The sequence below is a fragment of the Pipra filicauda genome, unplaced genomic scaffold, assembly GCF_003945595.2.
Source record: "Pipra filicauda isolate LSUMZ 115617 unplaced genomic scaffold, ASM394559v2 scaffold347_size1265977_pilon, whole genome shotgun sequence".
Classification (NCBI taxonomy): Eukaryota; Metazoa; Chordata; class Aves; order Passeriformes; family Pipridae; genus Pipra; species Pipra filicauda.
The window spans coordinates 332,706-474,678 of NW_024104473.1; the positions used below are offsets into that span (position 1 = coordinate 332,706).

Below are 141,973 nucleotides of genomic sequence, written 5' to 3' on the forward strand. Positions count from 1 at the left end.
CCCACGGAACTTAAAAAGTTCTTCAGGGGAAACTACTAAAAGTAACTTGTGCTTTGCAAAACGACCTGCCCAAGATTTAATCTTCCTCTGTACAATTATTTCTGTTTCATGAGGAAAAAAACCCTCATAAAATTGTTATAATTGGTGCTGGCTCGAGCCACACATGAATTAAGAAATGAAGGAATATTTCTATTAATACTGCTTTTGTGTCTGCCTCCTGAAATGAACTGCAAGCAACTAAAAATAACAACGAAGCACCTTTGGGGCAATATTACCTCTGAAGTAGAAACAGCTTCAGGTTTTTACTCAGCACACAAAATTCCTCTGCTCTCACCCCCTTCTGTTCACAGGCAAGGAGCCAATTGAAAATAGATTTGTAATTAAAATCCCTGGAATTCATGCAGCCAAGCTATTTATTAATATTAAAAATTTTAGCTCTTGAGTTGGCACAAGGGCACCACTGTTCAAGCTTTATCACTGCATCTTTAAACCCTCCTTTTTACATTTAGCTCTTCCAACCACTTCCAAATTTATAAGCTGAGAAGAATTATTTTATTAGTGGAGAATTAAGATGCCACACAAATATTTTGTCTTAAAGAGTCTAAATTTTTTTCATCCTTCTGAAGGGTTTCTTTCTTTTCCTTTTCCATTCCCTTTCAGTGTGGCAATCACACAATTGCTTATTCAGTTAATTTTTTTTTTCTTTGAATTCTTCTACAAGCGACAGCCTCTCCCAGTAAAGATTTTATTTTAGTTTTCCTTTTTAAGAGATTTCCAAACAATTTGGACTCAATATACCAATATATTGTTAAAAAAGCAGAACCTGTTTCCAGCTGGAAACTTTAACTGGAAATGCACAACAGGAACATAACCCTGCAGAAAGAAGAAGAGAAAATCATAAAATATAAAACTTTCACATCAGGTAAAAATTAAGTTGAAAGGGAGTTAAGGCTGACATTCCAAAAGCTATCCCTTAGTGTGAGAGATGCTCCTCCAGAAGTAAGTAAAATAAAGAAATATAAACTAACCAAATAAATAAATAAATTCATTATAGAGAAATTTAAAGTTCATTTTAACACCAAGTTCACAAGTGATAAGGTATAAAAAAAGATTATATGTACTCAGAAATTATACTTATGTCTGTGTTGGAGGCTCAGATCCTCAGTGTCAAATCTCATAGACAGGGACAAAGTATTTTTCCACATATTCCCCTCTTGCAGAGTCCTTCCAAGGCAGCTCGGGATGGTTTTGGCGTTCAGACTTCACCTTCCTGGGAACAAGCCACGAGGAAGAGAAGCTCTCTGAGAATTTTACAGACCACAGGGCACAGCTGTTGGTTTATGAAGAATCATGGCTAGAAAACCATCATTTAAAATATGTTTTTAAACTGAAGTCAGGGAAAGGATTGCCATAAATCGAACAGGAAATTGGAACAGTATCTTCACTATTCCACAAAAAAAAAAAACAACAACTGGCCTGAGATCAGGAACTGAATTTCACAAAGTTGAGCAGAGAAAAATGGGCTCTGCTCTGAACATGTGGCAAACTGAGCAAACTCTGAAATGCTGTAATTTTGATCACGACACTCTCCCTCACTTTAGGAAAATGAAGTTTTCTCATCCCTGAGCAGAATCAGCATGACCCCAGCACTCAGTCAGGATTAACCTCCTCTGATGAATAAGGTCAGTGTGAGTCCATCCAAAATTCTTAAACAACCAAACGCAAAACATAAAATAAAAATCAAGGGATAATATTAACTTGTGCTGAGTGATGAGCACAGTTCACCCCGAGTGCGTGGATGAATACTCAGACTGTGGATTCACATGGACTCAGCCCATGGGATCCTACCATGGAAAACCTGCCAGATGGTTGATTCAAGAGGAAAGATTTTAAATTAGGACAGTTAAGTATCATTGTCTTCTCTTTCTGAACAAAACAACGAAATGAAGACCTTGTTTCAGCAGATTGTGTCAGGAAATGCCATATTGAATCATATCAATAGTCCTTTAGACACTTTTAGAACAAGTATTGTTAAAGGAAGTTGATTCTTAATTTCTTCAGTTCAAGATTTCCCATCTCAGTCTCATAGTGAAGCCACTAATCAGTACCCAGCCTTCAAGCACATACTTCCAAAAAAATTCCATCTGTTTCAATGGAGCAGACAAGAAATGTGCTACCAAATAAGCAAATCTGAAAGATTTAGTTGGGAAAGCCTCCAGATGTTACTGATACCCTTACACAGACATTCTACGGTGATGGCACAAACACATTAAAAATTCCCATCTGAATATTAAAAATGTGCTGCAGTTTAAGACAACCACAACTAGATTAGCAGCAAAACTTGCTCCCAGATGTCTCTGCTTTACAACAACACGTGGTATTTAAGGATTCCAACTGAAACCAAAGGAGGAGTAGAGGCAGTGCAGTGAACCTGCTGTTCTCTGCCACATCCAGGGAGAGCTTTGAGAGGAAAACCAGCTCATTGCTCCTCAGACCTCCTTCAAAACCAATTCCCACATGTCTGCAGGATGTACGTGGACGATATCCCTCTGTAATTTTATCAGGAAATTATCAAAACAAATAGGAAGTTATCAAAACAAATAGAAATGCTTCTCACTGTTGTTGTCTCCATGGTGTTTCCAGACAAAGCAAAGATGCTCGAGGCAGCCTCAGCAGCAGCTGCCTCTGGGCTGTGAGGTCTTTACAGGGGCTGGAAGGAAGGAAGAGACTCATGGAGCAACAACAGATGGAACACAGAGCAGCAAGATCCATTTTAAGTTATGTTGCCAGGAAACTGAGACGGGATTAATTATCTATGGATTAGGACAGGAGTAGGGTCCTGCTCAGAACTGGCATCTACAGGTCAGCAGACTGCTGGTCTACTCGAGGAACCTGCCAGAAAAAAGTGTCTCAAATACCCAAAAAATAAAGAAATACCTGCCCCAGACAGCAGCAGAGCAACATGGATTGAGGACAGTGGCTCTCTAACACCTGAAAAAAAGAATTGTGACCATGAGATTAAGTACCTATACTAAGAGAGACATTAAAATAAACACTTGGGGCAGCAAGTTTTCAGCCAGAGCAGCATAAATGCACTTTGCAACCTTTCCTCACTGAAAAATATAAATGGAGTTATTTGGTCTCTTGCTAAAATGGGATTTGCTACATTTCGGGGAAGGGATTAAGAGTATAAATCCTTCTAACTTAGAGAGGGAGAGGAGCATTGAATTCAGCACACTGCCATACTCATGTCTTCTCCTGCATTCCCTCTCTTTGAAGTTCTTCTAATTTGAGTTTCAGATTCAAATAGCTGCAATTATGGAACAATTCAATCACAGGGTAAGTAAAAGTTAAAACAAGCCACCCCAGCGTGGTTTGGCAGGGCGTGTTCTGCTTTAAACAAGAATTAAAATGAGAAGGACTGTTCAAAATCAACTAAACTTATGCAAGCAGTTAGTGCAAATTCCTAGAATATTGGATTATTTCTCTTTGTTACTCTTCAGTCAGAACAGGAATTTTCCTTTTTACTGGTGTAGTTCAAAACTTCCATACAGACACCTAAAAAACTCCTCAGAGCCACCAAAGCTGTGTTAGGACTTTCAGAACAATTAAAACTTAATTTGTTATACTGGCTGGAAAGCTGAGAACCCATCTTAAGACCATCAAGAAGGCTTTTTTTACTAGTTCTCTTGTGCAAAGTCAAGCAGAGATCAGAAGAATTTCAAGACATGAGATCTGATGCAGACTGAAATTATGAGGAGAAACAGATTTGTCTTCATCTTACTGCCATAACAGCAAGCAGCCCTCTGGCTGACATTTCAGACAATTCAACCCAGAGTCTCAAATGCCTTAAAACTTGAAACATACTATGGGAAAGAGTGATTAAATCCAGGACCCATTCAACCAGGTCAGGGATTTCCAGGCCCGCTCGGCTCAGAAACTCTTCCCCCTGGATTACTCACCTTGGGCAAAACATCAGGGGGACAACACGATCTGGAAAGCCCATGCAGAGCTTTGTATCTATAGATATGTAGATGTAGAGCTTTGTGTCTATAGATATACACATGTAGAGCTTTGGATCTATAGAAGATCCCTGAAGATGCCACCAGCAGCTGCCCTGCGCGCAGGACAGCAGGATATTTAAATATTTACACATCACCCGTGTACTGATACCAAGGCAAACTGACAGGTGGTGGAATCTGGGCATCTTTCTGCTTCAAAATGGAAAACTGGAAGCTAAAAGGGGGCTATTGCTACACCTGTGTCATGTTTTCTAAATCAGCCACCCCAGCAGCAATGAAGAATTCCCATTTCATTTGGTTTCAGACATGTTACCTCCGCCTTTGATAAAGGGTTAGTTTTGGCAGATAATTATTTCTTTGAAAGTATTCTGTGAAATTAGGGTGAATTTTTTCAAATAGGTTACACTCATAAGGCATAAAATGCATTAATAGAGAAAGGCAGGAGGTGACAAAAGGGAACCCAGCTCCTTGAGCTTTTCTTTTGCTGAAGGTGTTCCTGTGAGTGAGACTGAGGTTGGGTTTCAGGTGAGGAACATGGTGTTGAAAAAAAACAGAAGCACCTGCATTGTGTCTGTAATTCTGTTGATGACAGTTGTGATCGTTGGTGGGCCTTGTTCAGCCTGACTTGACTATGAACACCCTCCACTCAAAAAGAAAAAGTCAAAAATCAAAAGAAATAAATGCCTTAAATTTTATTCAGTTTTATTCAGGTGTGGCTCACTGAGCTGTGCTTAAGGTTAGACCTGGAAGTCCTAAAGGACCTCAATCAGCCATTAAGCTTTACATTGCAAAAGCCACAGGAGACAACTAGGAAGCAACTACATCCCTGTGGGACTAAGAAGACAAGGACTTGGAGCAGTAGAACATCTCCTGAGGCAGTCAACTGACCATGAAAATGTTAACATTGGTTGCATTAACATTTTGTGAGAGGTCTCCCCCTGCCTCTTGCTCAGTTGCCCTTCTGCCATCATGTATTAAGAAATGTTTTTTGTAATAACATCACTTGCCAGGTAATTTATAAAGGCAAATGAGCAAAGCAAAACATTTACTAGAACTGTTGCTGAGCAGGGAACAAATTACCTGCTGTGTGAGACAAACAAGCTGGACTGAGTGGTCCATACATAAACATTAATGATCTCATTAACTCAATCTATTTTATTAATCACTACTGAAGTAAAGGCCACACTTCTGCTCTCTTCTGTCCCTGGATATACTGTTCCTCTGAAATTAATGAGTTCAAAGCTATGCTCTTAAAACCTATTAATGGTCCCCACCTGGCTTGCTCACAGTAAACCCTTGTGAAAATCTGGAGAGACATTTTACATATCCCCCTACTAATTCCAAGAATTCAAAGAAGTCCCCATTCTCTGAAAATGAGTCATTAGTTTTTAGTCCACCATCATTGTTTCCAGTCAAAACATTTGAAAAAGGAAATTACAGCAGCCAAGATAATCAAGCATTGGGGTAGAGATTTTGACACCTTAGGTCTGACCACGGAAATTTGTTCTGTTTGAATGAATCAGTAACCTGGAAAAATAACGAAATGAGTAAAAAAAAAAAAAAACTACAATAGGTTGTGATTCATTTTTTTCACCGTTAAGTGGCTACGTGCACTCACACCACGCTGGAGGACAGGGAGGAAGAGCACGGCAGAGAGGAGGAGGAGAAACCCAAGGCGGCATCTGCATCAGCAAATGAGGGTGACACATCCCCCAGGCTTCAGGGCTCCATGGCTGAAGAGGTGCCTTGACACCAGAATGATGAATCCAATAGGAAAATAAGTGGACAAAGGAAGAAAGAAGAGCTGAAGGAGTCATCTCCCCGCCGCAGGAATCCCTTCCGAGGCATTGGGCAACGTGTTTTGCTCTTCGGGGTGATGCTGTTATTCACTAAAGGCAGTGAATAACAGAGTTATTGCAAGCCCCAGCTGGCACTTAAAATGGGAAATCCTTTAATTTCAAGCCTGGAACAGAGGACAGGTTGGCACTGACTTATCACTGTGGGGAAACTCTGGGCTGCCCAGCAGGACAGCGGGAAGTGAGGAGGCATGATGTCATTTGGGATGGCAGAGTAACTCATAAGGATCCACCATTTCCCCTGTGAATCAATCATGTCACAGTAGGGAAGGAGAATTCAGAGAATTCCTTCTGTCAGAAACAATAAATCACTCTAAACATGCTTTGCTTATACCCATTTGTGCTCACGGGCTTTAAAGCACCGACCAGTGCTGCAGAGTTTGGTTGGTTGTACCACGGTATGGAAACAGGGATCAGACCTTTCCTACACCGTGGAGTACAACAACAGGCAGCAGGCAGCTCTTGCAAGCATCCCTCTGCCCCAGCATCCAAGGAGTTGTATCCATCTCTGGCTCCATACAAACGAGTTCACGGGTGGTGGTGCTGTGGCCTGACACCCGTCAGGAGTTGCATCATTTTAACTGATCTCCCCAGAATCCCATCCCTTTGGAGCTGAGCTGGGCCTGGATCAGCCATCCAGGTGATCTGCCTTCTGGACACACAGCACACCCCTTCCTGTCTCCCTCTGCTTCCCAGCGCTCCTCGGGCACAGCAGCAGCTGCTCCCCTTGGAGAAGGTCAGACCTCAAATGTCAGATCAAATTAAAGGAGAGTCAACCCAGGGTAGGGTTGGGCCAAAAAAACATTGGGAGACTGTGCATGGCCACATGAGTTTCACCCTCCTCAGTTTCCCCCAACAAACAAAATATAAAATAACTTCAGAGTGAGACAAGGATTTAAAAATACTCAGAATTTTGGTTTTCTTTGTTAATTGTTTCTCCTTGGCAGGGGAAAGGAGTTAAAAAATTCGAAGCCATTTGGACATTTTTAACTGGAAGTTTTCACTTCAAACACAGTAAAATCTTTAATATTTTTTTTTTAAACTGGTCAAAATTAAAATCAAAAGGTTGTCCAAACACATCAGTGATTTCAAAATCAAATAATACACCTTCATATGGCACAAAGTTAAGTCAAAATCATTTTTTAATGTTTTCACTAAAAAAAAAACCCTGAAGATGTTATTTTGGCTCAAAAAAGCTCTTTTTTCAAGTTTCAGTTACTTGCTGAGCCACTTCTCTCTTCTGCCCAGATCTATGGAAACAGGATCTGTGCAGTCCATTCAACACATAGATTGGAGCCAATAACAATGAGCGTGGATCAGATCAGGAGTTTTCCAACAGGAAATAAAAAAGGGTTTTTTCATTTCAGAAGTTCACAATTGGCCTAATAGAAGGGGGAGAGAAAAGAGAATTAAATGTCCTTATTTAAAAAAGTCTATGTACCTAGTGTTTCTCCAGGAATCCATGACGTGCAAGATCCAGGCTAAGATGGCTGCACTGAATTTTCTTAAGATCTTCAACTTTACATAAACTCAGGCAACCTCAGAGATGAAACTACTTTTTCTTCAGAAAGAAAACAAAACCAAAATAAAAGAAGTTCTCAGAGCACAAGTGTTTCTTTTATTGCAGAGGCTGAAGTCATAGCAGAGAAGAAAATGAGGAGAAAAACAAAAATAGAAATGCCTGGTTTTCCTTGCACTGTGCCGAGGCTTCCCGAGAAAGGCAAGGGGGAAGGTTCTTTGTTGGTGTGATCCTCAGCTGGAAGCATAAAATCACAGGATCATTAAGGTTGGAAAAGACCTCCAAGAACATCAAGTCCAACATTTAAAATCAATCGAGTTACGTCCTTTATTGATCACTGGCATTGTCCACATACAAGGGTTACAGGATGGACTGTTTCCAATTTTTTTATTGGAAAGCAGCTCTTCCCCACAAGGTTTATAATAGTTCAGGCAATTTTAAAGCCCTGGGCAGGCTCAGCTGGGAGGTTTACCTGGGGGAAGATGCTGCTGACATGGTTGTCCCCTCACCCACGGGGGCTCCCTTTCCGGCGCATCCCGATGGGGTGGCCAAGCCACATGGGCACGGCTGTGCCTGCTGTCCTCCAGGGTGCTCACACTGTGGCACAGCTCAGGATGTGGCCCAGGGCACACTCACACCATGGCACAGCTCAGGATGTGGCCCAGGGCACACTCACACCATGGTACAGCTCAGGATGTGTCCCAGGACACACTCACACCATGGCACAGCTCAGGATGTGGCCCAGGGCACACTCACACCATGGCACAGCTCAGGATGTGGCCCAGGGCACACTCACACCATGGTACAGCTCAGGATGTGTCCCAGGACACACTCACACCATGGTACAGCTCAGGATGTGGCCCAGGGCACACTCACACCATGGTACAGCTCAGGATGGGCCCCAGGGCACACTCACACCATGGCACAGCTCAGGATGTGTCCCAGGGCACACTCACACTGTGGCATGGCCCCAGGGCACACTCACACCATGGCACAGCTCAGGATGTGGCCCAGGGCACACTCACACCATGGCACAGCTCAGGATGTGTCCCAGGACACACTCACACCATGGCACAGCTCAGGATGTGGCCCAGGGCACACTCACACCATGGCACAGCTCAGGATGTGTCCCAGGACACACTCACACCATGGCACAGCTCAGGATGTGTCCCAGGGCACTCCCACTCTTTCACAGCTCTCCGTGTGTGGCACAGAAGAACCACTCTGGGGTTTGCCGTTCTGGGCAGTGGGAGGAGGGGTGAGGTTTTGCAGGTTCCCGCCCAGGCCTGCTCCCCCAGCCCCCACACCAGGCCTGTTTTCCCACCGTCTGGATGCCAGGAGTGGTTTGTGCCAGACTGGGCTGCGACTTTGCCTAGCAATTATCTCCTATCTCTTGGTGACACGCTGTACCCTCCTCCTTCACCCTCCTCCTTCACAGTCCAGAGCTGTCCTGACACAGTTGTTCTCTGAAGCAGCTCTGGAAACTGCTCTCCCCTCCAGTTTGGGGTTTCCATCCTTTTTCTTTAAATATTTACGTTGGAACAGCCCATTGAAATATGCAAATGTATACACAAAGAGCCTGAAACGGGAGAAGAGAGCCAGTCCTACCTCCTCCATCCACTTGTTCTCCTGCTGCAGCAGAGACAAGCCAAAATACAGGGCTGGAAGGAATCCAGACTTACACCACTGGAACATGGTAATGAGTTTTTTCCATTACTAGATAGAGTCCTACCCATCAGTTTGGAAAAGATTCTTAAGCCCTACCAGTGAGAGGTTAGGGAAAGGTCAGTAAAAAGGAGAGAAAGCCTCCTTCCAAAAAGCTCCTGCTTCAGATATTTCATTTTATGAAACTACACAACTAACTCTAAAGGCAGGGGAAAAAAAATGCAGGAAAAGATAATGGCCACAACCTTCAGCTGTGGGATGTATTTAACTTGGAGAGGGGTTATGATATTGAAGAAGCTTTAAGGCATCTTCCTGGTCCCTTAAGCCCAGGCCAGATGTGCCTGCTCAGCCATGTAACACAATTCCCAGCATCCTGCTGGAATTTAAGTCAGTTTTCCATGACCCCAGGGCCTGCCAGAGACATTGTGAGCAGCAGGTGTTCCCTTGCAGCATCGCTCTCTGTACCTGCTGCCAAAATGAAAAAGGAAAGGAGGAAGAAAATGATGTCTTGTTAAAGTGTTTACTCTATTTTCAACTGCTTGTAACATTGTGATTCTTTATTACACCTGCAAAGAGTAAGATTCATTCATTTCACCTTAAGCCTTCATTTCCCTCATCCTCCTCTTGCATCATCTGCACAGTATTTCTTCATTACCTGCCTGTCACTTGCTACTTAGAAACCCCATTACCTGTAAAAGACTACATGTCTGCAGCATAATTCATTGGTATTGTCTTGAGATAAAAATGAACACTGCTCCATAAAACCCAAAAGTTTACACAGTTTTCTCTGTTTGTGTAGTTCCTTCAGTAAATGCTTCAGTAAATTCCTTCAGCACCCCCAGTCCAAGGTGATGCTGCCACTGCTTGTGCAGCTGACAGGCTCTTCAGAAGCCCTTTGATTGGAACTATGAAAATAGATGAAATCTGACTTGACACTTTCCTCTTGCTCCTGTTACAAGGGTGACAAAGGGACAGTGGGACATTAAACCCCCATCTCCCTGGACTTCTCCACTGGGAGCCTCCCACCACAGCTCTACAATGTTTTACACAGAATCACAGGATGGTTTGGGTTGAAAGGGACCTTAAAACTCTTCTTGTTCCACCCCCTGCCATGGGCAGGGACACCTTCCACTAGCCCTGTCCAACCTGGCCTTGGACACTTCCAGGGATCCAGGGGCAGCCACAGCTTCTCTGGGCAACCTGTGCCAGGGCCTCCCCACCCTCATACTCAGCTTCTCCTTCACACACAAAGATCCATGTGTGTGTCCTGCTGAGACTTCCCTGGATGTATTAACTTTGCTCAGGACACTCTGGAGTTCAGCTGTAGCTCATGAATCATGTTCATAGCAAGAGATGGATGATGTGATGCATTAAGCACGTTCCTCTCTCGTCCAGCAGCTGATGATGGTGAGCTTTTAATTCACCCACAGGATTCCATAGACTGGGGTTTCTCAGAGGAGGCTGAGGGGGTTAGGTGGTGAGATCAGGGGGTTTGAGGGCACTCAGCACAAATACTACATGCACATCATGTGTCCTTTGGTATGTCCTGACCAGAACTGCTGTTTTACAGGCAAATTCCTATCGCTTATGTCAGAGGCTTCAGGCTCTTGAGTGATAAACAACACACAGTAGCTGCACAGACTATGCACAGAGCATACACAGATCATACACAGACCATGCAGAGCCCACGCACAGCCCATACACAGATCAGACACAGATCAGACACAAATCATACACAGCCCATAAGAGACCATACACAGACCATACAGAGACCATACACAGATCATACACAGATCATACACAGATCATACACAGACCATACACAGATCATACACAGATCATACACAGACCATACACAGACCATACACAGACCATATACAGACCATACACAGACCATACACAGATCATACACAGACCATACACAGATCATACACAGACCATACACAGACCATACACAGATCATACACAGATCATACACAGACCATACACAGATCATACACAGACCATACACAGACCATACACAGATCATACACAGCCCATACACAGATCATACACAGATCATACACAGATCATACACAGATCATACACAGACCATACACAGATCATACAGAGATCATACACAGCCCAGGGATTTCAAAAGGCTACACCTGGTAACATCTAAACCTTGAGGTGGGCAGGGGCCAAGATCTCCTGAGCAAGTTGGTGTTGTTGAAGAGTTTCCAAAGCAGACAACACCGTCAGCTTGGGGATCCTACTCCAAGCTGAACGAGACCTATTTCAATATCAAACTCTTTGGGCAAAGGATCTGGTGATATCATCCAACCTGGTGATCTCAGATCCACAGAAATAGCAGAAAAAATATGGAAGCACCTATGAATAAGTCCTCTGGACCTTTTCCTCCTGCTGGATAGTGAGAATCTTTTTTTTTTTTTTTTGTGGAAAAGAAATCAAGAGATTGAAATACTTGGGGTGATTAGCCAGGCAATCATTACTGATAAAATGATACTGACCACAGCAATAATTCTCAGCATTTCCCTGGATGCATTTTAATTCAATTGGTAATGGAAGAAATAGTGCCAGGATTGATTCCAATGTGTATTTCTACAACCTCTTTAGAAGTTGAGTTAGAAGGGTCCCTATTAAATATTGACAGGTCCATTTATAAAAATCTATAAAGATTCTTGGATATGCATGACCTTAGATTTTTAAAATATTAGGTAACCAAGGATTTGTTCAGAAATTACCTTCAGGTTATTCTCTTTCCTCGGATCCAGCATTTAAACATTCATCTAAATAAAGTATCTTGATATATTCTTTAGCTGAACATTTTTGAGCAGAGGAACGTGCCACTCCCAGCATTCCCACTGTTCAGGAAATAAAATTTGTGAGAGATATTCACAAACATTAATTCTCACACAGAAAACCAAACTGCTGCAGACTTCCACAGCCAGTGAAAATAAAGAAGCTGGTTTTGTGTTATTTTACATAGAAGTTTTTAGAACCTCAAGATTTTAAGGTGTGATTTTGGTTAGGTAAAGAAAAGATCCAAACCCTTGGAGGCTTATGGAAAAAGGAAAGAACCTTCAGCACAGACATGTTAACAACACATAAATCAGGCAAGAATGGAAGCCAACACAAGTATGCTTTAAGAAATGCATTAGTTTAAATAACAGAGAACATGAAAGCCTCAGGGCATGGAGAAAACAATCTCTTTCCCTTAAAATCTAAAATCTGGATTATAGCACCAAAGGGCACAGTGCCATGAACAGCAGACTGGGCAAGAATCCTCCTCCTCAGGCACTGATTGGCAGGTTCAACAAAGGAACTCTTTTGAAAGCCAGATGAGGTAACACAAATACCCAGAGTGAGCAGAAAAGGCCAGGGGACTGTTTATAGCCCATTCCTGTCTTTTGGGGCTTGTGAATCTGCCAGGGCAGGGAGTCAAAGGGAGCTAATCCCCCCATTACCTCGGTGGTACCTGTGCAAAGCCAAAGATTTCAAAGGGTTAGATGGGATATTGGGAAGGAATTCCTGGCTGTGAGGGTGGGGAGGCCCTGGCACAGGGTGCCCAGAGAAGCTGTGGCTGCCCCTGGATCCCTGGAAGTGTCCAAGGCCAGGTTGGACGGGGCTTGGAGCAACCTGGGCTAGTGGAAGGTGTCCCTGCCCATGGCAGGGGTGGGACTGAATGGGCTTTAAGGTCCCTTTCAACCCAAACCATCCTGGGATTCTGTGGCTGCACCGACAGCAGGAGTGATCTGGGACCCCACTCACAACACAGCTGAGAGACACAGGGAGATGCACATTCCTTCCTTTGCCCATACCACGAAAAGGAATTGAGCATAACTTTCTGCCCAAGTTCACCTGAGCAGGTTCAAACTTGCCCATTCTGAGCAAATCCAGAGATGTCATTGTCTTTGTAGACACACCTTTATTTCCTGCTCTCCAGTTAGGAGTGACAGCATCCTACTACTGCTTTTCAAACCTCTCTAAATTAAAGAATGAGGCCTCGAGTTTAAGAGCCAATAATAGATTTGGCAGATTAAAGTGCTGGGATTTTTCCATTGTCATTTCATAAAATGCCCAAGAAATACTGTAAATCAATCAGCAGCCACCACTAGCCCAGAAGCATCATGAAATGTCACTGTCATTGCTAAGACAGCTCAGGTCTTACTTTAAAAGCACTTTGAGGAAATCCCTGTCTACTCATGAGAACATGGCCTATTAAATAAGAAACATTTTTAATTACCTTTCTCAAGATATTTTAAGTTCTTCTCTGTTGAGTCAATGAAAAATTAATTGATAAGCCCTTGCATTTAGCTTTAATTTTTAAGGTCTTTCTGCTCTAAGGTTTCTGTTTTGATCACAGAGTGGGGGGAAAAGCACTTAAAATGCTTCTGCTGAAGGTGATAGACCAATTAATCAGCATTATCTTGAAAATATATAGAAAAACCTCATTTGGAAAGTATGATTCTGGGCCTGAGATTATATTTAACATCCATTAATCTGCTGTGTGTCCCAATAAGAAAGTTATGCTCATACAAACAAAGGGGAATCAGATTTGCTTAATCCCATGCACAAAAAAGAAATTTGAATCTCAAATACCCAAAGTGAAGTGTGCTCGAAGGACCTAAAATCTCAGAAATGCTTTACAAATTTTCTCTCGGATCAGACATGGATAAGACACAGTCTGCTTGGATAACCCACTGCACCAAGAGGGCTGATCTTGATTGGAAAAGTAATTTTCAATTAATTAAACTTCTTCAACTTCTCAATTCCTCCAAGGAAGCAGAAGCAACTCAAGAGCTCACAAAGTAGCACTCTGCCGTGTCTAAACGTGGGAACACAAACGTATCCAGGTGACATACATACACACACATATGCATGCATATATATATATGTTTTATGTCATCCTATATATAGGACAACATAAACCAACATATGCATCTGAGTCAGAGATTCTTTAGCAAAAAAGCTGAGACAGAAAAAGCCCAAAATTTCAGCCAGAGGACATTTTTCAGAAAACAAAATTACAAGTTTACTTATCGGCTGAAAACCCTCGGGCGGAAGTTCCTGGGAAGCAGTAACCATGGAGCCCACACTGGGCCATTTTTTACTGTCACTTCCCAGAGTTCAACAACGTTCCTCCACAGTCCTTTTGTTTTTAAGCCTTGGACGGTGCAGCAGCTGCCAAGAAACCTCTTCCCTGGACACGACGAGCGCTTGGCCTCCGGCGGCGCAGGAGCGGCTCCGCGGGACTAAACCCTTCCATGACGCAAGGGAGCAGACCCGATGACCAACGGAGGGTTCCTTCCAAGTGTCTTTCTGTGATTATGTGCTGATTAAAGGCCTGAGTGTATTGCTGGCTTACTGCCCCATTTTGCTCCAAAATCATCAGGCTTGGATCTGCATCACTTCGTGACGTGCAGTGTTATATCAGGACCTGTGAATAACTGCCCCTCTCCCTTGAGTGTCTGCCCTGCTCACATCTGCCTGGCTTTTTGTCCTTCCCTCTGGTTTTAGAATGGTTTCCTCTCCTTGCTCTAACTGTAGCCCTTGTACACAGACCTCCCAGTGGCCCCTGCACGCAGAGAACCAGCACAAGCAGCCTGACATTCCTGTGGGGGATTCTCCAAAGAGCTGCCAAAAAGATGCCCTTGATAAACTGCACAAACCCCACAGCATTAGCACAGGCATTTAGAGTTTCACTGCTGCCCATGACATTCAACTTTAAATAAACTTTGGAGGAGCAGCTGGCCATTGGAGAGATAGCTAAGGAGCTTGAAGAGAGCAGCAAGCACTGCACTTCTCTGCTGCTAGAAGTGATTTGTTTGAGTTTGCTTCAAAACAGGCAAAGAGGAGAAAGCTCCAAAAGTCCTTTTCTGGGGTCTCAGCGACACTGAGATCTCAGCCTGCCGGAGACCTAAAGGGGTGTTTAGACATGGTGGGATTGTTGGGTTGTCCTGTGCAGGGTCAGGAGTTGGACTGGATGGTCCTGTGGGTCCCTTCCAACTCAGCATTTTCTGTGATTCCATGATTGCCCAGCAGTTGATGTACCACACACCGAGTGTGGATCTCCGCCATATGAGCCCTGTGTACTCTAATTTTCGGACTCATTGTCCAAAGCAAGGGGGGCTGAACAGCCTGGCATTAGGAAACAGCTGTTTCAGCCCCAGACTCTTTGGACCAGGAACACTGACATCCTGTCTCCAGACATCCACTTACTACAAGCTACTGTTGTCTTGACAATGTCTGTGTGGTAAATCAACAGCCACAGGAGTTCACCTGGACCCTGTTAGGGGAAAACTTCCTATTTGCTTTTAAATCCTTCACTGAACCCTATGTGGAGCTCTGGTCAACCCCGGGAAGGAAAACAAACACATGCACTTGGCTGTGAAAGTTTTTGCAAAATGGGGTGACTGATGCTCAATTTACTCAATTTAGTTTTGACCCTGATGCTTTTCTTTGTCAAAATACTTTAATTTTGGTACCCACGTTCACAACAGGTTTCTGTAATGCATCCTTTACACCTTGCCCATGGCAAATGCAGCGTGGCTCCCACACTGGTAACATCCTCCAGCACACAGCACTCATGGCACCAGACTGGAACTTCATCAGATCAACAAGGCCAAGTGCAAGGTGCTGCCCCTGGGTCAGGGCAGTCCCCAGGATTGGCACAGCCTGGGGGATTAAGGGATTGAGAGCAGCTCTGTGGAGAAGGACTTGGGGATGCTGGTGAGATGGCAAATCGGACATGACCCATCCATGTGCGCTGGCACCCGAACCCCCTGTGCCCTGGGCTGATCCCCCAGCGTGGGCAGCAGGGCAGGGGGGGATTCTACCCCTCTGCCCCCTCAGCTGAGACCCCCCTGCAGAGCTGCTCCAGCCCTGGGGAACAGCACAGCAAGGACATGGAGCTGCTGGAGAGAGTCCAGAGGAGGCCCCAAGATGAGCAGAGGATGGAGCAGCTCTGCTGGGAGGAAAGGCTGAGAAAGTTTGGATTGTTCAGCCTGGAGAAGAAAAGGCTTTGTGGAGACCTTCTTGCAGCCTTTCAGTATCAAAAGGGGGCTTAGAAGAAAGCTGGAGAGAGATTTTTAACGTGGTCTGTAGTGACAGGACAAGGGGGAATGGGCTTAGGCTGAAAGAGGAGAGATTTATATTAGATGTTAGGAAGAAATCCTTCCCTGTGAGGGTGGGGAGGCCCTGGCACAGGTTGCCCAGAGAAGCTGTGGCTGCCCCTGGATCCCTGGAAGTGTCCAAGGCCAGGTTGGACAGGGCTTGGAGCAACCTGGGCTAGTGGAAGGTGTTCCTGCCCATGGCAGGGGGTGGCACTGGATGGGCTTTAAGGTCCCTTCCAACTCGAAGAGCTTTATGATCATATTGAGGAGTGGCAAAATGAGGGTCATACATCACTGTTGTGGAAAAACATTCATGGCAAATCGCTACGAGAAGGCAAGGGGAGAATTTCCTTCACCTCACTCTGAACTGCCATTCAATTTTAGCAAGCAAAGGCCACCAACAGGAATGAAAGAGGCACAAAAGCCTTATCAGGTGGCAATAAATTCGTGTAGAAACTGCAGCGTTGGAGAGTTGCCAGCCTGACCCTCCACCCATTGTCCTCCTGAAAGTCTGCTGCCTACACAGAGCCAGCAGAAACCAGGCTGAGGGGAACACACCTGTGCCTTAAGTAAGAGTGCTCCCTTCTGGCTGAAGGTTCCAAACCTGAAAGGAAGAGATCCTTCTTTGCCTTGATGTAAATTGAGAACGTCCTACGTCGTGCTGTCCTATGCACTTGAGTTAAACAAACAAAAAAAAAAGGATTAAAAAATTAGGATTGGGAAATTAATTAAAAAAAAACACGTTAGGGGACACAGAGCTGGGTGCAAACAGGATTTCAACTCTATCAGAATCCCTCACCCACTGCCAAGACACTTTAGGAGGGGAAAACACTTTTAAGGAGGGAAAATAAATATCAGAAGAGATGTATAAGCACCTTCAACTGAAGATTTCCACAGCTACATTCCCAAAAGCACAAGGTGCTTTCCCCAAACATTTCATTGATAACCTATAAACTTCACAATGATGAATTGAACCCTAAATACTATTGAATTAAACCAATTGCTTTGATTTTTGTAGAAAAATGGTCACTCTTCAAAGAGGGATTAAGCCAATTTAATAGAGGAACACACAGAACTATTAATTAAAGTACTATTAATGGTAGTTTTTCTTTTATCACCTTGTGTGAAGGACAAGAACTCAGACTATTTTGCAGCCAGTCATGTTGCTCAACATCATTTCCATCCATTGCACCCAGCGAGGCTGAGGAGTGGTTATTTTAGCAAACAAAGTTTCCATGTCATTATATGATAATCTAAGATTTTTATTCAACCAGTAAATTCATTTAACAAATTTCTTCTTGAAAAAGATTTAGGTGTTTGAGTAAACTGCCATGCACTCAAGCCAGGGGTGGGTTACAAATATGGTTGGGATGATAACGAAGCATGGAGCAATCCACACAATTTTACCCTCACACAGAAACCAATCCTAAATAATATCCCTTTAAACATGTTTAGGAATGTTACCTATGGTTCATGCAAAGAACATTTGAGAAGGCAGTCCTTGCAAAATACAACCTGTGGTCATTGGTTGCTGAGTGACAGCTTTTACACTTCCCTCACTCAAAACCACTCCACAGACTTTATTTCCCGGTGTATCTTCCATAATCTCAGGCAACCAGGTCATGCTGTCCTGCTGTTACCACCTCTGACACATCCCGGGGGTGGGTGCCAGGATAAAGAGGGAGGGCTTTGTTCCACAAGCACATCACTGAACACCTTTCATGCTCTCAGCCAGCAAATGACTGCATAAAATATATGTAAGATGATAACTACAGACACGGTTCTCACCCCGAATCATCCTCCCTTCCTCTGTTAGGTATGCAAATATTTTACGAAATGTCAAGTTGTTGGAGTTTTTTTAAAACACCGTGTTTGGTCTGCTAAAACCTGTTAAAGATGGCAAAGCTAATGATGCACCAAAATACACACCGGCACCTTCCTTCTCAGTTACGTCTTTAGAAGCTCGAAAGAGATCAGTGTAACGTTATTAGCCCAGGGAAGTGGGGGGGGAGCACATCTGAGGGAAGCTGGACGTTCCGGGACAGACATTGCGGCGCTCCAGGAGCCGCTTTCCCAGGCAAACACCGACCTCTGCGGGCAGCACGGAATGGTGCAAAATAAAGCACTACAGAAAGGGCAAACGAGGGCGAAAACAGGTTCGAAAAGCTTGGTGAACCTCTCTGCAAGACAGTCACTACACCGAGGGAGGATATGGACATGGATATGAATATGGATATGGATATGGATATGGATATGGATATGGATATGGATATGGATATGGATATGGATATGGATATGGATATGGATATGGATATGGATATGGATATGGATATGGATCCTTCCTCTGGATGCAGTGGTGAACTTCAGAGGCAGTTACATCCCTCACCAAAACGCTTTCATCAGTTCTGTGCTGTCCTTTAGTGGAACAGATTTTGCCTGTAAAGAGACTTAATTCAACATCCAAAGCACTCCCAATGCCAAGGGGGTGGCTCACAAGAGCAGCCCCCCGTGCCTGAACCGCTCCGGATCCCAACCCCATGCAGGAGGTCCTGAGGGACCCCGAGGGAACACGGACGGCACAGCAACACTCCAGACCCTCCTTGCCAAGGCTGTCCAGCCCTGGCATTGTCATTCCAGGAGGAAGGAGCAGTTGTCAGGTGCCAGAGGCTGGCCAGGATGGCTTCTCCTCGTCCCACTTCAAAGACAGGGCAGTGCCAGCAGGTGCAGACCTGCTGCTCTGTCCATGGAGGACACACTGGGAAGGAAAACCAAGACACAAACCACGACCCAAAGTGTAAAAACACGGAAGGGCAACGGATGGCTGGGCAGTGGGAAGGTGGGACAAGCCTCTCCCCAGCAGCAGGAGGCTGCTCTGATCTCTTCGGTGAAAAAAATGACTAAATGGGCCAAAATTGTCAGCTTTGCTGTGCCTTAGAACCGCGGCAGTTCTGTGGCAAATGGGATGTGGGAAACGCACTGCTCCTCTTCCTGCTCCGTATTTTAATCTTCCTTAAGTTAATGACAAGGATGCAAACAAAGGGAGTTTTCCTAATCGGTTTAGGATCAGTCTCCACGTCAAGATTTAATCCATCTTTTTGCAACAAAGGGGCTTTTTGAGCCAACCATGGACAACCGGAATTTTGGAAATATTCTTGTGAGTGCCAATTCTTCATCATTAGATATCAAACTGTCATGAAATAACACCAGTAGTCAATTTTTTACAGAGATATTTTTCTGCAGTCGTGGCACGTACACTACAGTTTACTAGAAGAGAAAATGTAATTTAAATTAAAGACAGTAAGGGCGTGTTTTAACCTAAAGCTGCAGAAGTGATATTGAAAGTAAGGAGAAAAGAAAAATATTTTAAAAACAAACAAAACAAAACAAACAAACAAAACTCAACCAAACAAATTAAAAAAGAGGGGGAAACAGGGAAAATCCTAAAAATTTAAGAAAATGTACCATTTGCAGAAGACAAAATTGTTTCAAAATGGCATTTTAAAGCCTGACAAAGCTTTTTGGCCATGGTAATTCAAAGGGTTTCTTCCACAAGGCATATTGGGAATTTTTAATGGGTTTTTTTATGTTCCTGTGACTTGCAGTAGGGAGAACACAGAGGGTGGTGGAGCTAAATCCTATCCAGGCCTTGCACTAAAATAATGCTGTCACAGAGAACATCTCACAGTCTGAAGCTGTAAAAACGGACAAAACAGATGAAAGTAGAAGGTTTCACATTTAGAAACAGTGATATTCAGCATCCTACTCAAATACCAAGTGCTCTCAAATTGAATGTGACCTTCTGTATTCAACGAGTCAGAAGCTGACATGTTTATATTCAGGAATTCCCGGCCTGCCCTCTTCCCTCTGTTCATGTCCTCCTCCTGTTGGGGCCTGGAAAAGCTCCATCAGCTGCTTCACTGCTGAATTGAATTCTGCCTACATGGTGCTGTCTGAAAACAGTGATAATTATGTTTTCACAGGGTATGAAATTCCTTGGTTTGCCCTTTGGAACTGAGCTAAGCGAGCTTCTCAATTTAATGGGGTCTTCCATTAAAAATTAACAACTATCTCATAAAAGACATTCATTCCTTTTGCTTCCATGAGGAAGCAAAAGGAATGAAGCACCTAAAATCTCTGGCAGCTGGTGCATGTCAGGTGGGGAATAGCTCAGGGCAGGCTTAGCAAACAGAGTCATAGAGTTATAGAATTATAGAATGGTTTGGGTTGGAAGGGACCTTAAAGCTCTTATATGGCATTAAGAAACATTCAATTCAGAGCAATTTTAAATGGAAAAACTGCCATGGGCAGGGCCACCTTCCACTAGATCAGTAAGGAAACAAAACCAGGCAAACAAAGAAAGAACTACATAAATTCTAGAAGTTGAGGGGGGATGTCACTGAACTGGAATGCCTAACTTAAAAAGGAACTATTGCCATTTCAGCTTCTCCAAATTATGATTTTTTTCAAATTGAGGCACAATGCTTGGAGCAGGCTCAAGTCCAAGCCCCTGCTCAAGCAGGGTTACCTAGAGCAGGGTGCCCAGGACTGACCAGTTGGGTTTGAGTACCTCCAAGGATGGAGGCTCCCTAATTTCTCCTTTGCCACGGTAAAAAAGCATTTATGTTCATAGGAATTTGGTGTGTTTCAGTCCATGCCTGTTGCCTCTTGTCCTGCCACTGGGCACCACTGCCCACGTCTCTCTCTCTTCTTTCTACCCCCCCATCAGATATTTAGAGACATGGATGAGATCCCCCTCGAGCCTTCTCCTCTCCAAGCTGAGCATGCTCAGCCCTTTCAGCCTCTCTTCATCCAGCAGATGTTCCAATTCCTTAGTCATCCCTGTGGCCCTTCCCTGCACTTTCTCCAGTGAAGGCACACCAGTCCTGTACTGGGGAACCCCTGACTGGACACAGCTCTCCAGATGTGTCTCTCCAGTGCTGACACGGGGCCAGTGGCCCTGCAGTGACGTGAGCCAGCTCCCTCAGCACCTCTGGGTACACTCCTGGGGACTTGATCCCAACCAGTTTGAGTAAATGTTCCCTAACCTGATCCTCCTCCACTGTGAGAAGGAGGAGCCTTCCTTGTGCCAGCCTTTCCAAGATCAGGAGGATGAGGCTTAATGAAGGCTGGTCTTAGCGAGGACTCAGACCTCTGGAGAGCTTTCAGTTTTACCAAGGGTCACTGCAGGGGGATAAAAGCAGGACTGGCTTTATCACTAATATTAGCCACAACTCACACAAAACCTTGGATAACCCAAGCTACCAGACAGCCACTCCAGCCACCCCTCCAGAGCCATGTTTCCAAAACCTCTCGGTACCCTGCATCTCTCCCTCACTGTTCACATGGGCCAGTAACCCTCACATCACACCTATGTAGGATGTTCTCCTTCTATATATGTTTTGTTTAACTCTGTCAAATTTGCTGATTTTGGTGCAAAAACAAATGTGGAATGATAAGACATGGGGGAATGTCTTTAAGCTGAAAGACAAGAAATTTAGATTAAATGTTAGGAAGAAATCCTTCCCCGGGAGGGTGGGGAGGCCCTGGCACAGGTTGCCCAGAGAAGCTGTGGCTGCCCCTGGATCCCTGGAAGTGTCCAAGGCCAGGTTGGACGGGGCTTGGAGCAACCTGGGCTGGTGGAAGGTGTCCCTGCCCATGGCAGGGGGTGGCACTGGATGGGCTTTGAGGTCCCTTCCAACCCGAACCATCCTAGGATTCTATGATCCCATGACCTTCTTGGTTGCAAACCATCCAACTACGTCACAGCCACAGGTGTTTAAATAGAAGTCTTCCATTTAAAACTGCTCTGAATTTAATGTTTCTTAATGCCATATAAGACATTTATAGACTAAAATTCTCCCTCCCTGTTTTTTCATTTGCACTGTCTGTATTTCATTTTTTAGCCATGAGTAACTAGGTATGGTTGGGTGATTTATTTAAATATTAGCATCATTTCCATTAATAGTTTTATCCTTTTTATAAACTGGAATCTCATCATAGTTCAGAAATATTGAAAAGGCCATCAGGGTTGCAATGGCAGCTTCCCTTCATCCAGTAAGAGGTTCTCACACTGTGCTTGTAATCCATCTGTATTTCTTCAGCATGTTTAATACACCTGGCTGTGCCATACCAAGGTGCCATCTGTAGCTCTGCTTCAGGCTCAGTTGTTTTCCCCCCTTCCCAATTAGATGTATGCACCAAATCCTTTAAACCTCTAGCCAGTCTGCAACTCCATTGGCTCAAACTAATGAGCAGAATTTTCTAATTCCCTCCTGCTAATCCTATTACCTGTCCAGAGCTATTTCTGCAAGGGTCATCATTGCAGGGAGATGTAAATCTGAGAGCAGGTCCCTCTGTGGTCAGTTGTAATCCAGCTCCTCTTCTGGAAACCACCGAGGACATCGGGGAAAGCGGGACTGAGGAACTGAGCCTCTCAGGTACAGTGATTTGTGTGTCATTGCCTTTCGAGTTTTATTGCAGCAGGGGAACAAAATATGGTGTTTTGAAGACGCGTTAGTGGTGTATCAAAAGTTCTAATAAAGAAGTGGAACTGATAGGGTCTCCCAGAAGAGCCTCACCTTCGGCATCAGGCTGGAACATGGCTGTTGGGATAAAAACTAGTGCCAGAGTTCCAGCTGTGGGTTTGGCAGGAGGTTTTGATTAAGCTGAGAATAACAAGCTGCAAGAGCTCTCATTATTCGTGCTTTAAACAAATGCAGGTTTTGCTCTAGCATTGACAGTGAGTGGTGCTTCACTCCAGCTGGAGTCACCCGGGGGGAAAAGGAAACAAGTTAGAAATGAGCCCCTGTGCTGCTGACAGTGCGTGCCCAGACTGTTGGGAGCAACACCTATATCTAATTTAACAGAGCTTTTATATTCCTTGCATGGAATCCTCTCCCTCTCTATTAGATTTTGTCAGTGATTTAATCCAAAGTGATCTTTTTTAACCTGCCTTTGAATACCAACCTGGATAAGAATCTGCAAGAGACTAAAAACACTCCATTTCTGCCAGTTCTGGGATGGAACTGGGTGCTCTGGGGAAGGGTGAGTGAAGGGCTCAAACCTCTGGGATAATCTCCAGAACATTTTCATGTCTGGGTCCCTTTTGGAGCCTCCAAGAAACTCTAAATGTTAACTTTAGAATGAATCCTTCTTATCCAGGTATCTAATTTCAGCGGGGTTTTGCAAGTAGTTGTTTTCTTACAAAAGAATATTTTGGTGAGTATAAATTCTGGTGTGAAAGAATAATAAACCAAATGGACAATGGACAAGACATTTCCCTGTGTAGCTGGTGTGGCAGCACTAGTTTTAGGCAAGTTACAAGTATGTAAATAAAGGTATAAATGATGTGCTACATAAAAAGATGATGAAAACCCCCGTTTTTTGCCCCTGAGGGATTGCTTTGCACAGCTGAGATCCCCAGAAGATGAACATGGTGTGAATTGTACAGGTCTGAGCAGTCAAGAAATTACACCTTTGTGAAAAATTACACCTTGGATTTTTGCTTCCACCCCCTTACACAAAACATCTGATCTGATCAATCAATGGCTTTACAGGCTTTCTGCAAGCTGTTGACATTTTTTGGACAGGAGGGAATGGTTTCAACATAAGTCACCCTTGTGCAGCTGATCTGCACCAGATTGCCAGAATTATACGTGAACACTTCATCCTGGTTCAGAATGGGATTTTAAGCTGATCTCTGTTATAAATATTAATGTCTAATCCCAGCAATTATAATTACAGCACAGCTGAAAACATGGGGAAATGCATTAGGGAATGACAGATAATCATCAAAATAATACAACTTGAGAGCAAATTACATAGCTAAAGATGATTGCTATCCACCAGTGTGTGCAACTAGTGGTTTCCACAGATAAAGGGAATTCACCTCTAGCAACAAAAGATCTCAGAGCCATCACAGGGTTTCCTTATTCCTCTTTTTCAAAGTGCAAAAACCCTTCAGGTGTTTTACACCTTCAAAGTACTCATTATCCTGTTCATACCCTCAGCTCAACTGCAAAGGTTTTCTCTGGGTGAATCACAGCATCAAAGGGCATTTCCTGCCCCTTTCCAGCCCTCCAAAGTAAAAAGAGCAAAGAGGGCACCAATTCTGAAAAAAAAAAAGGGCCTGACCAATGCAAACAGTGCAGGGATAATTCTCAATAAATATTGCACTAGACTGGATCACAGGGATCAGTCAGCTCAGTGGGGTTATAAGGAGTTTCAGGAAGCTGGAATTCTCACCATGTGCAGAAGCTGAGCAACTTCAGAGGAGTCTTAAATGCAGAACTGCAAGAACTAAGAAAAAAATCTACATCACCCTTAGATTTTCCTCCCTTCATCCTTAGATCACACACACACACACTTTTTTTAGACCTATTGTCTTCTTAGGCCACTTTCACACAGCCAGTGGTACAACTGCAGAATAATAACTCCATATTGCACAGCCCCCTGTGGACAGAAACCCCTCCAGCCTGTGCAGCACTCTGAGTCAGCCACTGGTGAGCAAGGAGAGGAGAGAAAATCAGCTTGTTCTCCAAGATTTGGTTTGTTTGAGGTGGCAAAAGGACACAGGGGAACTCAGCTGCAGAGCTGGGTAGCCAGCTTTCAGTACTATCCCATAATAGGCCCATTCTAATGGTGAAGTGCAGTTAGACTGAATCACACCCTTCATTCTGAACTCCTTGAATGAGACAAAGCTTTGGCCTGAGTTCAGATACACAGAAATCTTTCTCACAGGTTTAAACATAAGCTGAAACATGCTATAACCAATATATTGTTATATTGTGCAGAGTGCACCCCAAAACTTCTGCCTTTAATGCTCGATGCCTATGGAGGGCCAGGAGAGCTGTGGAGCCATTTTCACAGTCAGCATCCAAGTCCAGAGCAATTCCTGCTGTTCTGCTTACTGGAAGGGAGATATCAAAGAACTATGAGCAGAAGAACACAAAATGAAAGTGAGAAGTGGGGTCTACCCAATACCCAGTATGAGCAGAGTTGGCCAAAATTAGCAAAATAGCATTTCTGGGTAAAATCAACAAAAATCAACAAAACAGAAAAAAAAAATCCTTTCCATATATCTCAAGTGCAGGACTTGGTAAATTCATGTCACCTCTTGTAATAATGCTATTTTTTTCTAAGCTAAAAGGAAACAATTCAATTTTTCATTGGCATTTTTTTGTTATGGGCAAACATGGAAGATGAGGGCAATGGCAAGTAGGGGGAATATGATGACCTGAAAAATAGCTCCATATGTTTGCCTGCCAAAACAAGAAACTCTTTTTGATGACCCAGAACCTTTTCCACTCTAAGAGCCATAGATAAAAGAGTAGAAAGAAGGAAAATGCAAGAAATGGCAGTGAGAAAATAGTTTTCTCCCTGCATTCTTTCAGAGTAAGGGATGGCAGGAGTGGTGATTCCCGCAGAGAGAGCTGAACTTCCAAAAAACTTTGTTTTAAAAACATTAAAGTAATAAATTCAAATGGCACCTGGAAATTACATTTGTTTCTATTTGCATAACCTTGCCATTTCAGTAGAGTAAGTCATTTGTAATATGACATCTTAATTAAAATATTCTCAAATTATTCCATTTGTGCAATATCTTACTTTGCAAGGAATTAAAGACTTTTCCTCAATTCGAGGTGAAAGGATGTTATAATAAAGGCTTGACATTTCACCACAAAGCATCAAATAAAACAATTGGGGTGCTGAGTCCTGTCCTTCCTAATTGCTGGAATCCCACTAAAAATCCAGTGGGACCCAAAGATCCCCACCCATTCCCGTTTCTCCTTGGAGCAGGGATGCTGTAACATAAAGCAGTAACAGTACAGCTGTTCCTTCCCTCAGAGATTCCTTAGGGAAGGCTTTGGACAATTAGAAATGAAGGGAGTGGAGGCTGTTTTAAGGAAGTTCTGGGATAACTGGCCCTCACCTCTTTGCAAGCACAAGGCAGTGAAGGGCCTTCCCTGGCAATTTGGAGTTCAATCCAGGCCCAGTTCACCAGTTCAGGAGTGGGTCCTGTGGACACTCAATGTCACACACAGCTGGTGTATTTTGTGACACACCTCCTTTGGTCACAGGCAAAGAGGCACAGCTGAAAATACAGCCCAGCTGAAAATAACCCGGCTAAGCCTTAAGCCAAACAGGATGAAGCAAATCCCCAGAAAGAGTTAGGAGAAATCAGGCTCTGTGGGATGAGGAAACGAGCCAGACATGGACTGTCCAGGGTCTAAATTTAGCACCTTCAGCCCCTGGGGACTTCCTCGGTGCCCACGCCACAGCCACCTCCAGGCACCCTTTGCTGCCAGGAGACCACCTCTCCCAGGGAAAGCAAATTTTGGTCCCCTTTATGCACTTGCATCCTCTCAAGATCAGTTGAGTTCTGTAGCTCATCCAGAAAAGGGCTTCAGGCCACTGAAACAAGTTGTCTTGTAACCCACAACCTATGGTAAAGGACACATTAGGATGTGTTTATTCAGATTTTGCTTAGACGACTTAGTGGAAGTGTCCCTGCCATGGAACAGGGTTGGAACAAGGTGGTTTTAATGTGCCTTCCAACCCAAACCATTCTAAGACTTAATTCATTTCAGAAAGTGGCTATCTATTTAAAACACATTAACAATCATTTCAGGACTTTAAAATTTGATTATACTCTTCTGTTTAGTGTGAATATTGATGCATCACCCAAGATTCTCCTACAGTATTTAAAATAAAGGGATTAATACAGCCTTGTTGTCAGACAGCCCAACCTAGTGCTTATTGACTGTTAAACAGCTAAATGGATCATGATCTGCTTTTTTTTAAGAGAACTTGTTGGAACACATCAATCAATGAGGCTCCTACAAACTGATTCACAGCTGAACTGTTCCACTGGCACAGTTAATGCTGTAACACTCATTTATCAAGTAAACCCGACATCATGGCACTCTGAAACAGCGTGTTTTTTCTCTGATCTGTGAGAGTCTCTGACTTTGTATCTGAGCTTGACTGTCCCAAGGGCAGAGGGAATGCTCTCACGTGCATTCACATCTTATTCTTTAGCACCAGAGAATCCACAAGCAGAGCCCCTTGAAGTGCTGACAGCACAGCACGCAGCTTTTAGATGCCAAAATAACTAGAAAGGAAAGTCCTAGAAAAATCGGGTTTCGTTATTCCCAGAATTCCCCTCCTTTCCCAAGCCCAGCACACAGTGAAGGGCTGCACCTCCATCCTTGGCCCAGTCTGCTGCAGCCAGGCTCAGGTTTAACCACAGGTCACACCCGGCTCCATAAACAAAGGTGGAGGGAGGAGAAGAACCACCCTCAGAACACCTTCAGTGTCTCATGATCTGCCTTCTCCTGCTCCCATGGCCACTTCCCGCAAGCAGAAGAGGTCAGGACCTGGCTTATCTCCCCATGTCAGGGGCAGGAGCTGCTCTGGGACAGGGCAGAAGGTCCCTAAAATCCTGCAGCACACAAATATCACGTTCAGGTACTTTCCACTCACTGCCCATTTTATTCACTCGCACTGTGGAGTCTATTTTGCATTCCCAGGAACCAAAGGAATGCAGGTGCCTCTGCCCACGCCCAGTATCTGTGATACTGTTATTCCCTGGGTTTCACGGGAGTTTTCCCAGCAGGCAGGTGACGGGAACTGCAGCAGGCCCTGCTCCAAATCCCAGCCCTGGGAGGTGAACTGGCACTGCAGTGCTGTGCTGGGCTGGGGTGCACACAGGAATGGGTGAATGAATCAGAGGGGTTCTCAGCAAGAGCCTTTCTGCTCAGATCACTTTGTTCCCTTCATTTTCCCTTTCCCTTCTTTTCCCCTGCTCTCCCTTGAACAAGGAGCTTCCTGTCCTTCCTCCTGCCTGTTACAACAAGCCCTTTGCTGCCGATGCTCTTGTGCTCAGTGAATGTCAGAAGCCTCCAAGAACAGATCACTGTCAGATGGCCTCTTAGGAGGGGATACAACTGCAGCCTGAGCATGGGCAAGGCTAAAATATTGGGAATTAATTTTAGGATAGAGCCATAGCAGTGCCTGGGAGGAGGTCTTAGAAACAACGAAGTGGATGCAGAAAAACCGGCCCAGCATTTGCACTCCAGTTTCTACATGAATGAAAGCAAGTCCCTGGGAAAGGATTTGCTCTGCTGTTTATGTGAGCTGTGCTCTGGAGCAGGACAGGGAACACGTGTGTTTTAAGCTATCAGCCTTTGCTCCAAACCATGACATTTATTTACGAGTTCAGATAAACTTGTGTACATGCTTTAGCTGCTGCATAATTGCAACCCCAGCTTGCTTTGTTTGGTCTGCAAAGGAAGCAAAAACGTTTATTCTCATTTAATGCAGTTTTACAAGGCATGTGTAAAGATATTTACAAATCAGCAGGTGAAGGTTCACCATTTATAATTAAAAGTCAATCACAGGATCAAAAAAAAAAAAAACCAGGAAGCGTCTAAAATGACATAAATGGTATAAAATATCTCTTCAGGAAAAGGATAAACTTCTTTATTGTTGGGGGTGACTGAGCACTGGGACAGGCTGCCCAGAGAGGCTGTGGAGTCTCCTCTGGACAGACTCAAAACCCACCTGGATGTGATCTATCTTCTCCAAAGGTCCCTCCAAGCCCATCCAGTGTGTGATTTTGGGATATGAGGAAGCCACAGACCTGATGTAAACACTTTGGTGGCCACACAACCCTGTGTGCTTTGGCTTTCAGCTCCTGATTACTGAAGGTAACACGAGGAATACATCCCTGCTATCACTTTTATTTCATGCTGCTGTAGTTGCCACAGGGATGTCAGGATCATTCAGTGGAGGTGACATTATTTCTGACACTGCAAGCCAAGGAGCCAGGAACCCTGCAGGACTTCCCACTGGGAAGCTGCAGCTGGTTGGAACAGGACCAGGACATACATCATTTAATCAGTGACATTATAACTGCATTTTGTGGTAAATGGCCAAGTAAAAAAAAAAAAAAAGGTGAAAACCCATCCAGCTGGTGACAGCTTTACCGTTCAAGAGGAAACTTTTCCTTCTCTTTTGGCTGTACTGAGCCCAACTCCAGACTGCCAGCACCCTCCTGACAGTGTAGAAACTGCCTTCGGACAAATACAGATGCACCTCTTTTACACCTGGATCCTCACATTCAAGATAAATATGGAAATTAATCTGTCAGTTCTTCTGAGACATGGAGATGCACCTGGTAGAGCCTCAGGACACTTTACCAGGGAGATAAAAAAGGGGTGGAGGAAGAGGAAGCAGCTGGCAGTCACAAGCCAGCCCTACAGGAGCAGTTCCAGCAGGCTGGGAGACACCAGACATTCCTGAGAGCACAGGTTGAATCATAGAAGTGAGGTTGAAAAAGCCCTCTAAGATTGAGTCCAACCATTCCCCAGCCCTGCCAAGGCCACCACTAACCCACGTCCCCAAGTGCCACATCCACACATCTGTTAAATCCCTCCAGGGATGGGGACTCCACCACTGCCCTGGGCAGCTGTGCCAGGGCCTGACCACCCCAAGAGACCCCTCCTCCATGGATACCCCTTTCCTTACCACAGCAAGGGCTTACTTCACCTGCTGTGCCTTCCTTTACACCTGAACCATTGCCACAAGACACATGTAAATCTAATTAAACTGCCAAGAAGGTCATAAATACTCCTGGGCAGGAGTACTTCCCAGTGCCCAAAGCATTAGGTGCTGCATTCCTTTCCTTTCCCACAGGGGTGTCCAGCCAGGGTGAGGAGGCCCAGCTGCAGGAAAAGGTACCAATTCAATGGGAGAGTGTCACAATTAGAAGATAATCTACCTTTTCAAACCATGGGAAAGTAGCAAACAAAATCTTTACACACCTCAGAGGATGCATGCAGTGCTCAGAGAAAGCCAGGAATGAAGGATACACGAATATGAAAGCTGTCATGAACAATTTTATCTTCTTTTTTAAATTGCTTAGCTCTCAAATTTGACATAAAGACTGTTTAGACCCTGCATTTATAGGGAACCTGTTGGCTAGGTCAAGCCTGCCTTCTGCAAATAATGATAGCAAAGTGTAAATATGGAAAAAGGCAAAAGCATGAGTTCCTACTGATGTACTTCACAGTTCTAAATATGCATTTAAAAAAAACTTCAACCAGGCTAAATAAAAAAAAAACAAAAACGAAACATAAAAAACCCACCAACACCCCCCCACAACCCTCACCAGAATTAAATATTATCATTTCTGAGCCAGAACTATTTTCTCAGTTGTTTTCTGTGGGCACTTTTTTGCATATGCAGAGCCTTAGGAGGCTTTCTTGGTCAAACCCTCCCCCAGAACAATGGATGTTCTTCCAGCTTTGATTCCTCCCAGCCCTGCCCCACAGGCACCTTTTATCTTTTGATGGCAAGGAAGGGTAAGAATCTGTTTAAAGTCCATAAAAGATAATACCACTTCTAGATCTTTAATTAACCTCACAAAAAACTCAAGATTCTTCTCTTTTCCCTCAAACACTGGCCATCAACCTCTCCAAACGCCTGTCTCCAGTCACTGCTAAAGTTACGGCTCTGACAGGAGTGATTTTTGACAAATTATAGGGATTATACACATTGCAAACATCTGTTTGGGATGTTTGGGAGCTTGGGGAAAAAAAAAAAAAGTCAGATCTGTCCCCTGGGCTCCTGCCATTCATCAGGACTTTGCTAAGTACAGCAATAAACTCCAGCTCTGGAGGACGTGTAGACTTTAGCAGTGATCCCTCGGAGCTCAGAAAGAAACAGGAACTTAAACATCAACTGAGAGCTCTGTCCAGACTTTTAGAGGAATGTGGGGAAATGTTCAATCCATCTGACAAATCGGGCCAGGCACTGAGGTTAAATATGGATTGAGGTTCCTGCCTTCAAATAATCTGCGTTTGAAAACGTTGGCTGCTCTGCTCTCGCTTCAAATAAACATTTTCTCAGTATCCAGCCATGCTCCTCTTCCACCCCACTTGATACAGCCATGCTTTTTTAAAAAGAAGATTAATGAATAATAGATTTCCTGACAGAATAATAATTATAAAAAGCATTAATTCATCACAATATTAACAACTGTGTAACCGCTCCAACAAATCTGCCACATGCCCCAAAAATTTTAGCTCTGAACTGAAAAAGATGTTCATCACTTAATATACAAAGCTAAGCTTTTTCAAATAAAAAAAAATTGGCTAACGTTAATTGAAATTTGACATTATTAATGTCAACTAATATTTTTTTCCTGAAATAATAAAACGAATCCTGATTTAAAATATCTGCGTTTTGCCTTTTCAGACAAAAACAGTAGTCCTTTGGTAGAAGTGAATCATAGGATCAGAGTATGGTTTGAGTTGGAAGGGACCTTAAAGATCACCCCATCCCACCCCCTGCCATGGGCAGGGACACCTTCCACTAGCCCAGGTTGCTCCAAGCCCCATCCAACCTGGCCTTGGACACTTCCAGGGATCCAGGGGCAGCCACAGCTTCTCTGGGCAACCTGTGCCAGGGCCTCCCCACCCTCACAGGGAAGGATTTCTCCCTAATCTCTAATCTAAATTTACCCTCAGCTGAAAGCTATTCCTTGTAGTCCTGTCACTGGTTGATGTGAAAGACATTGAGCTAATTTCCTGTTTTGGAGTGATATCCAAAAATAAGTGTGCAATCCAGAAAAGATGAATAATTCCTGGTGCATAATTATAGGCCAGACTTTGAAATAAAATAAAGAGGAAGAGAAAGGGATATTTTTTTAATCCTATGACTTTAAACCCAACACAACGCTGAAGCCAGGGGTAGTCACATGAAAAATTTCCTAACTGGCCAAGCCTTAAGGATAAATGAAACATTGGACTCATCTATTTAAAATGTTTCCACCTCACAAATAAAGAACAGCATAACTCTGCTAAAGCGGATAGAGGGAATAATCCAATCCCATAACCCTCTCATCAGTCCCAGTGACGTGCAGACACAGAGGAGCTGCAGCTTTCTACGTCAGCCCAGCTTGCTTTGTGTTTTATTCCACTCACAATCTCTTCTTTTGCAAATAAAGTCCCATCCTGGTGTTTTGAAACCGTGTTTTTCCCCCAAACACAGTGACCTCATCACTACACCACACATCTTTTTTTCCTTTAGGTAAGCCCTGGAAGTTTCCATTTTTCCATACCACGAGCCTGTCTTTGCACGCTGGGGTGACACAACACCGGTGTGAGTGCTCAGAGCGGGCGATTGCAGCTCTTAAATCTGTATTTAGCCACCTCCAGGTAAGGGATCTGATTGTCCCTGATGCTGAGGGACCTGCAGGTTCTTCTCCGTCCCCTGGAGAGGTGCCTGGCAGCCGGAGCAGATCACTAAAGGTGCTTATATGGCTTTGGCAAGAGGGCTGTAACTCCAGCCTCTGACCTTGGCATGGATCGTGCTTACGTAATGGTGCTAATGCCTCTTACATACCCCAGAGCATCCATGAGCAAGGGGTCTGGGAAATTTGTCCCTGCTGTAAGCACAGGAGGACACTGACCCTGCCCAGGGTCCCTGCAGAGCCTCACACACGGGGACTCGCTCCGTTCCACTGCCTGGTGGGGGAAATGATGCTCTCTCCAGTTGTATGTTGTTTCACCCAACTCCCCCAAATCTCAGCGTGGTGAACATTTTAATCCACAGTTGCTCCTTCTCCTGGCCACAAGGTACATCTGGTGGCTGTTACCATTTGAGAGGGGACAAGAGTAACCAAGGAAGTCATTCTGAAACAGGAAATCAGGGAGAAATCAGGAAATCAGAGAGAAGCAAGTTCAAATCAGTGTTTGGGAAGAAGGAAATGCTGCTTGGAACACTCCAAGCACATGTAACCCAGCTGACTGACCACCCACCCAGACCTCAAAACGTGCAACCACATCCCACTGACAAACATCCCTTACTTTTCATCCTTCCTCTTCCATGGGTCCCCAAAATTTCCTACTTCCCTGTTTATCACTGTCCCACTGATGGCTGGGGTTTCACTGCTGATGTACAGCCCAAACCCAGGCAGAGGGCAGCATTTTCGAGGGGATTTGCACGTCTGGAAAGCAGCAAATTTGTGCCTAGAACTGTTTATATTTTAAGGACAATCTTTCTCATGTTTACTTATTGGACTAGTAGCAAAACCTCTTATTTTGGAACCAAGTTTTATTGGCTTTGTCCTTTGCAGAATGCAGTTTGCCTTTTGCAGTTTGTTTAGAGATTTTTTTAAATTTCCTTCTGCAACTATCATTTACAATTAGAACACACTATTTTTGTATTTACAGCTCCAACCTGTTACAAGGATTAAATAAGGCTTCCTTACAAGTACACAGCTACAGTGATTTCTTCCTGAGCTATCTCAGAAATTCAACATGCAAAATAGTAAAAAAAAAAATCAATAAAATTGTATTTTGGGTAAACAGAAAACTCTCTGCGAAAGGCAAAGGCACAAAAGTATGCCCCATCCCTGGAAGTGTCCAAGGCCAAGTTGGACAGGGCTTGGAGCAACCTGGGCTAGTGGAAGGTTTCCGTGCCCAGGGCAGGGGGTGGAACTTGATGGCTTTAAGGTCCCTTCCAACCCAAACCATTCTGGGATTCTGTGCTTTGCTACTAAGCAGAAAGGCTTCTTTCATACTGGATAAAAAGGAAACAGTCTATTAAATGTTTATATCTACCCTGTAGTAAGGCTGGTCCATCCAGTTTAATGACACCAGAAGGATGAGCAGCAGTAACAGGAACTGCTGCTCCTGAGCTACAACAGATCCAAAGCTCATAGAAATTAAATGGCAGTTTCAGGCACATACTTTGGGTTTGGGCTTTTTTCTTGCTGAAAAAGTGACTTATTGGCACACAAAGACATCTCAAATCTCCTCCACGTAGAAATTGTAACTTTTGCTTTCTTCCCTCAGAAAATCTGACATAAAGACAGAAAAGGAAGAAAGATATAGAAGTTATAGTCTCTTAAAATATGTATGTGAAGTCACCATACACATGACAAAATATAGCTTAATATATTAATAAGCCACAGAGCTGATAAGGAAAATTTGTTCTCCCCATTTAAACTTTTCAGGAGCCATTTTCAGTTGTCAAAAACCAATGACAAAAGCTAATGAAAATACAACAGATCTTCTAAATCACCAGTTTCCCCCCTCCCCGGAGATTGCTGTTCATCTGGAACGTCACGTGCTGTACACGTGGTGTGAAGGGGAAGCCTGGGATCAGCAGCATTGCAGCTGGTCACAGGACACCCAGGAAAGCTTGTGTTTCCTTCTTGTTAGTTGGTGGAGCCATCGCTGTGATCTTGTTGATGACTTCTGTTGGAGTCTGATGACATCCATCTTGCCATTTCACCCCTAAGAACTGGATCTCTCTGGCAGGTCCCTTGACCTTACTCTTTTTGATGGCAAAACTGGCTTTGAGGACAGTCTGGATAATTTCCTTTCCTTTTTCAAAAACTCCCTCTGCTGTGTGCCCCCATACAATGATGTCATCAATATACTGTATGTGTTCTGGAGCCTCACCCTTCTCTAGTGTAGCCTGGATCAGTCCATGGCAAATGGTGGGGTTTCCACCCCTGGGGCAGTCAGTTCCAGGTGTACTGTGATAAGCTGGAAGGTCTGTGGGTGCTTCCTTAGAACTAGGAGACATAATTAACTCCAGAGATGGCATTAATTAGCACGTCACCATCACTGCACATCATCCTGCATTGCTGTTTGGCTCAGCTCAGGCTCCCCTGCTCTCACCATGTGCTCTCACCATGAGCAAGTTATTCATTGGGATTGAGAGACTGCACATTTACATGAAAAAAACCCAAAATAATCAGGTGCAAAGAAGTAAGGAATCTCTAAGAGGAGCTTGCAGCGGCCAGGGATGGAGGTTCTCCAGCACACAAGCCCATCCCTAATGAATCCAACCATCCCCTGACCCCTGTGCTCCATGACACTCTCAAGCGGACTCCTTTCAGGGGGCTGTATTTACTGTGACCTTAATGAGCAGAAATTCATTAAGGTCAAAAGACAGCCCTGCCAGTCAACTCATTAGGACCCACTTGCAACCATGTGAGCACTGTGGCCTCTCCACAGGGTTGCTGCTCTTACAAGAGCTGCCATCCGGTGCAGAGGAGGGTTCCATCCATCCCCCCTGCCGGGCACACCACATTCCAGCTCACCTGTAAAGCCAGGGAGGTGCCAGCTCGGGATCTGAGACACCTTGTGCGGGTCACCCCCAGCTGCCCCGGCCCTCTCTGCTGTTCTGACTCAGCACCACGCGCTGACATTTCTCACGGGGGCACTTGCACAACGAGCTCCAGAGCTGGCAGCACCCACATGTCCCCATTTATTAGGAAGCTCATATTTTCTTTGGAAAAATGTAACGTGCCCAGCATATAAAAGAACACCTCCTCACCACCCATAAAAAAATCCCACCCAGCAACACAACAACTCCACCTCAACCCTTCAGGAGAATGTGGGAGAATTCCCAGCCCGGGTGGCTGTGCCCACACACCTCCTTCCCTGTGCTTCCCTGGCAGGGCGGGCATGTGCTCAGGGAGAGCCAGCTCAGCCTGGCACCTCCCAGGGGCCACCCTGCAGTGACATGTTCCTGTGCCTGTGCCCTCAGACACCTACCTGGGAAACACCTGGCTTGGCCAGCCCAATTCTCACAGCTGAGATAAGAATGATAAATATTTAGGAGAGTGCTTTGCCTGCCTGGCTCTGGGCTCAGGCCTGACTCCATCACAGAGCCAGCATATTCGGAGTTCCCCAGTCCATGGTCAGCTCCCAGCCTGTGCATGGTCAGGAGTGTAACCTCATGTCACATTGCAGGAGAATGGGGAATCACAGTCTTCTGTGCTGTTATGATTCACTTAATCTTTTCAAATTTATTAGATACAATGGAGCAAATAAATTTCACAGAGAGCTTCCATTTGTTAGGCAATCTGCTCCCATCTCTGGGCAGAGAGATGTTTCACCAAAAGCCTGCTCAAGTGTTCTGAGTTTCATATCCTGTATTTTTAGTGCCTTTCAGGGCTAAAAGCTCTGAAAACAGCAAAGCACAGAGCGAGTCCTCCTGTTCCTCCTGGCACAAAGACAATCCGCAGCAGCAGCAGACAAGAGCTTTCTGTGGATCTTTGTGTAAGCCACGGGAATGACTTAAGGCTTTGACCCAGCATATCCACATTATCTGTCCATCCCTGACATGGCAAAGATTCTTAGTCTTGCCTAGTGAGAAGGGATTAGCTTCAGATTTCTATTTCAGAACTGAGGGAGTAGCAATTGATCCGGAAATCTGGATCTATACAGCGACAACAATTTATCTATAGATCAACCTACAGAATTTATACCAATAAAGTCTAATTCATTACCTGCTTTTCTTCCAAACTTACTTGCAATGTTTCCCACAAGTTTGGATTGATTGCCATGGGTATATGCATGGGACAACTTATTTGCATGTTTACTAATCAGCTTTGGTCCCAATACACGCAAGAATCGGATTCCTTGTGTCCAGCTCAGCCATTATTCCATGTTATCCTTTTAATGCTGGTATGGAAAAATGAAGGTGTCCTTCCTCCTGTGCATACACCACTACATCACTCCAGGCTAACACCCAGTCAGCTTTTAAATAAGGCATTCATGGCTTGAGAACATCTTAGCTTAAAGACAGTATGTACTGTGAAGTCAAACAAAGCTTAACTTAGCATATGAACAGCTAAAACTACTCTAGACTAAACAGGAGCACTCAAATCACCTGCCTTAAGAATCCTTGGTGCTCTGCAGTGCTCTGACAACACCCAGCTGGGATCATCTCCTCGGTGGGAATACTCAAAAGCAGTGGTTCTGCTGCAAAAACTCCACCTAAAGATAAAAAGGGTGTTACTGTATCACAGTGCCCTGGTTTATAGAATGGGTGGGTCAAGAAAGTGATTTTGATTTATAACCCCCACCATTTCTGCTGTTTTGCAACAAACATGGCCCAACCAGCTCCAGGATGTTCAGAAGTCTCTTGCCCAACAGGTTCAAATTCTTGACTCCATATCCTGTATGTGAAACGAGCAGTTCGGGCAATAATTAAAAGTAAATACTTGCAGCACTTGGAAAATCAATAGGTTCCTGATTTTAAGGGGGATTTTAAAAAAAAGAAAATACTCAATGCACATTCCCATTGCAAGAAGTTTTACAGCCACTATTTCCCACCATGTCCTAGATGACTGGGAAGGAACAGTATAATGAAGGAACCCTCACCCGGGTACTTTCCGTGAGCATCTGGCCAGACGCCTTTTGAAGGAGACTGACACATATCCCAGTTGCTTTCTATGGGACAATGAGCAGCTCTATAATTATCATGTGTCTTTTGATCTCCACTGACACTCACTGCAGGAAATTGCACACTCTGTTGGACCTGCTGATCCCTTTTCCATCCTGTTATTAACTGTCCTCCTTTGCAACTTGCAGCATCTCCTGCTCCAGCCACTGACATGGAAGAAAATGCCAACACCAGCTTGGAAGAAGACTTCGAAGGACAGGCGACACACACAGGCAAGGAAACTAATTGCCTTTTTTTGTTCCCCCTAAAAATAAGCTAAACTGTCCCTGTTCACTGGGGAAGCACAGAATTCCAGTGGATCCAATGGATTCACCAATCCCCTTGAGCAGAAACACAGGTTCCAAAGGCAATGAGGATGCATTTTGGGGTAAGGGCAGGTAACACCAGTCTGATCTTTGTGCCAATCCTCCTCATACCTGAAGCAAACAGCCAACACAGGAGACACTTGACAAAGCCACCAAGAGCAGTGGAGCTCCTGTGGGTTGCTCCTGAAGGATGGCCTTCCTTCTCCTGGGGAAGAGAGAAAACCAAACAGCAACAAACCCCACACTAGAATTTAGCAATAATATTTCACTATAAAGGCAAAATTATGTTTTCCTTTTTATAGAAGGAACACTGAGAACTAAAAATGAACCTGTAAGTCCTCTTGGCAAACACAGCGCAGCATTTAGAAGCTTTAAGAGAAGTCTTGCTCAAAATCATCAGTTTTTTTAAAGCAGCACTCAATCCTCAGGATTTTTATGAGTCCTGACACTGTGTTCAGCTCCACACCCAGGGATCATGACCCGTGTGTAGAACATGGACACCAGCAGGCAACGAGATGTTCCCCCCCGTGCTCCAAGGGCTTCCTTTTCTTGGAGCTCTTGTGCTAACTCTCTCTGGGACGCTTCACCTCTGAAAACACCAAAATATTCCTTGGTTATGCCTTATAAACTAAGCTGCAGATTCAAATGCTTCATTTTGAAAAACAGCACTGGAATTTGAAATTAATTTCCCCCTCCCCTCTTTCAAAATTTAACCATTTCAGTCAACCAGCTCTGCATTACAATCAGAACTATTGTAGCATTTGCCTTATGGGTTACTCTTCCAGTGGAACAAGTATGGGTTTAAAAAGAAATGTCAAGTGTCCTGTATTCTTAATTTTACTGTGAGTTCTTATACAATTTATTTATATAAATGCACTGTCTATAGAGACATGCAAATATACTTGTATGAAACACAAGCTTTGGCGAACATGGCAATTTTACCAGGTTTCAACATTCTCATCCTTGTTAACTACTGAAATAGCTCACCAAAATCCGTTCATGGGCTCCTGATAGGAAGCAGAACCCCAAAGTGATCCAGGTTAGAAAAAACTCTTACTTTTTGGGACACATTAGTCCCAAAGTTTGGGTTCTCAGCACTCCTGGAGAGAGTTCTGGGAGGAAGAGGGACGGACAGATAAACTGAGGCACAGAAGGACAAAGCAGCAAAGAGCAGAAACTTCTCAAGAAGCTCCTTGTTGCAGTTTCTCATCCAGCTTCATCTCTCTTAGGGCCCAAAGGTGTGATCAATGACTGGAGGAAGTTTAAATTAGAAAGTGAAGATGGAGAGTCCTTATCCTTGAGCAAGAAAGAAATGCTTAGACAAATGTCTTCACCACACAGATCCTTCAGTAGAGATGATAAAGACACCAGAGAGAGATTCTGCCGTAAGGTAAGTAGAGCAAAATAAATGAATTTTGATTCTAGATAAAACATACCAGTTATAAGCTAGAAAATCCTGAATTTGCCAAACTCAATTTCTGTGTAACTTAGCAGAGCTCTCCCAGCACAGAGAGAACAAACCACGTGCAAACCAAGGGAGCTGGGAAGGGGCTGGAGCAGCAGGAGCAGCTGAGGGAGCTGGGGGGGCTCAGCCTGGAGAAAAGGAGGCTCAGGGGGGACCTTCTGGCTCTGCAAGTCCCTGACAGGAGGGGGGAGTCGGGCTCCGCTCCCAGGGAACAAGGGACAGGAGGAGAGGGAACGGCCTCCAGCTGTGCCAGGGGAGGCTCAGATTGGACATAAGGGAAAAAAATTTCACCAAAAGGGTTGTCAGGCATTAGAACAGACCACCCAGGGAACTGGTGGAATCACCATTCCTGGAAGTGTCCAAAAAAATGGGGATGTGGTACCTAGGGACATGGATTAGTGGTAGAATTGGCAGAGCTGGGTTAATGGTTGGACTCAATGATCTTAGAGGGCTTTTCCAGCCTTAAAGGTTCTCTCTACCCAGTCCTCTCTCAAGCAAAAGACAACAACCTATCACAGCACAGTTTGACTTTTCTTCCTCTCTTCCCTGCCACAGTGATCTATCCGTGGTTAAGGCAAAGGAAAACATTTAACCTGTTTAAAAACCTATTAGTCAGGGACAGAGCTCTGAGCCTGAATGTCACTCATTACCACCTGCCAGGTCTGAACGGGGGGGACCCAAACCCCCAAAAACACAGGAATTAAACTTTGAGCCCACTGCAGTCAGTGACAAAATTCCTACCAACTCTGGAAGATCCAGAGGTTTTTGTCAATGTGGCAACTGCCTCCAACACTGTCACGTTGACGTGGAAGTGTTGAGGCAGGACCTTCACCCGTGTCTTGAGGAGACCTTCCAGAGTCACTGCAGGGTCAGCTTGGATGTTCTTTAGACAACAGCAGGGGCTCTTCCCATCTCAGCACCGAGGGCTTAGCCCTCCCTAACCCGACGTTCTCTGGCCCCCCCAGATGAGCATGCAGGAGTACGAGCTGATCCACGACGCGCAGGAGGACGAGAGCTGCCTACAGCAGTACCGCAAGCGCTGCATGCAGGACATGCACCAGCGGCTCAGCTTCGGGCCCAAGTTCGGTTACCTGTGCGAGCTGCAGAACGGGGAACAGTTCCTGGAGGCCGTGGAGAAGGAACACAAAACCACCACGGTGATAGTGCACATTTATGAAGATGGTGTGAAGGGCTGCGACGCCCTCAACAGCAGCCTGACCTGCCTGGCCGCAGAGTACCCCACCGTGAAGTTCTGCAAGATCAAGGCCTCCAGCACGGGGGCTGGAGATCGCTTCTCCAACGAGGTGCTCCCCTCCCTGCTGGTCTACAAGGCTGGGGAGCTGCTGAGCAATTTCATTAGTGTTTCTGAACAGTTCAATGAGGAGTTCTTTGCTGTGGATGTGGAGGCTTTCCTGAATGAGTACGGGCTGCTGCCTGAGGGGACGCTGCCCGCCCTGGGAAATGGCAACACGGATGAGCAGGATGTTGAATAGTCAGAGCCACGGTGCTCACTGTCTCCCTTTCCTCCTCAGTAAGCTGTAAATCAATGTCAGTAACACTCATCTCGTTTAGAGAAGGCTGTCTTTGCTAACTTACTTGTAAGATACAAAGATACAAAATTATTTAACTGTTAGGATACGAATTTTACTTCAAACACACACAACTGGCAGTCCTGCACATAATTATCTCTATGCCACAAGTAATAGGAAGAACAGCAGACAATGCTGGTGATCTTTAAGATGTGAAGGTAAAAAGGATTAAAAACTGAGGGCCCATGCCTGTCTCCAAGAAGCACAAGACCTTCATTTCAGACTGATCCATCCCTCTGTGCACACAAAAAGCCATGTCCATCCCCTGGATTATGGCTCCTCAGATACACTTCTACCAACTTCAGCAAGAAAAAGCAGTTTGAAGGACTAACAGCCCAAAGTCCTCACATTCCTAAATAACTTAGGTAACTAGGACAATATTTTATGCTTCCACATTTAATATTCGATATTCATGAAAAGAAATAAATTTCTCCCCCTTCTTGTTGTCACTTCTGTGACAACACTGCACAAGTGTTGCTCTCACAACAGCAAACACAGACACAGCATCAGCTCCTTTCAGTTCATGGGTGCTCCACAGGTTGAGCAGCAATGTTTAAAATGTCTGCAGTATCTGAAAAAGTATATTGTGCTTATGTAATAACTCTGAATAAAGCTTAACAGCCCTTGAGACCTGCCATTGGAAGTGTGAAATATATTGGTAGTGCACAACCTTAGCCTTAAAACATGTGAAATATTAGTAAGCACTCATTAGACATTTCCTAAGCCCAAAGTTTTGAGTTTTGTTAAAGGGAAGCTGCTGAGAACTACAATTTAACAATCTGAGGGGAAACTCACTATAAAGTTAAATATTATTTCTCTTTTTTTGGTTCATTTTCAGAAACTATGAAAATGCTGCTGATTTTCTACTTTTAATATTGTTTTTGCAATGGATGGATGTCTTAACAGAGCTCTAGAAACCTCACCTCATGTACACTAAGCTAACAAATGAAGTTCCTTTATCAGCTCTTGTACAATCTTCTTTATAATCTGTAAAACAATTCATGATTTTATTCCACCGAGAATTCCAACAACATGTTCTCCAAATGTTATGATTTCCATGCTGTAAATTGCTGAGTGGAGGGGGTGTCATAAGTCTTTCTGAGGGAACTCTAGGTGGAATAAAGCTTTTCCCTTGGAGCAGTGCTCAGAATATTTGCAGATCTACCATTTGCAGATCCACTCAGCATAATGGAAATCCGGTGATCTTATAAAAGATTATGTAGAAAATAATGAATTATCTCTGTCCATCACAAAAATAACCAGTTACCTGGGTAGCCGGTCAATATTTCACTTGTATTTTTTTATGACGTCTTAAAGTAAGATTAGTGAAAAATTTCTGTCCTTTGCACACCAGAAAATCTCCATGTAAGTGGTGGGAACTTAAAGTTCTTGAGAACTTTCCCTCTTTATCCAACTTGGCTCAAAAGCCATTAGGCTGCACATCAGCAGCCTTGTAACATAAACTTCATTTCTCTGAAAACCAGGCTGAAAGCAAAAAAACCACCAATCCCACCACAGAAACTGGACCCATAGCTACTGTAAGAAATAAGCTGACACTCCAGTTTAAGAGAAGGATTAAGCATGCTTAAGTAGTATTTCCTTCAACCTGTAATTTCAAACAAAAAACAAAGAGAGAGAGCAAACACATGTGGCACCAGGCCTCAACAGCAGCTCATGACTAATGAAGTTGCAAATAAAGCTCTGATCACAGCAGTTATCCAGGTTTCTGCAGGGGAAGAAAAAAAAAAAACTTAAAAAAACCCCAAAAAGCAAGACTTGACTCAAACATTTATTACTGTACAAAGGTTTTTTGAGTAACAAACAGTAAATGCTTCAAAAAGCACATGGGGGTACCTCCCTGCTGCCCTGGGCTATGGTTCCTCTTCCTTCAGACTCAAAGGCACAGAGACCCTGAGTGTCCCCAAATATTCATCTTATCACTGGTGTCACTGCTGATCAAACCCAGACAAAACCTCTGGTAGATCAAAGTGTCAGTTGGGGGAGTTATTTCTCTTCCCAGCATCCAGCACAGGGAGGCTGTGCTTTGGATGCAGTGGGTGGTGAGCAACTGCCTTGGGCATCCCTTGTCTCTCTGGGGTTGTATTCTTTCTCTTTTTGTTATGTCCCTTCTCATTACTATGATTATGTTTTACTTTATTTCAATTATTAAACTGTTCTCATGGCAACCCAAAAGTTGTCCCTCTGTCCCAACCCTCCTCCCCCTGCCCCAAGGAGGGGAGTGAGCCCTGTGTGGTCCTTTAGTTGCCAGCTGGGGTCAAATCCCCCCAGCCTGTCTGTTCCCACCACATCAAATGCTGCCCTCAGATGTGAGGGACCATAAACCTCATTGACCCAGACCACTGAGGCTTTTCAAAACCACATTTGAAAGCCACATAGCCCAGAAAATAAGGGCTTCTGTAAAATTATTTTGTAACCTCAATTTTAGAACTATGCTTAGAAGAGCCAGACTTTCAGCTGTTGAAGTCCAAACCATTCCTCTGGACTCTTACATATTAAAATTAAAACAGATTTCCAGTGCTGCACATGAGTTAACAAAGCTCAGTTTTCACAGACTAAAAGCTTCACAGGATTGCATAGGAAAAGGATAAACTTGTATGAAACCTGAGCTAGAGTTATGCAGTAACCCAAGAGACTTTTAAAAGGTTCCTTTTCTCTTACACACACTCTTTCATTTCTCCTAAGCCCTCATTTTCTTACGTTCTCAATGGCCAACAAAAAAGGATGGGACCATGAAATCCCCTCTTGGTTAGTCCTGTAATTCTCAGACAAGTGAGAACTTGCTTTCTTCCACATGCCCTGTTTCCTCATGGCAGGATGACTGGAAGGCTCAATCTGTAGGTACAAGTCAAATTACTCATTTTTACTTTGACAGGGTTAAATTAATTTCTTATTGCACATATTCTTATTCTGGTATGAAAGCAGAAATCCCATCAAAAGCAATTTCTTTGCTTTCTTCCAGGTCCAAATTGGAAAACCAGACTTCCACAGCTCCTTGATAGCCGGTTAGTTATAAGCTAGGGGGTTAATTTGACCATCTGTAGTAAGACCATAGAGAAAAGGATCATTCACTAAACACTGAGTGAGCTTGCAGGGGGGAAGAAAAACAGAGTTCTCTGCTAGGGGTCCCATGGAATTATACATCCCAACAAGCTTTATGTTTTACACCACAAGTACTAAAGGAGAAGAACTACAGGATGAGTGTTCCCTGACCATTTTCTTCTCTGGTGTCAGACACTGAGCATCTCAGATGCTGTACTTCACTTCTGTGGCTGAGTTGTGTGCAACAGGCAACTACAGAGTAACTATTTTATATTTTACCTCCAAAATGTTGTATTCTACCTCCTCATCCCACCCCTCCCCCTCAAAAAAGAGACAAAAGACAAACTCTTTGCTTTTCATTATGCCCCTGCTCCTCCTTCTAACAGAGACTTTAGCAGAGCAACTTTTAAGTCAACCCTGCTTTGAAGCAGGTTACAAAATTAACCCCATTTTCTGGATAACGCTCAGCCTCCCCTGGAGGAACTGCTGTGCATGATGCCATCTTGCTTTTGATTCCACCCACTGGCACAGAATAAAATGCACCTATAAAGCCCACAGAGCTGAACCCAGTGCCCCCATTACAACATCCACCTTCCTCCAGCAGGCCCTGCTTGAGCAACACTGAGCACCAAAGGTCAACGCCGTGTTTCAAAGGATACTCACAACGCTAAAAGCAGCTCTTTTTCCCAAACACGTAAAAACAGAATACACAGATGAGGCAACACCAGTTAAGACACCTTTCTCACAGTTGCCTTTAATAAAGGTATCCCAGTACGTCCTTGATTACGCTTTAGAACCAAAGTGTTTATTTTTTCTTTGTGTTCCAGTGCCTTTAAACAAGAAAAGGTATTTGCAGTGGCATTAAAATGCCTTAAAATCTGGAACTCTTTTCTATTGTAGCTCAGGTCCAAGTAAACATCACATTTCATTTACAAATTATCTTTATTAACCTTCCTAGAATTCTTCCCTCCTTCACCTCTCCTCATGGCCAGTAAACCTGTTATAGCCCAGTGTACCCTGGAAAATATCCTATAATGGAAAGATTTCTGTTTACAGTCTAAAAATCCTGATTAGCAATAAATTTGACAACTTGCATGGGCTGCCTACGTGTAGCTGTTGCTGAAATAGTTAATATTCCAAGAGAACAATGATTGAATAAGAGCTGGAGAGAGAAATTTATTGATTTCTGAGTTCTCCAGATCTTGAACTAAGGTATTTACAGGCTGCCTTGATCTAGTCTTGAAAATTCTAGAAACTATTTGTATATCTTTTATGCTAGTTAACCAGTATTACCTAAAAGTAAATCTAATTTTTCCCCCATTAATTTTAATGAGATTTCTCTTAGCAAATTAAAGCAGGAATTGTCATACCAGGTAACTACACTAGTCTTATCAGTAGCCTAAGAAACACCAGGAGCAGCATTTTGCACTGAAGGAGCCAGCAGAAGAAAATGAAGGTTCCATATTTCTTTTTAAGGGTTCCTTCTAGAAAACAATATTATCATTCATTGATATGAAGCGACAGGGTTGGTTTCTTGTAAACTTGATTCACTTTCTACTTGATTCTGTACCTGCATAATTCTACTTGATACATGAAGTGCATGCTGGAACAAGGTAACTGAGCCTCCCATTACACTGATATTGCACATCTACCTGGGGATATTTAGGCAACAATTAATTACCAATCCATTAAACCCAGCTGTTTCCAGCTTGGAAATGGCCAACGTTTCCATGGAGCTCCAGGGGCTGCAGCTCAGTCACTGAAGTAGTTGAAAGAGAAGATGGATGCAAGGATTGCAACAGCAGCTGCCACCACCACACCTGGAATAACAGAGAAACACGGCAGTGAGGGGCCAAGGGCAGCACGGGGAGGGCAGGGGCAGGTGGATGTGCCCGAGGAGAAACCAAAGAGTCACCCCAAAAACTGCTTTTATCAGGAAAAGGTTCTTCCCCCAGAGGGTGGTTGGGCACTGCCCAGGCTCCCCAGGGCAGTGGGCACAGCCCCAAGGCTGCCAGAGCTCCAGGAGGGTTTGGACAACGCTCTGAGGGACAGTGGGATTGTTGGGGTGTCTGTGTCTGTGCAGGGCCAGGAGTTGGACTGGATGGTCCTGTGGGGCCCTTCCCACTCAGGACATTCTGTGAGCTACCTAACACCATTAAGCCTCAATCTAAAGCTACAGTGTTGGATAAATAAACTATAAAAGCTCCACATGACACTTCCAATCAGAGCAGGACCCTCCCAGAGATCCAGCTGGCTGCACACTTCTGTAGTACCTTGGCCATAAAATAATGCACTGACTCCATTCTAGGAATCAAACTGGGAAAAAATAACTGAAAGTTTAAGAAACAAAAGCTATTAATTTTTTTCTTTTCTGTGCAGCACTACATGTACTCTGTAGGTCTCTGTAGCACAACAGTCATTTCCCTGTTGACTAACTTGCTCATTACTGATGTAGCTGAGAAGACACACAAGAAAACCCCAAAACACCTGAGTAATGATTTAAGGAAAGATATTTATATATCTACATCAAATACACATTTAATCCTCCAATTACCATGTTCTACTTCTAAGAATAAATAGAAAGCAGAAGTTACTGCTTTGTTGACTAAAGTATAACTGTATTTTAACACTAGAAGACTTTCAGCCAAGAGAACTGTACTGAGTGCAGACATACATGGGGGCTGGACAAGGGAGTATGGTGGAGAAGTTGCATTGAAAAGGAGGGTTCTGTGGCTGAATTACTGAGGCTGAAAATTGGGATGCTGTGGGAGCAAACACAAAGGGCCCACTGTGGGTTTGGCATTGCCACAGCAAAAATCTGGGAAGCAACATACCCATATTTTGTTGAAGCTTCATCAGCAACGTTGCTTTTGTCAGCTGTGTCTGTTGTGTGTCCTCCAGGTTGTCAGGAACTGGACAAATATCAACTGCATGGAAATCAAGGGAAGAAGTAAATACTAGGGGGAAAACTATCAGTTGTGTTTTACAATGAACTAATGCAAAAGGCCCAACAACTTCACATCAACTACATTTATGGTACAAAAAGCAGTTCACTGAAGCAGTACGTTAGCAACAACACAGTGCTAAATTGTTCTATATGGGTGTGAGAGTAAAACTAAAGAGACAAAGTACATTTGGGGAGGAGTTCCTCTTCTGAAACTCATCTTCCACACCCTGCTTCCATGGTAACATACCCAACCATATTTGCATAGCATGGGGAGAATTTGACTGCTCCGAGGGGGAACCACCAAAATTTACCATTAACCACTTTCCAGGATCAGAGTTTCCTTTCAGAGCCATCTGCCCTGAGCTCAGGCCATGTGCCAACCCACTGCCACAAGGATGAGCCCAGCATCACCTCCCTACCCAACAGCCATCAATGCATTTCTTCAAACCACAGAAACTTCTTGTTGAAGATCCCATAAAAACACCCCTTCTGAGCAGGCATAGAGGCCTCATTCTTCTTTGGAGTGATTACTAAATCCTTAGTCTGCTCAGCCAGGATGTGAGAGAGCTTGAATCTATTTCCAGACAGATGGGATTCAAACCTGTATCTATTTCCTTCCCCAAGATTTCCCTCACCACTTGGCTATCCCCAGCTTGCTAGAGACAGGGAGGAGAGAAAGAAGGGCAATAATCTCCAGTCCTCCCCCTGAACTGTTTGTGCCACCCAGAGCCAGCATGGAATCCCAGCTCAGTGCTAAGGTTACTCGATGGTGGTGGGCCAAAGGCCTTCAGTTTGCATTCCCATTCCCAGGAGGGTTTGCTAAGGCATCACTTGTCAAAAGTTTGGATTACAATTCAGTAGCTATGACTGCAGACAACTTCTGGACAAGCAACCAGCCAGAGAAAGTGTTTGTGCTGTTGCAGTGAGAGCTGAGGGTCTCTGGGAAGAACAGAACAGGCACACTGAGATAAGAGAATGAGCCTAAGGGATTGTCCAGAAGACAAAGAAATCCCCCCAGCAGTACCAGATACCAAGTTTGAGGAGTCCACGGAACACTGATCTAAATAAAAACAGAGCTCCTGTTTCCACAACCACCCAGTGGGGTTGTCTATCAGCAATAAATTACAGGTTACATACTTGAGTAATAAGACACATCCTTTGTATGATTCATATGCAAATGATTAACAAAATACTTTCTCTATCATTAGCTATAGTGGAAATGTATAACCTAGATGTGATCAGAAAGGTTGTTTCTGTCATCTCAGATGACTCATGAGGATGATTGTCTTCAAAATCTTCTCAAGTTAAACCTAGACAAGACCTGTTACAGCGAAGCAAACTAGACTTTTAGTATCTGTCTTTAGCCATTTTTATCCTTAAACCCACTGAATTTGTACAGGATGTGCTGCAGCAGAGCAATTAATAACTGTCTGATATGAAACTTCATAAGCTATTGAGATATACAGATATCCAGACACATACATGTCCATATATTAAGCAAAACATGGGTTGGAGATCTCTGTGTAAGCTGCACATACACGTAAAATCAAAACATCAACACAACAGTTCAATGCGTTTCAGAACATTTCAAAGTGTGCTGTTTGGAAGAGAAATTATCAAATATCACTGAATCCCACTGGTCCTTAATGAGGTTTCATCAATGAGTGGTTTCATCATTATTTTTTCTGTGCCAAGGACTGCCTAAAATACTAGCAGAAATGTTCAGCTAGAGGAATTATTAACTGTTGCAATACAGCTTTTTAGTAAGTATCTTAACTAGCACAGTGTGAGCACCACATTCTGTCCAGTTCTGAATTCCCTAAAACATACCACTTTGGGATAAACTAAGTATTTCTGGGGTCACCTAGATCCAGCAGGTTCCTTTCTGCTTTAGGTGTGATGAGCAGGTAGGATGGTCTGTGCCCTCTAACTTCATGTTTCTTCGTGCCTTCCTAAGAACTGCTGGGCTTTTCTGAAGGCACCTTTGGAAGCTGCACATCAAGGTAGCTGCACATTCCTCAGAGGGGAAAATACACCAAAAAAAAAAAAAAAGGGAAAAAGAAAAAGAACCAGCCTTGAGCTATTTAGTTCCCAAAGGCATTTCTGGAAGGACGTGCACGTGTAGCAGCTGTAGCACAATTCATACGAAGTTTTAATAGCAGATGTTTTCCAGCAGCAATTCTATGAATCCTCAATTCTTCATTAAGTCTTCAGTTCCCTAACGAAGGTGGGGAGGTGATTACCACTGCTGAAGGCTTATTCCTGTCTATCCCCACCCGCTGCACCGAGCAGGGGCAGGGATTTAGTAAAGCCAATCAGAAACGCAGAGCTTTCAGCTGCCTGTTTTAAAGCACTAAATACCTTGAAAGTACAGTGTTAGAGCTATTTATGTCTCTCATTTATAAATAGCTTGGGTTTTACTCTCTATTTTCCACATAACAATTTTAAAGCACGACCCAGTAGTGTCCTCACTGGAGAGTTGTCCAAGGAATCAAGAGAATAACACCGGAGGAAACAGCAGCAGAGGCCAAGCTCAGTAAGCACATAAAAGTGACCTTCTCAAAATTTCCTATGTTTTGACTAAAAGCTGTTTAAAAAGTAAATCTTTTGCCTGTACTGATAGATCCTTTTCTTCTCAAGAGCATATTTTAAAGAGCAAAAATAAAATTAAGCCTGCTCTTGAATTTTAGACAGTTCTTTATATCAGCAAACTTTCCCCAGACCCTCACCACAGAGAGCATTGCCAGTTAATTCAAGGTTGGTGCCTCAGACCACAGGAATTGTGATTCAAATAGAAAGGCTGGTGACAAACCAACAACTGAATATTGGCTATTATTAATAGAGAACCACCATACGATGCCCAAATCAGAACTGGAAAAGCCTTCACACAAGGGAAACCCCCAACTGCTGTTATGCCACAAAAACCTGGTCACAGCAATACTTGGGACACTTCATACCAAAGCAACCACACAAAAATCAAATTGCTTAATTAATGTTTTCTCTTAGAATGCAGAACACTTTTCTTATGCAGTTAATAGGTCTCATTTCTAAAATGACCCTTCTGGTGGGATAGAAGTGTATAAATACATTGTGATTTTAATAAACCACGAGTGAATGATGCCACATCAATAATTATCAGAATGAACAGATCCTGTTCTATGGACAATCTTTATGCTGTTCTCCAGGACAAGGCCAGGTTTTCCTAAAATCCTGTTTGTATGGTTTTCCTTCTTCTCTCCTATGCACTTACTTTAATTTGTGGGTTGGGTTTTTTTCCCCCTAAAGAAAATAAGCACTTACTTTAATTTAGTAATTAAATCAATTTTAAATTTGTCTTTTTTTTTAGTTAAAGAGCATAAATCCCCCCCCACCCAGCAAGCTACAGGACCACCCAAGCTCATTTTGTGGCCATCCTTTCACACACACAGTGTTGGCAGCAACCTTTGGGAGGCACTGCTGTCAGTGCAAAGGGGTTTTCTTCTCACCTCCAGATCACACAATAAAGCTCAACTGAATCATCTCCTCTCTCCCTCCCACGCCTACAGCCACTGCTACAATACTAATTTGCTTCCCTAAGTTCCACTGATTCCCTAAAGCTCGGGAGTAATTAGCTGTAAGAGTATTAAAGTTACTCTAATAATGCCAGAGAGATTTTTATTGGCTTTCCTGTTTTCCTTGAGGTCCCTGAGCTGTGGACACCTCTTGCTTCTCCATATAATGAGTCAGTTCACAGCTGACAGGTTTAGTTAAAGCCTTGGGGAGGAACTGATTCATTTAGAAAGATAAAAAGAATTTAGGGTGAGCTCTGACATTAAGAAACTCAAAAACCCCTCCAAGTACACAAGTGGGTCAAGGAGAATATCAATACTCACAGCTCACCCTGCACAGCAAGTCATGGCTGCACTTCCCAGTTTTTGTCCCTAAATAGCAACAAAAAAGTATTCTGAGCCCTTATATGAGAATTGATGCCATTCTTTTTAAATTTAAATTATAAAACCGTAACCTGCAGTTCGTATTCGTGCTGATGGAAGGGAAAAAAGGGAGAAAAATCTCTTCCATGAGATCACAGGATGCATTTCAACATCAGGTTTCGCTTCTACATTAAAATCAACATCACACAGGGGAAAAAAAAAAGCCAACAGGGAATGATATAAACCAGAAATATTCAGAAAAAGGAAGTCAGTGACTAGATTAAAGCAAAGTATCTGTTAAAGGGCATATAACAGTCTCATAATCAGAACATAAACTTGTAAGACATTCAGCAGAAAATGAAAAGCCCTCTCAATTTTCTTTTGATTTTGGGTGAATCACGTATCTTCAAGTTTGGGTACTGCATTTTTTATAAAACACTCAGAACAAAGAAACTTTTTTTTTAAAAAAGTCAGATTTAGCATGAAAATTTCCTGAAGGACACAGAGTATTTGTATTTTTTGCTAACAGATTTTTAAAGCATTTTTTAATTCTGTAGGGAAGAAATAGTAGATTTGACTAAATCATTCAGCTTCTTCTTCTAACTTATTTTAAGCAGTATCAGAACTATTCAGCTCTAAAAAAACTGGACTACTGAAAGAGTAAATATATATATTAATATAAAGAAAATAAAACTTTACAGGTTTTTCTTACAGTTTATTTGTCAATATAGGATCATCCCTAACTCATGTGCAGAGTAACCTTGTTGGACCATCTCTTTATGTACCTCCTGCAGTTCATGGGCTGCAGCCCTGAGTGCACAGATAATGCAGTGAAAAGGGAAAAAATACTTGAGAAACAAAAGTCTGTTACAAGAAACACAGAAACTGCAAGAAAGTTACTATTTTCCACAAACATCTTGAATTTGTTATTAGATATAAACCCTTAGAGCTTGTATGAAGCAAGCTGAATTTGGGCATATCCACATCTGGATAAAACTGGCCTATGCCATCAGTCAACGTTTTCCTAAGAAATGATCCAGCCCGTCCTGGTTGTCAGCCCCTCACCTGTGCTGATCCCCTCTGCTATGTGGATTTCTTCAGCTTGCACAGCCTGATCCAACAGCTCCACAAAACGCTCCTGGATTTCTCCAGCGGCCTCATCGCCGAACTTGTAGTCGCTGAGCATCACACTGGACCCAGGCACGGGCACAAAGAGTCTCTGAGGCAAGACATGGTATTCCCTCTCAAAATCTGCAAGGAAAGGGGGAAAAATACCATACCAGTTATGATAAGATTCCTCCTTGATCCCTGGCCATAAGATAAAACTATTGCAAAAGAACTGCTCAAGGCCTCCATGTAAAAAATCCTGATTTCAGGCACGGCTTGTTTAGCTGTTGCTGTTTTGTGGAAGTTTTGGCTGCTGTGATATTGATCTATTATTAGTTATATAACTTACATTATTAGTCTCTCCAGAAGTATCCCAGAGAGCTCTAAAACAGACCATAAAACTTCAAGTGGAGCTTTTCTCCTGGTTGGAATGACCAGCAGAACTCTGGGAGAGCCTGCAGATAAGGATTTCACCACCATACGGGATTGCAGACACAAAGTTCGAGTGCCACCTAAAGAGCAAACTCAGAACTACATGCAAAGGAAAAGGCTTTCCTTCACCTAAGATACTCAAAACTGCTATTTCAATTCACTAATTTTTTATTTAAACACAACAACAAGGTAACTTGGTACCTTGACACCAAGGTAACTTTAAACTTAAAGAAGTTTAAAGAATCCCCAGCAGGAGCGCAGAGATCTGGTCCCAGCACACTCCTCCTCGGGTTTGAATATAATCATGATAGGCAGTTTTATGCTCTGTTCAAGTCAAGTTAATGCAACCCAGCAATTAGTTATGGTGCTGAAATAAGGTCCACTCCTATAAAAGACACACATCTGTAAAATAGTATTTGGTGCAGAGCAATAAGTTCAGGGGGCAGAGACAACACAAATGATATATTTGTATAGTTAAAAAAAAGAAATCAGGATACTTCTTTATACCATAATTATCATATACAATGCCAATTTAATTTAACAGAGATGAAGTCCTGAATTTCAGGGCACCTGTCCAGTAACACTTGTAACACAGGTGACAGAAAAACATGCAGAGCCATGCCCAGCTGTTTCATTTAATCCTACCAAGTTTAAACATCCTGCAATATTATACAGGAATGCCATACAGTGATTTCAAAAATAAAAATCTAAAATGTGCAAGTTGCAGTTGGAACTTCGGGGACAGGAATTTCAACTAGGGAAGTTTTAAAAATCACAGTATTTCCAATCAGTGAGAAAGAGGGTGAAACTGTCTTTTGTGGTCACAAGACCTGAATGCAAACATGGGGTGAGAGCTGTGATGCCAAAGGACACACCTGAACTTGACACAGGTTCTCCAGATTTAGGAAAAAGTCAAGGCTGCCAAGCAGAAATTGTGCCTTTTGCTTTTTATTCTGCTCTAACCACACTGGATCTTCACTATACCAGCAGAATTTTCCACAACAACCAAAATTCACTGCAAATATAAGTTGCTGGGGGTTTTATTTTTCTTACTTTTTTTCTGAGGTCCTTCATTTAAAATCAGATCTTCAAACAGTATTTCACACCTATCACTCAATGTGTTTATTATGTCCCTTTTCAAAGCCTGCAAGGACAAAGTGAAATCATCAGTAATAAAAATATAATTATCAGTAATACAAAAGCCATTTGCAAATTTTGACTAGTAAGAAATAACCCCAGTCCCTCATAGGCTTAAACCCATGGTGAAAGAATAGTTTTTCCCAGAAAATCAGAACTAATGTGAATTTTAAAAGCTCAATAAAGAGAAGTTAACATCAAAAGAATTAATATCCAGAAAGAAAGCAACAAAACAAAAATGAAAAGTTGAGGAAAGGTTTAGGAATTTTAGGATAAGATCTGTCAACTTCTAGACAGTTAGCACTAAAACCAAACAAAAATACTCACAAGGCATTGACACAATAACGTGCAAGGGGACGAACATTTTGACCCCTTTGCTATAAACTATTCTGGCAAAGAAAAACCAGCATGGCAAGTTTCACATATTTCAGAAAAGTGTTTGTGCTGAACTAACCCCCTTTTCAGTACCTGAATGGCTTCTTTAACCCTTGGCTTGTTGTTATGGATGTAGGCTCTGCATTTCACAGCCCCCCTGAGGTTTATGGAACCACTGCACACCTGCACTGTAGCTGTCGATCTGTGACTGGAACCCTGGCACTGAAAAGCAAACATTTCAGCTTTATCTGCTCACCAAGGCACCTGCAGCACCAGCAACACAGAACAGCACTAGGAAATTAATAGCACACCTTCAGATGTTCACATACAACCTGTTTCCCTTTATAATTTATAACTCTAATTTTACTTTATCTTTTAGTTTGTTTAGGTAAGACTCCAAGTCTCTTTTGCGTTACGGAAAATGTATTTATTTTCCCAGATGTTTCAAGTATTTGTGCGTACAAGCCTTCTAAAACTTTCCAGTATTGCAATCCATAAAACCTTTTAGGCCTTTCTTTTTTCAGCAATGAGGTTTTAATGTTTACTGTGTAGTCAGTGTAACCCAGGGTGCCCTGGGAGTCACCCCATCAGTCAGTACTAAATTATACATGTGGCCACATGTAGAACTGCATCAAAGTGTTGCCCAGCAATGCTCCCCCTAATTACCACAACAGTGTGTGTGTGCAGGCAGCACTCTGGGCCAACACCTGGAAACACAGGGATGCACAACTCCCACACCCACTGCACCAACTACTCCTGCCCAAATCAAGTTCTCCATTCCCTGAGGCAATTAACCTGAGCACAATACACAGGAACAACAGAGGAACAACACAAGAAGCTGAGACACTCAACAAGCCTCTAAAATGGCATCTTACAAATTTCTAGAAGTTTTGCTGAACAAAACTGAAGAGAATCCAGGAACTACCTGATGAAACAGGATGGCTTGTGCTGTGCAAAGATGCCTACAAAGTAATGCCTGGACACATTTGGGCTTCAGGACCCAGGCTGGGGCACCAAATTCAGGGCTCATCATGACCTCTGGCACAGAGGAAACCCCTGACACAGACCCAGGAGCTCCACATGATGATCCAGCTCACAGGATCTGTGCCTTAACCCAGAGCTGGTGACAGCTTCTGACAAAAGCATCCAAATGAATGTCCCAGGTGGCCAAGGCAAGTTGAAATGTGGGGCAACTGTGAACTTCAGATGCAAAGTCACCCTGAAATCAATGTACACAGGTACATACAGGTATCCCACTACCAAATGAATTAGTTTGAAGGACTTCTTTTTCCATAACCTGTTTTCCAGTCTTTCCAAGTTATGCAACTCACTGACAACATGGTTTTCACACCACGAGAATTTCTAAAGGCATGAAATATGCAGGTCTGTCAGCAAACAGCAGGATCATATCAAACAGTATCCACAGGAGCAAAAACAGTCTTATGAATAAGTAAGCTGGATTTCTGGACAATAATTCAGATTTTTTTTAGTTTTTATTCTATTTTATAATCTAACAGCAAGGTTATACTTTGCAAACCACTAAACACTTACCAGCTGTGTCAGCACCTTGACATCAGAGAACTGAGTGCTGGACTGAGTATTTCCTCTTGACTTTTTCTGAGGGGAAAAAAATATTCTTTGTGTCATGAAACTGGAAAGAACGCCACTGAATCAAGTCTCCTCACTATGGCATAAAATGTGCCCTAGTTTATAGCCTTCAAGAGAGAAAAATGCCACATAGAAACCAGCCATGGGAATATAATCACAGAACTCAAAGGAGAGATGGATGCATCAGCCAACCAAGGTGCTTCCACTCTTCGATAAACATTCAGACAGATGCAGGTCTTTGAAATCCCATCACCTACATTCACACCTGACTCACGTTCTTTAATAGCAACATTTTAGTCAGACTGCACATATAATTATCGTGTTCAAGTTGCCAGAGGAAGAACATGGAACCTGCAGCAAAGAACACAAGCAGTCCTGAGTATCAGTGACCTGGAACAGGTCAATTAGATCAACAAATACTGTACGGAAGGTGTCTCGGTCAATGCTTCATCACACCGGAGGTTCCAAAAACACATCTATTAGAGCTCAATTCCTTGTTGTTTGGGACTCACCTGCCCTTCCAGTAGCTCTGTATCATCATCTTTAACTTGTCCATTGATGAGGAAAACACTGTCTTCTATCTGCTTCGACCACCGGTTTAACCCGTTCTTTGAAGTAAGTGAAAACACAAAAATCTCATCAGAAAGAGGAAAGAGAATTTCACTAAAGGGTTGGGCAGCATCACACTGAAAATTACAGAAATACATGTTTCAACAGTTGCTCCAAGGGAGTTTTAAAGTCTGTGAAAAAACAGTCTCTATGTTTTTTCCCCAAAGGTAACTCTTAGACCCACCATGTTCAGAACACAGCCATTAAGAAACAAGAATTACAAAACACTGAAGGGCCACCCCAGGGATCTGGGGTTTTTAGGAAGCGTTGCAGGCTACTGAAAGTCAATTCATACTAAAAGCACCCCATGCCCTCCTCTAATTGGGTGTAACCTTTCACTAGATGAGGCAGCAGAGACGTTATTTGGACTGCGCATGACAATTTTGTTAAGTAATTTTGAGCCACGGAAACTTCTGACTGAGCACAGCAGAAGAATTACATTTACAAGAGGAATAACTGCTAAATATTCTCCCCCGATTAGTCCTACTTCTCTATGGCACTATTCAAATCTTTTCTCTCATTTCATTTTCAACAGAGTAATTACTGTAGTAATTGGTGCAGTAACTGCTGCAGGCAGTTAGTTACCTTGGTATTCTTCTCCAGGTCATGGTTTGGGGAAGTAGCAAGAAGTGGGATGTGAATATTAACATTTACTGTGCAGCCCAAAGCCAGCCAGGAGGCAGACAGAGCACTCTGGTATTTCCAATCTGCTGGTTTAGCTGAACTCTGAGAGCAGAGAAAACAAAAAAAGCCATAAAGCATCTACACAAAGCACTGTATAACTCAGAGGCCAATGTATTTTTGGAATATTACTTGCCATGCACTAAAAGCTGCCCATGGCACAGGAGGATGAGCTCACCTTTGGATCCTGCACGTCGTAGGTTCTGCAAACTACTCTTTGCTACTTAAAGAAAAAGATTCAGTGAAAAGCAAAAGAAGTAAGAGCAACTCACAATTAACTTTGTCCTTTACTAAACTTCCCTGTGGAGCTAACTGATGCCCTCAAGGAAGTTCTCACTTTTCATGAGTGTAAAAAAGCAGAAAAACATTTGCCTGTAACTCCAACTACCACAGTGATGCTGTCCCAGCTCTTACAAGTAAATTAAGATCAATATGTACTGTCAGGGAGAACCACCAGGGCACCAATTCATAATTTGTCCTTGTCTCTCTCGCCTCTCTAAGATCCTCCTTTCTCTCCTTGCATTATCTCATCACCAACAGACCCTGCACTTTTCTATCCCAATGCCTGCTGCTTCCCTAATTCCATGGAAGTACCATTGGTAACAGCAAGATCAAGGTGCTAAACACTATTTTAGATGTTTTCTTCAACTTATGCTATTCAAGACTGACTGGGGAAGGCATAATGTGATGCCACCACACAGACAACCCTAACAATGAGAAATTATGGGAATTTTGCAAGGATAAAAGGGTCAACAGCCTTACTCATGGTCTACTAGAAAACTTTACAATTTCAATCTGATCTCTGTCTGTCTGAACTCAGATAACTCACCCCTCCCAGTTTCTCACTAATCAGCAATGACACAGGTCAGGGGTAGCAGCCTCAGCCAGTAAACCTTGCTCATAAAGGATACTTCTTTGTAGCAGAGCAGATTTGAAGAGCTGCTCTGTCTGAGACCTCCTCCTCAGCAGGTTTCCAGAGCCTTCTTTTAGTCAGGGACTTTTCCACTGAGAAGATTAGCTGAAGACCAAAAAATATTAGGGACTTTTCCACAAAAATACACGCTATAATTTCTGGAATACAGTCTTGTACAAAAGTTTGAAGTCCCAGTGATATCAAAATTATGTATCAGCAGGAAACACAGCTTATATGTCACCAAAATGTCATGTTAAAGGAACGTTCCACAAGGATTCATAGGCAACCTCTCCAAAGTGAAAGTAGCTTGTGAAATCTTAATTCAGCTTCCTTATACACCAAACAAAGTAACACACATTCCCATATCCAACCTGTATGGTTTTCTGCTTACAGGAAAATTACAGCTTTCTGCCTATCCATTGAGGATCAGGAAAGGCAGCTGTGCAAAATAATTACTGATTAAGAGAAACCAAACAACTAATTTAAATTCAGTAACCACTGATCAACTGGACACACCTTTTTTAGCCAGCTCCTCATTTCAGTAAGCACAACTGAGGTGCCAGTGCACTGAACTGCCAGAATTGAGTCCTGAACCTCAGGCTACCAAACCTGCTCATGAGTAAATCACCGAGCACGCTTATCTCACCAAAATGATAAAATGAACATACATCTTCAGAATGAACACTAAATGTAACACTATACACCCCATATTGTAACAAAAATGTATTTTGAGTCTATCAGACAGTTTTAAATTTAACCCCATACACCCAAGGCAAATACACTATTTCTAGACAAGATATTTCTTTTAAATGAGTAAGAATTATAAATTTTTCACTACTGTAAACATCTCTAATCTGAGCAATTCATTCAGATAAGGAAACCTAACATCACTAACACCTGTGTCACAAGGACTTAGTTTAATATAAACCTTGAAGACGCTTTTCCTATATTTTTATTTTCTGACTTAAAACAACAAAATCTACTTGAGTATATACTCAAGCCAGTGATGGGGAACTCCTCAGCCAGCCAGAGGTGCTGCTGCCTGCCCGGCAGGAGTTCTGCTCACCTTGCGCAGAGCGTTCTGCCCGTCCTTTGCCAGCTCTGGGCTCGCAATCATAAACACACCAAGAACCAGCAACCCACCAGGGAGCATCCTGGACACCTGCAACACGAATATGAACGTTTTTTGGCAGGACTCAGGGATCTAGAAACCTTGCAACTTAGCAAAAAGGAGACAAGCAGGCAGAAACAGGTGAGGCTGCTGTTCACTCATAGGATCCTTTGCAGTGTAGGAACACACCCCACAAATGTTCTCCCTTCAGTGCTCTCAAGGCTCCTTTCATCAAAAAATCTGAAACCAATACAGATATTTCTGGTTTAAAATATCTGTGCCCAGCGTGGTGAGGGAGGTTCTTTCACTTGGAGAAAAAGGCTGGAGAGGACACAAGTGATGAGATACTTTGTGACCATCTCATTTCCCTTTTGTTCCTCCCACCCCTTTGTTGTCCCAGAGGGTGAGTTCCTCACCTGGCTGGCGTGTGTGGTTATCCACTCCTCATCCAGGGATGCCAGTTTTGGAGGGCTGTTCTGCTCCGTGTGCTGGTCCTTGGGAGGGGTGCGGACAGCCCGGATGACATAGTCCCGTTGTGGGGAGCACTGTCCACAACATCCATGTGAGCAAACACACCGTGAGCGACACCAAGAACAGGGGTTTCCCAGTTCCCAGGAGGGACTGGAGCAGAACCAGCCATGCCACACTCACCTGCCCTATCAGCAGCCCAGTGACATAAGGCTTCACCGCCGCGCTGAGCTCGGACAGGTACTGTCCGATCCCCTCCTCCACAAAGTAGGTCCTACCCATGGCTCTGGGCTAAGCTTGAGGGTTGGGGTTCCAACCTACAAAACAAACAGTGCATAAAGTCAGAGAAGGTGCACGTACTGCAACAGAAAAACAGCCTCACACAAAGAACCTCTAGAATTGCTCAGGTTGGAAAAGCCCCCTGAGATGATCCAGTCCGACCATCCCCCAGCACTGCCAAGGCCACCACTGCCCCGTGTCCCCAAGTGCCACAGCCACATGGCTTTTAAATCCCTGCAGGGATGGGGACTCCACCACTGCCCTGGGCAGCTGTGCCAGGGCTGGACAACTCTTTCAGTGAAGAAATTTTCCCAATATCCAGCCGGAGCCTCTCCTGGCACAGCTGGAGGCCGTTCCCTCTCCTCCTGTCCCTTGTTCCCTGGCAGCAGAGCCCGACCCCCCCCGGCTCCCCCCTCCTGTCAGGGGGTTGCAGAGCCAGAAGGTCCCCCCTGAGCCTCCTTTTCTCCAGGCTGAGCCCCCCCAGCTCCCTCAGCTGCTCCAGCTCCGTTCCCTTCCCTGGACACACTCCAGCCCCTCAATGTCTCTCTTGCCATTAGGGGCCCAGACCCGACCCCAGGATTCGAGGAGTGGAACAACTCCAAACAACCCTTTTCTGCTGCATTTTGTCTCATCAGAGGCCAGAACGTAAAGGATGCACTTTTCCATTCACACGGGGACTTGCTAAATTCCACACTTGTACTTAAACATGTCATGCATCATTTCCATTCCAATTCCCAAGGTATCCCAAGCACAGCATCTGTGGACATTCCACACAGCCACCTTTGCAGCTCCCACCGTGAGCCCAGGAAAGGGGACTGCCCCAGACTCTCCTCCTTCCATGCAGGGCTGCTCTGAAAACCCCTTCACGCACCGAGGGCTCCCACAAAGAATCACCACGAGACAGCTGAAGCCCAGAGCACTGGGTGAGGAAGCAAAGGGCCTCCTGGGCCTCCACCTGGAAGGCTCTCACACACCTCACCGCAGCCCCCACAGCCTGGGCCGCGGGTCCCCACACCCGGCTCAGCACCTCAGGGCTCAGCCTCCGTGCTCAGCACCCACCGCGTCTCAGCCCCGCGCTCAGCCCCGCCGGATCCTGGAACTCAGCACAGTCAGATGCCAGACACCAGCCCCTCGTTCAGCCTCACCGAGTTGCCCGTTTTGGCCCCGCCGCCGCCTCAGCCGAGCACTGAGGTGTCTCTCACACGTCACCGCCGGGGGCGGCGCGGGCCGATGACGCGCTGCAATGCGGAGCGCGGGAAAAGGGCCCGGCGGGGGGGCGGGCACGGCCCCGCCATGGCGGGAGCGGCGGGGCGGCCGCGGCCCCGGCCCCGCAGCATCTCCCGGGAGCCCCGGGAGCCCTGGGGGCACGGACGGCCTCCCATCCGCCGCGGACACGAGTCCCGGGGCTCTCCCGTGCCGCTCGCGCCGCCCCCGCGCCGGCGGCGGCGGCGGAAGCGGAAGCGCTGGAGGGCGGGCGCAGTGAGGCGGGGCCGCGGCCATGGCGGCCGTGCTGCAGCAGCTCCTGGAGCGCGCCGAGCTCGCCAAGCTGCCCCGCACCGTGCAGGGCAAGCTGGAGCGCTTCCTGGGCGACCAGCAGGGCGAGATCGAGGGGCTGCGCGCCCGCCACGAGCGCTTCAAGGTGGACAGCGGTGAGTGCGGGCGGGGGGCGCGGCGGGCCCGCGGGCCTGGCTGAGGGGAGGGAGCGCGGCGGGGGGGCCTTCCAGAGGCTTCCAGGGGGTACCCTGAGGGCTTTGAGGCTGAGAAGGGGCTGGGAAGGACACTGCAGTGGGACCTGGTCGTGTTTGGTCTCTCTCGTTGGCTCCTGGAGTCTCTTTCTTTTTTTTTTTTTTTTTTCTCTTACCAAGAATGTTCAGGGTTAAAACTATTTGGAGCGGGTTTAAAGAACATTGAGGGACTGGAGCGTGTGCAGGGAAGGAAAGGGAGCTGGGAAGGGGCTGGAGCAGCAGGAGTGGCTGAGGGAGCTAGGGGGGCTCAGCCTGGAGAAAAGGAGGCTCAGGGGGGACCTTCTGGCTCTGCAACCCCCTGACAGGAGGGGGGAGCCGGGGGGGGTCGGGCTCTGCTGCCAGGGAACAAGGGACAGGAGGAGAGGGAACGGCCTCCAGCTGTGCCAGGAGAGGCTCCGGCTGGATATTGGGAAAATTTCTTCACTGAAAGAGTTGTCCAGCCCTGGCACAGCTGCCCAGGGCAGTGGTGGAGTCCCCGTCCCTGGAGGTGTCCAAAAAACGTGTGGCTGTGGCACTTGGGGACACAGGTTACAGGTGGCCTTGGCAGTGCTGGGGGATGGTTGGACTCTGACCTTTCAGGTCTCTTCCAGTCCGGATGATTCTCTGCTTCAGCCTGCTCTGATCCTTGTCGTGGAGGAGAAATAGAGTTTTGTTTTCCCACCTGCCAAACAGCCTCAGGTTTATACCTTTGTGCTACATAACATGTTGAAGGCCATTCTGTGAAATGGTCCCGAGAGAATCAATGTTTTTATGTTGATGTGCTGGTTTAAGAGTCAACCAGCAGGGGAAATGAACTCAACTCAAAGGAGAGATTATAAGTCAGAATAACAATTTACTAAAATAATACAGTAAGTACAATCATACAAACAAACAGTTGGTCTTAACCCACAAAACCCAAATGTATGACCCAGTACCCTGGGGCATGAACAAAGTGGTGTTCCTTGGGCCCCGCTTGAGTCCAAAGTAAAGGGAGAGGGGAAGAACCTGCTGGTGGGAGAGCTGTTGCAGTCTGGTCAAAAGTGGTGATTGCAGTGAGATGCCGGGGGAAGAGCTGTTGCAGTCTGGTCAAAAGTGGTGATTGCAGTCCAGTTGAGGGTGGTGGTCTAAGTCTGTTTGAGAGCGATGAGCTGCAGTCTTTCTCTGGATCCCACAGAGTGGTTCCAAAAATGTTCCAAGACTCCAAGATTATATATCCTGCAGTTCAGGCAGGAATGCCCAGCACTTCCCTCAGGGCGGGGAGTTCCACAAAGGGTGTGAGGACAGGAGCATCCTCCTATCTCACAGGCCTCTTAACACCTAGTTTGTAGCCTGAGGAGTCAGGCTCTATGGGCAGATGGTGTAAATGGTTCATTGATAACAGTTTCTGGGAAATGGCATGGAAGGCTATAGAATACCCAGTTTTGGGTTACACCCATACCCTGATGAACTGGTCTCAGTTGTCCTAACTAGGACAGTTGATTTGGAGGTTACTTGGTCACAGAACAATAGTACCAGGAGAGAACAGGAGAGAAGAGTGTAATGTTGGGAATGAGTTCATTTATTGGGAATGTGACATGCTTCTGATGTGAAACTTTACTTCCACCTTTCTTTCAGCCTCTTTCACGATAGAAGTCTTGCTAAATGAATTATTCAAGTGCAGTGTGAATTAAGGGAACCCACCAATTTTAGCAGGGTGCTCTTCCAAGTCCATTCTTCTCATGTGTGGCAGGAGGGGCAAAATTATTTGAAGCTGAGAGGTGTGAGAGAAAGCAGGAGATAGAGAAACATCTCTCAGGACTTCCTTAGGAGCCCGTTCTCCCCAGGAGTTCTGCTTCTACTGAGTATTTTACAGTGAAGCTCCATGACACAGTTACTGTTTCAGATAAAAGAAATTCAAGCCTAATCATTCTTTTCAGTACACAGGGAATAGAGCACAGGAATTCACTTTAGGAAGTGTTCATTACAACTTTTCTCAGTCAAACCCCTTGATATCTGTGATTATATGGGGTTTGTTGTACATGCAGATAAATACTTCAGAGGTAAAAGAAGTTGTAAGTTGATGAAAGCACATTGCATAATTGTGCTGCTACAACATCTGTGGCTACATCAGAAATGTTAAAGAACTACTCAGATTCATTAGGCTGTTATTTGATGGATAATTTCATAGAATCACAGAACAGTTTGGGTTCGAAGGGACCTTAAAGCTCATCTTGTTTCAACCCCCTGCCATGGCTGAAACCTCCCACTAGACCAGGTTGAAACATATCACAATTTCTGGAAACTTTTCATGCTAGCAAAATGTTTTAAACAATGTTAATTCAATGTGGAAGTGCAGCTTTTTGCTTTTAAAAATGCTTTTTTTTCTTCGAATTCCACTACAGTCTTAGTATTTTTATATATTTTCTTTATAAATGCCTTTCTTTGGTAGAAATGTCTGTTAATAAGGATTCTTGGTAAAGGTGAGAAAGAAAAGGAAATGTTTATGAAATGCAACTGAGCTGACTTTGTTATCCTGCAGAACAACAGTACTTTGAAGTGGAAAAGCGACTGGCTCAGAGTCAGGAGAGGCTTGTGAATGAGACCCAGGAATGTCAAACTCTGCGGGAGGAGCTCAAAAAGCTTCGTAAGTGAACTGTGCATTCCTGAAGAACGGGCAGAATATCCATCCTTTAGCCCAGTTTCTGCTGGAATTCTTTAGGAGTTGAAAATCCATCATCAGCTGCACTTGTGTTTCTGCTCGTAAAGAGGTGTTTTGGTTTTGTGGTCAAGTCGGCCCTTCTAATGAAATTTTTTGTCCTAATGGAAAAAACCCACCTTGCTTTGTGATTTTTGTGGTAATGAATTAATGTGCATAATAAGTGCTTTGCTCTAAAGATTGCCTTAGTCTGCCACAACACCACCCTGTCCATTCAGAGGGAAGTCTGGAATTGTTTGGGTTTTTTTTTTTATTAAAGATTTTTAAGGGAATTTTTGACTCGGTTCCATTTGAAGAGTGAACGTTGTCATATTCCAATGGAGATCCCTCCCTACTGTTTGTTCTCACCCAACAGATGAGCAGCTGAAGTCACTCAGTGAGAAGAACAAGGAGCTCGAGGCTGCCCAGGACCGGAACGCGGCCGTTCAGGTACTGGGGGAACGTGGCCATAACCTCAAATCCTGGGATTCACCTGGATTCTCTGTGCAGCACAGAGTGCAACCAGTTCCCAACTGGGCTGGACCAGTATGTCCCTATTTACATGTGTACAGGAAAACCATGTGGGCTTACATCAGTAAAAGCTGGTGTTTTAGCAAACTGAGTGACAGGTGAGCAGCTCCTTTTGTTTCAGTTGGGGTGGATTGTTCCATTCTGGCTGAAACCTGTTGGGAAGTGACTTTAGCCAAACCCCAAAAATTCAGACAAAGGTATAAACAAGAATTCTGTTTTTCCCCATTCTTTCCCACTCTCAGGCACAGTTTTCCTTTTATACTCAGTGTTATGCTCAGAAGTCTGGGGTTGCAGGATGGGTCATTGAGCTGGCTGATCCAGCAGAACAGTAATTTTGGAGCAGGAAGCAAACCCAAGATTATTAGATTGATTTTTCCACAATAACAGGACTGATCTGATTGTTTCCCCAGGGGGGCTTACCTAGGCCTGACTGAGGTGCTTTGTAGTGGCATCTTGAAGGCACAGGCACTGCTGTTGCCTATAAACAATCCAAGATCTTTGACTTTGATTTGATTTTTATTTTGATTTTTTTTTACACAGATTCATTTCTTGCTTACTCTGTTACCTCTTTTATTGAACCAACTAAAACTGTTTCAACGAAGTCTTGAGTATCAAATCTGTCTTTCAAAGAATACTAAAATTAAATGCAGTTTTGAACAGTTCCTATTGTTAGACTGATTCAGCTCCCCACTCTGCAAGCCTCTTATCTGAGTTTTCAGTTGGCTAGAGTGACTTACTGAGGTTTAGCTTGCTGCTGTGTGATCCTGAGTGTGAGTGGTGACTATAAACTGTTGCAGAGAGCTGGTCACGTTTCTTTATTGATTTTTTTTCCATTTTTTTCAGAGCCAGTTAAGTAGAGAGAAGGAAGAACTGGAAGCTGAGAAGAGAGACTTGGTTCGAACAAGCGAAAGGCGATCCCAGGAGGTTGAACATTTAAATGGTACAGCCAAGTCATAAAATACTGAATAAAAAGACGTGCTTGAGCAATTGAATTAAGTGGAGTAGCCAGGCAGCACCAAGTAATGGATTAGCAGGAATCAGTATTTAGAGGAAAGGAAAGAAGGCAGGAAATAACACACTAATTGCAGAAAACCAGCAGTTTGGTGCTTGTTTTTGTAGATTTAAACCCATACCTTACACGGTATCTTACTGCCCAACATACAATTACATCCATTACGTCTTGCCTGTTCTCATTCTTTACAATTTAGTTATGTGAGTAATCAAAGCTGTTACACAATCAAGGTGTTTTTAACACTGATTTCCTTCCTCCAGAGGATGTAAAACGCTTAAATGAAAAGCTTGCAGAAGCAAACACAGAAAAGGCCAAACTTCAGTTGAAGTTGGATGAGCTTCAAACATCAGATGTTTCCATGAAGGTGAGCAGGATTCGGTATGCACAGTGTGTGTGTTCTGAGTTGTTTGGGTGTGATGTAATCATCTGGGCATGATTCCCTCTGAAAGTAGGGCAAGGGAGCTCCTGTTATTTATAGCAGATTGCTTTATTATGAAGTTGGTGGCTGTGAGTGGAAGTGAGGTGTGTATTCACAGAAGGCAAGGGGTATCAAGTTGGGCAAGCATGTCCAAGCCTCAGTGGTGGTAGTGGTGGCCTCTCCTACCCACTGGGTAGGAGGGACCCTCCAGGTCCAGGAGGGCAGGTAGAGAAGGGAAAAATAATTGGTTGTGAACCTGCACCCTTTCTCTTTGGGCAGAATAAACTCCATAAAGAGAGGGGGGAAAGGAGAAAAAAGGAGGAAAACTTCAATACACTAAATAAATTTCCTTTAACTAGGTATTAATCTAGTTAATCCAGCTAACATAAACTGAGGAAACTAACTCAAGTGGCAAGAATTTCTCGGTAACTTATTACCAATGTAATAAAGACCACTGCCTGTCATTTGGTGTTATTTACCAAAGTACAGTACATTTTTGCTACTCCTCCTCCCATCAGAGTAGTTTAATTTGTTTTCTGGGGAACCAGCACAATTTCACTGTGCAATTTGCCTTCTTAGTACCGTGAGAAAAGGTTGGAGCAAGAAAAAGAGCTGCTGCAGAATCAAAACACGTGGCTGAATACTGAGTTGAAAGCCAAAACAGATGAACTTCTGCATACTGCCAGGGAGAAAGGCAATGAAATCTTGGAGCTCAAATGCAGTCTGGAGAACAAAAAAGAGGAGGTAATGTAACTACTGAGTGCTTTTGTCGTTTGTACCACCTGATTGTCATTTTGTCAATTATACCACCTGACTAACTGTATTAAACAAAGCCAAGTACTTTAATAACTGTATTAGAGTTACCATTTATGCTCTTCCTGCGAGTTCTGGGGGTTTTTTTAAAGTAAAAAGCAATGAGATGGGTATTTTCCAAAATAAACTAGACTAGAAAGAAAAATATCTGTATGGTGTTCTCATTTCTTCTTTGAATAGGTTTCCAGACTGGAGGAACAGGTGAACAGCTTGAAACAGTCAAATGAAAACCTTCAGAAGCACGTGGAAGAACTTTTGAATAAACTGAAGGAGGTGAGACAACGGGAATATATGTGAATATGTGGAACAGCATTATTGTTGCTTCTACAAATGGAAAAATAAAATGTGTGAAACAGAAGTAGTGGAATGCTCCCCTGCCCTGTCTCTGCTTTAATTTACCAGGCAAAAGAGCAGCAGGCAAGTATGGAGGAGAGATTCCACAACGAGCTGAATGCCCACATGAAATTATCCAACTTGTATAAGGTGAGTTTATTGATTCTAAGTGTATATCTGGGGCTGAATATCAGTGTTAAGTGTAATCAGGCCAGTGGGGGGTTTCTTCCCCACAAAGGGTGGATGTGGGAAGGACTGACTTCCATGCAGAACACTGCAAAGCATCCAAAATGTTGTTTTCTTTGCTGCTGTCTTAGTCAGCATTTGAAATCTTACATTGTTTGGATTATCTTGTAGATTAAGCAAAACTGGGAGTGAAATATTAATTTTATGTTCAATGTTTTGAGGCTTCCTGTAAGAATGTGGTTATGTCTTGGGATAAATTAGGGTATAAAAGTCTGTGTGTGAAGTGTGACTGTGCAAGTGATGTTTGGTTAGTAGAAGCTGATTTCAGATAACACAGTGACCTGATTAAGACACAGCTGAATGTCCCGGATTCTGCCAAATAATGACACACTATCTAAACAAATAACTTATATTTGTTTTGTTGGCTCAAAGAGTGAAAAACACCCTGTAGTGTATTGACTAGGACAAAGTCAGCTAAAGCAGACACCCGCTTGCTCTTTGTCTTACACAAACTATGTTCACAGCTTGCTGAGCTCTGTTGCTTGAGTTTTCTTGCTTAAATACCCACATAAACATTGTGGTTTGTGCTTGCACTTGTGAGATCTCTAACTGGAAGCAAAGAAACATAAATTATTTATATAAAATTACCTCAAAATACCAAATTTTTCAGACTGATCAAAATTGAGTTCTCAAAACTTCTCTCACATTTCTTTGGTGAAGAGAAGGAACAAAGCCAGAAGCTGAAGGCCAGACATTGTATTGGGAATTGTCATCTCAAATCCATGTTTGACACTTCTTACTCTCAGATGTGCAGTTTGCATCAAAGTGAGACTTAATCCAAGTGGAAAGGATTATCCAGTTTAGTTGAATCTGTTAGCATTTTACTCAAAAAACTGTGTGTTCCTAATTTTTGGTCAGTTTAAGCTTCCTTATAAAGATCCAGTTGCTATTTCTGCGTACTAAAGGTGGGCTAAAATGCTTTTTTTAGAGTGCTGCTGACGACTCTGAGGCCAAGAGCAATGAGCTGACAGGAGCAGTGGAAGAGCTGCACAAGCTCCTGAAGGAAGCAGGGGAAGGTAAGCTGGGAACAAGATGGCAAAGGGAGGAGAGCAGTTGTGCTCCTTTTTGGTACCTTGATGCATTGAAAAATGGGGTTTGTGTGTTCAGGGAAGGGACTGCACTGGGCTTCTGGGATGATGAAAACAGCAGTCACTTTGTAGTAAAAATTTTAGCTGATGAGTCGAATTTACTCGTGTTTGGGGAACTACTTTCAAATATACTTGGAATTTTACTTTGCATTTTGATGAGAGGATCTAATTTTGCAAGATATGTCTTCGCTTTAGTTTCTTATTTTAGATTCCCTTTCTCTAATAAAAGGACAGTTCAAACATTTTACCCTTTTCTAAGCAAAGGTGACAGGCAGTGATTCTTGCTTCTCTCATGCTACTGTTTTTTTAATCACATGAACTTCTGCAGATCATATACAGTTAAAGTAAAATTTAAGGCACATAGGTGAATTTTGGTATTTTTAAAAATAAATAAATGAAACCAATCACAACACACAACCTACCTGTCTGATTTAATTGTAGCTAATAAAGCAGCCCAGGAGCATTTGGCTGAGGTGGAAGAGTCCAAAGCTGTGATGGAAAAGGAACTGAGAGAGAAGATCAGTAAGCTGGAGAAGGAGCTGGAGAATGCCAACGATTTACTGTCTGCTACGAAACGCAAAGGTGGGATCCTGCTGGGACTGAAATACAGAAAATCTCAGCCTTCCTGTTCTCTTGCATGAGAATACTGTGCTGAAGGATGGAAATGATAAACTATTCATATTTTCCTCTTTTTGAAAAAACCCAAATAATAGAAAACAAAGCTTTAACGTTAAATCTTACTCAGTGCTCGCTGTTCTGGTTATGTCTTTGTTGTTGTTTGCCTCTTATCAGTAATTTCTAAAGGAAAAAGAGCAGAGCAGTAAGGAGCAGAAGAATGAAGTATATTTGCTGTATCCTTATGTTAATTTAATGAAAATGAACCAGTGTTCTGCTGCTCTAAAGCTCTGGCAGTGTGATAAGAAAGCTGAGGTTAAACTTTGATCCAGGTATTTCAATTACTGATGTTCTGAAATGATCTCAATTTGAAGAGTCCTAATAGTAAAAGCTTTTCAGCATTTCCAATTAAACTAAACAGAGACACTGATAATGTATGCCTTGGAATATTGTAGGTAATACCAGTCACTTGCACGTAAATGTGTATAATAGAGATTACAGAAAGCTCTTAAACCAGAAACTTTAAGGGCTTAAAATAGTAATTTAGAATACAGGAGTTAGAAAGGTGTACGAGACATGGTTTAGATTAGTAAAGAATACTTATGGAGGGAATTATTGCAGCTTTTTAATGGGATTGTGTCTCCAGGAGCCATCCTGTCCGAGGAGGAGCTGGCAGCCATGTCTCCCACTGCTGCAGCTGTAGCCAAAGTGGTCAAGCCTGGAATGAAGTTAACTGAGGTGAGTGAAGAGAAATTCTTCATTAGCAAGGCCCTTGAAATGCCATCAGAGAGACACTAATAAAATAAAGGTGCAGCCTTGGTTCGCTGGTTTGGATTTGGTGTAATCCCTGAAGTCAGTGAAGTCTTATTTGAGGCAGACTTTGCTTGCTAAGTTACTGGGAGTTTTTTCAATATACCTTACAGTTTTTGTTTAGTAGATCAAATTCAGAAATAAGTGGATTTTGCTAAAATAAACTTATTTTATATATGCAGACTTCTTTTGCTTATTTCCATAATTGTATAATCTGTACTGCTGTGCTTTTGGCTTATACTTGCAAAAAAAATTGATATAACCATAGCTCATACGAATTCTAGGGGGTTTTATGTTTCTATTTATGTAATTTGTGTGTTCATTATTTGCTACTGATGTTCTGTCCAGCTATTAAATTACTTTCTTTTGTGTTACTAGTTTTGATCTTTCTGTTGTCTTAAATTTGTTTAAGATTTGTGCCTTTTACATCGAATTCTTTTATTGCAGACATTTGCACTGTAAAGCTGGCTGTTTTTAAATTAATAACTGTACCTGTTTTGCCGTGGTATGAGCCCTAAAAACATATTGTTTTGAAAGTCCAACTTGTTTCTCTGAATTAACTGGTGTAGAATTATGTAAAATTATACTGCCTTAAGGTATAAATTGTATAATGACCAGTGGTTCTTTTTAAGAGAACATCTACCGAAAACAAACCAAGAAACCTTCTGTTGCAGCTCTACAATGCCTATGTGGAATCTCAGGATCAGTTGCATATGGAAAAGCTGGAGAACAAGAGAATCAATAAATATTTGGATGAAATAGTGCAGGAAGTGGAAGCCAAAGCCCCAATCCTGAAACGTCAGCGTGAGGAATTCGAGCGATCCCAAAAAGCTGTTGCAAGTCTGTCTGCAAAGCTTGAACAAGCTATGAAGGTCAGTGGAAAATAAAAGAACATGTAAAATGATGGGGAAAACTAATTTTTTGTTCTTTAAGTCTAATTGCTGTTGGAAATGTATAAAATGGGTCTCTCAGTCAACTTCTGTTGTGGGAAAAGACCTGTGGAACTTTGTGGCTTGCGGTTTATGGGACTGTACAAAGAATTTTACAAAATCAACATAATTCGTAGTTTTTTTATAGTGAAGATTTACAATCTCTTGTTTTCTGAGCGAGCGGTTTAGTATTTGTCTGTCCATTGACATAAAATTGGAGTTCAGTGCTCCCTTCCTGTTAATTTTCATCCATATAGCAGTACAGCATGAAAGAGTGTGGCTTTTGATTCCAAAACACCTGGAGTTTAACCTTGGGAGTGTAACTTTAAAGAGCAGTTTGGTTCACAAGGCATGTGTGCACATGATGTTATCTGTCTTTAGAGGAATGTGAGTTGAGTGGTGATGTATTCCTTCCTGTTTGCTTGCAGGAGATCCATTGCTTGCAGGATAAGGCAGATCAAGCCAACAAACACGCCTCTTTCTTTGAGAGAGAAACCCAGAGACTGGAAGTTCGAGTAAAAGATCTTTCCCAGCAGGTGAACCAATGTTGTTATGGTTAAATGTGCTATTTGTGATTGATTTATTAATATGGTGCTGTATTTTTGATGTTTGTTTGGAAGTTGTGTTCAGCCATGTGTAGACTTTGGTTGTCCTAAGTGCCTTTGTGATATTAAAAGCTTCTCCTTAGAACATCATGGTACTGCTATTTCTGCTTTCACAACTTCAGTAAGATTAGCTGGGTAGAAGTGATGCTGCTGTAGGATAATACTGTTAAATATCTGACATGGGAAACTCACATACCCTTTTGATTGAAATGTCCTGTTATCTGTTTGCAGAACTCAACACAGATTATCCACTTCTGATCTTGTTGCCTTTTGTCAGACTCATTTTTCTAGAATATAACTATCTTACAAGGATTTATTGATTGTAATTGTATATTGTAGAAAAAAACCCTGAATTTCCAAGTACTTTATTTTTCACATGTTGTTTTTCAGAGCAAACTTTTGAGTCTGTGTGCAAACTTCACTCTAGAACATTCTCTTTCAGATTTGTGTGCTGCTGATGGAACTGGAAGAAGCCAGAGGCAATCACGTGATCCGTGAGGAAGCAGTGAGCTCTGCTGACATCAGCAGCTCTTCTGAAGTGATCACTCAGCATCTGGTCTCCTACAGAAATATCCAAGAACTTCAGCAGCAGAATCAGCGTCTCTTGGTGGCTCTTAGGGAGCTGGGAGAGGCTAGAGAAAAAGAGGAGCAGGAAACAGCATCATCTAAGTAAGTCACCCCTTTCCTTCTAGTAAATTGTTTCTCTGCTCATGCTGCTGACTTCTGTGAAGTTATTCCCAGGAACAGAATTGCCTGTATTCTGCTTTTCATGGAAGAGGGCTACTTTTGTTACCATCTACAAATGGCAGCCCAAAGGCCTGTCTTCCTAGAAGTTTACAGGACTGTGTCAGAGAATCACAGGATCGTTGAGGTTGGAAAAGACCTCATGGAATCCCCCCTGTGCCCGATGCCCACCTTGTCCCCCAGCCCAGAGCACTGAGTGCCACAACCAGGCCTTCCTGGGACACCTCCAGGGCTGGGCACTCCAAACCTCCCTGGGCAGCCCCTGCCAAGGCCTGACCACCCTTTCCAGCAGGAAATTCCTCCTCCTGTCCAACCTGAGCCTCCCCTGGCACAGCTGGAGGCCGTTCCCTCTCCTCCTGTCCCTTGTTCCCTGGGAGCAGAGCCCGACCCCCCCCTGGCTCCCCCCTCCTGTCAGGGAGTTGCAGAGCCAGAAGGATCTTACTGAGCCTCCTTTTCTCCAGGCTGAGCCCCCCCCAGCTCCCTCAGCTGCTCCTGCTGCTCCAACCCCTTCCCAGCTCCCTTTCCTTCCCTGCACACGCTCCAGCCCCTCAATGTCTTTCCTGAAAGGAGGACCCCAGAACACCTTGATATCTGTGAACACCTTGCTGTGTGTGTTACTGAAAGCCACTGTTGTTCCAGGATTTCTGAGCTCCAGAGCCAGCTGGACGAAGCCCTGGGTGAGCTCCACCAGCTGCGGGAATCACGGCAGCACCAGCTGCAGCTCGTGGAGTCCATCATCCGGCAGCGGGACATGTTCCGCATCCTGCTCACCCAGACCACGGGAGCCATCATCCCTCTGCAAGGTAACCCCATTGCAGTGGGGCTGTGTGATCTTCTGCTTCGGCAGGAATTGTTGCCTTTAAAATCCCCTCTGTGTTTCTTTAGCTTCAGGTATGTTACCAGAGGAGCTCTGTCTCACCTCCACTCCAAAGCGGCCCAGTTTACCTCCGGCCATGTCAACTCCTGCCCCCGTGTCCATGAGTGAGTCCGTGGAGACTGTGGAGGCTAAGGCTGCACTGAAGCAGGTACATTTTTCAGCAGGCACTAGAAAAAGCTGTCACTGTTTCTTTTTACTCTTGGTAACACTTTTATATCTGTTCTTTGTCGTAGTTGCAGGAAGTTTTTGAGAACTATAAAAAAGAAAAGGCAGAGAACGACAAGCTACTGAATGAACAAAACGAAAAGCTTCAGGAGCAGGTCACAGACCTGAGGTCCCAAAATGCCAAGATATCCACACAGCTGGAGTTTGCCTCCAAACGGTAAATCAGCTGTTTTAACCTAGCCTTAGGTCTGGTTCTCTGGCACTTGTTGGCTGCTTGGTTGTTTGCTAAGGAAGAATTGCCAGTTAAACACCAATATTGTCTATTCTGTGTAAGAACACGAAGTTAATAGTGAAGGTGGGAGCAAGAGTATAACCTCCAGCAGAGTGAGGCACTTCTGAAAACTGCTGCATAAAACCATGAAACAGCTGTGTGCGTGCACCTCCTGCAGTTAAATGGTTGGATGTGGCAAACACGTGCTTTGCTTTGTTGTTCCCTGTGAAGGTATGAAATGCTGCAGGACAACGTGGAAGGATATCGCCGGGAGATCACCTCTCTGCACGAGAGAACCCAGAAACTCACAGCCACCACTCAGAAGCAAGAGCAGATAATTAACACCATGACTCAAGACCTGAGGGGAGCTAATGAAAAACTGGCAGTGGCAGAGGTTAGTAATTGTTTGTGGCACTGCTGGATATTTCAAGCGAGTACTAGAGTTTTTCTTATGATTATCTTGAAATTGCTAAGTGAAGACGTAAGAATAAGGTGTTTCAGTTCACAGAGAAAACAGAATATCCAGCAGTTGCATTCTTACTCTTCTTAGTTAAATTCACATGAATTTTAATATGCCATCTATAATATGAAAACCTTTTATTAACATAATATTAACTGATCATAAAAATAAATTAATGGGTAGATTTGGGATTGATAACAAAGTTCTTATTACTTGTTGTCCTAAAGGTACGAGCAGAAAACTTGAAAAAGGAGAAAGATATCTTGAAGATGTCAGATGTGCGTTTGACTCAGCAACGGGATTCTCTGTTGGTGGAACAGAGAGGACAGAACTTGCTGCTCACTAATTTGAGAACAATTCAGGTATGTGGTGTTGAGTCTGTCCAAATTGAGTCTGTCTGTCAGAGTTTTCGGTGAATACCCATCAAAATCAAATAAAACAGTCATGGGATTGGGTCTCAAACTGGATTTTTGTATGGTTACAAATCGACACTGAACATAAAATGCTTGAGCAACTTGTTTCAACAAGGTTGTGATTCCTATCCTACTCTTTTATTTACCTGGGCAAAGTCCTGAGAATTTTGAGTTGATGAGAAGGGTTGTCTTAATAAAACAGAAACAAAACACGTGGAACAAAGTGAAAGGAAAAAAATCTGTTAATTATTAGCAAAATTTACCAGTGCCTGCCTTGGTAGTTTATTTTCCTATTACATTATATTTACTTTTTTACTTTTATATAATTTATTATAAGGTATATTGACACTTATTGTGTATTTAGGGTTGCACATATTATCGTGTGACTGAATCCTATTTCTGTAGTGGATCTTTTGGGGGAGTTTTAATCCATGGAATTAGACTGCATGAATAATAGATTTCCTTACAATAATATTTATTATATCAGTATTATTAAAAAATTTTTCAAAACTAAGTCAGACATTGTAAGTGCTACTTTTCATAATATTCTGAATCTGCCTATTATTTATTTTGGGGATAGGAGAAGTGTTGTGACAACTTTGTGTGAAGTGCTGCAGTAATTCAGAAGAAAATCATTAAAGTGATTTTAAGCATAGTGCATCATGCTCTTTTATCAGGGAATACTGGAGAGGTCTGAGACAGAAACAAAGCAAAGACTCAATAATCAGATAGAAAAGCTGGAGCGTGAGATATCTCAGCTGAAGAAGAAACTGGAGAGTGAGGTGGAACAAAGACATTCCCTCACCAAAAATCAAGAGGTGAGTGGAAATGTGCTACACTTGTTTTGGGGAAGATAAAGTTCATGGCTTCTGCCAGCTCACAGCGTGTTCCTTTGTAAACACGTTTGGTCTTTGTGTCATTTGGGAATAATTACAAGTTGAGGAACCTTGTGTTTGCAGGTTCAGATCCTGGATCTTAAGAGGCAGCTGGAGACTGAGACAAACCGTCACGTTAACACAAAGGAGCTCCTGAAGAATGCCCAGAAAGAAGCTGCCATGTTGAAGCAGCAGCTTAACAACACCGAGGCTCAGCTGACATCTCAGTCATCACAGAGGCCTCCAGGGAAAGGTAAGATGTTCTTCTGTATTTAATTTCTCTTTATGGGAAATACTGCTGCCTGCAGAATAGTAAAATTCATAATCCATAGTAATTTGGAATTAGGAGGGCGGTACACTAAATAGTAAACCTCTTGGTTCATCACATATTCAGACAAATGATTACAGGATGATTTGTTAATGTGAAACTCCTGTCCAAGCAGTCTTTGACAAAGGGGAAGAAGAAAGCAAAACTTATTAAAGGATGCCTTTTATTTTTATTTGAAGGAACTTAAGTCTGTTAGGTTAGGTATTTTTAAATAGTCAACAGTGTTTATTGTAAGCTCTTATTTTGGTTAGGTGTGACAGTTGTATTTAGGGAAGCTTTGTGAAGGTGATTGTTTTTTCCATATTATTATCCTAAAAATACTTCAGTTTTTGACAGAACAGTGGTTAAAAAAACCTGAATTAAACTTCCATTAATGAATGTGCTCTAATGTTGCAGGTCAGCAGAGTCCAAATGAAGATGTGGATGATCTTGTAAGTCGACTGAGACAAGCTGAGGAACAAGTCAATGACCTGAAAGAGAGACTCAAGACTAGTTCTAGTAATGTGGAGCAGTACAGGGCCATGGTTCTTAGTCTGGAGGAATCCCTTAATAAGGAAAAACAAGTAAGTAGTTACCATTGTTTATTAGTGCCATTATTCATTGCTCTTTGTGATTCTCCATATTTTCAGTGTTGTTGGTCTAAATGAGATGCTCAGAATACCTATTCTGGCTTTAAGTTGTTAATAAAATACTGGTTTTATATCAGAATAATGTATTCAATGGGGGGAAAATTGATCTCATGATGGATTTTAATGCAGGTGACAGAGGAAGTTCGTACAACAGTTGAAGCTCGTCTGAAGGAGTCCTCAGAGTATCAGGCACAGCTGGAGAAGAAGTTGATGGAGTCAGAAAAGGAAAAACAAGAAGTGCAAGAGGAAAAACGTAAAGCTGTGGAGAATATGGAACAACAGGTATGCACTGAGCACCCTCTTCCCTAAATCCCCTTGCAGAGTCCACAGCAATGTGCTTTTACAAGACTTCTTGGTTTTCACAGTATAGTAGTGCCCAGAACTAAATGTTTCATAGTGCACATGGGGCTGACTGAATTTGGGAGAGGGTTCCAAACAGGAGTAGTACCTTAACCCTGGTACTTCGTTGGGGTGATTGTGTGTTCAAAGCTGTCTTCCTGAACTTTGAGCACAGTTTGCAGAAAAACATGAGTAAAAGCCTTTGAGAGAGGTTTCAGAAACAAACAAGATGACTGTAAGTAGAATTACTACAGGCCCAGCTCTGAAAAAACACGAATATATTTTTACCAGGAAAGAGCTATTTATATTAATAAGTCCAAATATTGAAAGTATTTCTCTGCTTTTTTAATACTACTATAAGTAGCTAATTACCCTTCAGTTCTACATTATTAATGACTGCGTTCAGTACTCTGTAAAATACTTTGTCACTTAGTGTTGGCTTTGTTCTCACTTTGTTTTTGTTGTTCCCCTGTCCCTGCAGCTGTCGGAGCTGAAGAAGAGTCTGTCAGCTGTGCAGTCAGAGGTTCAGGAAGCTCTTCAGAGAGCCAGCACAGCTCTGAATAATGAACAGCAGGCCCGTCGTGACTGCCAGGAACAAGTACGTTGGTAGTATTTGCCTAATTTGAGCCAGGGACAGTAAACCTCGTGTTAGTCTTTTAGCTGAACTCAAAACTGAACTGCTGCTCAGAGGCTGGTGGAAGCGGGAAAAGTTCTGCAAGAGCACATTCTCTATTAAATAAGCAACTGCTTATTTAATGCTTTGTTCTTCTACTTGATCAGTATTGTAATATCAACTGAACTGACTCTGTGTTGCAAGCACAGTTTGTGTCATTTAAGATAGCAACAGATGGTGCAATAGATTTCTGTTTCTCAAGCCTGTTTCATTATGTAAAAAAATCGGTTGGGCAACGTAATTAATTGGTTTTAATTAATTACTACCTCAGTTTCCTGAGGGGGGAAGCAAAAAAGATCCCTGAATTCTCACAACAGGACAATGGGGAAAATATCTAACCCAAAATGTAATTGTCATCTTTTAAAACTGTGGGGCAATGTGATATTTAGCAGCAGCTGATAGGATTGTTTTGTTACCAGCTACTTTTTTAAAGGGAATCTACTTTTCTGGAGGTGAAAATTCCGGCAATACTGATCAATGTCAAGGATGTAGAAAAATCTGGACTGTTTAATCCAACCCAAAACATAGTAAATGGGCGTGGCCATGATTTTTGTGTTTGAGAATAGCAGAGGTTTTGGCCAGTGGTTTTCTTTTTCATTAGTGGCCTCTGATTTTGTCTCTTTGTACATATCTAACACACAACACTGAAGATAACAGAGTTTATTTTTGGTGGTTTTCTGCAGGCAATGATGGCTTCTGAAGCTCAGAATAAATATGAACGGGAGTTAATGCTCCACGCTGCCGATGTCGAAGCTTTACAGGCCATTAAAGACCAGGTTGCAAAGAACACAGCAGTGAGGCAGCAGCTGGAGGAGGCTGCTCGGAAAGCTGAGTCTGAGCTGTTGGAATCCAAAGCCTCCTGGGAAGAGAGAGAGAGAATGATCAAGGTACGATGGTTTCACTGGCTTTTGTTCAGCGAACAGAAATTCAGCTGCAGAAATCAGTCACTGAACGATTTTGTTGTAGGATGAAGCTTCCAAACTCGCATCCCGCTGTGAGGATTTGGAGAAACAGAACCGGTTGTTACATGAACAGCTGGAGAGTATGAGCAACAAGATGGTGACTTCCATGAAAGAAGCCATCCCGACTGCAGCCAATGTTTCTCTCAATGAGGAAGGCAAATCCCAGGAACAAATCTTGGAAATTCTTAGGTAACTTCAGCTCTGGGTTCCTTCTCTCAGGGGTTATAAATCAGTTGTGAAATTAAATAGCTCTGCGTTGCTTTATATTTGAAGGACAGTGTCTAAAATTAAAGCACTTTTTTACTAGGTGGGAGGTGTTTTGCTACATGAGTAACTAGCACAGGAGATTTCTTTCTGCTCCTAGGAAAAATGAGTCAGTTATGACAGGAACCTGCACGTGTGATTGGCAGACAAGTTAGATAAAGGGGATCTTTTTTCTCATTGCGGTTTTTATGGAGTTTATGTAGATGTTGAAGAATTTTTGATCTTCCTGACCCAATTTCTGTACTAAACAGGCATAAGATTCCTTGTCCTGCCTTTCCCCTGGCCTGACCTGGTGTTCATTTCCTCCCTGCAGGTTCATCCGGCGGGAGAAGGAGATTGCAGAGACGAGGTTTGAGGTGGCCCAGGTGGAGAGTTTGCGTTACCGGCAGAGAGTGGAGCACCTGGAGAGGGAGCTGCAGGAACTGCAGGACAGTCTCAATGCTGAGAGAGAGAAAGTGCAGGTATGGTTGGATGTTATGATTGCAGTGAGTGCAGAGGGCTGTGCTCTGTGTTCTACTCTTTGTTTTTGCTGCCTATGCCCAAAAATGAGTTTTTGAAAGAATTCGAGCGTTTTTTAAGCTGGGGTTGCTTTTAGCCAAATGGAGCAACTCGTGCTTATAATAATAAAGAAAATAAAAAAAAATTCATCTCCCATTTCTTAAGCTGTATTTGCTTGTTTTGAACGCCCATGTGGAGTGTTATGTGCATGTGCAAGCAAAACAAATGACTGAATTCAATCTTTCCAAAGGTAACAGCAAAAACCATTGCACAGCATGAGGAATTAATGAAGAAAACTGAGACCATGAACATACTGATAGAAACCAACAAAATGCTGAGAGAAGAGAAGGAGAGGCTGGAACAAGAGCTACAACAAATTCAAGCAAAGGTTAGTACTGAGCTTCAGGTAAACTCAGATATTCAGTGGACGAGGTAGTGTCTGGATATACCACTGCTAATTACAGTAAATACATTATTTAGCTTATGATTATTCCTTTAAGTCATACGCTAATGAGTGAACTTCCCATTTAGAATTTTAAAAGACATTGGTCTGAACTGAACAAAGAAGTTCAGTTCCACTTCCATGAAACAAAATCAGCATTTATCTTTGGCTAGAGGTATCCAGGAACAAGGATATTATCAGCAGTTAAATGAAAATTGGTATAAGAATACATAAAAAGCAAATCCCAGCTTTATTAAGAGTTTAAAAGGGAGGTGCTGCTTATTTTAATGAAATCCTGTGCAGTGTTGCTTGGCTTCTAACATGAGATTATTAATCTGTTTCCTGTACCAAAGTACAAGGAGTGAGAATCCACGATTGTGAAGTCACACCAGTATTTTTTTGCTCCGTGGGATCATCCCCTGCTCTTGTCCTCACCCCACCGGAAGGCAGAAAGTTAGGAAGGAAGCTATATCATGACTTCTGCTTGAGGGATTCCTTCAGTCTCACATGACCCAGAGTTTAATCCCCTGTTGTGCTTTTCCAGGTCCGCAAGCTTGAGGCAGACATCCTACCTCTGCAAGAGTCCAATGCTGAGCTGAGTGAGAAGAGTGGAATGCTGCAGGCAGAGAAAAAGCTGTTGGAAGAGGATGTTAAACGCTGGAAAGCCCGGACTCAGGTGGGAGATTGCATTTTTTCAACAACGTTATGGGGGAAAAAAAACCCCAACAATCAACCAACTGAAAAAAAAAGTTCTAAACAACAAACTAAGAAACGCATTTGAATTATAAAGCATTGTTTCTGTAGCTTCAAAATTGGCTGTTCCATATCAAAATGCAAAAGCAGCAGCTTAATTCAAGGAGATATTCTGGCTATAACTGTATAATCATTTTATGAAAAAGGAGACTCTTTTCTCACCCTTCCAGCATTTGTTGAGTCAGCAGAAGGACACGGATCTCGAAGAGTATCGAAAGCTGCTCTCGGAGAAGGAGGCAAATGCCAAGCGTGTCCAGCAAATGAGTGAAGAAACAGGCAGGCTTAAAGCAGAAGTAGCCAGGTGTGGTATTAATCAATTAATAAAAGATTTTGCGCAAAGCAAAGTATTTTAATTAGAGCTGTATCTGGAAGCGTGATTTCTTAACTGTCTCCATGTAAGTATGAATCCTTTTGTGTTCTTACCGTAGCTCGATAATAAGCAGGTAAAACAAAGTGAGAGTTGTTTTGGAAGCTGTCATTTAGCTGAATTTATTCTAAACGAATGTATTGTAGAATTATTTCTATTCTGTACTGCAGAATCCTAGAAATCAGAAGTCACTACAGATAATGCCTGTGATATGGCATAAATCAGCAATATTGAAATGTGTATATGATTTCAAGCATCTCATTCGCATCTTCCTCTGGCTTCGTGTTATTTAGAACAAATGCATCCTTGACTACAAGCCAGAATCTCGTTCAGAGCCTGAAGGAGGAAGTAACTAAAATAAGAACAGAAAAGGATACTTTGCAGAAAGAACTAGATGCTAAAGTGGCTGACATACAAGAAAAAGTGAAAACTATAACACAGGTCAAGAAAATTGGTCGCAGGTACAAGACTCAGTACGAGGAGCTGAAGGCACAGCACGATAAGGTAGGGAGAACTGAACTTTAGCCTTCTTCCTTGGAGTTCCTGGCGTTTGCCCAGGACGTTTAAACTGATCCCTTAGCACACAAAAGCATCTTGTGAGAGCAGTATCATCCTGATCAGATGGTCTCTTTAGCCTGGTACCTTGATACCTTTCAGATGGTCGCCGAAGCGTCAACTCAGTCTTTGGTGGAACAACAAGAAGACCAGGTTTCTGCCCAGGAGGTACAAGAGCTGAAAGACACTCTCAGTCAAGCTGAAGTGAAGACAAAGAATTTGGAGACTCAGGTTGAAAGTTTACAAAAGGTAAGAACAGAGTGGGCAAGGTAAGAACAGTGAGTGATTTCAGAGTGCTGTACTCCAATCAGTCGAAAATGTGTAACAGCGAAGAAGGTGAGGGTGTTTTTCTGTGTGTGCACAGAAATATGTGAAGTGGCCTGTTGTGCCTCTGCCTTGTTGGGAAAGACAGACCTTAAACCTGGTTTAAATCCTATGTCTAGCATGTCTCGCATTATTTCTGGGAATAATAAGCTGTTACATTCAGAGGACTGGACACCCGATTATTCGTTAGAAGCCTTTTAGCCTTAATCCAGTGGCCAGCTAATACTGGATCCTTGGAGCTTATTGGGTTTTGTATTTGCTGAAAAGCTGATTGTGGCCAACAGCTGCAATCTCTCTCTCTCTCTAGACTATAGCAGAAAAGGAGACTGAAGTTAGAAATCTTCAGGAGCAGATAATGCAGCTACAATCAGAACTGGCCCGTTTTCATCAAGATCTGCAAGAGAAGACTACACAGGAAGAACAGCTCAGGCAACAAATCACTGAGAAGGAAGAGAAAACTAGGAAGACCTTGCTTGCAGCCAAGCAGAAAATTGCACAGTTAGCTGGTATTGTAATTTTTTTTTTTCTGTCTCTAGGGATTTTTGATTATTCCTGTGGAAAAACCTTTAGACAGGATGTTTGGGAAAACATGGCCTACTTCATATTTTACTGAAAGATGTTTTCTAGATTAGATGTTACAGGAATTGTCCTAAAACTGAAATTTTTTCAGGGGATGATAAAAGTATATAACTAACTGTACACTGGAGGTAAAAAAAGTTTTGCTTACTTTTGGCCAACCAACATGATAACCCCCATTTTTCAACCCTCTGTTGATTAGAGCAGATTGACCCTACTAACAACTCAGATAATTCCCCCCTTCCCTAAATGTACAGGTCCAAACCACATTGCCTCCTCTATTTTTAGTTGTCATTGAGAGGAATGATGGTGTAAGAGCTTGCTGAAAACACCTTGTTCTTTTGTGCACAACACAAAAGTACACCAGCTTGTACTTCTTTATTATTAAATATATCTTTATTACACGTTTTTATATCTTGTCATTAAATAGAAAAATGGCACGTGGAAGTTATAACTGCCTCTGAGAGTTCCTTTGATAGCTTAACATTAAGGTTTCAAAATCCTTCAGTGACGTAGGAAAACACCAGGTATTCCACAGGCAGACGTGGGTTACAGTGACAACACCGAGTCCTTTCCTGCTCACCCAGGTACAAAAGAACAGCTGACAAAGGAAAATGAGGAGTGGAAGCAGAAGAGCAGCTCGTTGGAGGAGCAGAAGACGGAGCTGGAGGTGCGGATGAGTGCCCTGAAATCCCAGTACGAGGGGCGGATCTGCCGCCTGGAGAGGGAGCTGCGGGAGCAGCAGGAGCGGCACCACGAGCAGCGCGATGAGCCCCCGGAGTCCACAAACAAGGTACCAGATCCTGAGGGCACCACTGTCCAGCTAGGCTTGGTCAACAAACTGGGCTCTATTCAGGTTCCACTGTTCCATGGTTTTGGAAATACACAGGTTGGTTTTAGCGAGGGTTCAGAACTTAATTTAAAACTTATTTCTTGCCACAATCACAGTTCCCAGTGCTAACAAGCAGGTGGTTCTGTCATTAACTGAGTTGGCCAAGGAGCTATTTGCAATCTGCTCTCTATTTTTGCATTTTACTCGTACATTGAATATAGTGGGTTCTGGCTGCCATTATCTCAAAGCCTCAGAAAATAACTGAGAAATTACTGAGTCAGTTTAAAGACTTGGTATGGCTGGTGTAGTGTGGTTTGGAGAACTTGGTTTTGAAGAATGGTTTGCAATAGTCGTGGGGTCTGACCAGGTAAAGGCTAGCAGGCATTTCTCTAACAGACTTGTTTCCAAAGAGATCTGCTGCTCAGGTGTTTTCCAGCTTGCTCACTCTGGTTCATGTATTGACAGGACACTTGTGTTTCTTACCTGACAGGTCCCAGAACAGCAGAGGCAAATCTCACTCAAGTCCACTCCGGCTTCAGGTGAAAGAGGAATGTGAGTTCAAGGGTTTGGGGGTTTTGCAGAGTTTCCATTGTTGATATTTCTTAGTTCTGTCTTTTATGTAGTTGCTCTTTTTAGTAAACCATAATTTTCATAAATTTCATGGCTTCTCATAATTTTTCTTAAGCAGCTGAAGATGCTGATTGACATATGTTCTTCCTGTTTCTCAGCTACATCTAATCAGTAAAGCTTTTAAATGTTAGACTGTCATATAAACCACCAGGAACATGGTTTCTGGGAAACATAGAAGATTTTTTTAAATCTTTTCAGACGTTCCTGAAGTTATCTAACTTTGATTGTTACCTTTAACCTTTTTGGGTTTAGGGAGGATTTTCCTTGTGCAAGAATGTCAAACCTGAGAAATGGACTGAACAGATGGCAACTCTTAATAACAGATAAAGTGGTCAAATACCTAAGCTTTGAAATGGGAAATATTGCTGTCATTATATAAGTTTGGATAACAAAGTCCCTCTCCGTTTTTATGACAGCATCCTTTAGGTAGCAAGGCTTTCAAAAATGCCTCCTAAAGTTTGGCTGATCCTTGTCTCAACCAAAAGGTGATGTTGCTCTATACTGAGTGAATCACTTTTGATGTAAGATGTATTACTCACTGTAAGATAAAAAAGTTTGGAAGACAATTCCTTTGGCTGTTATCAGGCTTTCAAATTTTAAGCCTCTGGCTATGAGAATATATTTACACTTGGTGTATTTAAAACCTGCTTTCTAGAGCACCATGGTGAAAGCAATCTCCTGTTTTTCAGTGCCAGCACTTCAGATCCCCCAACAGCAAACATTAAGCCAACTCCTGTCGTGTCAACTCCCAGCAAAGTGACTGCTGCTGCAATAGCTGGGAATAAGTCTACTCCAAGAGCCAGTATCCGTCCAATGGTCACTCCTGCTACAGTCACCAACCCCACCACTACCCCTACAGCCACAGTTATGCCTACAACACAGGTGGAGACTCAGGAAGGTGAGCTTTTTGATATAGTGTAAGGATCTGCAGTGCTCATAAATGCTGCCTTTGCCTTGAAATCTGGTGGTTCTTAGTTTGGAAGCACCTCACGTAATGTCGTTGTCCCGCAGCAATTTGAGTGTTTCATGACCACTTCTGTTGCCACAGAGTTCGTGATTCCTCAGTGTATAAGCAATGTTAATTCATCTACAGAACGTTGACTCTGCTAATCTAGAGCATTCTGAGTGTGCTGCTCTTTGCCTTCCAGCCATGCAGTCAGAAGGGCCCGTGGAGCACGTTCCTGTCTTTGGCAGCACCAGCGGGTCCGTGCGCTCCACCAGCCCCAACGTACAGACCTCCCTATCCCAGCCCCTGCTGACTGTCCAGCAGCAGACACAGGCCACTGCCTTTGTGCAGCCCACTCAGCAGAGCCACCCCCAGATCGAGCCTGCTGCCCAGGAGCCCTCCCCTGCCATCGTGGAGGTCGTGCAGAGCTCCCAGATCGAGAGGCCCTCCACCTCCACGGCGGTGTTTGGCACAGGTTGGTGGGGTTTTGTGGGCCTGCCTTTTGGAATAGTTCCTTTAAAGTAACTCCAGTTGAACCCTTGGCAAACCAGGCCTCACTTTGGTTTGGGTTTTTTCTCCCCTCCCTTAGTTAAATACCCATTTTAAGAACTTCTGAGTTGAGGCTCCTTTCTTGAAATGCTGTTGGCACTGCATTCCTCAGAGTAGAGAATAAACCTTATGTGTGTGTTTGTTTATTTGGGGCAGCTTTGGGGTTTAATACATTAAACCTTGCCTCTGTTTCCATGGTGCTGTGGGAGCAAGGTTCATTTTAGGAGCCACAAGTAAGCTACTTAAGCTTGAATGTAAAATATAGAGAAGGACTCTAAAGCTACTCATTGTAATACATTGTTGCACGTCTGTTTGTCCTATGTAATGTAAATAGAACATTTATTCCCCAAAAATACCCTTTTGCAGACTCAGTTTTTTTGTTTTCCAGATTATCAGTTAAACTTTTAGGTCTGTTTGTCCAAAGCAAAGATGTAAGAAGAAATATTTGAGCTGTACCCTGAAGTTTACATTTGGGGTCAGTTAGGACATGAATGTAGGCCCAAGAGTGTAAGACTTGTAATTAAAGGGGCTGATGTTTTCATGGCTAGGAAACAGCACAATGTGATTCTGATTCTGCTTGTTATCATCCAGTGCAGAAATAAAGATGATATTCCAGAGGAAAATACAAAATTTAATCTTCTGGTTTGTACATTTATTGTTCTGACAATAACTGAGAGGCTCTTTAAAGTTTCAGCTACCCCGAGTTCTTCACTGTCCAAACGTTCCCGAGAGGAGGAGGAGGACAACACTGTGGAAAACTCAGACCAAATCTCTGAGGAAACAGTGGATGCACCTACTTCGAAGAAACTGAGAATCATGCAGAGAGTTGGACCTGAGGTTTGCAAGAAGATAAAATGCTACTGCTTAATCTGCTCCTTTGGAGGATTTTAATGGGAAAAGCAAGTGTATTACTTAAGAGCAAGTCAGTTAATTCTTAATGTGACTTTCTAATCTACTGAGGAGAAAGCATGTGTCTGGTATCTTTAAAGGTAGAGGTTATACCAGTTGCAATGAATGATGCAAATCCTAAAAACTGTAGGAAGAGAGAGGGCCATATCCTAGTATTGAGGAGGAAGAAGGTAAAACTTGTTTCAGTTGGTCTGAAAGGTCTTTATCTACAGTTATTCTGGTGTGTACTTGAGGAGATGAAAGTAAAGATATGTTGCTGGAAAAGCTTACAGAAGATGCCTGTGAATATTGGTGTGAGGCATTGGGATGTCCTGTGAAAAAGGGATGAACTTGAGAGAGAACCTCACAGCAGGCAACTCATGAACAGTGTTAGAGAAGTCAAAGATGTTTTATTAACTCTGTGCAAAAGGGATGCTGCAAAGGAGAAAAAAAGAAAGATTGTGTCAGAACATTATCACTTACTTAGCTGAGAGGCTGGAGATGGAATGGGAAATCTTGAGGGTTCCTTTGTGGTCCTGAAAAGATTGAGAGTCCCTGAGGTCCAGTGGACTGGAATGGGGAAATTGTATTTCTCCAGGGCAGAGAAGTGGGATGTTAGATAGAGGCAGAGCTAAGGAAGGACAAGAAAAGGTTGCCCATGTTCTTTGTGGGAAAAGATAATTTATTTTAAAGAAGTAAAAAAAAAAAAATCCCAAACATGTTAAAGAGCCTTTAAGGTTAATGATGTCTTTTAAACAAGAAAAATGTTTGTTCTTTCAGGAGGAAGTGACAGCAGAAGAGAGCACTGATGGAGAGGTGGAAGCACAAACATATAATCAAGACTCCCAGGACTCAATTGGAGAAGTAAGCATATTTGAAAAGAAAAGCTCTTCAGCAGAAATAGCCATCTTCCCCCCAGGACTCAGTATTTTTAGAAGTGAAATCTCAAATTGGATCCTTCAGGTTTCCTGTGGAAACCACTTACAACCTTTTAAAGTTTAGACTTGCACTGTTCAGTTGCTGACAGACACATTGTCTTTTGTCCTCAGCAGTAATTAGTGTTTCTCCTCTAAGCCTCAGAATCTCGTTCACTTTTTGTTGTATGTGTTGCTTTTGATTTTGTTTGTTCTGGTAACTTCTTTGATCCTTGGCAGGGTGTTACCCAGGGAGAGTACCCTGCCATGGAGGACAGTGAGGAAACTTCCCAGTCCATCCCAATAGATCTTGGATCTCTTCAGTCAGATCAACAGAACACTTCTTCATCTCAGGATGGTCAATCCAAGAGAGATGATGTCATTGTGATTGATAGTGATGATGAAGATGATGATGATGAAGAAAATGAAGGCGAGCAGGAAGTATGTGCATCATGGAATTAGTTTATGAGCTACTTTATGATTTTTGTCTTTGATCAGATATAAAGCTCACCAGGCAGGACTAATTGAATCAGAATAACTTTTTGACTGTATAAATAGTTTATATGCATGTGGAGTGAACTTGCAGTGTTTTTAAAACATCTGCTAATTCGCCTTGGAGGGGTTTTTTTTGCCTGCCTTTATGTTGACCCTCAAGTTTTCCATCTGCTTTCCCACCCTTGTCCTTGTTGAAGAGGGAGTGAGGGAGTGGCTGGGTGGGTGTTGGTCTGTGCTCCACATTCAACATATTCCACTACCCTTTCTGCACTTCCTTAGAGCTCTTTTATTGTCTTATCATAGGACTATGATGATGAGGAAGAGGAAGATGAGGATGATGATGAGGACACAGGGATGGGAGATGAAGGTGATGACAGTAATGAAGGAACTGGTAGTGCTGATGGTAATGATGGATATGAAGCAGATGATGCTGAGGTGAGATTTGTACCTTCCTTTATAGCCTGTTAAATTTCTTGCCTTAAATCAGTGCTGTAATGCTTCTGCACAGATGTGAATGCTTGGAAGAGAAAACCCTGCTAGGAATTAGTCCCCAAAAACTGAGGCTGCTGCTGGGTGATAGTAATTTCTTCTAAATGGTGTTTTCATGAAAAAAATTGATTTTGAATGTTTTAAGAGGACTGAATGAAAACACAAAATGCAGGAGCCAGCAGAAAATAGTGTAGTTGCAAAGTTAGTAAGAGTTTTAAAAAGCTGGATATTTCATTGTTACTATTAAATGATGATGGATCCAATGTTCATGTTTCTGAAATCTCGTAGAGTTGTATATATTTACCTAATTTTGTAGATATTTACAGAAATATTTTAAGATTGTCCTATATTTGACTTTGTTTACTTTCTGAATACTTTTGTATTGCTTTTATAAATCTCTTTTGCAACCTATAATTTGTTAAGTGCTATGTCATACTGTGCTTGTGTGGGTTTTTAGGGTGCTGATGGTACAGATCCTGGAACAGAGACTGAGGAGAGCATGGGAGGAGCTGAAAGCAACCAGAGGGCAGCAGATTCCCAAAACAGTGGTATGGTTATTCCATGTTTCTTCAGTCTGTGTGTGTAAGGAGAAATATAGAAGCTATTTTGCATGTGTTAAAATGCTTAATAATACACTTAAAAGGAGGAATGTAAGGTGAAGTACTAAAGGCCATTTTAACCTGAAATGTGGATTCTTTTGAAATGTTCTTTCTGGGTTTATTCTAATGCCTTTGAGAAAACCCTGAGAGCTCTGGTTGCTGTGGAAACTTAATGGGTCAGTAGATTAATCTCTCTCTAAAAAGCACCTGAATAATTAATAGTTTTGTTTTAGTGCTGATTTTGTTACTGGCACAAGTCCTCCTTTCAGTGATTTTAAATACCAGTACTGAGCTGTCCTTGCTGTTGCAGGGGAACAGAAACCTGTTAACATGTAGCCGAGTTTGAAGATTTGCTTTCGTGTTTTTGACTTGGTTTGTAGGGCACAGCTTTACCCCTCTGTGCTTGGTGTTTTAGGAGAAGGGAGCACGAGTGCTGCAGAGTCCACTTTTCCTCACGAGAGCCCAAGGGAGCAGCAGCCATCCTCTGCCTCCGAGAGACAGCCCCCCCGGCCCCCCCAGTCCCCCCGCAGGCCACCCCACCCGCTGCCCCCACGGCTCACCATCCACGCTCCTCCCCAGGAGCTGGGGCCTCCAGTACAGGTAGGAACCAGCCCTAGCAGTTCATGAGACTTTTAAAGAAATTACTGTATTATTTCTAATAAATAAAACCTACCAGGGAAACGGTTGGCAGCTGTTTAGCATCCTGACAATGGGAGCTGAGCAGACCGACTGCACGTGGCTCGCCCTGCAGGTTGTGGCTGGACAGGGAACACTGAAAGCAGTGAGGCACTCAGGGTGGATTTATGTCTTAGAATTATTATTACATTATACCAGTGCTGTGTCAGTCACAGTGACTGCTGGTGTTTCCACTAAAAAAGAGTTGGGTTTGAGCAGGTTGTAACTCAGATTTGGAACAGTTTTTATTAAGTCTCTGCCCCAACCAATACCAGTGGGCAAAGGGATGTTGCCGTTCATTTTCCAAGTTAAACCTTTCACCATCAGTGCCTGACCCATGATTATGCTTTGACAAAGACCTACACAACGAGAATTCTGCAAAAATGTCCTGACTGAAATGATCCTTTACCGTTAACCAGTGCTGAGGCTTGGGGGTCACAATATTTCTGTGGGCAAGTTTTCTGTCCTCAGTACAAAGTTGAGTAGAATACTACTGTCATTTACCCATAATGTACACCTAATCCCCCAGAGGGTGCTTGGGCACTGACCAGGCTCCCCAGGGCAGTGGGCACTGCCCCAAGGCTACCAGAGCTCCAGGAGTGCTGGAGCACTCAGGGACAGGGTGGGATTCCTGAGGTGTCTGTGCAGGGCCAGGAGTTGGACTGGATGGTCCTTGTGGGTCTCTTCCAGCTCAGGATAGTCTGTGATTCCGTGGTAATCATTGCACTTACTCATTTAGCTGCCGTCCTTGGCTCTGCTTGAACACTTGTGTGTCACTAGAATTCCAGGCCAGCATTCACACTCCTGCGTTTTTTCTTTCCTGTGAAGAGAATCCAGATGACTCGAAGACAGTCGGTGGGGCGAGGGCTTCAGCTGACCCCTGGGATAGGTGGCATGGTGAGTGTATCAAAGTCTACTGCTAAAAACCTGCTTTGAGGAGCATTCCTGACTCTTGGGGGTTGTTTTGGTTTTTCTGGAAGTGCAGCTGCTGACTAAGGTATCTTTTCTGAGATCAAAGGCATCAGCTCAGATTTTTTGTTTGTGCTTGACTTGCATATACCTGTCCCTGGATTTCTACTTGGACCTGGCCTCAGAACCAACTGCCCTTTGCCTGGACAGTGACTGAGCACTTGGGAGGGACTTTTGGGAGTACCTGGGAGAGAAAGGTTCAGAAGATTCAGGGGGGAAACGCAGGGAATGCCTGGTGAGGGAAGAGGGAGCTGAGGTTGCTGGCTTTGTGGGCAGTGCAGGAGCAAAGGACACAAGAGAACAGGGAATTTATTCACACAGGGGAGGATCCTCTGTGCCAGGTACCTTACAGCAAGCTGTGTTTAGACAAACAATTCCTGTCTGTTTAGGAATGAGTCACCCTAAGATTCCTTTGCAGTGGCACTTCAATGGTAGGATGATCTCATGGAATAGATGTCTAAAAAAATCTTTGGAAAGATGGGTGCCTTGCAAGTTTATGGGGCTTATTTTGGTTTGGTTTGGGTATTTTTTTATCAACTGTAAGGACCATCTTTATAACTAGCTCAGATTTAGACGTCTGAAATTAGACAAGAATTTTGTTAGGGCTGAATCTGTCTTTGTTTTGTTGGACTGTGTGGAAGAATCAACCTTTAACTCAGCTGGTAGAAATTGGAAATACATTGTAGGCTCTCATATCAGTCTCTTTTCTTCCAGCAGCAGCACTTCTTTGATGATGAGGACAGAACAGTTCCAAGCACACCAACTCTTGTAGTTCCACATCGTACTGATGGATTTGCAGAAGCCATTCAGTAAGTAGATTAAATAAAAAAAAGGCTTTTCCTTATTCTGTTTTTCAGTGGAATGAAAATAAATTCAAATTAAATGAACTTGTGATTGGCTAAAAAATGCTAAGTAGTATGATAGAAAATCATTGTTTGAACTGTATGTCATATAACTGATCATCAAATTAGGAGGTGGATAATCTCCAGTGTATTAACTGTATTAAGTCAGTAACTTACTGACTAAAGAAGAGATTAGACAAACAGAAGAAAGTTCCATCTAATTTCCTTCCTCAGTCTTCCCCCCTACCATTAATATTACCAATAAAAGTAGGAAAAGTTACCCCCATTTTTTATTTTGGGATGTTCTGGACACATTCAGGAATCCAGTTAAAATTGTGAGAATTCAGAGGATGGATACGTAAAGAGTATTCTCTTCAGGACTGTTCTACTGATTTTGAATACATTCCAAATCATTTAAGAAGCTGATTGTTATTCATTTAGCAGTAGTTCAGCTGATTTTTACGGTCAGGAGGAATTCATTTTGTCTCGTGTATAATTTGCTCTCTTGGTTTGGTTGGAAAGTTGTCTTCCCCCCCACCCTGCCCTGATGATTGGAGAAGCTGCAGAATTCCTTAAATCTTTCTTTTGACAGTTCCCCCCAGGTGGCTGGAGTTCCTCGGTTCAGATTTGGACCCCCTGAAGATATGCCACAAACTAGCTCCAGTCACTCTGACCTGGGTCAGCTTGCATCCCAAGGAGGTAAACCAGCTCTGTGCTTCCTTTGCCATGGGGCTTGGAGTGAAAAAGAAATAATTCAGTCAAAAAAACCACAGTTCTACCTCGGGAAATTGTTAAAAGTGTGGAAACTTGCAACTCTTAAATAATTGTAAGCAGAGGGAGACTTAACAGAAAGTGAAAAGGAGTTTCCTTCAAGCTGCAAAATTTCTACTTGTATTATGATTTTAAAATGAAATGAAATATTGAAGGAATGGGGTTTAACTTTAATTTTGGTTGTAGCTTTCCTCTCATAAAAAAATAGGGGAAAACAGCAAACCCAAAAAAATCTTTGGGATATATCCTCACCTGCTGAGAAGTGTCCAGGCAATGTGTCTCTACTGTCCTGATTCAGTCCCTTTCCCCTGTTCCCTGTTGACATGGAACATACACTACTCCCTGAAGAAAGCTCATGGAAAATAATGGCATAAGAAAAGGATGACAGTAAACAAACCAAGCAGTAATATTTTCATCAAGTTTTTACCTTTCAGTAAAATATAATCAGCTCTGACATTAAGCCAATAAAATTATAAAAGTCTCTGTATGTAAGGACAAATTGCTGGATTTCAGCAGGGGGAAGACATCAATTATATTCTGGGTTTTAGCTGGTTATTTTGATGATTGTCACTGACCCTTTGTGTTGCAGGCTTAGGAATGTATGAAACCCCACTGTTCCTTGCTCACGAGGAGGAATCTGGGGGTCGGAGCGTCCCCACAACCCCGTTACAAGTAGCGGCACCAGGTGAGTGGCAGGAGGTTTGCAGACCAACATAAAGGCTGCAAACCTCGACTGCTCAGCAAATAATGAAATTCCAGTAGTCCTTTCCCTGCCCTGCCCGTGGTTTCCATGGATTCTGTACAGGGAATGGGGACTGACAGGCTGTTTGTTGCCCCGAGCAGTGACGGTGTTCACGGAGAGCGCCTCGGCCGACGCCTCGGAACACGCGTCCCAGTCCGTGCCCATGGTCACCACATCCACTGGCAACCTGTCCACCACCACAGAGCCTGGGGCTGGGGACGATGGGGATGAAGTGTTTGCAGAGGCAGAATCTGAAGGGTAAAATACAACTCATTTGCTTCACTGGCACATTTAATGATTTGTTTTCATCCCGGTGTGTCTGTGAGTCATTGGCAGTTTAACCTGTTCTGGTAGGAAGGACAGCTCAAACAGGATTTAGTAAGCTCTGAAGCAGTAGAATCTGACCTTTTCATTTAGAAACAAGGGGTTTCTTCTGATTTTCTCCTGGTTTAACAAAGCTCATATAAAAGTCACAAAAATAAAATCTTAAAAAATATATTTCTGTATTTTTTAGAGAATGCAGAGGGATCTGCAGTAGTCAAAACTGATGGTAAAGGGCTAAGTTGAAGGATAGGGGTTTGCTGAATAAAGGCTAAAGCATTCCTGTTTAATATAGAAAATCATTATATATCTGTGCTTTGAATGAGGAGTGAAGTCAGTTAAGACAGTGCAGGTACAAAAGATGTAGCTTGGGGGGAATATGAATTTCGTAGACAAATGGTTTTGTCTTCCATTTTATGAGTGCAGTTTTTAATATTTCTAGTAATTGTTGTATTTTGTATTATGATCAAATGCATTACAGATCTAAAAGGGGATAGTTTATCATTTTATGCCGTATTTTACTTTTGATTTTCATTGAATCTTTGTGTTCCAAGACAGTGCCTTTTTTTCCTGAACGTTTTGAAAGTATGTGAATACACTTCCATGGTTTTCCTCCCCCTCCTTCTCTCCTAGCATTACTTCAGAAGCAGGTCTAGAAATTGATAGCCAGCAAGAAGAAGAATCTGTTCAAGCATCTGATGAGTCAGATCTTCCTTCAACTAGTCAGGATCCTCCTTCGAGTTCATCTGCAGGTACAGAATAATTGTTGGGAAGAGCTGTTTCATTCCATTGCATTAAGTGTGGGAACCTCTTTGTCCAGCAGCATGGCTGGTAGCCAAGATACACAAAGTAAGAGAAAACTCTTTGAATCACAGACTCATGGAATGATTGGGTTTGGAAGGGATCTTAAAGCCCATCCAGTTCCCATGGGCAGGAACAACTTCCATAAGACCAGGTTGCTCCAAGGACAATTCCAGGGATGGGGCAGCCACAGCTTCTCTGGGCAACCTGTGCCAGGGCCTCACTGCCCTCACAGCCAAGAATTCCTTCCCAATATCCCATTTAACCCTGCCTTCTGGCACTGGGAAGCCATTCCCCCTTGTCCTGTCCCTCCAGGCCCTTGTCCAGAGTCCCTCTCTAGCTCTCTTGGAGCCCCTTTAGGCACTGGAAGGAGTTGTAAGGTCTCCCTGAATTCTCTTAGAGCAGGATCATGTTTTGCTGCCTGTAAATTCTGTGCTTTGGCAAACCAGTTTTCCCTGGCCCACAGTAACTGGAGTAGGCCGAGTAAGAATAATGCTTCAGGGAGCAGAAGTTACTGATACTTTGCTGATTTATCCACTGATATGCTTGATGTCAGCTTTAAAGCTATTTTTCCTTCAATTAAAACAGTAAAGTAAATCAGTGAGTTACCCCTTTACCCCCTCGCCCAAGTAACAAAAGAAGTGCCAAACTCATTTGTCTTCAGGCTTTTATTTATATCGGAGGACATGTCAGTGAGATAAGGAGGCGCCTTCATGATTCTAAAGTAAATTAGAGAGCATAACTCCTGTCAAATCACATAAACATTGAGAACCTGCCAGGCACAGACTTCCTCTCTGCATTCCCCCCTCTCCACAGACACGAGCAGCAACCAGCCCAAGTCCCTGCGCCGTGTGCGGCTGCAGCCCCCGACGCTGCGCACGGGGGTGCGCGGGCGCCAGTTCAACAGGCAGAGGGGTAAGTGCCTCGGGGGGCCCAGGCCACGGCTCTGTGGGACTTTCCTCCTGGGGGAACACTCTGTGAAGTACTTTATAGGCTGTGTTTGTTCTAGACGTGGAACGATGCCCTGCCCTAGGTTCTGGTATGTGACCCTAAAAGCTCTAGTTTTGTTTAAATGTGTCTGAGCAGTTTTTTAGACAGGCAAACTTTCTTCTTCTCTGGCACTTGGTTCTTATCAGTGGAGAGAAAGTAAAGGGCAATAGATCTTACACTTGCAAATTTTTTAGACTGAAGTCTAGAAATCTTTGGTTTTAGTTACAGAGCAGTTCCCATTTGGCACTTTAAGAGTTCCAGTTATGACATCACTCTGTCCTAAACTGATTTAAAAAAAAGTTTCTGGAAGTATTAAAGATTTTTTATAGTGCAAAATAGAGTTCAACCACAACAGTAAGTTCTTGTTTGCAACTTCTGTATTAAGAAAATGCTTAGATGAATTGTATTCCATTTGTCATTATTTTAACATTGTAGAAGACTCGATTTTAACACTGAAATATAGTTTAGCTGGTATTTTAAAGGAAAAAAAAAAGTGAGGAGGTGGACCTAGGATAGATTTTCTTTCATCTGTCACCATAATTTTAATAACAACAACAGCTGATTTCAGGTGTGGTAAGAATGCTCTGCTGGTTCTTTCAGCACCCAGCACAGGATAGTCAGCCCCCCTTTTACATCACAGAGGTGACCTGTGTGTCACCAGGTTCAGGCCAGAGAGGGGAACTTGAACTCAGTCAGAAAGGATCTGCTCCTCTGCAGTGGCCCTTCCTTAGGGAAGGATGAATTGTCACAATGGCTGATTAAATCCTTTCATTCCTTTAATGCATTTGTTTTCTTTCCCAACACAGGTGTAACTCATGCCATGGGAGGCAGAGGAGGCCTGAACAGAGGAAACATTAGTTGAACGATCTGTAAAGTAATTCCAGCTGTGTATACAAAGTGCCAGTTTGCCTGTGGTTGCTTTAGTGTAATGAAGCCAGAGCTTAAAGCAGCATTTCATACTTAGAGTTGTGTGCACACATTTCATTGTCTTTTATTAATAAAATTAGAAAAAATGGTGACGTTCAAATGGCATCTCTTTTTTAAAATCCTCTGCTGTGCATCACTTGCTGGGACAGTTGTACCAGTCTTTGGATACAGTCTTTCCTGTGAGAGCTGTAACAGGTCTTGCTATTCTTTTGCCAATATCCAAACTGTAGTACCGATCTGGAAGGAAGAAAGGTCAGGATTAAATTCCAGAAACTACATTTAATACATGGAAAGAATCCAGAAGTTAAAGCCTGCATTTTAATGGCATTTAGGCCCGAATAACAGATTTTTCATTCCACGTGCATGTGTGGAGTTGGGAGGCTCTAACAATAAACTTCTGCTCTCGCCTTTATTTTTTACAAGACCTGGGTTGTATTAAGTTTTATAGTACTGCTAATAATTAAATCTGTCCCAAGAACAGGAGTAGGGAAGAATACTTTTGTACTGGTTGAACACAGAAATAGCTTTGAGAATTTGGAAATCAAACAAGCTAAAAACAAAACAATCCTGCACTGACTACAAAAGTGGGAACTCTGTGGTCCCCAAGTGTGAATGAGTGTTAAGGTGAGGAATTGAATCATCCTGACAGGGACTTTAGTATCCTGTATTTGGATAGTTGTTAGAGCTTTTTTCCTGAATAATCCACTCTGAGGAGTGCTTGTACATGATCCTGGCTAGAAAGAAAGAATCTACCTAATCTGGGATCATAAATAATGCTTTCCTGGGAAGGTTCATGTCCTTCCCTTTTGTCAGAAACACAGAAGCCAGTGAAAAAAGTATTGCTGTGGGGTGATCCAAGGATTTCAGTCTATCATTTATATAATTCCACATTTAAATATTGAGGGTTTTGTCATTTTACAAGCCTGGACTCCATGGCAATACATTCCTCATCAGGCTGGTTTGAACCACTGTTATTTCATTGCTGCTCGCTGTCCTGTAACTGTTGATTCTTATTAGAAACATCTCTTGATTACAGGCAACATTTGAATTCTCAGGACATTTTAGTATTGCTTAAAATCAGTCTTGTAGATCCACAAGTGATAACATGGGCTTCTTCCTCATCTCTGTGTCTTTTGAGATCTATAGCAATGTGCTTTAGCTTTAACTTACTGTAAGAGAAGGCATAGTAATCGTAGCCATCGGGCTTGTTCTGGTTGGGTATGGAAAGAGTTGAGTGGATGACTTTGGGGAGGCCTCTCCAGTAGGTTTGCATTCGGATTTCCTTGCGCAGAACTCCTGCAAGCAAAAGAAAACCCTCAGTGAGGAGGTGTCACAGTGTCTGCTGTGGCTGCCGTGTGCTTGTCGTCCGCAGCGAGAGCCGCTGCATTAAAAACATCCAAAAGTACTACATTTTAAAAAGGTGAAGCAGAATGTTGTTTCAGAACCTACTAAGGTTACAGCAGTTGTATAAAAGACCCTTAACAAACACGAGTTACCAGTTGGGTGCGGGTTGACTCTGACAGTCCGGATGATGGTCGGCATTCGCACGGCACGTTGGAAGCGCCTCCGGATGACAACTCTTGGCACAAAAGCTGGGTATCTGATGGTAATCCGTGCTCTTCTCTGACACTTCTTGGCTGGTTCTTGTCTGTACACATACTGCTGCATGTTCCCATCTAAAGGAGGCATTTGTTTCAGTAGTTTAAAAACAAAACCCCAGGAAACACCCAACAGTCATTGATCAGATATGAAGGTGTCATTGGTATCCATATTACACACCCAAAATCAATAACAAATAATGTTATGTTGGTAGTACAGCATTCATGTACGAGAAGGAAATGACATTAATTTAAAATACAAAATAAGAAATAGGGACATTTCCATACATAGTTATGAACTAGTAAGATTAAAGCCTCCCCTCCTCTAATTAATTTGGGACTGAAATAGTTTTACCACCAGGTAGAACTTATTTTAATGTTTGGCCACTGCAGTGCTGGATTCTCTCCTGTACAGACCTGTTTTAAAATGCACTGAAAGACCTGTAAGTACTAAGAAATGTTTTTACATCTTTAGGCTATTTTTGACCACCTGGAACACTGACATCAGTTATGTTTTTGTTTTTGAAAGAAATTGGTCTTTGGGTCAAGAGAAACGGTGTTTTATTCCTGACTAAGGTAATTCAAGCACCTTTTGATGATCCCTGGACTTCAGAAATAGGAGACATACCTCTCTTGATAAAATAAACAGATTCTGGTCTGTTGTTGAATCTTGCCACAGGTAAGGTTGCTACTATTCTCCCACTTAGGCCTGCAAATCCATTGGCAAGAGGTTTGGGATAGCCTGGATCCATGACTCCATTAGTGAAACGCCAGTACAGGGGGCCCTGAGGATTCAAGGGGAAAATGAGCTTTAGAGGAAATTATTCTTAGTTATTGAACTTCAACACAAACCTGAAGAGTAATCCATAAATAAACAGTAGGACTTTGATAGGTACATTATAAATCTGACTGGAATCACTCCTGCATCCATTACAAACAGGAAAAAACTACTGCTACTTCATAAAATACCTTCTGCAGTCTTTTAACATTTGAGTCAGGCTAGAGCATGTTAGAAACTAATTTTTAAGAGAGGTTACTGAACAAAGGGATTTGTTTTCTAAATCTCCTGATTTTCATTAATATAACAAGCTGCTTGAATTCCAGGCCTGAATGATTCCTTGGGAAATGACTATATAATATCTTTAAAGAGGTGTGGGCATTTCATTATTTTCTCTCAGGAAGGGAAACATACTAGGAACAAATCTGGGTCCAAGTTTTCCCAATATCCAACCTGAGCCTCCCCTGGCACAGCTAGAGGCCGTTCCCTCTCCTCCTGTCCCTTGTTCCCTGGGAGCAGAGCCCGACCCCCCCCGGCTCCCCCCTCCTGTCAGGGAGTTGCAGAGCCAGAAGGTCCCCCCTGAGCCTCCTTTTCTCCAGGCTGAGCCCCGCAGCTGCTCCTCATCAGTCCCGCCCCGGGCCGGGCCCGCGCCCACCTTGATGAAGAAGGTTTTCCCATCGCAGTTGCACCGGGAGAAGACGGAGTCGATCGGGGAGGGGATGCCCCAGCCGTCGGTGATGCGGCGGGGGTTGGTGCTCGGCGGGCTCCGGCCGTTCAGCAGCCAGTAGTAGTGACCTGGGGGGCAGAGGCGTCAGGGGCGGCGGGGACGGCGTGTCCTGCCCCGGGGACATCGCCCTCCTGCCCTGGGGACAGCGCGGGGACACGGCCCTCCTGCCCTGGGGACAGCGGCTGAGGCGGCTCCGGGCCCGTGAGGGGCTCGAGCGGCCGGGACAGGTGAGGGAGGAGGAGGAGGAGGAGGAGGAAAGGAGAAGCAGGAGCAGGGACAGGTGAGGGAGAAGGAGGAAGGGGGCCGGGGCAGGTGAGGGAAGAGGAGGAGAAGGGGGGTAGGGGCAGGTAAGGGAGGAGAAACAAGAGGGACGGGGCAGGAGCAGGGGCAGGTGAGGGAAGAGGATGAGGGACGGGGACGCGGCAGGTGACGGAGGAAGAGGAGGGATGGGGCAGGAGTAGGGGCGGGTGAGGGAGAAGGAGGAAGGGGGACGGGCCAGGGGAGGGAAGAGGAGGAGAAGGAGAGCCAGGGCAGGTGAGGGAGGAGAAGAAGGAAGAAGAAGAGGGACTGGCGCGGGACAGGTTGAGGGTGGGGAGGAGGAAGGGGGCCGTGCCAGGACAGGTGAAGGAGGAGGAGGAGGAGGACGAGAGATGGGGACGGTGAGGGAAGAGGAGGTGTGGGGCAGCCTCACCTCGGAAGACAGCCAGGGTGCCGTTGGGCAGGGCCACCATGCCGTCCGCCGGCCTCCCGCTGCACAGGTCCTTCTCGTCGTCCTTCCTCTCTGCAGGACACAGGCAGGTGGACTCGTTCAATGTACAACAAGGATTGCATTAATTTTCCCCCTTACCCCCGCCGGGAGCCAGGGTTTAATCACTGCTTGGAGGTGTGTTCTGGGAAAGTTTGGCTCTCGTGTTGCGGCCCCAGCGGTGCCCAGTGACCACGTGTGGTGTCTTTGTTTATTTGTCACCTATGTACCCGTAATTCAGAAAAATACCCACAAACAGCCCTCATGTAATTTCTCCGTGCTCCAGGATTTTATTTGATGTTTCCCCAAGCTGCTCTAGTGAGCTCTCTTCCCTCTCCTTATTTCTTTAAAAAAGCATTTACACTTACTTTCAGTTAAACATAAAGGAAGGATGAGCTCTTTTGGACAGAAATCCAAGTATTTTCCCATATAAAACACTTTTTCCCCCCTCCAAAATATCTTTCAATATATGACTGAAAAAAATGCCCAAGAACCTGCAGGCTATATCTGATTAAAATAAATAGTGAGGGCATGAAAAATGTTGTGGTAAAAAGCACAGAGGAAAGAGAATACAAGAAAGAAAAATCTTGTCTAGCTTATGTCCTATATGTTTTGGATGCAGCTACAAAATGCCAGGTTAGGTTCCATTAGTGGTAGATATTCAGCCTGACTCCCTAGTAAGAAATTTATCATCTTTTTTCCTTGACTTTTTCTCTGTTTGCATCTTCGATTGTACTTACAGCAAACATTTTTCAGCAGGGCCAATTACTGAAACCAATTAATTCAGATCATGTTCTAAACTACCCAGAGAATTGATTTAACTGAGGTTCCCATATTCAGGACAGTGGCAGCTGTAGTGCCATGCTTGTGGCTGGGCACCGGGACAGTGCCATGTCCTGATGAGTTACTGGTGATTTGTATCTGCTGGAATGCAATTACCTTGTGTTTCTCCAGGTAACATCGGCAGGTCCCCAATTGGTATTAAAGGCTTGTTTATCTCGGGTTCTTTCACAGGCAGAGTTTCAGGGTCAGTTGGATGAGGCTCCTCTCTGCTCTCAGTGACCTCCTGGAAATGTATTGTTGGCTTGGATGTCCCGTTAGAAACAAGATACATTTCTTCTATCGTGTCTTTTTTATCCCTGGTAGTGGTTTCTTTGGCAACTGTAGTTACCTCTGCTTTGTCGGTACCAGGGGCCTTTTCAGTGACCTGTTCCAGTTCTCTGCCAGGTGTGGTGCTCACTTCTTTGGTGGTTGTTACCTCTTTTTTGCCAGCTGCTGTCATCACCACCACACAAGTAGCACCTGCGCTCTCTGGAGCTGCTGCAGCCTGCTCCGCTTCTGTACTTGTCTCTTTTTCACTGGGTGTTACCACCTTGCTGGGTTCAGGAGTTGACTCTGCTTTGGTGGTTGCGGGCTTGGGCAAGGGAGCTGTGGCTGCTGTTGTTGCTTCTGATGCAGCTGCTGCAGTGACAGGTTGCTTGGCTGCATTTGGAATGTCATCCATACCTTTAGGAGAGTCACCTGGCTTAGCTGTTGTCACCACAGCTACAGTAGCCAAGTCTTTCCCAATTGAGGCTGTTAAAATGTCTTTAAGCAGAGTAGTTCTGTCTTTCCTGGGTGTTGTTACCTCCTTGATCTCCATTGTGGTATCTGAAAGCATTGTGTCTGCTCCAGGTGTGGGAGTGTCCTTCCCAGCTGTAGTGGCTGCAGCACTGCTGGGAGCTGCTGTGTCTTTGTCAGCAGTTGAGACTAATCCGGGGACAGAGGTTGTCACTGCAGTGGGTGTTGTTGTCTGTACCACGGTGGTGTCAGCCTTGGGGGCTGCAGGGGTGGTCGGAGAGACTGCGTCCTCTGTTTTAGGGGTGGAGAGGCTGTCAGCCTTGGTTGTTGTTTCCTCTGGAGTTGTCTCTTCAGGTTTGGGGGTGGTGGGAGAGTCTGCCTTGGTTGTGACTTCCTCTGGAGTTGTCTCTTCAGGTTTAGGAGTGGTAGGGGAATCAGCCTTAGTTGTTGGCTCCTCTGGGGTTGCCTCTTCAAGTTTAGGGGTGGTGGGGGAGTCTGCCTTGGTTGTTGTTTCCTCTGGGGTTGTGTCTTCAGGTTTAGGAGTGGTAGGGGAATCAGCCTCAGTTGCCTCAGGGGTTGTGTCTTCAGGTTTAGGGTTGGTGGGAGATTCAGCCTCGGTTGTTGCTGCCTCAGTTGCCTCAGAGGTTGTGTCTTCAGGTTTTGGAGTGGTGGGAGATTCAGCCTCAGTTGTTGGTGCCTCAGTTGCCTCAGAGGTTGTCTCTTCAGGTTTTGGAGTGGTGGGAGATTCAGCCTCAGTTGTTGGTGCCTCAGTTGTTGGTGCCTCAGTTGTTGGTGCCTCAGTTGCCTCAGAGGTAGTCTCTTCAGGTTTTGGAGTGGTGGGAGATTCAGCCTCAGTTGTTGGTGCCTCAGTTGCCTCAGGGGTTGTGTCTTCAGGTTTAGGGGTGGTGGGAGATTCAGCCTCAGTTGTTGGTGCCTCAGTTGTTGGTGCCTCAGTTGTTGGTGCCTCCAGTGTTTTGGTTGGTAGGCCTCAGTTTGGCCTCGGGTGGTCTCCCCCCCCCTCAGGTTTTTGGGTGGTGGGAGACATTCCCAGCCTCAGTTTTGTTTTTTGGTGCCTCAGTTTTGCCTCCAGGGGTTGTGTCTTTCCCAGGTTTAGGGGGTGGTGGGAGATTCATCAGCCCGTTGTTGGTGCCTCAGTTTAGCCTCCAGGGGTGGTGTCTTCAGGTTTTTTTGGGTGGTGGGGGAGAAAAAAAAATTCATCCTCAGTTGTTTGTGCCTTCAGTTTCCCTCAGTTGTGTCTTCCCAGGTTGTTTTTTGGAAGTGGTGGAGAATTTTCATTCAAGCCCTCAGTTGTTTGGTAACCCTGCACTTGGTTGGGCCTCAGGGGGGTTTGTGTCCTTCAGGGGTTTTAAAAGGAAGAAGGTGGTGGGAGATTCAGCCTCGGTTGTTGGTACCTCAGTTGCCTCAGGGGTTGTCTCTTCAGGTTTTTGGGTGGTGGGAGATTCAGCCTCAGTTGTTGGTGCCTCAGTTGCCTCAGGGGTTGTGTCTTCAGGTTTAGGGGTGGTGGGAGATTCAGCCTCGGTTGTTGGTGCCTCAGTTGCCTCAGGGGTTGTCTCTTCAGGTTTTTGGGTGGTGGGAGATTCAGCCTCAGTTGTTGGTACCTCAGTTGCCTCAGGGGTTGTCTCTTCAGGTTTTTGGGTGGTGGGAAATTCAGCCTCAGTTGTTGGTGCCTCAGTTGTTGGTGCCTCAGTTGTTGGTGCCTCAGTTGTTGGTGCCTCAGTTGCCTCAGGGGTTGTGTCTTCAGGTTTTGGAGTGGTGGGAGATTCAGCCTCAGTTGTTGGTGCCTCAGTTGCCTCAGAGGTTGTCTCTTCAGGTTTAGGGGTGGTGGGAGATTCAGCCTCAGTTGTTGGTGCCTCAGTTGCCTCAGAGGTTGTCCCTTCAGGTTTTGGAGTGGTGGGAGATTCAGCCTCAGTTGCCTCAGGGGCTGTCTCTTCAGGTTTAGGGGTGGTGGGAGATTCAGCCTCAGTTGTTGGTGCCTCAGTTGCCTCAGGGGTTGTCTCTTCAGGTTTTGGAGTGGTGGGAGATTCAGCCTCAGTTGCCTCAGGGGTTTTGTCCCTCGTCCAGGTGTTTTTTAGGGGGGTGGTGGAGATTCAAAGCCCGCGGTTGTTTGTGCCCTCAGTTGCCTCAGGGGTTTGTTGTCTTCAGGTGTAGGCAATACCTAGGAGATGCGCCTCAGTTTGGTTGGTTGCCTCAGTTGCCCTCAAAGGGGTTGTGTCCTTCCCATGTTTTGGAGTGGTGGGAATTCATCAGCCCCTCGGTTTTTGTTGGTGCCTCAGTTGCCTCAGGGGTTGTCTCTTCAGGTTTAGGGGTGGTGGGAGATTCAGCCTCAGTTGTTGGTACCTCAGTTGCCTCAGGGGTTGTGTCTTCAGGTTTTGGGGTGGTGGGAGATTCAGCCTCAGTTGCCTCAGGGGTTGTGTCTTCAGGTTTTTGGGTGGTGGGAGATTCAGCCTCAGTTGTTGGTGCCTCAGTTGCCTCAGGGGTTGTGTCTTCAGGTTTAGGGGTGGTGGGAGATTCAGCCTCAGTTGTTGGTGCCTCAGTTGTTGGTGCCTCAGTTGTTGGTGCCTCAGTTGCCTCAGGGGTTGTGTCTTCAGGTTTAGGGGTGGTGGGAGATTCAGCCTCGGTTGTTGGTGCCTCGGTTGTTGGTGCCTCGGTTGTTGGTGCCTCGGTTGTTGGTGCCTCAGTTGCCTCAGGGGTTGTGTCTTCAGGTTTTGGAGTGGTGGGAGATTCAGCCTCAGTTGTTGGTGCCTCAGTTGCCTCAGGGGTTGTGTCTTCAGGTTTTGGAGTGGTGGGAGATTCAGCCTCAGTTGTTGGTGCCTCAGTTGCCTCAGGGGTTGTGTCTTCAGGTTTAGGGGTGGTGGGAGATTCAGCCTCAGTTGTTGGTGCCTCAGTTGCCTCAGGGGTTGTGTCTTCAGGTTTTAAGGTGGTGGGAGATTCAGCCTCGGTTGTTGGTGCCTCAGTTGCCTCAGGGGTTGTGTCTTCAGGTTTAGGGGTGGTGGGAGATTCAGCCTCAGTTGTTGGTGCCTCAGTTGTTGGTACCTCAGTTGTTGGTGCCTCAGTTGCCTCAGGGGTTGTGTCTTCAGGTTTTTGGGTGGTGGGAGATTCAGCCTCAGTTGTTGGTGCCTCAGTGGCCTCAGGGGTTGCGTCTTCTGTTGGGGGGATGTTGGTAGAGTCCACTTCAGTGACTGGTTCCTCGGTGGCATCAGGGGTCATATCTTCTGGCTTCTCTGTGGTGGGAGGGTCTTCTTCAGTCACTGGTTCCTCGGTGGCCTCAGGGGTTGTGTCCTGTTCCTTTGGGTTGGTGGGCGGGTCTGTCTGGGTAGTCAGTGGCTCTGTGGCTGCAGGGGTTGTCTCTGCTGGTTCTGTAGTTGGAGCAGGAGTGGTCTCTGGGTTTTCCAGTCCAGTGCCAGGATCTATAAGGTAAATACAAATGAGTTTCAGCCATTGGCATTGCTGTGCATGTGCCTGTGGTGTATAAATGTATTGCACATCTGGGCAATAGGTAGTACTGTTGAATAACTGTATTTTTTTAGAAGGGCAGAACTCCCCTGGGCAGGGTTCCACACGAGTCCCTGTGGTCCCTGGGGGACTGTGCAGCAGCCTGGCTCAGTTGAAGTCATCCCTTTGCTAAGCTGTCACTGCCCCAGGGGCAGTGCTGCAGGGTTTGGTTTGGTGCTTGTAGGTGAGGCTGCCTTGTGGTTCCTGCCTTTTCCATGCTGTGAAATACAGTTCTTCTAACAAGGCACTGCCCTTCTCAGTCTGTTATTTTGATTTATCCCACTGGCCTTCAACATAACTTTACACCGATGAGCTGAACTTGGAGAAGTTGGGAAACGGGAGGAAAATAATTCCTGAATACAGAGCCCTGACTATCTCCTACTGTGTCTTTATATCTTGGATGGTTTTCCTCTTTGTGATTTATGGCTTTAAGATTCTCTTTACTTGTATTTATAGTTACATTGACTTGGGTCAAATTATTTATGTTCAGCAAAAAGGAACAGTAAATGTTTCTGCATTTCAATCTTCAAGTATTCTCTCTCTGAAGTTTTGCTGTTTAGCTCTGTTTTCACACAGGTTTTGTGTTTGGTATGAGCAGAGCATTACAGAATAGGTTTTACTCCCACCCAGCAAGTCTGAAATACCATAAGCTAACTGGCATTCTGCTAATGGTTATTTGAATTTCCTTAATTTTCTTTCATTTAACCCAGTATATTGATCTTTTATTTTTAATAGGAAATTGCAACAGCAGAAGCATAAGTACTCCAAATTTAAAACAATTAAAAAAGAAAACAAAAGGGGAGGTGTGTTAAAATATTGGTCAGCCAGTACTGACTTCTGGTCTCATTTCATTCTTGTTACTTCAGGTTTCAAGTTCAAACTGATCTCCTGAGTTATCACTTCAAATGCTGAAACACAATACCAGAGAACACAGCAAAGCAACGTATTTTCCAGTCAGAAAAAACAAATCAAGTGTTCTCTGAAGTTGCATAAGGCCTGGCTTGATTAAAGCTAGAGAAACCTGCTAGGACATTTTCCTGTCTTGGTCCTGACAGTTCATCACTGTCCCAAAATACAACACCCTTCCTGTTCCAGCCGTGGACCTTGTCCAAAACTGACAATGGCCTGTTACACATTTTGGGAAGATGTGTGTGAAAATCCATCAGAGACACCGGAGACATCACCACACTCCACCATCTGTGCTGGGTGAACTCTCCGAAATCCTGAGGGCTCGGTGAGGTAATCAGTTTATAAACCGAGTGGTTCCAAGCTTGGTAACTGTCTGGCAATGTCTAGGATTGGCTTCCTATTTCCAGAGCAGGAAAATGGTCTTTAATGTTCCTTCAGGTAACGCCCATCCTGTTTCATCCATACCCTTGCCTACCTTCCACAGCTTCCTCTGGCGGCTTTTCCTCATCGGTGGATGACCTTTTAGATGTTGCTTTGTTTTCGGGGGGAGTCTCCGGGGCTGGCTTTTCTGTGTGTGCTGAAAGAGATAAATACTCCCATTAACAGGTTGTTATTTCTTTGTGGGTACTTGGTGTCAACTGCCTGAGAAGAAAGTGATTACAAAATGGCAGTGACCATCTTCCATATAAATCTAAGTTTCTTCCTATCTATAGGATTCTTTACACTGTTATTTATATGAAAAAGTGCAAAAATACCCTGTGGATCCCCAAATGTTTCATCAGATATGGGAGTGTTGTTTTACCCAGAAATTTGAGGTGAGGCATTCTTGGCTAATGGCAACTTTGAGGTGGGAAAAAGGTGAATTCTGGACTTCTACATTCTGAAAATTTGTCTTTTTTTTGTTTTTTGACTACAGATGACTTGGGACTAAGTCACTATAGTGGAACTTGAAGAGTTGTCATGTTAGCCAAGCATTTACTTTGATAATCCCTTAAAGATTCAGTTACATTGTAGTTCTCCAGATGTGATAATTCTACACAAATGATCTTTTTTGAGAGACATCTCAGTAGAAATAGTTCCCTTGAAGGAGACAGGCATGGACCAAAGAAAAAACACAAGGTATCAGTGTTAAGCTAACTTCTAGTAGGCTGAGTTTTAGGAGAAACAGGAAGTTGTGTTCAGATTTTCCAGCTCTGAAAAGTGTGTGGGGTTTCACTTGCAGCCAGTAAGAGCCAGATAACATTTTGTAATTAATTGTTGGGTCAAATTGTACAATTGGAAATGAGCGTGTAGAACTTGTTAGTTGTGAAGGAAGTGTGCTGGAGCTCAGGGGACTGGCTGAATTTTTTTATCCAGCAGAAGGAGTTGGTAACTGCCAGAGGTGTGTGTAATCAGCTTTTGACAAAATGAATGGGATTTTTTTGTCTCAAAGTGGTGACCATGGTGTCAAAGGATTTATTTTCCCAGCAAACTCAAAGCAAGGAAGGTTGGGTGTTGGACTATATCCTGAAGCTTTTATTGAGGGAGAAAAACTGTGGTTGTTGAATAAAATCATTTAGGGAGCTGAACTGGCTTTCAGAGCAGTCAGTAGTGGTGGAGGGGAATGTTTTGGTTAGTCCTTAGCTGTGCATGTGTGTATTCAGGGAATAAGGGGCTTCTGGAGGGTAGGGAAGGTAATGGTGATATCTAGATAGATGATGTACATTTGACTTTGCTGTACAGAACAAAATGTTGAGAGGATGCTAAAACAGCAAATCTATTCCAAGAGGTTTAGCAGGTTTCTCAGTTATTCACACATAATATAAATACTCAAATATTGAGTACAGTGGTAGGCTGGCTTTGAGGTATTTTTGTTGGGTTTTTTTCTTTTTTTTTCAGAAATTAATACTAGAGCTTAATAAAATACAGAAGAAACTCTCTAAGTTTAGGAACAGTTGCTTAATTTTTCATTATATTTAACTGAAGAAAAGAGAAATGATTTAATAGTCTTTTGTGAGTGTTTGGGTGTGTTAAACTCGGCAGAAAGAGGGAGACATTAAACAACTTCAAAGGCAGGAAATTCACCTCAAGACACTTCCAAGACACTCATCCTCCTCTAGACATTCAGTCAAAAATGCTGAATACAGACTCTATTTCAGTCTAAATTACTGTGTAACTGCATGGCAAAGCCAAGCCACTATCCCAGTGCCTAGGGACTGGGAGTGGTGGGTGCAGTGCACCAAATGATAATCCCTAAGTCCGGTTGTTTGTCACACCGCAGGCTTTGGGAATTGGCTGCCATGGAGGTTGTCTGGTCTGTGAATGCAGTGACCCAGTGCCAGGCATATCTGCCAGGTGTGCTCACAGAAATGAATCCAGGTCTGTAGATAGACCTAAAAAAATTTAAGGACATGATGAAATTAAACATATTCATGTCTTGGTGATGGCTTCCAGTATATCTCCCTATATGTGTCCATAGTGCATCCATGCTTGAGAAATTGGCCAATTTACCTTTGAAATTAGATTTTAATATTTTTTTTCAGTATTTTTTTTTTGTTATCCTTAACTTCTCGCGTCTTAAGAAGCCCGCAGACTTTGTTTTCTGAGAAAGCAAAGCACCTCTATTTAAAGATCTCTTCGAAAAACACAGTAACAAAGCAGTTTCTTACCCTCTTTGCAGTGTTTGGCATAGTCTGGACAGCATTTGCCGTATCGTTCGCAGTCGGCATCGCAGTCACACTCCCGTCCTCTCTCGAAGGCTTCGAAGCACCGTCCTTCACAGGAGAGTCCTGCACGAGGCACAGCAGCAGAGTCAGGATGTTTGCCTACCTCGTGCTGAACGCTGGCACCTTTCTACAGTGAAGTCGTTTGCTCTGGGTGGCGTAAAGAAGAGCCCCATAAAATCAGGTGCTTATTCTGGTGTGATCCAGGATTTGTCTGTGGAATTGTGGGGTTTGGATCAGGCCGTGCAGCCAGAACTGCGCTGTCACACTGCAGTGTGTTGAAGCCACTCAAATTTGTGGTGGAATGAAACGTGATGCCCATGTTCACTTTAGCCAGGTCCCACCATAGCGGGCTTCCATTCCCTCACCACGGAGCAGTGACCTCAAAATTAGATTTAAATTCTGGGTTAGGTTTGCAAAAAGGTGTTGGATCAAGAGTGATGTGTCTATCAAAGCATTTCTGAAAAATAATTGGCCTAATCAGGTCACAGCCAAGTGTACCTGGTGTGCCTGGCCAAATACTGCAGTTTAATTGTGGGAATGAGTTAACTAGGGTACCCAGAGTGACTAGAACTGTTTAACACAGTTCTTAAATTATTAATGCTGAAGGAGTATTTACCATGTTCTGACATGATTAATACCCACATGGGTTTAATATTTTATTATTTGTTAACTTCTGACAACTTCAGTCACTGCAGTGCTTCTATTTCGCACCAAATAATGACCAAATTGTTTTGGAAAGAGTGTGCACAGCTATTACAGACTTCAGAAAAAGTACTTTCTGTACATAAATCCCTATCAAAGTCATTGCCTCTGTGACACCCAGGGCACAAAATCACGTTCTACAATTAAATCACTATCTAGCAGAAGAGGATTACTGTGTAGGCAGATTCTGAGCATCTTTTGATTACTGTAGATGTGGAGTCAGTCTGTTCATGCCAGTGGATTCACTCCACATGCACAGGTGAGAATTGTTTTTATTTTATGATGTTAGGGCAGGTTTTGTTCATAAATGATGTCTGGCATTTCTCTAATTTGGTCAGCATTGATGCCACACTAACTGGGCAGCAATCCTTAGTCAAACTTCCTGCATCCTTTCAGGATGACACCTACTGTGCTTGCCTGAACTCACTGGGTAGTGAGGGTAGAACAGGGAAGACTTTTAGCCTTAAATATTTGATTAAACGTTATGTAGAATCCGACCCACAATAATAGCTTACATAATAAAGTGCCTCAGTATGTACTTTCAGCTATGAACAATGCTGATGTTCCCTCACAAATCAAAATGAGGATGGGGAGGACTGAAGCACAAAGTGTTTCCAGTGTGTGTCAGGGCAGCAGAACTGGAATTTTAGGGAGCGCTGTGTCTGAATTTGAACAAAACTCGACCCGTGTTGCTGGATCTGAGAAGTCTTATGTCACCCTGTAATCCTAGTGGAACTACAGTGTAATGTAACAAACTGCAGTTATCCAAATAACTGATATTTCTGACATTGGTGCTTCCCAAGAAAATGGTTTTTAACTCTCAGTAAACAATACCTGTCTTTATTTACACTGCATGGTTTTGTAAATATATAAAGCATAAAATAATACTCATCCAACCATCTTTTCCAGCAAGCTCTGGACAAGGTTCTGATCCAGAGTCAGTTTCTGTCCATGGAAGGACACCCTCAGGCTTTGGATTAGACCCTACAGCATCCATACTTCTTAAATTTGAGTTGGGATGTGCCAGAATTTCTCCCTGCAAACCCTTGAATTTGCTTTTACGACTTTTTTTTTTTTTTTATAAGACAGACAGATACAGTAGAAATGCACGAAGGAACAAAAAACAAGCAGTAAACTGTTTCACCCCCTCTTGCCTAACTCTGCTGTTGTAAAAAGCAAAATCCTTTGCTTGGGAGTAACCTGTGGATACACAATTTTCTTTGGATTGCAACAGGTTATCCCTGAGTTTTTGAGGAGGAGAACAACACATGTATGAGAGGGAACAAGGACACAGCGAACTAACATACATTGAAGCATTCAGAGAGGAGACCTGGTGCAGTGGGGAGCTGGGAGGGGGATTTTGTGGAGAGGAACTGGCTGTGTTTGGGAACTTACCCACTGTGCAGACTTTCCTGAAGTCAGGGCAGCACTCCATGTAGTGGTGACAGTTAAAATCACACTGGCAGTCATGCTCTCTAGAATACCCTGCCCCACATCTCCCTGTACAGCTCGACACATCTAAAATCACACAACACTGGTGTAAGCATTGCCAAACCACAGTGGGGCCTGAGGAAATGCTGGGCTGCAAAGGAGTAAAGCCTCTCTTTTTCCCCTGCAGAATCTTCCCTTGGTATTGCAGGAACTGAGGGCCTGGTGTGACCCCTCCTGAAGGTGTGTGGAGCAGAGGTTTGCTCTGAGCCAGCCTGTGGACCAGCAGGAGCATGTGTTCAGGTTAGAGGGGCGTTCCCCTGGGGCTGACTTACCCTGTTTCTCCTGAAAACTAATGAATCCTTGGGGATTGGTTCTGTAGCATGGCCACAGGCATCCAAACCAGCCTGTGCAGTTTTACCTTAGGCAGCACATCAGCCAGGCACTTTGCTGCTTTGCTGACTTATTTTCCATCTTAATTCACCCTACCTATGGTCATAGGTGTGAGTGTGCAAAAGTTTCCCTGGCAGACCCATTAGTGGTCTGATTTTCACTTTTGGTAACGTTTTTCCTAATAACCAAACCTAATCAGGTTAGCTTGCAAGCTGGAGAGCACTGTCATAATAAATACAAAGCCCCGGAGCCATTTCTGCTGGGAGTTTCAAAGTCTGCCTACCCTCTACACTGTTTTTTCCCTGCTGTCAGAGAAGAATTTGGTATCAATACTGAGGTTAGGAACAGTTGGGATCTAGTCTTGCAGCCTTCTCCAAAGTGCTGTCTGTTTGTTAATTAAGAGATTACTTATTAGCAGACCAGTATAAAAGCTCATCCCAGGATGGCTTTACTGCCAGACTGCTGCAGTGCTGGCAAATGCTAGATGATAATATATGGTGCAGATTACAGTTGGAAAAGCAAGACATCAGGAGGTCTGCTTTCAAACTGTGAGCATTCAAGGTTGGCAGTGCTTTGCTACCCTTCTACTGCCAGATATTCACCCTGCAACTAATCCCCTTCCTGTGCAAAATCTCTGCTAACGTGACATGCTAACAGCTTCTTCTGGAAACGAAACATGCAGGGCCACAAGTGAAGAGTCCCTAAATACAAACAAAGAAGCTGAACAATCAGCAAGCTCAAACAGAGTCAAGATAATCAGCTGAAACATTGAGGAACCACGAGGAAATAACAACAAATAACATGTAACACAACACCAAAGACAATTTCTAGCAGCACACACTCCACAACTGTGTGTATGAAGGAAGACCACGGGATAACAAATAATTACATATATTGTGATTTTCAACAAGTAGTTATAATGCTTGTTACCACTTCTTTGCAAACAGCAAAATGGGACTAGGGAGTAACTGGAGACATTAGTGGACTGGAGTTAATGGGCCCTTAATACAGGAGTTAAAAAAAGAAGATGGACACCTTCCTTTATGATATGTGCCCTACAAATTGCACCCTTCTTCCCTTATGGAAAGAAAGAAAGTCCAAAATACTATACCTCTTCATTCACTTATTTAGTTTAGTTTATGACTTGTAAGGTACAGAGTTACTCCTAAGGAAAATGCCTGAATGGTTTAGTTTGCTGTTGGTGAGAGCTTTGATTTTTGCTGAAGGCAGAGGGAAGGCTCCCATCAATGAGCAAGGGTTCAGTGCCAGCCTACTCTGCCCAGCAGGTCACATCTGGCATCTGCTGTGCCCTGGTGAGCTGCTCACATACACGATATTGTCCCTTCTGCTAGCAAGTAGTAATAAATTATTTTCAACCAGCAAGGAATACACAATATTATTCCCACAACAACTTGGTAGCTACCTGAGAACTGCAGAGGACTGGCCAGGCTGCAAGTTCTGCTTCTTCACAACAGTGCAACTTTAGTACAAAACCAATTATAGAGCTTGGAGAGTAAATAAAAATCTATATCATTAGACAAATGATTCCCAAAATTACCTCAGTGGTGGTAACAGTGCATTTAATAGCAAAGCACTTAGCAAGGTATAGACAGTCCTCTCCCCGAGCCTACTGAAATATTTCTGACCAACTTATGTGGATATTGTCATTTTAGATTTTCCTTGAATTACCCTGCAAATCACAGGGGCTAAAAATGTCCATCTGAGGGCAATGGGATCTGTAGAATATGTCTACAGAAAAACAAACTGGTTCATATGCAGTTTGCATTACATGTATGTTTTTGTATAATTCCTCCTAGAAGGAGGACCATGCTGCACTCAAATTTGTTTAGGAAAATATTCACTGATGATAAAACTGAATCATATTGCCTGGCTGAATAAATATAACATTCTAGAAATTAGTATTTTTCTAAGGATTCTTTTGGAGCATTCTCAGTGTGTGTCAGATATCCTAGAAACCCTCCCTTCTACTTTGTGTGTTACAGTACCTTGAGAAGACACTTCTTGAATCAAGGACAGAGAAAGGAGCACCAGGGATATGCAAAGTATGTTCCATATGATCATTACTTTCAGGTACGACATCATTCCTGAAAAGAAATAATCTCATGTCACTATGTGCAATTCAATTAGTCCATAAATAAAAAAAATGCAGTGCCTATCTTGTTATATAATACTAGTTTGATAAAAACATAAAATAAACAGTAAAACTGTTCAGGGCCACGTTGCTAATTTAGAATTACTCTATAAATTCTCTTGATTATTAGTTGATTAGCTGTTAAATTTTGTACTAAGACTATAAAAATTCATTATTAACAAGTAACAGAAGTAATTTTATGCAGAATTTTATTATGTGAAGGCTGCAGCCAGTCTTCTCCTTCTAACATGGGTATACTTCAGCTCAACAATTTGTGAAGTTATAATATTGATAAATATAAATCTAAAGTAAAAGAAGTACAGAATGTTAGTTATTAAGCAACATAATTTTATAAACCTTACTGTATCATTGAAATATTAGTAGTCAAATATAACAAATGGAAGCGTAGGCTAAAAGTAAACCTTTCAAAAGGAAAACTTTGGGGTTTCTGTTTCAGTTTTCCTTTTGAAGGAGAGCTCTGAATAGAAATCAGTGTAACACTTACCTAACAGAGAGTGTGTCTGCTCCCAGGGATGCTCCAGATGCCTTTTATATTGCTTTGTAACTGTGCTGGGGGTCAGTAATTAGACAAATTAAACCCAACCCCTGATGACAGCTTATGACAGCAAACTTTCCACAGGAGTTGGAGGAGGTCCTGGATGACTGGACTACCACAACATCTGGAAAATACTCCCGTTAAGAAAAACGATTACAGAAAAAACTAAATAGGGACTTACTAGTCAAAACACATTTTGATTACCGAGTGAAGTGTACAAATTGTCCTGAATTCAGCTGGAAGGACTCAGAGTGTATTGCAGAGCAATAAAAAATTATCCCAGGCCAGTGCTGAGGGTTTTTTCTTTCCTGTCACACAGAGCTTAGGTGACAGTAGCCTGAAAACGTGCAGCTTCATCTGCTACTGATGGTGTATCTTCTCCAAAAAGCTGTGGGAGCTAATTCATGCAGACAGAAGTAATTCACCAATCCTACACTGAATATGTAGTGCTTTTCCCTGAACTGAATGGAAATGTTGCCAAGGTGTTGGCTAGAAATCAAAGAATTTAGTCAAATCTCACATTTATTGAATGTGTGACACGTAACACATCAAAAATGAATGAAAGAGCCTTAAATTGTTTCAATGGTCTTTGTGTTTATTGGTTCCAGATCAAGGATACTGGAAGTGGTTCTTTGTAACTCCCAGAGCTAAAGGAGGTTTTAATTGAAAACTTTAATGGTCCTGACTCTCAGGGCTTGGGAGAGAAACTGTATGAGAAACTGCACTAAAGGCCTGAGAACTTCCATATTTCTGTCTTATAATATTACTTGAATCCCAAATAGTTCTGTTAGCCCAAAATAATAGATATGGCATAATATCTATTATCTATCCTATCCCAGCTGAGGAAAGGAGTTAAAATGAGCACGGGTCTCTTAAGGAAAGTAAAGAAGACACTTCTGAACAGGAGTGGGTTTAGGCACGTGCTTGAATGTGTCCCTCACTCGGTCCAATGACTGTGCAGCTTTAGGGTTTTTATGCTAGATTTTCTTTCTAATTTTGTGTTATCACAAATAAAGACAGTTTCATTCAACCTTTCTGCATTGTGTGCTTAATGGAGTACTTATTGCTCTACTTTGTGGAAAAGGAGAGGCTCTGAGATTTCATGGAGTTTGTTCAAGGCAATATATAAATAAATGTATATTACATGTTTTATAATAAGAGTTGCAGTGCTGTCTTTAGAGGAGTTGACTGTAAGCTTGATAAAGAACCCCAGGTTTGAGAAGAAAGGTACCTGTCTATAGGTATTTAAAGCCTGGAGAAGTAGTACTGTTTAGAGGAGATAAATAGGATCAATCTGATGAGATAGCTTTCCTAGAAAAGTAATAAAATGCTTATTACTTAATTAATTTATAATATGATAAAGCAAATCATTTATGACTACATTACTGAGTTATATCCTTGCTTTGATATCCATGATATGGAGGAGACTTGTCTCTTCCATCATTCCAGAGCTGGTGCTACTGTGAGCCCCAGTTAATACTGGCTGGCTACCTGGGGTGAAAATATCTGTATAAATTAGTAAATAAAAAGTGACAGAAGATCAAAAGTATCCTGTTAACATGCCAGGACTCAAGTCATCCAAGGACAATTAGGTCCATACACAACTTGAAATATGGCTAGTCATGACTGGCTGCTTCATTTATTGTGTTACGGATACGTTCATTTTGGTAGGGTGGTATTGGTTCATTTCTCTTGTGAATTAAGCTTTTGGGTTGTTAGAGGTGACGTGGGGTTGCAAATTTTGAGTGACAATAATTCCATAAGTGGATCAACGGGAAGTGAGCAGCACTTCAGACACGTTTGAATTGCAGTGTCACAGCGGCATTGAGGTGGTGCCTCTGCGGGCACTGCACAGAGCGCGGTCAGACACAGCCAGATGGGGCTGGATCCTGACCAGCTTCTGCTGCTCTCCCCTTTGTTTTCAGGCATAGACTTGGAAATCCTGCTTTAAATTATTCTTATGGATTCTGGGAGGTGGCAAGAAATACTCTCAGGGCACTGGTGCTGGGCAGAGTGTGCTCACTGCTGTTGTGCCAAGGTTAGCGTGCCAGGGAGAAGGGCCTTGAGAGAAACGGTGGGGCAGGGGCAGGTGGGGACACATCCCAACCATTTGTGGGTTGAGCTCCATCTGAAACAGAGCTATGAAATAGGGAAAGCAAAAAATGTCCCATTTCCTTATTTTGATTTCAGCTGCATTTAGGGAAACAGGATTCATTACGTTCCTGATGAGTAAATAAGGATGCATGGCTTCACCAGCATTTTAAGTTGTCCTGAAGTAGCACAAGGGACCTAATATTGTGGTTAGTCACTCCAACCAGAAAGAGAGAACCCTATTTTTCATCTGATTTCATTGCTTCAGCTATCTTACCTGTATTTCCCAACTTCAGTAGTTGATTGCATTTTTCAAAAGAAAAGGGTAGAAAAGAAGCCTTTCCTTACAATCCCTGCTCTGTTTATGTCCTGAGATCATCCCAGTTACAGTCCCATTGCTGTTATTTTTGATTTCTGGACTAACATTCCTTAAATTGAGGCCCATGACTTGGCTGTGCCTTTTCAGGCCTGGGCTTTTTCCAAAGCACATTGGTCAGTCCCATTTATGATGGTGGGTTTGGGGGGTGTTCATGTGCACTGGGATCACATGGAAAATGCGTGCCAGTGAAATCCCAGAAAACAGCTGTAGGGATAATGTGGGTCTGGGCTGACAGAGGCCCTATTGCTTTTTCAGTCCCATCATTGATCCCCGCTGTGAACCCATCAGTATCCTCAAAATATCCCTTAATTTTCCTGTGAAAACTAAGTTACCTTGGAGTGCTCTGAATGCCTGTTAGGGCTCAGTTGGCTGTGAGATCTGCTGGGGTGTCCCAGAAGTGATACAGAGAAACTGAGCTGAGGAAAGGGAAGAGGTAGCTGGAGTAGTGTTGGCCTGTTAAACATTCACTGAGTAATGAACCTTTATTTCATCTTTAACTTTGCAGGAATCACAGCAGGGATGTAACTGGAAGTTAAATGAGAGTGCTGGAAGCATCATTTAATGAGTTACTAAGAAAAACTATCAAGAATCACAGATAATTTTTGGTCTTGCTGGAAGGACTGACACATTTTCAGCGTTATGGTGTTTAAGGGGCAAGAGAAGAGAATGATGTAGAGGAGGTAGAAGCCCTAATGTGGGAAGGGCATGGGATGTCAATAGGTTTTTCTGGGACAACTGCTAATTGATCTAAGATGCTTCCTTGTGTTGCCTTCTACAGCTGGTCATTTTTTCCATGCACAACTGGCTGCATTGTAATGCCATATTTTATTTAATTGATTTAATTGTAACAAAAAAAAGTAAATTTTGAAGAGCACTTAAATATAGCGACTTTTCAGACCGAGGAATATTAACACCATTGCTTTTCTTTGATTTATGAGTAGAATAGCATTGCAATGAGTTCTGTGGTAGCAAGCTGCTGTAATAAGGGTCAGATGCTCACATGCATCATCCAGTTGATGTAAATATAGATTTATTGTATATACAGTCCCTAAAAAGTTCAGAGAGTTGTATAATAGCAAGAAGTAGAGAGAAAAATCAGACTCAGGAAATACATTTGTCCTCTCAGAGATACCAGGTGAGCCCATCACAATGAGTGGAAGATGAAGGATAGAATCTGCATGTTTGGGATATTTTTTTAGTACTACCAAAATCAGTAGGAGAACTGTTTTTATTCCAGAAGAGCCTTTCAATTCAGTCCAGCTGCAGATATTACTGAGGATCTTGAAGAACGGGAGGATGTATGGAACTGGACTTGTCTGGAGCCTTGGCCCTACCACCATCACTTTATTGCTGTCATAATATTTCTCAGTGGGTCCTAATGAGTTCCTCTAAGAGAATTTTAAAGGTTTGCATCCCAAAGCTAGAGCATGGATTTATCTGAGCTAGACTGGAGTCTCATTTTATATGGAATCTGTGCTCTGATTCACACAACAGGGCAGATTTTAGTGTCAGAAAGTTACAGGGGAAAATCTTTTGGAGGATGTCTGGCAGAACAAGACCTTACTAAACAGGAAATATTCAACTTCTCTTTCTTTCCCATTATAGGAATTATTCCTCTCCTAGTTTGGGCCTGGTAAAATGGGTTTTGCTTTGGATCCAGGTAGTCTGACAAAAAGTGACTACTGTTTCTTAAAAATGTCTCACTAAATGAAGTACATTCCACATTGTTTGTTCTTTTTTTCTCATACAGTGTATGGGCTCATTCTGCTGAATCATAGCTAGAAGAAAATGAAATTTAGCTATAGGAAGAAAAAAATCATACAAGATTTGATTGATGTGGAGGATGGCAGAGAATAAGAAAAATAGAGAAAATGAACATGAGAAAGGTAAGAGCATGAATTTTTTTATGTCTCTTTATAATGTAAGAAACGATGAGTTAAACAAGAATTCTCAGTTAAACAGTAGTAGCTGAATTAGCACAGGCTAATTTGTGAATTTGTGAATAAAAGATGAAGCAAATTCTTCCAGATTAGTTACTTCATTACCCCTTGGGGACAGTTAGAGACTCCCAGAAAGAGTCACCACTTTTTATATGGCTGACAAATAACACCCTCAGTTTGGCAAAATAGCAGTGAAAAGGTGTCAGACAGGGGGTTTTTTCAGACTTGGTATGAAGTAATTTTCTTGTAACATGAAGAATCATCTTTCTTAGACATCACACTCAGGCTACTATAAATAATCCTTTTAACACATTTTCAAGCTTTCATTTCGTACATATTTAAGGAAAAACTGTCTGTTTAAATGTGTATATTCAAGGGAGAAAACCTTTCTGGGTCAGTATAATTGTACATCATGTACATCAAGTAGATTTTAATGTACAGTGCTCTGAGAAGATTAATTTTTTTTTTTCTTTATTGGAACTTTGCTGCTGTTGTTTGACTTCAGAGTGAGAACTGAACAGTAACTTCTGATGTGAATTCAAAAGGAAGGTCTCAGAGATTAAATAATAAGTTAATGTACAAAAAACTCTCTTGGCAGTATTGAATACTGTATATTAATGGTAGTGGAGAAAGCTTTGGGTAAAGCTGCCAGAGGCTTGTGGAAGCTGCTTTTTTCTTATTGCAAACACCTAGGTTTGATCATTCATGAGTTTACAGAAGTCTGAAATGTTCAGTACTTCTGCCTGTTAGGATTCTGTTGTTTAAAAGACACCTACAGTGAACAAGGGTTGCCTGGGTGTTTGGCAGAGTGAATTGCCTCAGCATGATAAATCCCCTTTCCTTTGGCAAAGCTAAAGGTATTTAAGACATGGAAAAATTCTCATTTCCCCTTCAGCTTCAATGACCTTTGAAATAGTTGTATTCTCTTTTAAGTGCTTTCAACGTGAACTCTGCCTCTGAGAAATCAGTTTTCTTCTCGATCCTCCCACAAGAGTTGCACAAGCACAGCGTGACTGCCCAGCTCAAAGCAGGGCACTGAGGCTCAGCAGCCTGTTTGCAGTTTGAATATAGCAGGAATTTTTCTGCCACCAAATAAAATGAGGGCAGGAATGTCAATTATTCAGCAAGGCTGTGGTCCATCAGACACTGTGCAGTGCTGATCTGAAACAGGAGTGATCTGCAGCAAAGGCAGGATCCTTGAGCTGATCTGCTGAGGCAATAATGAGGCAAAAAGAAATTAAAAACCCCAGTTTAAGTTGTTTACCATCCAAATACGTTTCTGCTATATCAGGAGATACTGGCCTCTGTTTGTCTATAATTAAGTCTGAGGTTAGAACAGAGCAGTAGATTTTAGAAATCTCAAACTGAATGTCCACTTAATTAGCTGTTTCTCAGGGGCACAGGTAGCAGGGAGCATGGATGGAAGGAGCTCCGTTCTGGTAGGAAGTGAAGTTCTTTACCTCTCCTAAAAATTCTCCTTCACAGCATGGACTGCCATCATTAACAGCTATCCAGATTTGGGATCTCAATCCCATATCCCTCCTTGAAGCTGGGGTCAAGGTCAAGCTTTGGAAAGATGAGTCTTCAAGAGCTCTTGACATTTTAAAAGTCCCAGGAGTTAAAAGGGGGCTGGCAGCTTTTCTGTTTAAATGATTCATCCCCCTTCTAGACTTCAAATTAAGTTTATGACTTGAATGAAAGTTAGATTATAGGACTAGTAATTCAACTTTGTGGTGTCCAGTTTTAGGGAGGGATCTGGCAGGGCCCCTTTAGGGATTGATCAATATAGTGATTTACTAAGCATTTATTTGGGCTCAGAGTTAGGGCTTCTCATGTTGAAGCTCAGGTATTAAGAGGTTAAAAGGAGGGATGAGGACTGATGAAGATCTTATATTCTGTGTTATTGGAGAAATTCATATCCAAAGGAAAACTCAGGGGTCCACTCTATTAAGATTTATGGCTACATTCACTATACGCTTACTAATAGCACTTCAGTGTATTTCGTTAATGTTCAGTTTATGTTTCAATCTAAATTTTCAGATATTTTGTGTGTTTCTGTTGCTTCCCATGTCCCTCACTTACTGCAGAGACTGGCTTTGTTCTTGTAATTGAGGTTTGCCTGAGGATGTGAGCTGGAGGTAGTATTTAGGCATCTACAGCATTAAGAACCAAAAAATGTGGGCAGACATGACCCAAAACCACATATTTTACTTTTATAGAAGGATTAACCCTCTGGCTATAAAGAAGATTGGATTTAGGTTTCAAGGTTTTAACAATTCAGCACATCAATATATATGTTATCTGGGGACTTCAGAGACAGGGTTAGAGTTAGGAAAAAGCTAATCTGGTACTTAAACTCAAGGTTAGAGGCTATAAATTAAGACTATGAAACTTGGAGCCCTCTCTGGTGTAGGCTCTGGGGTGAAGTTTGCAGATTTTCCACTGCTGACACATCTGTCCCTCAGTTTTAGCTGGGGATTGCCTTCATGTTTGGAGTCTGAAGTCCCAGGACTCTGGTTTTCTGGTGTGCTTTACAGAGCTATAATTTACACTGATGTCAATCTTTGGCTGTAAATATGTGAAGTTTAAGTATGTAATAGTATTTTTTACTGCACAGATGGGTATGTTACAATCTGGTTTAATGGTTAGGAAATCACAGTGTCAGAGACCATTTTATTGATTGCTGTTATTGGTATTACTTATCCTTCCCAGGGCTTAGACTAAACCCATCACAAAGTGTAGCCTTAACAAGAGCCAGCAAATCCCTGTAATGTTCCCAGAAAAAGAAAGCAGAAGCATCTTTCCATCCCAACTCCCTCACCCCCCGTGCAAGATATGAACATGCTGCATGTCTAGGCAGTGGAAGGGCTCCCAGTTGCTGTGCTCTGGGACATGATTAATCTCCAGTTAGCTACAGGAAGAGACCTGTTTCTCTTCCCCAAGGCCCAGCATGGAGGTGTAGGTACATCTGACAGGTCCGTGCACCTCAGTGGGCATCACTGGGAAAGGATGAGGGACAGGGCACCAAAGTCTGGCAACAGATTCCTGTGTTTTCTGTAACCTCCATCTGAGGATGAATCAGCAGCTCACTGTCACCAAACATGGCCTGCTCTGGTTCTGGCACAGTGTTCTCTTTAACTCAGCTTTTTGAGGGACTCTGAGGTGTAATGAGGACTGCAAGTAGAAGAAAATCTCTCCAGTGTGTAGAGAATCGAGGATTTTACATCACTCCCTGATGGGTTAACAGGTTTATAGATAATACCTGCCTGCAATAAAAGCCTATTTACAAAAAATTGCTTATTTGCCTTGACTGGACTGTGAGAATTCCCCTTCTAGCATAGCCTGGAAAGAATCTCTTCTCTTTTTTCCCCAGAAGAGTTAGAACAGGCTTTGGAAGTTGGATTCTGGAGCGAGGAAGGAGGTGCATTTGCAAGGGGGATTCCAGGAGAGGTGTTTAAGGGAAGTAGCAGGTCACCCTTAGAAGCTTCTGTTCTTCCACAGCCAGTCTCATTCATGGCTTTTCTGCCCCTGACAGAGTATTCTTTTGCAGGGTCTCCTGTGCTGGGCACTCCTAAGTTGGCAGCCAGTATCTTCTTTTCATATGTGGCTGTGTCAGCCAGTGTTCCTGAGTACATCAGGTTTTTCAATTACAATTGTTTCATAATTTGCATCATAACCAGGTCTGTTAGGTGCTTTTCAGAACAAACAAGAAAAAGTCCTCACCCTGTGGATGTAACAATCTAATTTTTCGCACATCATCATCAGAGACGTGTCTGGAGGATGGGACTTTTTACGGTCAGCCTTCTTTTATTCTCTTCAGAATAAGTCATATGTTTTTGTGAGCAAAGCAGTGGGTTTGAAGATGAAAATCACAAATAATGCACCACCCTTAAGACAATTCTACTCCAGAAGGATTGGGCTCAGGGAATTGTCAACATCCGTTGCTCAAAGTCAGTTTTCAGAAAATAAGAGAAAATCCTGGGGATGCTGGTAAAGAATATGGGTTGACATCAAAATACTTTTACAAGAAAACACCATTTCTCCCGTGTTTATGGGTGCTGGGCCTGAGAAACAAATTTAATACAGGCTCGGTCAGACTGGAAAGAAAAGAATTTGCATAATCATAATAATATATATATAATCACTGTGCTGCTTAAAAGACATCCTGTCATTAACAAAGTGGCATATTGTGAATTGTCTCCTGTTCTGCTGAGGAGGGAAAACCTTGAGCATGGAGTGAGTGTAGGTGTGTGTGCTGAAATATTGACAAGGGACATTACAGCCCCTGCTCTGCCTGTGCTCCAGTGAGTGAATCAAACCAATTATTGCAGCTGTCAAATCCAGGACATGAGACATGAGCGGGATGGACAGACATTTTATGGGAAAGCTCAGTGTAACAGATGCCAAACCCAGCTCCTGTGGGAGCTCAGGGACGACATCATGAAGTGAAATAACAGTGAGAACTGTCAGATGAATGTGGGGGCCTCATGAGGACAATCAGCCCAGAGAAAGATGCTACAGTGGTCATTTCTTGGTGACCTGATCATCAGTTCTTGGTAGTTCTGAACCCACTGAAAGGAAAATGAGTTGGAAAGGGAAGCTTGCTTAGCCTTTCATGCCAAGCTCAATGGAAATTCAGATCTCTTGATGTTTTAATTCAGGAAGAATTATTAGGAAAGGGGTAAGGATGGAGAAGCTGAAGCAATGGGACTGCAGACAGTCTGTCAAATTCTGGGAAACTGGTTTCAGAATGCCCTGAAAAATGCAACTTGGGTGAGTAGATAAAGAAAGAGTTCCTGTGAAGGCAGAGTATTTAAACTAAATGAACCTGTTCTCATGTGGAATTATAAGATGTGTTTAAACTAGCAAGTTGTAAACTATAAATAGAGATAAGGTGCTGCTCCTCACATTTTGGGCAGAAGTTTGTGACCTTTTCAGTTGGGTTATTGTACTGCATACTCTTATCTGTTTCTATGAATATTTTTTTAGCTCCATTGAGTCCAGAGAAAGATAAATTTGTGACTTTTGCTTGAGTAAAATTAGTTTTACAAGCAAAGTGTTTAAGACACAAATATTTAAATTCCAAATCCATTTGATGCTTACTCTTAAAGCATGGCAGTGACTTTTCTATCCAAATACTGGAGTTGTGAGAATAGGACAGGTTAAAGGGTTATATTTCTGAAAAAATCAGAGTATTATATAGGATATTTTTCCAAGCTTATGTCACTTTCTGTAAGGAAGACAGAACAAATTTGCACATTATTCAACCTCTGACGAAGCTTGAACACTTATTCCTAGAAGTTCATTGCAAAAGAATGTGTAAATATAGTGCCTAATTTGCAGAGTGAGGAACAAAGAGGAAAACTCAGTTATTTGCAGTGCTTCATAAATATTTCATGTAGGACCTTGCAACAAATAATTACTAAATTATCCTATTTCCATCAGTAAAATATATACCTAAAATAATAGGTGTTATTGTCATGTATTCCAGCCTACTATCTTTTAGTGAAAAACCACAAAACATCCAAGCATTTTTTTCCCCCTCTGTATATAATAAATTTTAACTTTGCAATGCTTTTAAATTCCCAGGAACTTCACAGAAAATAAGTAGGTTCAGAACATATACAAATACTGAATATTGTCTTGAAGGTTTATTGAGATCAGTGTGGTGGTTCTTTCCGGTATTTTTGACGAGGGAAACAGGAAGGACAGCCTGGCACTGTCCTGGTTTTAGGTGGTGTGGATATGGGATGAGCCCTTTTGTTTGCCCTCGGTTTGCTGGAATACATGGGGATGGTGGTGCTGGTTGCCTTGTGTTTTAACCAGCTGCATTATTAGACCCAGTGACAGATTGGGCCAGTTCGGGTGAACTTTAAATGCCACGTTAAGGAGAAGCTGAGCAGGAGGGAGGTTGGACCTGGAGCAGTGAAGGTCAAGGAGAGCCTGTCAGCAGAGACTGAGCGGCTCTGGGAGCACAGATGAATCCTCAGTGTTGGTGGAGATGATGTAGTGGTTTGTTTAGCCAGTGTTGATGGGAATGGGCTGGGCTGCAGACACAGGATGGCAGAGAAGTAGAATTTGGCCTCAGTGACCAGCTACCAAACTGTAGGAGCAGGGACTGCCTGGAATACTCAGTCATGGAGGGAGCGGGAATGGCTCTCACTGCCAGCAGATAGGCTCGTGTGTCTTTGGGAATCCTGAGGGACTGGGGGAGATGGCTGTGGAATGTGCAAAGATTGCAGAGTTTGGCACCGTTTGCAGGTGGATGTTACACTCATAACATTCTGTTCCAGGGCTCTGGCTGGGGCTGATGACTCCGCATTACCTCATGGTAACGCCCTGGTGAAACGCTCCTCGGGGCTCGGGTTACTCACTGAACTCAACTGTATGGCCAGATAAAACTTCACCATTATTGGGACATGCTGTTGAAAGTTTTCTGGTGACATTTAGACCAGCACAGTTCAGAAATTCAGGGCCTGAATTCAGTGAAAGTGGAGAAAGTAGTTTAAAAATACTAACTGAGCCCCATGGTCTGATAGGGAATACTCTGAGTGTTGCTGTCTGTGCTGAAGGCACTGAGGGTACTGACACTAAGACAGATGAAAAGAGAGGCTGCAATAATAAACAAAGCAATGGAAAGATGCAGGAGGAAAGCATAGAGAGGTTTAGTTTGTTAATTCTAGCAACAGATGGCTTTGATTTCTGTGTGTAAATACCTCCAGGCATCGATCTGGGGGACTGAAAGAGAATTATTTAAACTTTTAGTTTAATAAAACCTTTAGCAACAGCAGACAAAAGTCAAATAGTTTTAAGCAGTTTTTAAGAAAGATTATGCTAGAGCAAGGTTCTTAAGCATTGTATCACTGAGGTTTTGAAACAGCTTTCTGACCAAATGAGCTTTAAGATGGAGTTGGATGCAGTTTTGAACGAGGTGGGAAAAGGATCTCAGTGAGGCAGGAGTTCCTTCTCTGGCTCTCCTCAGTCACTGGAGGAGAACAGTCCAGTGGAGGCTGTGGCACTGCCCTGGTGTGATTTTGGAAGGCTGTTACTGTAGGGCAGCAGGGCAGGACAGTCGTTCTGGAGACGTTACTTCACCATAACCAGGTCTGATCTACGTCCGTGTCCTGAGCCGGGTATCGCAGCCGTCTGCTGAAGAGTCTTATTTGGGCAGGCAGGAGAACTTTGCCATGACATAATTACATGGAGAGGTGACAACAGTCATTTCCTGGGGCTGGGGCACAATCACCAATGGCCCCAGTGTTTCCCTTCAGTCCCTCTGCGGGGGGTAGTCGCATCTTTCTCAGTGGTTTGGGGTACCTGGGGTGAGGGAGGAGAACTCCTCAGTCGCCCCTCTGAAATTTGTCCTTCCACCTCTGTGAACTCTCTGCTTCACTTACTGGCTTCTCTTGCTAATTGTGAAATTTAAACAAGTTTTGATGAGAATAAGAGTATGAAAACCCATCACAGCAGTCATAAAAGATAAAGTGTGTACCACCTGCAGCTTTCTGTGTCATATGAAGTTGTGAAAAATATTCATTCCTGCTTCTCAACAGTTTCACAACCAGTGGTTTGTTGCTTTGGTTTGGGGTTTTTTTCATATCAGGAGGAATGTTTAAGTAGATTATTATTGCTGCTGTTAGAGCATCTTGATCACAGTACCAGGCTGTCTTTCAATCCAGTTTTGAAACCAAAGCTAAAAATTTAAACTTGTATCTTAATGACAAAGATGATCTCTCTGAAAAAATATCTCCCTGAAACATCAGTTTAGATTAATACAAAATGATTTAAAAGCAGCAAAATCACATCACTAAATAGTCAAGAGTGAGAAAGTCTAAATATTTGCCATTAGTTCCTCCTTGTAACTGTTGACTGACAGGAAATATTTGTATTGGCCTAGCCATAAATCATATTATGGTCATGTTCTTTTAGTCCATTCCAACCTTGTATTTGTTAATGAAAGCAGTTTAATTTAATCCTCTCGCCCTTAACTGTCTCAGTTAATCTATGAGCAGTCACTTGGACAGCAAAGAACATGATATATCTGCAGGTTTTGCTCCATCTTGCTTTTTCCTTTCTTTTCCCCCCTGTGAACATCAGGCATGTTCCCCCTCTGGGACCTTTGGCTTCTGCCAGGACAGTAGTTTGCTTGTGATTCATATGTGAGCTTCAGAAAATATGGGCACTGGGTGATGATTTCAGGGATATGATGTTACTTCCAACCTTTTTACATTTGTGTGATCACTGTGTCTGGCATAATATTAAAGAACATTGCAAATAACACTTAGTTGGAGCGATTACTCTTGCACAAGACTGTCTGGCAGATTGCAGGCCTTTACCAGATGTTCTCATTTACAAGTCCTGTTGCTCATCTTATTAAATTTGTTTTAAATAGAACCAAACCAGCTTAAAAATAAACAACCACTGCACAATAGGTGAACGCAAACAAAGGTTTTCTTTACTTACAAAATGTACCTATGGAAAACTGGAGTAGAAAATCAACTGAATAACTGTCATAGCAGTGCTGCTACTGGCAGCAGAAATGACAATTTTTATAATATTTGATTGTTTTGTTGTTGCAATATATCAGATTTAATCTAAAAAATATATATTGTTGTCTTCTGAGAACATCTAGCAACAGAAAAGAGCCATCTATCCTGGGACAATTCAGGAAGCAATGGTTATTTTTCACTTCAGAGTCTCTCAAAGGGGATCCACAGCTTGGAACAGGGACAAAATTGGACATGATACTCCAGGTGAAATTGTATAAAAACTAATAAAAATGAAACTAAATACATAGTATGTCTTGCATGCAATGCTTTTGGTCAGGTACCTGTAGGAATATTTCCCATCTCTGTGTGAAAACATTAACTCTCACTTTATATATATATATATAACCTAATTTCTACTGGCAGTCTTATAAATATTAAAAGTGCATATTCCTTCCATGCTTGACACAGTACTGAAAAAACTAGAATCTCACTCCAGAAGCTCAGAATTGAGGTCAAACCTGTAACTGAAGGTGTGCTTGCTAAGTAGCAGAGCTTTATCAAAAGCTCTCTGTGTGTTCTGCTCTCCTCAGAAAAGTCATAACAAAAGAGCAAAATCTCAAATATATTTACAAAAAATTCCTGTCCATGGTTTCAGCAGGTATGGACTTAAATTCTGGTTTCTGAGTTGAAGTTGTCCTGGTGTGCTGTGAGAAAAAATTGGAAAAACAACTCAGTAACCAATCTTTTCATAAGGCAAATAATTATAAAAGTGCTGTTTGCCAAAGTGATGTTACACTGGAAGGTGTTTCATACCTTCCAAAACCAATTTTTTAGATAACTTGTGTTGGACTACTTTCCTCTATTCCTGCATTTCACTGTCTTTGCTGTGTTTTATCTCTGGTGACACCCTCACGGAGGAGCACTCTGGGGAAAGAGCTCAAGAGCAAAATGAAGTGGTTCTGTGTGAGGAGGAAACTCCTGCCAAGGGAAAAGGTCAATATGAGAGGAAGAGCAAACATACTTGGAAGTCTAGCAAGACTGATTCTTGGCAGTAAAGGAAGGCTGGAGAGGGCTTGCAAGTAAAGAAGTAGCTGCTTATGTTATTAGACTAAGAGAGGTGTTTGTAGCAGCAGAGTTACTGTGAGTGGGGAAAAAGGATTTGCTGTGGTTGTCACCATCATTAAGAGGTGGCTGAGAGGTTGATGCTCAGGCACATAAAGCTCTGACTTTGGCTTCAGTGTAATTGAGACCAAATGGCCAATTTGAAGATGTCTGTGTTGTGTATCTGAGTGTCAGAAGTGTTTGTTGGAAGGCACAAAGGCTGGAGGAAAAGCCAGCAGGAGAGTTTTGGGTTTGCCAGGTGGAGCAGACATCAAGTCATCCACCATGGGGTGTCAGGCTGAGGTTTATTCTTGCTAGAAGAACAGGTTAGGTTGGGTTTTTTGTTTGGTTTTTTTTGTTTGTTTGGTTTTGGTTTTTTGTTTGTTTGTTTTTTCTCAGCTCAGCTTTAGGTGGTCAAGGGACTTTGTCAAAATGCTATCAATGTTTTCATCTTCCATTTCTAGGACTGTCTTTGCTGGAAAACTAGAGCAGGCCATGGCACTGAGGGGTATTGTTGAGCATGGAATAAATCAATTTAGAGACTGTGACAGGCTGTGTAAGAGCCCTCAAGTAAAGTCCTGCCTTGTGGGAGACACTACAGCACATAATACAACACATAGTACAGCCAGAGTGCTGTGTCACCCCTGCAAAGACTTGTAAAAATGGTCAGTTAACTCACATGGCTGTGGATTGTGAATATGTCTCAGACTTTAGCATGGCTGGTTTATGCTCAAGTTTCAGGCTCAAGATTCAGTGACTGTTATTTCTTTTATTTCTCTTATTTCTATTTGTTTCTGTTATTTCTTTTTTTTTTCCCTAGCACACAAGGTGAGAGCAAAGCCAGTGCTATGTGATTTATTTAGATAATACTAAATATATAATGTTTATAAACAAACAGAGGCTAGTCTGACAGTGCTGAACTTCACTGCTGAACCTGCCTGCTCACAAAACCCCTTTACTTCTCCAAAAAGCTGCTTTTAGCTAAATGCAGACTGTTTTCACTGGCTGCTCTTTCAGTCTGTGGTAATTCGTTCTGCAATATATCCTTTTTGTCATGTTTATCATTTTCAGATCTCTATCAGGAAAATTCTTTTTACATCAGCTTTAAATAAAACTTAACTTTCACTATTACTCTTAGTATCTGATGAGAAATTTTATATGATTAAGAGATATTTTGATTAGCTGAGGTGTCCAATTTGAAGGTAGTCAGGGGTTGTGACTGGCTTTCCTTTGCTGTGGCCCTTTGATAATCACTGATGGCTCTTTGCTGGTCTGTAGTAAAGCTACTACAGATGGTAAAAACACCGTGATATTCCCCCTCTGTGCGCTTGGCTTGGTGAGCACAAACCCCTTCTGTGCTACAGCCTCGTCTATTAAAGGGCAGCATTGTTTATGCATCCAAAGAATTTTCAAAACATGAGCTGAGAAACTTTAGCAGTAATATTTTGGCACTGGCTTTGCAGGGTTACACCCAATTTGAGGTTCTCTATCAGTCTCCACATCGCTGAGAGCACTGCAGAGGCACCAGTGAGCAAACCACCAGTGCTTCCTTTCCAACAAGGTCACAGCAGCTGAGAACAGCAAACTGGCCTGTAAATAGTAAAATATTGGAGACTGCTGAGGTAATTCTGCCGGCAGACGGGGACGAGGAAGGATGAGACAGATGAAGGATGAACACATTTGATGTAATCGCAGTTATTTGCCAGGTTTGTGTTCAAAGTCCAGCTCCTTTAAGTGGAAGAAAGATAGAAGAGGTCTTGTTGCAGATTTTTCAGCCCACCTCCTGCCTATAAGCTCTCGAGCATTTAGGATTTGCCCACAGGTGTTGAACTGCCAGGACCTCTCTGCAGGAACCCTGCAGGTCTGGTGCAAGGGAGCTTTGCCCTCCCCAGCTTATCCTAAGGCTCCTGTGCTCCCTCCAGTGCGTGCTCTGTGTTGCTTTCTCATGGTAGTTTTGTTTCTTCCATTTCAGTCACTCACATGGTGGCACCAGAGCGCTCTGCATTTTCCTCTCCAGACATGGAGAAGTTCAGTTGGTTCTGTTGGATTTGGGAATCCATCCTTCTTCCAGCTTTCCTTTTTAGACCTACAGCATCAGATCCCAGGGGCTGCCCAGCTAAATCCTGTGGAGGCAGTTAGAGAGAGAAACCATTGGGAGACAGTGGTAACTGGGAGTACTCACAGGAGTATTTCCTTCAGGGGTGGGTTTTGCCTCTGTAGCTGGAGACCCCAAACTGCATATACTCCTTTTTTGAAGCTTTTACACACAACTTTGTGTTTGCCAGTGGCTGTGCTGCAGTTTTGATTAGCAAGAGAGGTGGGCCTTGCTTTAATGATGGGCTGGACTGTACCTGTGCAGTCCAGACCTCTCGGCACCTCTGAGGTGCTCTCTTGAGCCCCTTCTTGTGATCTGAGCTGGAGGGCAGGACTGTGCTTTGTGGGACCGGGCCTGCTGCTCAGTGAGCTGTTAAAAGGTTGGGAGAGGGGCTTGGCTGGGTCCTTAGCTGGCTGAACCGCCCTGAATTCCAGGTGAGCTCTGCACATCGGATGTACTGTGCTTTCCCATAGACTGTATACAGGTATATATTTATTTAAATTGTGCTTGGGAGACATTCTACTCAAGGTGTCTTCTCTTGACCTGTATGTAAACGAGTCTGTAACTTCAAGTGGGATGAGAAGCTGTTACTAGGGAAGCCATTTCAAGCCACTTAGTGAAGCTATCAAGAACCACAGGAGCTGTGCAATCCTCACTCCTGTGTGCTAGCTCTTCCCATTTTAGGAGAAATCTTTCTAATGCAATGCTGTATATATATATTTTTAAAGAACCCTTTTGCTTCTTACACATTTTGTCCAAGAAATTAGCTGAACTTGGTCTCAAAATTACCCCAGTTTTATAGTCCTTGTATAGGGTGAAAAATCGTCTAATAGTGTCTTCTCCTTGCAGCAATTGCACATCATCACTTCAGAGCACTTCTTAACATTTGCTCTGTTATCTGAACAGCCCCTTGTCTTGGTGGTGTTTCTGATGCCCCCATCATTTGACTGTTCATACATTATCATTGGAATCTGTGTGTTAAAGAACAATTCTTTTCATCCATATTTTTATCTGCAAGTAAGTATTCTTTCCCTTTCTAATACTAAATGTATCAAAGCAGAAGAATCTGGCACCAGTTGTGGGTGGAAGACATGGAATAGCTGAACCCAATGATCTGAGAAGTGACTGGAGCCGAGTTAAGTGTGTCCAGACATGCAAATGTGTTTATAAAAGCCTGCAGCCAGTTAGGGATTACATTTACCATAATTCCCAGGGCATGGCTGGATACACTGCTTGGATGTGGAGTTTATTGGTGCAGCACTGCTAGAGGTGTGATCTCTAACACCCCACTGAGCTCTGGCCATCAGCTGCCACCCTGTGGTGTTTACTTTCTGTTCCAGCTCACACCCAGAACTACCCTGTGCCTCAAAGTTTGTCCAGGGATACAAAGGGCAAATAAAGCCATGGGTGTCCTGAAGCAACAGCTCCACATGAATGGAGAACTTCTGTGTATGCAAGAGTTGGAACTGTCTCTGATTTCCCAGCAGGAAATACAGCTGCACTTCAGCAAGTCACTGAGGCTCTTCAGCATCAACGAACGTCGGTGAGGAAGGTGTTTGAGGTTTCCAGACTCCAGGGTGGTGCTGAGTGATGGCCGATGGTACCGTTGGGTTTTGTCCCCAGTCAGAATCTCCGCTGAAGCAAAGGCCGAAGGCCAGAAGGCTGGAGGAGCCAGAAACAAAGCACAGCCCTGCCCAGCAGCACTCGCCCATCCACACATCTGTACATCCCAGGATCCCGGCAGGGATAACTGGAAATGTGCCAGGTGGCTTCTTTTCATCCCCCTCGCCCGGCGTGTCCTGTTCCCCCCGTGTGCGCCTGCGGAGCAGGCCTTGGAGTGCAGCCCCACCACCTAATCCAGGGATTTCAGAGGTTGGGCCGTGCCAAGTTTGTATTGGCAGCAGCCTTGGATTGGAGCTGCCAGAACTAGAAATGCCTCTGAAGTCAAAGGGTAGCAGAGCTCCCCCTCAGACCCCGGGAGCAGAGTCCTGCCTGGAATTGCCACGCCAATGGGAGCGCTGACGGCAGCGTTACTCACCATCCGGCTCTGCTCCTGCTGTCTGGGTCTTACTTGGCAAGTGGCCTTTCCTCAGTCAAGCACTGCTGCTCTGGTCTGTCCTGAGCATCCTTCTCACCTGGTAACTTGTTTTCCCTTTAACCCACAGGGCTGTGCATCCAGCATGGATTCATTACTGTGCCCACTCCGTAGCTTTTTAACTCAACTGGTGTGAAGGAAAACCAAACCTCAGTGGATTTCCTCTCTCAAGGGATGGGCAAGCTGGATCCCTACAGGTGTGTTGGGATATTCCTTGCTGGCCTCTGGTTCTTGGAGACCTGCCATGTGCCTCACTTGCCCAGCCAGAGGTACAGAAACCTGACGGTGTATTGGGGTCACCTTTTAACAGGTGGTGGGTGTGTATTTTCTATCCTCACTGGCCCTGGTTGGCCCTGGTTTCATCCTTGAATTCCTTTTCCTGCCTTATTCTTCTCCTAAAACTTAGATTTGGAAGGAACCACACAGTTTTTTTGCCAAGTGCTATATTTTAGCATGTAGTTTCCTTCAGGCTTTATTAAGGAAGGAGTGTTTGTGGAAGGAAAAGGGAGTCTGATTGTGCTCTGGCAAAGGCTTGGATGTAGCAGGATTTTTTCCTGGAATACAGGCATGGGCTGAGTGCTCTCAGGCACTGGTCAGCCCCGCCCCGCCATTTTGGCCCGGCCCCCCCAAACCCGATCCAAATGAGGATTCCTCGCAGGGAAAAGGTGCCAGCACAGAAAGCCCTGGCTGCCCACCTTATATCAAAAGTGGGCCATTAGCTGAACTTGAGAGACACACGGTAAAGCTTTTCTTTCCATTATTGAACTGCACCCCGTCTATTGATGAAGTGCTCCACTTAAACTCTCAGTCCTATTCCATAAAAAACGTTAGCCGCAGAGCTACCTCATAGGCCACCAAAGACAGCTGGGAAGGAGAGTGGTTCTTCTCTTTTACTCCCTCTGCCTGGACGACCTGCTGTTCAAAGTACCCCGCCTTACGAACAGGCCACACCCCTCTTCCCCTGCTCCAATTTCTATCCCCCAGAAACCACCTGGACTCCACCCCCTGCTCAGCTGATTAGGTCTCGCAAGGCAGCTGGGCTGAGCCGGGCTGAGCTGGGAGCAGTTTCTCCCTGCAGTTTAAATCCCCCACAAACGCCCTCAGCTGCATTCAATGATGAGATGATTAGAGCTTGCAGTGCAGCTCCGTTCACCCGCGCTGAACTGAAAGGAGCTCCTCCATGAAGTAAAAATCTCCGAGGAAGAACCTCAACTCGTCTCCTGGTTACCTCACAAGGTCCTTAGGTGCAGATGAGCTGATGTGGCTTGCTCGAATAGCAGGAAACAGACCACTTACTCCGCACAGAGTGCCCAGGCTGCGCCACACACTGCACCGGAAAGCCAAAGCTCACAGGCTTTCTGTCCTGGGGCACAGGGCTGCTGTCCCAATGTTTCTTGCAAATCCCACCTTCCTGCCTTTGCCAAGTTAGGCAATATCAACCTTTCCTTGGCTATGAGAAGTTTCCTTTATTTTTAACAAAGCAGAATAATTCCAAGTACCGTCTGCTAAGCATAAGCAGGGGGGTGACAGAAGGCAGTGGGGTGTAAGCCCTGCTGGTCCCCCAGCTTTTCCCTTTGTCTCTTCCTGACCTGGTTGCTGTTTGTCCTGCCAGGCCGGGGATCCTGAATCCTTCCAAGGGTCCTGGAATTGATGAACTAGAGGTGTAACTGAGGCTGGGTTTTACCCTAATTAAAGAGGAGTTGCTGAACCAGCCCAGCGTACAGAACCTCTGCCCTCATAGAGCAACTGGGAACAACTAAGGGGTTTTACAGAAATGCCGGCAGGATAAAGGGTTTGGATGAGCTTTCCCAGCAGCCAGTGCCCTGCTATGTCTGCCTACAGATCCGTTTTCTGTCTGTATTTCCTGCAGCCGACTCCAAGCAGAATGGGATGGTGTCTTAAAAGCTGGTGGGGTGGGAAAGGGGGAAGATCTGTGTTAATTTACAATTCCACAAGATTATCCTTTCAGTCTGTTTTACTTTTGGAGTGTGAAGAACAAGGGGAAGTGGGGTGCAGTGGGGAACCAGTGGAATCCACCAGGCAACTAAAACTAAGCTGGACAATGCTTTTCTCTTTTTCCTTCTTTTCTTCCCCCGTTCCTACAGAAACTATGTGAAGGATAATTTTAATGTGTGGGAGACGATAAGAGAGAGAGCAGTGGGAATGTTCTAAGAGCTTTTACACGTTTCTTTCACAGTCTGACTGCCCCTACTCAGAAAAGTCCCAAGTATTAAAATACCAATGGACATCATGGAGCCTTTCCTAAGTGATAGCAAACCTGCCGACAGTGAATAGAACTAACCTCTCGCATGCCTGCTTGACTCTGACTTGCACTACAAATATATATCTATATATTTAGAGTGATTTTTTTTTTATTTTTTAATCTTTCCTTTTACTTGAGAAGTACTTTTTCTTGTTCTCTTTTTTTTCCTCTCTTTTTTAATTTCCAGGCCTCTGCTTTATGACAGATTTTGCTTTTGTGAGCTTTTTGTTTTGGGTTTTTTTTCCTTTGCTGGTTACAAAATCAATGTTGTTCCTTCTGGTGCCTCCAGCTTAAGTGCTTTTCTCCAGCTCCTGACAGGTCTCCTCTCCTCTCCTCTCCTCTCCTCTCCTCTCCTCTCCGAACCTCTCCGAACCTCTCCGAACCTCTCCGAACCTCTCCTCTCCGAACCTCTCCTCTCCGAACCTCTCCGAACCTCTCCGAACTTCTCCGAACCAAACCTCTCCGAACCTCTCCGAACCTCTCCTCTCCGAACCTCTCCTCTCCGAACCTCTCCGAACCTCTCTGAACCTCTCCGAACCTCTCCTCTCCCCTCCCCCTTGGTGTTAACCTGCTGATGGTGGGATTTATTTTTTTCCTCTGAGTCTGGTGTTCTGGATTTGCAGCGCTGTCCTGTCACTGTTTGTTTCCTTAGGTGCCAAGCAGTTGCAAAAAAAATCAGCACTTAACAGAGTAATTAATTATTTGTGTCATTAAGCTGCCCAGGCAGGGATCAGTTGGTCATTAACTTATTTCCCTTCTTCGATGATTTGCTTTTGTGCTCTTCTCTTGGTTTTAATTTCTCACGTTAAGATCCATAAATGCTGATTGTAATCTTTATTTTCAGTCATTCCCACTTTACATTTTCCTCTTTTAAGTGAGGAATCACAGCTGACCTTGGCTTTTTTGCCTTTGGGCTGACTTTTTAATATACTAAGGGTGTCCTATACTGTTTTGTTGTGAGTTGGGAGGGGAGAAATACAAATCAGAGTAATAAATTAGTGCTGCTGCCAGACTGGTAATTCCTGGGAGTAGGACCTAAAGCCCTAGCTGATAAATCCTTAAATTATCCTTAGGGTTTAAGAGCTGGGACCCAAGTCCCTTTCCTTTTGGTGGCATAGAGAGGCCTTGGGCAACCGGAGCATTGCTCTGTGGGTTTCAGATACAGAGGTATCTAAAAGTTCTACCTCTTATTTCTAGATGCCAGGCTTTCTGTAAAAAATGTATTGTACCATATATAATGTGATTTTTACAGAAAAACAAACCCACCACACCACAATCTCCAGGACGTGGCGCGGGGCTGGATCGGTTCCATTAACACCTTCTGCTCCGAAGCATCTGGCTGTTTTAGGGTTGTGTTGGTTTTATGGGTTTTATTTTTTATGAGTAATCTTTGCTGTGAAGGAGACGGGATGTGATCCGCATCCTCCTGCATCCCACACCATCATCTGTGGAATTTACCTGAAATCTTGGCTACTCAGCTTCTCAGCCCCAGACCCGGCAATGCAGCAGGACCAAGCAGGCCAGGCACGGGCATCCCAGGATTTTGGGGTGGCACCAAGTGAGCAATCACCTCAGGGGAGGATTTTCTCTCTGTAGCATGTTTATACTGGTGTGTGCATCTAAACAAGCCTTTGGGAAACTGGGTTTCACCAGGACATGAGGGAACACACTAAAAGCTTCGTCCAAAAATTAAAATAAGAAGAAAGAATCCCCAAACTGTCCAGGTGAATTCCCTGATGGAGACAACCCCACTGCAGAGGAAGGGCATGTGCTGCCGCTTGGTCCTTGTGAAACCAAAGTTCCTGGTGGTGAAGTCGAGAGGATTTTCTGGTGGTGCTGAGACCTTAAATGCCAAATTTGAGCATCTGTTCCCACGAAGGAGCCGTCCCCTCTGTACATCCCCCGCTCACTCTCAAGGGGTCTTCGCTTCCGTTTCCATGAAAGCTGTGTTGTATGTCACAGGAACGCAGCTGAAACCTGCTCTGAAAAGGCTGGAGAGACGTGGGAAAAGGCCTGAAGAGGAGCAGCTCAATCCAAATTGGGTATTTTGTAGGAAAAGCCTGGGTGGGCGCTTCAGGGAATAGGTGTGGAGGCTGACCCAAAGCCCTCTGAGATCAGTCGGCCGTCAACAACGACCTTCCCCTCACAAATCCAAGGTCCCAGCTCCCGGTGGGACCCCTGACGGCCACCAGCCACAGCCAGCTTTGTCCCAGCTCCGGGAACACGGTGGCCACCAGCCTCTGGCCTGCTGATACACCTTTGTATTTGTATTTTGATTTTGAATCAACAGCACTTTCAGCTACTTTTATTATTGTTTTTAATTCTCCTAAGTCTGTATTTGCTTTGGAGGAGGGAATGAAAACTTGGGATGAAATGAAGTGGATCAGGATGGTGGAACAAAAAGGAAAAAAGCAGAAAACATTTCAAATCTTATTCAAGTGATTTTTTTTTCCCAGTAATATAAACCATGAAATTCCTTATAACATTATAGTATTTTACAGTTTTATGAAGCTTTCTATTGTGACTTTTATGGAATCAAAAGATGAAGATGATGAGATATTTTAGCATTTCTATTTTTCAAAATTAAATGTCTACTGAAAATAAAGTAGCTTTATGCATTTAGGGGAGAGTTCATGTCCATTTTCGCTCCTTCTGTGTCGAGTCTTGTCTGATTGAATTGAGATCTGCGGATCACTGTGGTGGTATGGGGGAGTGGCTGGAAATTTGGAAGCAGGCGTCATTGGTTCGCCTGGATTGCCAAGGAGCAGCATGGAGATGAGCCCACTGGTGCCAGGGGTGTCACCTCCTTCAGGAAGCAGGCGGTGGGTGCAGGGGAGATGCAGCAGGTGGAGACCATGGAGAGGAAGGTCCTGGTGGAGCCCAGGAGCGCAGGCAGGGGCGCCTGGCTGTATCTGCTGGCGTACTCGTACAGATACCTGCGGCAGGGGCGGGATGAGGAGAGCCGGCACCCCGGGATCGGGAGCAGGAGCTGCGGGATTTAGGGGCGTTGGGGCCGCCCGGGGATGGGAGCCCTCTCCAGCTACCGGGAACGGCGAGTCCGCACTGCAGGACTTGAGCGACAGGGCCGAGGACTGCGGGAGGGACAAGTGGTTATGGCCACCCACGACACACTCTCTCATCCCGGCCGTGGTTTGGGGTCCATCCCCCGCTTTTGGGTCGCGCCCCGGGGCTGCAGTCCCGGCCGTGCCCACCGGGGTCACCGCTCTCCCGTGCCAAGGCACAGCCCCGGCTCCCCCGGCCCGAGCGGGACCGTGTCCCGTTCCCTGGGGGGGTCCCAGCCCCGCTATGGCCGCAGCGGTCCCGATCCCAGCCCCAATCCCACCTCGGTCCTCCCGCCGCGGGGCCCCCACTCCGCCTGCCGGGCGAGAGGCGGCACTGGCCAGGACCTGCAGTGGGCACGGGCGGGACCCGGGAACGAGCCCCGGGAACAAACCCCCGAGCACGGACCCCCGGCAACGAGCCCCTGGACTTAAGAGTAAGGGGTTGGAAATCCTCAAAAGCTCAGTGATGACAGAACAGTGTCACTGCCTTTATCAGCTCATCTCTAAATTCCACATGTCACAAGAAGCTGTGCAGAAATACCCATCTCAACAAAGATCTCCCAGAGCAGTTCGAATCCAAGGGAGCTTCACTTCAGCTGTGCACAAGCACCACTCCTGCTCACCTCCGTGCTGGGTTTGACAGAGTCTGACAGAACATTCCTTTGGGGAACGTGCTGCTTCCTGCTCACGAAGAGGCTGATACATCAGACTTACTGCCTGAGGTACAAAACACTCTCCAGAGTAATCGCCCCAACAACTGTATCAGATAGAAACACATCCTTAGAAATAACAATTGCGATGCCAAGGTTTCATGGTTTAAACTCTCTGTCTCTCCCTCCAGAGTTCTCCTGGCAATGTAGGGATGGTGTTTAAGAGCAGCATAAGGAGAATTGACAGTCCCTGTCCCACACTTTCCAGGATAGCAACACTGCCAAACTGAGCTTGTAACATAGACACTCTCAGGATAATTTGTATCTCTCATTAAACGCTAGTTCTTCATTAGAAGAATCAGGACAGAGAGGCTGATTTAACACCTAAAGGGATTCGTGGGCTACAATGAGGACACTGAACACGAACCTGGTGCTCCTGAAAAGGGCAGGTATTGACCTGACAAGTGCCTCAGATCGATCTGTGACAAGAAGTGGGAGGTGGAGTTGGTACCAGAGTCGCTGTCCCTTCACACACAGTTAGTCATTGGCCTGCAGAAAAGAAGGGGGTTCCTGCCTGCTGCTCTCCCCTGTCCCTGCCCCGTTCCCTGGGAAAGTGCAGCTCTTGTCACTGCAGTGTAAAGGTGGGGAAAAGGCAGCGAGAGAAAGGCAGCCCAGCTTGGGGGGTGACCCTCCCTTCCTTCAGCTGCTGGGAAATGTGGCCAGGGGTCCCTCAGAGGCACTCCAGCTGAGGAGCTGCACCACTGCCAGAGGGACTTGGCAGGGACGGGGCAAGGGCAGCTCCTAAAATGCCCAGCTGGAGGAACGAGCCGCCCAGGCCTCCGCACCGAGCCCTGGGCAGGGCATTTGGGCTGCTGGGGAATGGCCCAGCAGGGAGGTTCTGCTCCTGCCAGCCCAGCTGTTGCTTCCAACCGCATGGGAGGGGGAGGTATTTTGTCAGGGCAGTCGCTCATGGAATGGGTTGCCTGGGGAGGTTGTTGTATCCCCATCCGTGGAATGTTTCAAAACATGACTGGATCCCTCCCTGAGCAGCCCGGTCCGATCCCATTGGTGACTGTGGCCTGAGCAGGAGGTCAGACTTAGAGACCTTGAACTGTCTCTTCTGACCCAGATTCCTCTACAGTCCTGCAGCACTTCTGGCTTCTTACAGTCCATGAGACCTGTTGGTTCCACAGTCTGCAGAGAAGCTCCTTTGCCCAGCAGGCAGTCCTGGAATGCCCAGACATCCATGGCAGAGATTCCCAGAGCTGCCACGTGCCCCAGCTGTCCCTGAGCCTCAGCTTTGGCCTTGGCACTGAAACGCTGCCAGGACCTGTCCCTGCTGTGCAGGTCCGTGGGACTGCAGGACACGGTGTCACACAGCACACACGGCCACTGGGTCCTGCCAGCTCCTGCAGCCTGTGCTTCCTGATTGCCGGGGATTTTAGGGGCCACCTGTCTCCAGGGCTGGGCAGGGAAACAGAGATTTCCTGTGCCTGGGAGCAACGCAGGGCCTTGCCAAGGCAAGCAAATTGCCTGGGCTTCAGGTGCCCGTGTGCAATTCCATGTCCAGGGTGTCTCCCCCAGCAGCAGGTTCCTGTCCCCAGTTCCCGATCTCCCTCAGCGGAGCGGGCGGGGCGGGGCCGCGGGGACCGGCGGGCTGGGATTGGGCGGCGGCGCTCGAGCGCTGATTGGGCAGCGCTGCCGGCCCGCGGTATAAAGGGCCGGCGGGGCGGGTGGGGCCGGTTGTGTGTGTGAGGGCTGAGGGCGCGGCCCCGCTGCTGCCCGGGCTGCGGAGGGGAGAGCGCCTTGGCCGCTGGGTTTGTGACCGGGGGAGCCGGGGGGCGTTTAGGGGCGCCTTGTGCTGGGCAGCGGGGGCCGGGTAAACCCCTTCCCTGCCGGGTGACCCTGGGGGAGCCGTGGCAGGACTGCGGGGCTGGTGCTCTCTGAGTGTATCAGGTTTTGCTTTGGAATTCCAAACCCTTTCCCCGTGCAGGGTTACGAGGCAAAGACTGGTCTCAGTTTCTTGGTGCTGCATTAATGCTTTTTGCTTGTTCTGTGTCAATTTGCAGCCTGGCTCGTGGTTTCCCCTGGTGCGGAGGCGAGTTGTGCTTCCTGCGGGGAGAGAGAAGGGCCTTGGGAAGCTGCTCCATGAGCCACAGCTCATGTGCCCAGCCCGGGAGTCTGTCCAGGTAAGAGCAGGGCTTATACTGCCAGGGAGGAGCTGGGTTCTGCTGCTGAAACATGCCCATGCCTTGAAATGCAAGGACAGGCAGAAGCTGGGAGGGACCCTGAGCACATTTGAAAAGCCCTTGACTGTGGGCGAAGTGTCCAGGAGAAATGATTCCTGTTTTGCAGGGAGGCAGTTTGTGAGGACAGGGGGGTTGCTGTGCTCTCTAGCAAAAATACTCCCCTTGGGATGTGCAGGGTGAGGAAATGTTGGCCCCGTGTGGGCTGGAGCAAAGGTGTGTGGGTGCCTGTGTGTGACAGCCGTGGGTGTGCAGGAAGGGGGTTCTGGTGCCACTGGAGCTGCCAGGGAGCCAAAAGGGACACAGTTGTCTGAACAAGGTGCAAGCTCTGTTGGCCTCTGTTGACACCTGCACCAAAGGAGATGCAAATTTTCCCCCTCTTGGTTGCAGGCTTCACAAAGCTCCCAGGAAAGGAAGTTTTAGATTCTAACTCCCCTTTATGCTAAAGGTTTCCTTGCTCTCTCAGCAGGATGTCGAGTGCCACCATGTCCCCGAGGTCACCCTTTCTGCTGTTGGGAGAGCATGAGGTGGATGGAGAGGATCCCCAGCCATCTGCAGGCACAAGGGACTGGCACAACTGTGATTTTTCTCCAGCTCTCTTAAGGTGGACTTTCAGGGTACCATGGGTAATGTGCCAGCTCTCCTGCTGGAGTTTTTATCTTCTGCTATATTTGAACATCAAGAGTAAAACTAAAGTCAGGTGTGTTCTGGAGTATGTTACACTCGTGCAAAGCTCCTTCCCTCTGTTTGTTTTCTGTTCTGGAAAGCACAGTCTGGGGTTCCTGGGCACTTCCTATTAAATGATACCATGGAAGTAATTTTGTACTGAAAGGAGAAAGGAGCTGTCTGTTTGAGATCAGATGTCACTGATAAAAGCTGTATGTTTCTTCACTCAGTAAGCTTTTAAAATATCTTATAGTGTGTAGGAATGCCTGGCTTCTAAAACTCACCAATTGAGTCTTAGAAGTTTCTCTAAAGAGCTGATTTCAGGCAGCAGAATTGGCCCCCCAGGAGGGACTCTGTGCCTGCTCTCCCGTGGCTCCAAGGGATCTCTGGCCCTTCACGCCGGCACCGAGATTTTCTCGGGAAGGGCCTCAGATCCCCGGACCAGTCTGGGACACAGGCAAGATCCCCCTGCAGTTTAGGACCAAAATGGGCCCCCTGGAGGGACAGTGCTGTGGGTGCCCTCCGGGTTGGGGCACCCCGAGGACTCCAGCGCGCACCGAAAGGATTCTTCGGGGAGATCCTCGGGGTGCCCGGCCCTGGGGAGCTCAAAGCAAGGTCCCTGCCATGGATTCAGGCATTGCTGAGAGTATCCCAGGGGTCCCTGTCCCTGCTAGAAGGGAGCTCTCTAATGGGCTGCAATTGGGTGATAAAAGTGGTGCTCCAAGTGCCAAAGAAGTGTGGGATTGGGATTAAGAAATGAGCAGTGAGGGTCCAATTGGCTGTTTTCTCTGGAATGTGACTGTGAGAGCTGCAGGAGTGCCAGGTGTGTGTTCCAGTCCCCAACATTTGGTTTGCACCTGTCCTGGTCAGACACAGGTCCAACTTCCTCAGTCCTTAACCCAAGAGAGGGAGAATGAAGGACTGGCACTGTTAAGGTGACTGGTGTGACAGGGGTTAAACTGGGAAAACATTGGGGAATTCCTCAGTTGGTCTCTTTGCCAAACTCACCCAAACCTGTGCTAGGAAGAGATTGAGTGGAAAAGTTGAGGCAGAAATGAAATGGAAAACTGGGGATAATGAAACTGTAGTTGCTGGAACTAAATGTGTCCAAGCAGCAGCTCTTGTTGTGCAGGGAATAACTCCTGTCAGCAGCAAGGTCCTGACTGAAGTGGCAGCTGCAGTTGTTCCTGTGGTGTGGGCCAGTGGACTTCCAGGAGAGTGGAAGAGGGCAGAACCTGTAGGTATTACCCCTCCTGTGGGATCTATATGGGTAAGGCAAAACCAGTATCCTTTAAAATCAGAATTCCAGCTTTGATTGGTTGCAGTAACAGCTAAATTTGCTCATCCTGGTTTGCTTGTCGGACGTGAATGCAAGAACCTGCCAAGAAAAGCAATGGCCAAGATGATTGATTAGTGCAGGACCTGAGAGAAGCACCTTGAATGACAACCTCGAGCAGTTTCCAGTATTGGATTGAAAAGATAGCCTTGGCTGCATCTCCTTGAGCAAGGAAAGCCAAGAAACCTTTGCTTTGGAAGGAGAAAATCTGGAAATCGGGAAAGAAGAAAAGAAGCCACCTGACTCCTCCCTGAGCCCCAGACAGCCCATGAACTGCCTTGCTGGGAATGGTAGGACGGGGTGGACTCTGGATTACTCCCTCTGGATGTGTGGTAAGACTGTTAGGGCAACTTTTCCAACAGCCTGAAAGCACTTGCTGCCTTGGCTAGATGGTGCAAGGGCAGCCTTGAAGCAGCTGAAGCATTCCCTGAGGAGAGCTCTGGGTCTGTCAGATGTGTCAGAACTGTTGGAAGCATCTTTGGTGGGGAGGGCAAAGAAAGGCCAAGATGTGCAGTGACCCCCTGAGAAGGGACTTTGAGTTAATGGCATCCCTGATGGTGAACTTTGTGGGCTGTTCCCCCTGTAGGGCAGGTGATAGTCCCAGCTCCAGGGATGGGAAAAATGGTTAAAAGGGAGCTCCAAAAGCTGGAA

General features: G+C 44.0%; 4 protein-coding genes across 7 annotated transcripts; 2 read left to right on the forward strand and 2 right to left on the reverse strand.

Moving 5' to 3' along the window:
* Positions 1–37,604: 37,604 nt before the first annotated feature.
* On the forward strand, positions 37,605–40,716 carry PDC (phosducin). The gene is made up of 3 exons (XM_027749405.2): positions 37,605–37,665; positions 38,988–39,148; positions 40,189–40,716. The coding sequence occupies exons 1-3, from the start codon at positions 37,605–37,607 to the stop codon at positions 40,714–40,716; spliced, it is 750 nt and encodes a 249-aa protein (XP_027605206.1).
* A 1,872-nt stretch (positions 40,717–42,588) lies between these two features.
* ODR4 (odr-4 GPCR localization factor homolog) lies at positions 42,589–60,773 on the reverse strand. 2 transcript variants are annotated; one of them, XM_027749402.2, is made up of 14 exons: positions 60,596–60,773; positions 59,355–59,488; positions 59,120–59,248; positions 58,659–58,754; positions 57,591–57,697; positions 56,858–56,894; positions 56,584–56,724; positions 55,902–55,997; positions 55,333–55,398; positions 53,875–54,003; positions 53,323–53,413; positions 51,796–51,981; positions 46,707–46,799; positions 42,589–45,692 (listed from the first exon to the last, which is right to left on the reverse strand). In XM_027749402.2, the coding sequence occupies exons 2-14, from the start codon at positions 59,451–59,453 to the stop codon at positions 45,625–45,627; spliced, it is 1,338 nt and encodes a 445-aa protein (XP_027605203.1). In that variant the 5' UTR covers positions 59,454–59,488; positions 60,596–60,773; the 3' UTR covers positions 42,589–45,624. The 2 variants fall into 2 exon arrangements, with proteins under 2 accessions (XP_027605203.1, XP_027605204.1); XM_027749403.2 differs by having other exon boundaries at positions 60,510–60,773.
* Positions 60,774–60,933: 160 nt separating this feature from the next.
* TPR (translocated promoter region, nuclear basket protein) lies at positions 60,934–95,243 on the forward strand. 3 transcript variants are annotated; one of them, XM_027749398.2, is made up of 51 exons: positions 60,934–61,099; positions 63,693–63,797; positions 64,225–64,298; positions 65,223–65,319; positions 65,652–65,755; positions 66,389–66,553; positions 66,803–66,895; positions 67,025–67,105; positions 68,130–68,217; positions 68,731–68,871; positions 69,551–69,642; positions 70,389–70,586; positions 71,072–71,179; positions 71,691–71,917; positions 72,632–72,795; positions 72,878–73,017; positions 73,103–73,251; positions 73,537–73,699; positions 73,993–74,127; positions 74,856–74,996; positions 75,138–75,306; positions 75,778–75,944; positions 76,140–76,292; positions 76,831–76,947; positions 77,706–77,909; positions 77,989–78,173; positions 78,562–78,709; positions 78,997–79,134; positions 79,733–79,864; positions 80,112–80,242; positions 80,602–80,812; positions 80,966–81,112; positions 81,495–81,693; positions 82,351–82,556; positions 83,086–83,147; positions 83,915–84,123; positions 84,374–84,646; positions 85,409–85,557; positions 86,389–86,472; positions 86,763–86,963; positions 87,321–87,452; positions 87,964–88,054; positions 88,521–88,705; positions 89,609–89,677; positions 90,449–90,558; positions 91,184–91,290; positions 91,952–92,047; positions 92,206–92,362; positions 93,059–93,177; positions 94,043–94,141; positions 95,023–95,243. In XM_027749398.2, the coding sequence occupies exons 1-51, from the start codon at positions 60,949–60,951 to the stop codon at positions 95,076–95,078; spliced, it is 7,122 nt and encodes a 2,373-aa protein (XP_027605199.1). In that variant the 5' UTR covers positions 60,934–60,948; the 3' UTR covers positions 95,079–95,243. The 3 variants fall into 3 exon arrangements, with proteins under 3 accessions (XP_027605199.1, XP_027605200.1, XP_027605201.1); XM_027749399.2 differs by having other exon boundaries at positions 90,464–90,558; XM_027749400.2 differs by having other exon boundaries at positions 90,467–90,558.
* On the reverse strand, positions 93,912–112,914 carry PRG4 (proteoglycan 4). Its single transcript, XM_039384334.1, has 14 exons — positions 112,859–112,914; positions 112,208–112,306; positions 109,776–109,898; positions 107,622–107,741; positions 105,449–105,550; positions 102,821–103,979; positions 101,964–102,624; positions 99,931–101,515; positions 98,938–99,027; positions 98,175–98,314; positions 97,370–97,526; positions 96,640–96,819; positions 96,314–96,439; positions 93,912–95,380 (listed from the first exon to the last, which is right to left on the reverse strand). The coding sequence occupies exons 2-14, from the start codon at positions 112,302–112,304 to the stop codon at positions 95,277–95,279; spliced, it is 4,644 nt and encodes a 1,547-aa protein (XP_039240268.1). The 5' UTR covers positions 112,305–112,306; positions 112,859–112,914; the 3' UTR covers positions 93,912–95,276.
* Between the last annotated feature and the right edge of the window lie 29,059 nt (positions 112,915–141,973).

Bases quoted from the DNA above. Each gene is read 5' to 3' on its own strand.
- PDC (XM_027749405.2), top strand. From the start codon at position 37,605: ATGGAAGAAAATGCCAACACCAGCTTGGAAGAAGACTTCGAAGGACAG. The intron at 37,666-38,987 runs GCAAGGAAACTA...CATCTCTCTTAG, and splicing joins AGGACAGGCGACACACACAG to GGCCCAAAGGTGTGATCAAT. The intron at 39,149-40,188 runs GTAAGTAGAGCA...TGGCCCCCCCAG, and splicing joins GAGAGAGATTCTGCCGTAAG to ATGAGCATGCAGGAGTACGA.
- ODR4 (XM_027749402.2), bottom strand. From the start codon at position 59,453: ATGGGTAGGACCTACTTTGTGGAGGAGGGGATCGGACAGTACCTGTCC. The intron at 57,698-58,658 runs GTGAGCAGAACT...TTTGGTCTTCAG, and splicing joins GGCAGAACGCTCTGCGCAAG to CTAATCTTCTCAGTGGAAAA. The intron at 51,982-53,322 runs GTAAGAAAAATA...CTTTCCTTGCAG, and splicing joins TGAAGGACCTCAGAAAAAAA to ATTTTGAGAGGGAATACCAT.
- TPR (XM_027749398.2), top strand. From the start codon at position 60,949: ATGGCGGCCGTGCTGCAGCAGCTCCTGGAGCGCGCCGAGCTCGCCAAG. The intron at 75,307-75,777 runs GTAAGATGTTCT...CTAATGTTGCAG, and splicing joins ACAGAGGCCTCCAGGGAAAG to GTCAGCAGAGTCCAAATGAA. The intron at 80,813-80,965 runs GTAGGGAGAACT...GATACCTTTCAG, and splicing joins TGAAGGCACAGCACGATAAG to ATGGTCGCCGAAGCGTCAAC.
- PRG4 (XM_039384334.1), bottom strand. From the start codon at position 112,304: ATGATGTCGTACCTGAAAGTAATGATCATATGGAACATACTTTGCATA. The intron at 105,551-107,621 runs GTAAGAAACTGC...TATCTCTTTCAG, and splicing joins TGCCAAACACTGCAAAGAGG to CACACACAGAAAAGCCAGCC. The intron at 102,625-102,820 runs GCTGATGAATTC...CACCTGGACGAG, and splicing joins GCACCAACAAAAACCGAGGG to GGACAAAACCCCTGAGGCAA.